At 44.7% G+C, this 137,062-nt stretch overlaps 2 protein-coding genes and 1 long non-coding RNA gene across 10 annotated transcripts; all 3 read left to right on the top strand.

The window, feature by feature from the left end:
• Nucleotides 1-44,241: 44,241 nt before the first annotated feature.
• On the top strand, nt 44,242-111,787 carry LOC144381872 (uncharacterized). Of its 4 annotated transcripts, none has more exons than XM_078072526.1 (5): nt 44,242-44,436; nt 83,987-84,048; nt 105,330-105,464; nt 107,355-107,445; nt 111,575-111,787. In XM_078072526.1, the coding sequence occupies exon 5, from the start codon at nt 111,587-111,589 to the stop codon at nt 111,785-111,787; it is 201 nt and encodes a 66-aa protein (XP_077928652.1). In that variant the 5' UTR covers nt 44,242-44,436; nt 83,987-84,048; nt 105,330-105,464; nt 107,355-107,445; nt 111,575-111,586. The 4 variants fall into 4 exon arrangements, with proteins under 4 accessions (XP_077928652.1, XP_077928653.1, XP_077928651.1 ...); XM_078072527.1 differs by lacking the exon at nt 83,987-84,048 and adding an exon at nt 76,285-76,437; XM_078072525.1 differs by lacking the exon at nt 83,987-84,048.
• Nucleotides 111,746-125,755, top strand: BCL9 (BCL9 transcription coactivator). Of its 5 annotated transcripts, none has more exons than XM_036099913.2 (7): nt 111,746-111,881; nt 112,877-112,971; nt 114,416-114,605; nt 115,731-115,830; nt 118,523-120,761; nt 121,997-122,257; nt 123,364-125,755. In XM_036099913.2, the coding sequence occupies exons 1-7, from the start codon at nt 111,829-111,831 to the stop codon at nt 124,479-124,481; spliced, it is 4,056 nt and encodes a 1,351-aa protein (XP_035955806.1). In that variant the 5' UTR covers nt 111,746-111,828; the 3' UTR covers nt 124,482-125,755. The 5 variants fall into 5 exon arrangements, with proteins under 5 accessions (XP_035955806.1, XP_077928649.1, XP_035955805.1 ...); XM_078072523.1 differs by having other exon boundaries at nt 112,877-113,193; nt 123,850-125,755; XM_036099912.2 differs by having other exon boundaries at nt 112,877-113,193; nt 123,400-125,755.
• A 2,325-nt stretch (nt 125,756-128,080) lies between these two features.
• Nucleotides 128,081-130,195, top strand: LOC144381750 (uncharacterized). The gene is made up of 2 exons (XR_013447529.1): nt 128,081-128,190; nt 128,995-130,195. It is a non-coding gene; the product is annotated as an uncharacterized LOC144381750 (long non-coding RNA).
• The last annotated feature ends 6,867 nt before the right edge of the window (nt 130,196-137,062 follow it).

Below are 137,062 nucleotides of genomic sequence, written 5' to 3'. Positions count from 1 at the left end.
AGACATTGCTTATATCACCTTATTTATCTTAGCTCATTTCTTCTCCCAGCAGTCCTCCAGGTCAGGCCTTCCTGGCTTGATTTTAGAGATGAGGACCAGAGAGGTTAATTAACTTGCCCAAGTCTGACCAGCAAGTAAGTGGCAATGCTGGCATTTAAGTTCATCTCTGCCTGTGATTTCGCTGTGCCCCTTTTCTTTGAGGTGCTTGCAAAAAATGAGAATGTGCGAAGTGCCATAAAAAGAAGGCTCCCCGGAGTTCTGAAGGGAGTGGCTGCTCCTGACTGAGGGATCTGGAAGGAATTCTGGAGGAAAGCTCAAAGAGGACAGGCCTGGAGATGGGGAAAAAGAAGAAGGACTTCCCACACACCTATCTGTAGTAAATGTGATGTATTGAAACATGGCGTAGGGGCGCCTGGGTGGCTTAGTCGGTTAAGCATCTGCCTTCGGCTCAGGTCATGATTCTGGGGTCCTGGGATAGAGCCCCACATCAGGCTCCTTACTCAGTGGGGAGCCTCCTTCTCCCTCCACTCCCCCTGCTTGTACTCTCTCTCTGACAAACAAATAAAAAAGAAACATGGTGTAGTTGGTGTATGAGAGAAAGACTCGCGTACACACACGCACGCATGCACGCACACTGGGGCTGACTGAATGCTCTAAAAGACTTCTTCCTGGAAGGAAGTAGGGGTCAGAAGCTGAAATGAAGAAATCTAAAGTTGGGGTCATAACACCCGTGCACTTCACGACCGGCTCACCCAGGAACTTAATTTCACGTTGAGTTGTTCTATTAAAAATCCTGACTGAAGTGCCTCCACAAGGTAAATAAGGGGAAAGCCTCCAGGAACTTCCTAAAGCATGTAACATAGCCAGAGGCTGACCTGACCTAATTGGCAGGAGTAGATCAGAGGCCAGGGAAACCCAGTTCTCTTCCACCTACCACAAGCCAGGTCAGCTGCCACTTAAAGATACCCGCCCAGTGGCCACACAGCAGCTGCAAGACCAGCCCCCACCCCAGCCTTCAGAGGTGCTGCCCACCAGAATGTCAGTCACTGTGAGCACCTTCTGAACATGAAAGTCCAGATGCTCTTGCAAAGCAGTTCTAGAAATAGCCAGGCACCTGAGTGTAACCCGACACAGGAAACATCCTTCCGTCCGGTACAAAGCATACTTCTCCAAAGGGCAGGGAGAGGAAGTCATAATTAGAATCATTCATTCATCCAGCAGAACTGAGCCTCCAGCTCTGAGCCAAATGTAGTTCTCAGCCCTGGCTGCACAGGAAAATCACCTGGGATCTTTTAAAAATACCAACATCAGGGCTCCACCCAAAACCAATTAAATGAGTGAGAGTGGAGCCCAGGCCTTGGTATTCTTTAAAAACTCTCTAGATGATTCTTATGTGGTTGAGAACCACTGCATTACATATTATATACAACAAAAAACAAAATCACTGATCAGGCTTCAAGGAGCTCGCAGGTCCACAGAGCCCTACAGTTTGCAATGAGTTTTTCCTGCAGGTGACCTTGACTGATCTTTGCAACTGGCCTGAGTGAAAAAGAAAACCACAGGCCCAAAATGTCATCACTTGGGCCAGGCCAAGTCACCAAACCCCAGGTTTAATACTTAACCTAATTGCAGTTCCAACCTTCCCCAGAAATGTAAGTGTTAGCCTGTCAGTCCGGAATTTTCTGATAAACACCAATGAGGTAATGGGTCACGGGGGCCCTCTCCATCTCCTAAAGGAACATGAGGTAATCCGCCTAATAAGACCCCCTGCCTTTCCCCCTAAGGGAATGTGATCTTGCCTGGAACAATCATGTCTTTTCTGTTGCTTATAACTTTCTTTCCCCACTGTCCTTCCTATAAAAATCTTCCATGTTCTGCATCTCCTTGAAGCACCTCTGTACTTGCTAAACAGGATGCTGCAAGATTAATGAATTGGTTAATGAAGCCAATTAGATCTTGAAATGTACTCAGTTGGGTTTTGTTTTTTAACGCCTGGGAGGGCGTTGCTATTGCCCATTTTGCAGATGATATAGCTGAGGCTAAGACGGAGCATATGTGCCCAATGTCACGCAGCAGGTACGTAGCAGAGTGGGCACAGGAACTGGCTTTTCTGATTCCAGGGCTCCTGCTCGACATCACTGAGCAATGCACAGAGGAATTGGACTTGAGAAGAGGCTCAGTGCATATCATAACTACACCATGGCAGGGGTCAAGAGCCAAGGGAACACACGGGGGCAAGTATTATTAGATGGACCTACTTTTCATAGCGAAAGTCCAGTAACCAGCTGATGTCCATCAACAATTGGCCTTGGGATATGCTAACAACCCCTAAGAAGAATACACTTTATTGCACAAATTCTTAGGTTGCGAACAGTAGTACCAGCAGGTTTGCTGATTTGCTGGCTATGAATTAATGGTCAATAGGTGTTTGAGGGGCAGCCTGTGTTAATAGAAAGAAAGAAGGAGACAGGTGCAGCATGTAGCTAAACTCGGAGGCTTTGAAATCTAATTCCCTCTCTGGGTGGTGGTTTAGCCTTATACAACCTTTGCCTCTTTGGGTTACACACACATAGTTTTGCCTTCTCGGGAGTGGGCTATAACATTTCCAAGGTGGCCTCAGAAATATTGAGTCTGGTTTCCTAAGGTCCTTTGGGAAGCAGAAATTGCTACTCTTCATAACCAGATTTAGTAGCCCTGGACTCATCTCTGATCTGCTCTTCCAACCACTCCTCTTCTTCACTCCTGGGGTCTGTCACCATTAAAATGCAACCCTCTCATTTTGCAAATGAGGAGACTGAGGTCGCAAGAGAGACCTGGCCAGAGCCAAGTGAAGAGCATCCTGGTCCCACCCTGCTGCTCAGTCAGGACAGAAGCAACCAGGACTGACAAGCATTTGCACATGTAGATCTCATTCCAAAGTCTACCTAGAGAAACTCAGTTACCAGCCTCATTTGTATAAAATACAGTACTCTACCAGGCTCATTTTATTTATTTTTTTAAATGCGTTTTGGCTGTTGTTTTTTTTTTTAAGTAATATCTACACCCAACATGGGGCACAAACTCACAACCCTGAGATCGAGTCACATGCTCTACCGACAGAGTCAGCCAGGCACCCGCTCTACCAAGCTCATTTTAGTGGCCCTTGTGCATGGGTTCAACCTTAGGCAACATCATGATGTTAGCAGAGCTCCTATTATAACCCTTCACCTCTTTCAGGTCAAGAATAAAAAAGTGAGATATGCTAATATGCATTACTAACACCTCAGTATAGGCAAAACCCATATGTTTTTTAAAAAAGGATTCACCTTGTATGTCAACTATACTTCAGGAAAGAAGAAAGAAAGAAAGAACGAAAGAAAGAAAAAAAGAGAAAGAAAGAAAGAAAGAGAAAAAGAAAGAAAGAAAGAAAGGGAGGGAGGGAGGGAGGGAGGGAGGAAGGAAGGAAGGAAGGAAGGAAGACCCATTAGGAGAAGAATCCAAAAAAAAAAAAAAAAGTCTCCAACAGCAACACTCTTGGTCTGTAAAATCTGTATTTAGAACTTCCTGGCTCCTTCAGTAACAATAAAAGTAACAATAATCAACATACCATTTACTGAGCACCCAGTATGTTCCAGGTGGTATAAAATATGCTTTTATATATGTTTAATGCTTTACCCCATGTAAAGCAGGTCTTATTTTTTCTATAAGCAGATGAGGAAATTCGGACTCAAGTGGGCAATAGCTTGCGCAAGTTCACACAGTGAATAAGTACCTGAGCCAAGGTCAAGTGCGCCTGCTCCAGAGACAGGATCTTTGTACCACATACATAAACCACATGTACTCTTCCTCTTGGACTGAGGTCTTATATGAACAAGTGTCTAGAAACTGTGGACATGGCAGGGCCTGCATACAGATTCAAGGATGCACAAGGGAGAAAAGCACCAGCCCCCAAGGGCTGAGCATCTTGTAGCTCCCTTCTAACTTCCCCCCACCCCCAACACTCCCCTCCCTACCATTCATCTCCCTGTTAGTCATAGACCCTGGAGGGTATGAGGGAAACACGCAATGTGAGCGCAGGCTGGCCCAACCCTGGAATGGAGCCTGATGCCCGTGACATTCATCAACTGGTTAATTTCAGAAAGGCATCCATTTGCACCAGCTGCTTAAAAAGCTCTCTGCCCTCAGGAGATGCTCAGCCAATCACGAAGCAAAGGCAGGGAGTTTTTCTGGTAACCATGTTCAACCCGGTGTCTGTCTGCTGCTTGTTTGGTTGTATAATTTCACTGAAGCTCAGGAGAGTGGAGAACACAGTTAAAATGAATGATCTTATTTCCTTTAAATTAGTATTCTTATACTAATGGCTCACATTTGTCCTTAATGCACATGTGCCCTATGAACCTATGATGATGATGATGATGATGGTCATGATGAAAATGATTGCTATTGCTCTTTATATGGTGAGAGATGCCTGGCTGTTTCTGACAGATTCTCTCCAGGTGGCTGCATCTCATGTGTATGTTTGGAGGGAGGGGAGAGGGAAAGCCCCCACAGGTCTGGGGTCTATGCTTGAACCCTGTCAGTTCAGGTTCAAGCCTCAAGTGAGAAATTCCTTTTGGAAGTGATTGATCAACCAGAATGCAAAAACATTCACATAGAGAAGGACAGATTCCTCACCAATCCCCAGAATTCATTCTCAGGCCCAACCAAGAGACCAAATGCTTTGTGATCACAGATTTGGAATAAAGGGCATGGGATGTCCTCAAGGGTGAGGGTGGGGGCTGTGGAGGGCCAGCCCTTCCTCCACAGCTAATACTTATCAAGGTCTCTCACTGTGCCACGCACTGGACATGAATGACCTCAGACTCTGCAAGAGCCCTAAGAGAAGGGTGCCAGTTATCAACCCCATTTTGCTGGTGGTAAAGCAGAAGTTTGAGAGGTCAGCTTGCTCATTCAAGTCCAGGTGCGTCTATCTACAAAGCTGACACTCAGCCATCTGCTCTGTCCTCTCTCTAGGGTTAGGGCTGCTTAAAGAGCTGGAATTATCTGTTCATTATGGGACCACCTTCTCCCCTGCATAGTACTGGAGACTTCTGACTGATTTTTGCTTACATGTTCCTTTTTATGTCTCTATGTATGCCAGCTGTCTGGCTGCATTTGACAGTTTATATTTTTGTTTTACACTCAATGGTAGAGGGGCGCCTGGATGGCTCAGTTGGCTAAGTGACCTACTCTTGATTTCAGCTCAGATCATGATCTCAGGGTTGTGGGACTGAGCTCCAATGGCCTCCGTGCTCAGCAGGGAGTCTGCTTGAGATTTTCTCCCTCCCTCTCCGTCTGCCCCTCCCCGCACTGGTATTCCTGTGCTCTCTCGCTCTCTCTCAAATAAATAAATAAATCTTTAAAAAAAATAATAAACTCAATGATCGATTAGAAAAAGAATTAAAAGTTAGGCCAGAAAAAAATACGTATAATATAGACATATTAGAAAGTTGAAGGTGATAGTAGAAGGGGGGGAAGGAATAATATAAATATGCAGATACTGCATTCATTCACTTATTCAACAATAAATCTGTGCTGAATACCTACTGTGTGCCAGCTACTGAGTGCTTAGAGCTGACAATTAAAGATGAACAGGACTAGTCTATGCCCTCAAGCTTCCCACAGTATAGCAGGGGTGGGGATGGGAAACACTAATGAGCCAATGTACAGGGTATTTGGAAGCAAAGGAAAATGCGTGACGTGACCTTGCCAAAGTCTCTGGGTAGGAAAGGGGGGCTGGGAAGACTTCACAGTGCTTTTTATTTTTATTTTTTTAAGATTTTATTTATTTCGTTGACAGAGAGAGACACAGTGAGAGAGGAAACACAAGCAGGGGGAGTAGGAGAGGGAGAAGCAGGCTTCCCACCGAGCAGGGAGCCCGATGCGGGGCTCGATCCCAGGACCCTGAGATCATGACCTGAGCCAAAGGCAGACCACCCAGGCACCCTCACAGTGCTTTTTAAATTATATGCAACATCTTCAGTTAACACATTAATAACAGCATAAGATCAGTTGAAGAAGTTCATATTTTAAGTCCATGTTTAGGACAAAAATGTCAATATGGCAAGGATAGCTGATCCTAGAACAGCACAGGGGTTAGGGGCGTCAACCCACTGTACAGTCAAAAATCCACATATAACTTTTGACTCTCCCAAAACTTTACTAATAGCCTACTGTTGGCCAGAAGTCTTAGGGCTAACAGTCAGTGAACACATATTTTGTATATTACATGTATTATATATTGTATTCTTACAATCAAGTAAGCTAGAAAAAAGAAGATGTTATTGAGAAATTAAGGAAGAGAAAATACATTTACAGTGCTGTACTTCAAAAAGCCCGCATTATAGGGGCACCTGGGTGGCTCAGTTGGTGGAGCATCTGACTCTTGAATTCGGCTCAGGTCATGATCTTAGTTAGGGTCATGAGATTGAGCCCCATGACCGGCTCTGCACTGGGCATGGAGCCTGCTTAAGATTCTCTCTCTCTCCCTCTCCCTCTGCCCCACCCCGCCCCCCTCTCTAAAAAACCAAATAATAAAAAAAAATAATAAAATTAGAAGAAAAAAAGCTCGCATATAAGTGGACCTGCACTGTTCAAACCCATACTGTTCAAGGATCAACTGTATTTAGAAATATTAGCTTAGAATTGAATAATAAGATATGCTGAAGTAGAATTAAAAATAATAATAAACTAACATGTATGAATTCAGGCACTAACCTAAGCTCTTTCTATGTACTAACTCATTTAGTCCTCACTAGAATCCTAAGTGGTAAATATGAATACTATTCCCATTCTACAGATTAAAAAACTAGTCACAGATTGATACAGAAGGCCAAGTGATACTCATTATCTATGATGTACCTGGTACTAAGGTTAGAGCAAGGAGTCAAGAGGAGACATCAAGGGGCGCCTGGGTGGCTCACTCGGTTAAGTGTCTGCCTTCAGCTCAGGTCATGATCCCAGGGTCCTGGGATCAAGCCCCGCATCGGGCTCCCTGCTCAGCGGGAAGCCTGCTTCTCCCTCTCCCTCTGCCTGCCGCTCCCCCTGCTTGTGCTCTCTCTCTCTGTCTCAAATAAATAAATAAAATCTTAAAAAAAAAAGAGGAGATATCAAGTTTAAATTAGGACAAGACTCTGCCACATATTAATTCTGTAGACTTAGGTCTTCATGGGTAAAGTGAATGGGTTGGTAGATAATTTCTGAGATGCTTCCAGTGTCAAACCCTGAAAATCCTTCTTAACTGTGTTCCCAGTGGAATAAAATAAGGAAGGGCAAGAGATGAAAAAAAGAAGAAAGCAGGCTAAGGCCACCAGGGCTTTGGAAGATGCCTCTGGATCTTCATAGAACCTGCACTCCAGAGGTAATCTAGATCAAAATGAATGTATGAAGGAAAGAACTTGTAGAGGAAAAATCAAAAGCTCAGTCAGAGATGGAAAAAGATTCATGGATACAGAATAGCAGAAAACACAGTAAGAGCCTAGTTCATGGCGAACCACCAGTGGGAGAGCTGAGGAGGAGCATGACAAGCAGACACGGATAGCAACACTTCACCGTAGGGTTGCAGGGGCATAGTTCTGGCATCAGACTACCTCAAGTTCAAATCCATCTCTGCTACTCTGCAGTGTGACTTTGGGCCAGCCCCGCAACCTCTTCTGTGCCTGTTTTCCTTGTCTACAATTTGGGAATAATGTTAATACCTTCCTCATAGAGTTGCTGACCGATAAGCTGAGATGATACACATGTGGGCCTGGCATGTGGCAAAGGGCTCTGTGAGTTTAGCCGTTGTTATGAATCCTAAATCAGTGGGAGACAGACAAGTAGCATTCCGGTCTTTTCGTCATATCCAGCCTGATTATTCCTTGACAGAAGTCGTGGCCGTGACAAGAGGCCAAAGTGAACAGTCATTAAGAAGATCCCTGACCAACACTGAAGAACCGAGACTAGCTTTATGGAGAATCGAAGGTCAAGGCACAAGTCATTACATGTATCTGTACGTGCATATAGGGGCTCCCTCAAAAATGCCAACAAATTATACCTCTATCTCATGTCAGGGTAGATCCAGAGCAAGTGAGCTTGCTTCACATAGGAGGGAAGAATTTCCTGGTAAGGGATTAGGTATAGAGTTCTAAGCAAGGAGGGGGTACATGTTTCCTCCTTTTTGGAGCTTTTTTTTTTTAAGATTTTATTTATTCATTTGAGAGAGAGCGCATGAGCATGAGCAGAGGGGAGAGACAGAAGGAGAGGGAGAAGCAAGCTCCCCCGCCGAGCAGGGAGCCCGATGCGGGGCTTAATCCCAGGACCTGGGATCATGACCTGAGCCAGAGGCAGACCCTTGACCCACTGAGCCACCCAGGCACCCCTACTTTTTGGAGCTTTAAAATATAAATACATAAATCCTTATCCTGCTGAAGTGAGGGCTTAGCCAAGGCCCAGGGATGACTCGCAGATGATTCCTTCCAAGTCTCAGGCCTAAGAATGGAGCGTTGAACCCTTTCTCGTGGTTGCTTTGGTTCTATTGTCCCCACATTCAATCACCACTTGAGCTGAGCACCTACTGTGTGCCGAGCACCATTCAAGGTCCCACATCTCATTCATATTCCAGGACTCTTCTCCTTGCTGGGCCTTTCTGAAGCACAATTCCCATCCAATCTCCATTCTTATCCATCCTCCAGGAGCTCATTTCTGACGCACGAACACTCAAGTCAGCCATAACGATGCTGAGCTTCCCTGGTGCCTGTGCCTGAGGACGGGCAGGTGGAGGTGGCGTGACGCGGGTCCAGACCCTGAGCGCCTGCTTCCTCGGGGTCTGGGTCTCCACACTCACCCCCAGCAGGAAGGACCCCAGAAATCCTGAGTGCAATGCACTGACTTCTCTCAATTTCTCGGGTGCTGAGTAATGGGGGTAAGTTAAAGAGAGGAATCGTACAAATAGACCACTTTAACAAATGATCATATTCACACATAGGAAACACAACAGCAAATCAGAACAACAGGGAAATGCAGCGCGCTAATGAGACCGGAAGGCTGTTTCAGTTTCTGGGCTCGGCTAGCTGGTGTTTTGAAAGGGTGAAGCAACTCAGTTGCAGGAATGTCCTGGGGGAGAAAATTCCACCAGGACCGGCTATTATCAAGCTGTCATGGAGGAGGTGGGAAAAGGCTGCCAAAGAGAGTCTGATTCGTAGACTGCGCTCAGAAAGAGCCAATGCTGGGTCTGATCAGAGATCATCCTCTAAATGTTGGCTGATTTTTTTGAGAAATAAATGCCCAGGGTTACACTGCATCTTTGCAAGCTCCCCAGCCAGCCAGCCCCAGTCTAGGCTTGTGGTTGGGCAGGGGAGAGGAGTGTAATCTGACACCACCACCTGCTGGCTGGCTGGAGGGCTGGCTGGAGGGCAGTAGGGAAGGAAGGCGGGTGTTAAGAATCTTTGTGGAGGCTTAGCTTCCTCCCCCTGCCTTCCCCAGCCTCCCACAGAATTGCTTTTTCCTCTGGCAAAACCCTGATTCTCAGTGCCAAAGTTCTCCACGTGTAAAAGAGGGATGGCGACATTTGTTACCCACTTTTCCAGTGTCTTGCAAGGTTTCATATTCTAATATTTATAAAGCATCTTGAAGTTCAGCAAAAGGTGACCATTTGTAAGCACCTTGAACTGTCATTGACAACTGATATTTAGTGAGCACAGACTCAGGACCAGAATGTGTGCTGGATATTATATGTCATCTCATTCAGGCCTCACAATAGCTTGGTAAGGAAGGTATTGCTATCCCTGCTTTTCTGGCAAAGAAAAAAAAAAGTCCAGAAAAATGAAGTAACTTGTCTACATTTACAAGGTGAAAAGAGTCAGGATTGAGTCTGACCCTGAAGTTTTCCCAGTATGTGGCTCAGCCTTTCCCATGTATCTGGATTGGGTGTCCTTGGACTTTCTGTTCATTATCCAATGAATACCCACCATGTGCCAGCTATTCTTCATTTTATGCTTTTGTCTCCTTTATATCTCTGTGTCTATGTGTCTGTTTTTCTGTTTCTTCCTCTGGTCTCACTCAGACACACACACATACACGATCACGCACCCTGAGCCAGGTGGAGGACATCCAGGTTATGGGGTGGCCAGTAGTTCTGGGCCCTGCCCCACAGAGACGGTTTCCCTGCCCTCCTTCCCCCAACCCAGAGAGTCAGTACATGTCCCCTGCTAACAGGGCCAGTTCGGCGACCTGAAGCCAGCAGTTTGAATTCTACCTCCCCAGGGTGAGCCTTCCTTGGCGAGGTCTGAAGAAGTCCGTCCATTCATTGCACGCTACAATTCGTTTGACAATAAATCACATATTGCTTTGTGACAGCCCTCCTCTTGTTACTTTAACAACTGTTTGGGCCTTGAACCTTCCACATGGTTGTGTCTTGTTCCTAGAAGCAGGAATCACGTCTCATGTCTATTTCTTCAACATCCCCACACATGATAGGCATTCAATAAATATTTGTTCACTTTATATCCCATTTCCTCCCCTCTGCTGGGACTAGGTCTGCCCACTTACCTCTCTTCCCACCCTCTGTGCCTTGCCGGATGCTCCCCCACCCCCATCCTTTCCAGGCTTTTCCCCTCTTCAGTTAACGAGGCATGGAGTCCTGTTTACTTGCTAAGTCACCTTCTTTGGGTCCCATAGGTGGAAAGCACACCAAATTTGGAGTCTTGAGATCTACGTTTTGGTTACCATAGGACAACAGAGTTGTCGTGCAGGCGGCACGACCTTGACTAAGCCACCAGACTCTCCTGAGCATCCATGTCTCCCACAGTCATTGTCTCCAGGCATCTCCCCTGCTTGGACCATGCAGTGGGACATCCCTTGCAAAAATCATCCATGTCCTACCAACAGCTTAATCCAACAGACTCTTTTTGGCCTTTTATTTTGACCTCTCAGCACATTTGTCCTTACTGACCAGTTTTTCATAAACACTTCGCTCAGCTTTCATGACATCACCTTAGCCTGATACCCTCTGGCTTCTCTGGCAGCTGCTTCTTCTCATTATTATCATTTCTACTCTTATTAAACATAATTAACATAGCAGCTAGCAGTAACTGAGGCTTGCTATGTGCCAGGATTTTGCTAAACTTTCCCGATACTGTTCTATAAGGTAAGTGCTATTATTGCCCCATTACAGAGGAAGAGACAAAGGCTCACAGGGGTGATGCAACTTGCCCAGAGACAGATGGCCTGAGATGTCTGATTCCAAAGCTTATTCTCGCAACAGAAACAAGATGCTGCTCCATCTCATTTGTAGGTTCTCTTCTCTTCACTTTTAGAGTTCCTTGGAGCTCTGGAGTGGGCCTGTTTCTCCTCTCCCCATCTACTCTCCCCAGACAATCTCACCCACTTGACTTTAGTAACCATCCACATAGAAATACTACTCCACGGCTACCTTCATTCAGCCCATGCTCCTCTCCTGAGCTTCAGACCTTTTTCTCCAACTCCCCATGCACAGGACAGCGACACGTGAGGTCTCAAATGTGACATGTTATCTTTCCCTCAAAACCTGCTCTTCCTCCCAGACTCCCTCTTTCAGTAAAATCACATGATTATCCACCAATTGCCCAAGTCAGAAAACTTAGTGTCTTCTGTTCTCCATCTTATTCATATTCCTTATTCACCTTCCTTCCTTTCCAAGGCCCTTTAAGACTTGGTTCCTGCCTCTCTAAAAATTTATTATTTTTAAGTAATCTCTACACCCAATATGCGGCTCGAACCCACAACCCAGAGATCAAGAGTCACACGCTCCACCGACTGAGCCAGCCAGGCGCCCCCCAGCCGTATTTCTTCTGATTCATCCCCAGACGTTCTTCACCTACTGTGATGACCCCATTGCGGTTCCGAGAATGAACCAATTACTTCATCGCAATTACTTTCCAACTGTTGATGTAGCCCCGTCTGTTGCAGTATCTCGAGGATCCAGCATAGCGTCTTGTACATCAAAGGCTCTCAAAATAATATTGAATGAATGAATGAACTGCAAAATAGAGTTAATTATAACTACTTCTCTGTTATATTGGGTAATTGTGAAAATTACACGGAATAGTATTTGCGATTGTACTTTGTAAGCTGTAAAATTGTAGAACCCTTGCAACAATAAAAAATTATGCACTGTTGATCATCCCTACTTTTCCAGAATTTGTTGCCCCCTTTCTGAACCTACCATCTCCTCAACAGTCAAGAGATCATGACTTATCAAAGTCCTTTTGGGGACTCCAGCTGAGACTTGCCCCATGCCCTCTCACGTGGAGGTTCCTTTCTGATCCAGGAGCTCCTTGGGTTGCATTCCGCATCATGTTCTGTCAGTTCCATCCCTAACTTGGCTCAATCAGCAGCTGCTGCCAAAGCCTTATACTCACCCCTCCACACCCACAGCTTGACTCCAGCCCAATCCAGTTTGGTTCTTTAGGCCGATTCTCCCCACCTAAGGAGTCTTAGTGACCACCTTGGCACTGAGGGCTAGCATCTCCGTTCCCAAACACCCTGGCAGTAGTCCCTCTTGCTTTCACTCTTTCCAGAAACTTTGGGAGAGGGGATATCCTGACCAAAGGTTCTCCTGGACACGGAGAAAATGATTTGGAGAGGAATAAAATGCGAGTAGAGTTTTAAAGCACACTCTTGATCACTGGATTCAGGGAGAGAGGTTGGAAGGAATGTCAGAAAAGGGGGAAGGGAGAAAGGAGGAGTAGATGTGAGGGTGAGGAGCTGCTGGGTGGTCAGGAGAGGGACTCAGTCCTCCCTGGCCATCCTCCGTACCCTGACAACAGCCCATTTCTGCAAAGCAGGTATCCTCTCTGGCTGGTTGCAAACAGAGGCAGGTGTCCCATTGTCATTTAGTGTTACCCTACTCAAGACATACTTTTGATCTCTTATGATTTAATTTACAAATAGACTTATTCAGTTTCATTCCCGAACTTAGAGGCCAAAATCAGCGGTAATCTCAGGTGATTTTGTTTTACTTTTTTTTTAAGATTTTATTCATTTATTTGTCAGAGAGAGATCGCACAAGCAGGGGGAGCGGCAAGCAGAGGGAGAAGCAGGCTCCCTGCTAAGCAAGGAGCCCAATGCGGGACTCGATCCCAGGACCCTCGGATCATGACCTACGCCGAAGGCAGACACTTAACTGAGCCACCCAGGCATCCCTCAGGAGATTTTGTTTTAATCGTTACCAGGGGTACATTTTTGTCAATCACTGTATCATCTGGTGGTTTCAAATTATGAAAACAACCACAACCACAACAGCAACAACCCCATCAGCTCCTTCACATAAAGTGGGGGTGTAGATGTGTCCTCTTTCTCCAACCCAACACCTGCTCCTTAGACTAACATCCTTTGTGACTGCTTGAAAATTGCCCTGGATGTTCCTTAACCTGATGTTACCTGTATAAACATATGAGGGGAAAGCAGTTAATGTGATCTGCCCTGGACCATCCATACCAGGAATGGACAAGCTTTGAATTCCACAGAAGACTGTTCATTTGGAAATCTGGAAGCATCTAAACACTGTGCGTATGCTAAGGTTCTTTTTCTCTTTTTTTTGGAACCGACCTCTTTAAACTCCAAATGAAGTGCTGATTGGATGTTCCAGGTGAACATTCCTTCCCCGTATTCACCTGCATGTGGGCATCTTCCCTCCGCCCCTTTGTGTCTCTCTTCCGGCATCGCTGAGCAGAGCCTCTGTCCACTGCACAGCCCCGCCCTGGGCCCAGAAGTAACACTGCTTGTATAACACTCAGGGTGCTGAGCTTACCTGCACCTTTCCCTGTTTTTACTGTGCAATTTGGGGAAGTGACAGAACTGTCATAATGTGTATATTTAAGTCTCTGAGTTTTAAATTCAACAGAGAAGAGAAGGAGGGGGCTCATGAGGATGAAAAGGGTAGCAGACGCATTTTATCACTTTTCAAGATATTAGTTCTGGAGCCTCATTTTTTGTCACCCTCCAAAAAAAATCCCTGCATAACAACTAGATAGAATGATGAGCAGTGACACCTTGGAAGGCAGCCAGTCTAACACTAACAGTATTAGAGAGATAATATAATTTTAGAACTGGAGGGGCCTCAGACCTGATTTAGTCCAACGCTCTCATGTTAAGATAAGGACAGTGAGGCCCAGGGAGGTGTTGTGACTTGCTCAAGGTCACATAGGGAGTTTGGTCTAGAAACAGCTCTCTGGGCAGGCAAGGCCAGTCTATCCAGACTCAGGCAGGGTCTGTGTAGAGGGCTGGAGGGAGGCAGTGGGAAAGGAAGTAGGGGAGCATGGTGCCGGAAGAAAAGAAGCCAGGAAGGGTCACAGAGAAAGATGTGTTAGAAGCACCATTTCAAATGGAATGGTCAAGCCCGAGACATCTGGGCATGAGAGGCACCAGATGGGCCTGGAATGGGCAGCAATCAGGCACGGGGAAATTCACTGGGAGTCAAAGCAACCGGAAGAAGCAGAGTCAAAGAGGCTGATTTGCAAACAGCACAGGGCTCTGCATACAGAAGCTGCAGCTGCAAACCCAAGGACAGAATTTAGATTTATGGAGTGTGGATAGGACTTTTGGTCAGCATCAGTCACCTCAGCCCTGTGAATCACAGCCAAATCTAGATGAGTTGTGTTATTGACCATGATAATAGCAGGATGAATGGTGGCTGTGATTGCCTGTACTGCAATCAACCTTTAAGATGGCTAGAAATTTTGATCCGGCCAGCCCTTGGCCCAGATAATGAAGTCCCAGAGACCCAGCGATTGCCATGAGCAGAAGCGGCTTCAGAGACAAAGGCCACTATGCACCGCCCTGTGATGGGGGGGCCCACTTGGTCATGGGTCAGAGCCCAGGTTAACACAGACCTTGGTTGGGGAGGTGTGTGTGTGGCAGGGGAAGGACAGCAAAAGCTGGAGAACGGAGAGAACTGGATTATCTATTTTCATCTCGTGGATTCAGAAGCCATCAGCGAGGCAGTACCCAAACATGGGTGCTACGGATGCTCAGATGGCAAACCTCTAAACAATTTCATTGCTGCTGTATTCAGAGGATTTTGTCACAAGTCTTGACTAAGTCACTTAACTTCGCTATGTGTCAGGCTAAATCAACACAATGCAAAAAAACATCTGGATGAAAATGAAATGCCTCTGTCCGTTGTCTGGGTGTTTTGTCTACCTGACATCAAACAGCTGGGTTCTTGTAAACATTTGGATGACGCACTGAATTCTGCATTTTTCATTCAGATCCCAAAATCATAAACTCTCCAGCTTGGCAGGAACTTAAAGGTCATCTAATCCCTGATATTTGGCATAGCCTCAAATGACCTGTTTTGTATTATTGTGCAAATCAAACACTAAGATAGGGGTACGTGTTTTGTCTAATTATACATATTGTATCTTATTTAAACACATGTTTATTTTAACATTTTGTTCTCCTTGGCTGTTTAATTGAATTGTAAATGAATCATTTACAGAGTAAACTAGATTATTATATGTATGAAAATACAATGAAATCCTGTAATTAGCCCAGATGATTTAAAAAAAGAAAAAAAGAAAGCTGCAGGTGCATAAATGTGCATGAACCTCGATGCCACACTCAGCACGGAGCCAAGAGGCTGTGTGAGTTACCTTCCCTCCTGAAGCTTCCTGCTCAGCTTGATAGAGTGGTTTGCAAAGAAGTTTGCTTCACCTCATTTTCACTCCCTTACTTATGGCTGCCATTTAACGAGCTCAAACCAAATGTCTGGTCCTAGACCGAGACTGAAGCAGAATTAGGGCAAAGGACTGTGAAATTCATTAACTCCACAGATCTGCTTTAGCATCTGAATTTTCCTCAACCAGCCGACCAAGGCTGCAAGCCACTCCACCCCCTTCTGCATTCAGAGAATTCCTTCAAAAATGTTCACCCAGGGGCACCTGAGTGGCTCAGTTGGTTAAGCATCCGATTCTTGGTTTCAGCTCAGGTCACGGTCTCAGGGTTCTGGGGTCCTGGGATAGAGCCTGGCATTGGGCTCTGTGCTCAAGGGAGAGTCTGCTTCAGATTCTCTTCCCTCTGCCTCTGCCCCTCCCCCATCACAAGCACACACTCTCGCTCTCTCAAATAGATAGATAAATAAATCTTTAAAAAATAAAATAAATAAAATAAAAACAGTCGCCCAAATGCAGCTTCACAGAGAAGATGAGCTAAGGAAGCTTTCTCTCCCATAGATTCGGCTTCTGGTCTCAAGCATGTATTTCATTTCCCTGACAGTCTGCATGGAGCTTTTCATTTCTCACAAGTGGTTCTTTGAGCCATTGACTCATTTATCCTGGTAGGCTCCATAGAAATGGGTACAACCAAATTATGATACAGGAACAAATGGGAAACACACTCCAAAACTAAATAATATGTGCACTGAGTTAAAATGACGGTCCAGGGAGAAAAACAGTGTCAGAAGGTCCAGGAAAAGGAAGAAAGGGTGAAATGAGATCGTAAGTCAATGAGGCAGGGAGATCGAGGAAGTCTGCTCTGGATGGCAGGAGATGTAGATAAGGAGGTTCTTACATTTGCAGTGAGGAAGCTTATAATGGGATAGAGGGAAGGTGGGAGTAAATCAATCGCTCAGACAGACAGACAGACAGCAGTGTGTGTGGGTACCCTCTGTGCACAGAGCATTCTTGGTACGAATAACGGTGGGGAGTTAGCCAGGCTGCAAAAGACCTTCCCGGATGAGCTTAAAAACTAGTGGAGGAAACCACCACAGCAAACAACACTTCTGTGAACTTAAGAGAAAACAGAACCACATTGAATAACGAAGATAGGTACAATCTAAGCAGGCAGCAATACAACCACATGCACAGAAAATAACTCAAGCAATCTAGATAGGATAGGTTTAATACATATGTATGTCAGAGTTAACATTTATCGAGTACTTACTATGCAGCAGATATTGTATTAAGCACTTTATTCACATCTTATATGTGGGAAATGTGGACTAGCCTGGGAAACCTAAACATCAAGTAATATGCATGTTCATTTTGGTCTGAAATGAAATAAATGAAAGGATATAGGGAAGAGGTGTAGGAGCGGAATTTGGCATCCCAGATTTGACTAACTAGCAGTGACTATCGATGAGCAGCCCTTACAGTGCAGGACATGGATTAATGTGTAATGTGTTCAGATAAGAATGACTTACATTGGGCAATGATTCTCTCTTAGCTTTGGGGAGAACAATTCACTGCCCACTGTTTGCATCTCAACACAATGTCACTGTTCTATATAGTTCATTGAGTTTGTAGTCATTCTTCTGAAAGGGTGTTCTACTGCATTTTATGGGGGAGAGTATAAACATTGTTTTAACTGTGAGTGTGAAGACTTGCAAAGCTCTCATGATTTACACTTGATAAAGGCAAGGGGTCTCCTGATCTTAGAGAGATGTTGAAGTCCCCTGCTGGGGATGGGTAAATTCTCCAGTGTCTCTCTGTGGTCTAGCTCTAGTGGGGTCACAAGGGTCTGTGCGTGCAGTTCTATGAGAGCCACTGCTCTGACAAGTTTGTCCTTCTTAAGTCTCCTGGGGAGTAACATCTCAGGATCATTCAGGGTTTGGGAATGGAGAATTGTAAAATCTATTTTGGATTAGCCAGTCTTTTCTTCAAAAGATACCTGGCCTCGACCTCCCGTTCCCTACTGTGCTGAAGGACAAGGTCCTGGGCTGTTCCTTGAATGAGGGGGTGGCCGTGTTCTCTACCACATGAGCCTGCTCTCTGCTCTCTGATAGAATGCATAGTCGACTTCTGATGGCAAGGCAACCAATCTGAACTTCGTCAAGTAAGCTCAACGGAAGTGATGATTAAATAGGGCAATAATGTTCTAGTAGGAATTTGAACTGGTAAACTCCAAAGAAGACTCAATTAGTACCATGAGAAGCATCGAGAAGGTGAATGAAGAGCAGCTGGAGAGAATAGCCTGGACATGCTTGTGGTGAACAGTACAAAGATGAAGGACCACCTCTGGGATCGGATCCCCCCAGTGCCCATAGGACATTACACTCACTGAGAGGCCCCTATTGCCAGATGGTCCTGGGGGCGTGTCTCTCTCCTGTTGCCACAGGTATGCCCCAGTAAGCCCCCAGTGACGGAGGTAGGCTGAGGGGGTGTCTGTTCCTGGAAAAAAAATATCCCAGGACTGTCTACTAATTAGGGATCATCTCATCAGGGCTACTCAAAGTGCGGTCCAAGGGCCAGTGGAATCCACCATTGTTCCAGTGTGTGGGAACCAAGAACAGAAAGCCAGAGTAAGCATTTGAAACTTTAATAGGAATTTGACTTTGCCCCAACATCCAGTTTTATGGCTGTTGAATCTAATAATAAAAAATTTGAGCTTGCATTTTGTAAGTCTGGGGGTTTATTTTCACCGCATTTTCCTAGTAATTTATTTGTATTGTGTTTTACAAAATTATCACAAATGAAGGGCTGTAAATTGTAAAACAAAAATAAAAACAAAAAAAAAACCCAAAACTTAAAAACAAGTCCTCTGCAATAGATAGTTTGAGGAGCACTGATCTAGTCCCTTGTTTTCAAGTTGTAAATCCTTGATACATGAGTGGATACCAACAGTAACAATAGAATAGAAAATATCAGGATGTTGTTGATGTCATAAGGATAAGAATGGTTTTGTGAAACTTTTATTTTTTTTGAGTGTAAATAAATGTGCAAACACTCGTGTATTTTTGTATATACATATACAGCAGGGCAAGGAACTTGGGATCCCCACGTTTGTTTGTAAAATGTGCTTCTGTGGGGCACCTACGTGGCTCAGTCAGTTGAGCATCTGCCTTCAGCTCAGGTCATGATCTCAAGGTCCTGGGATCGAGTCCTCTGTCGTGCCTGAGAGCCCTGTGTTGGGCTCCCTGCTCATCAGGGAGGTCTGCTTCTCCCTCTCCCTCTGCCCCTCCCCCTGCTCATGCTATCTCTCTCTCACTCCTTCTCTCTTTCTCTCAAATAAATACATAAAATATTTTTTTAAATGTGCTTCTGCTTTTTTCATAGGTATAGGAAAAATATGCACATCACTGGAAAACTATGTATTATCTGTAGAACACCCTTTACATTATCTGATTTTGATTCTATGCTATCTATTGTACAACTCTATAAATTGTAGATAACTGATAGCATTGCACAATAATTCCTGTCTATGAATACGCAAATTCTGTCCCTTCAGGTAGCGGTTCAGATGATTCCCACACCCCATGGAAGAAGCCAGTTTTGCCCCCTTTTGCACATTCATTTCAGTATTCTTGATCTAGAAACAGGTCTGTTCTCTTTGGATTCTCTTTGAACCAGTTGTAACATCTGCCTAGTTCCCTCACAGATTGAATTAAATAAACTCTCTAAGGGGGTGCCTGGCTGGCTCAGTGGGTAGAGCATGCGACTCTTGATCTCAGGGTCATGATTTCGAGCCTCATGTTGGATGTAGAGATTACTTTAAAGCTAAAAGCAATAAGGGGCTCCTGGGTGGCGCAGTTGGTTGAGCATCAGATTCTTGGTTTCGGCTCAGGTAGTGATCTCAGGGTCGTGAGATAGAGTCCCTTGCTGGGCTCCGCACTCAGTACAGAGTCCGTTTGAGATTCTCTCTCCCTCTCTCTCTGCCCCTCTCCCCTGCACACACTCTCTCTTTCTCTCTCAAATAAATAAATAAATCTAAAAAAAAAATTTTTAAACAAAAAATCAGTAAAAAAAAAATCTCTAAGGAATGCATGAGCGTTCTAAATCTGTATGAGAGTCAGGAGTCTACTAGTCATGGTAAAGCTTTAATGCCACCATCAGGTTGTGGTGTTCGTTGAGACTGAAGTCAACTCGGGCGAAATGGGACCCCTCCACAGAAAGCAAAGCCTGGGTCCCCAGCAAGGCTGAGGGGCTTCTGCCTGGGTTCGCTTTCTGCAGCTGCCATTACAGGAACTGAAAGGGATATTTTTTTTTAAGATTTTATTTATTTATTTTTGAAAGAGAGAGAGAGAGAGAGGATGAGCATGAGTAGGGGGAAGGGGAGGGGGAGTGGGAGAGGGAGAAACTCCCACAAAGGGCTCGATCCCAGGACCCTGAGATCATGACCTGAGCCGAAGGCAGACGCCTAACGACTGAGCCACCCAGGCGCCCTCGAAAGGGATTTTCATCGTGAAAGATCTTTGTGAAAGACCAAGAACTGTCAATGATTTTGATTGCTGCCCCGCCCATAATAATCCCTCCCATGCCTTATTCCTGTGATATTTTAAAATACACATCCCTTTTAAAATATACATACTAGAGTTCAGAAAATGTCAAGATACAACTGAATGTAGAATAGGTAAATTAGAAGTATAAGGCCTCAGAGAGAGCAAGAATGAAGAGCAGCCTGAGAATCAAACATCTAGATGTTAGCCCAGCTTGGGCCCTAATTAGCTGTATGATCTTAAGCAAGTTACTTAACCTCTCTGGGCCTCAGATTCTTTACCTGTACTTTGACCTAAGTGAATAACTTGGATTTTGGGGGGTGGGGGTGGGGGGAGGGGAGTGGGAGTAACAACAGTTTTTTCAAAAGAAAGCTTGCACACAGTCCCAATTTGCAAAACAATGACGGACACTCTCTCCGGTTGGCTGTCTGCTGGGTTTCAGCTCCCCACACTTTGGCTGGCGCTCAGGACCCCAAGCACAGCCTCAGAAACATGAACTCTTCCTAATGCTGTGATGTTACAGTCAGTTATTTTGTCTCTGAGTTAAACATATTTAAAAATCCTTTCCAGGTTGTTCCACCCTTTCCTTCCTACCCCCACCCACTTGACAATCTCCAATTTTAGTTCTGACCTTTGGAGTGGTGCTCCCATCCTCAGTTCCTGCAACCCCCGGGATCCACCCCATCCTCAGTTCCTGCAACCCCTGGGATCCACCCCATCCTCAGTTCCTGCAACCCCCGGGATCCACCCCATAGCTCTAGTTCAAAACATATCCATTGGATTCTAATAATCTGTTTAATTATCTGCTTCCCCTACCAGCCTGTGAGTTCCCAGAGAGTACAAGCCAGGTCTCCACACCTTCATTCTGGGCTGCCTCTGTTCTCAGTATTCATCCCCTGGGCTCTCTCCTGCATCCCCACCGGTGATGGACCTCCTGCTCAGGGCTTGCTCCGAAACCTCAGGCTCACGTGTGCAGCTACTTGCCAGACAATTGCACTCTGGGTTCCTCATAGTCTATGTTCAAAAGCAACACGTCCAGAACTGGACAGAGCTTCCGTTCAGAATCCTCACCATCTCGATGAAGGGAGCAGCTATTACCCTGCTGCCTAATGCAGAAATCCTAGACACCTCTCTTTACTCATTGCCACATCCAACCAGTTACTTCTCCGTCCAGTACCACCTCCTCCGACTCCTGGCTCCACCTACCTCACTCCATTTCCACTGATGTTGCTCTAGGATCCACGACCACAGGATAATAGATAATTCTGATAGAGCTTTTGGGGTGCCAAGTGTTATATGTATGTATGCATGCATGCATGTATATGAATAAATGAATTAATTAAGTAAATCCTCTTCATACCTTAGCTCCTTCAATGTTCATGCGTACTTGGTAGTTTAGTGGTTAGTAGTCTCATTGGACGGTTAAGGAGATTGAAGGCCAGAGAGAATAAATAACTTGCCAGAGCTGGGAAGTGTTGGAGCTGGAACTTGAACCGGTTTTTCTCTAATGCTAATGCTCTAGCCCTTGACCATTCCATGAAAACTGAAATATGGACTGGTGTTGTGTCCCTACCACCAGCCTTGCCCTTTGAAGTCCTTTCTCCATTCTTATAGCCCAGGGCATTTTTTGAAAAATAGAAGTCTTATCCTGTATCCTCCACTTAAAACTCTTCATTGTTTTTCCTTTGCCCTGGATGCAGTACAAACTTGTTACTAGCTCACTGGGCCCTTCACAATCTGGACCACATTAACCTTTCTGATCTCTTTTCTTGCCACAGTCACCCTTGGTTTCAGTCACATTGAGTCATTTGCAATTTTGAGCACAAATCTCACAGGGTCTCCCATCTGTACCTCTATACCTCCTTTTTCTTGTGCCTGGCAAATCCTTGGCCCCTAGTCACACTCCAGTGCTCAGCTTAGAATTGTTCACCGCTGAGAAGCTCTCTATGACCCACTCCCATTCCCAGAGCCCCGTGGATTTCCTGACGCTATTGCCCTTACTCTACATTGGAAGTACCTGTTTATTTGTCAGTATCCTCCACCAAAACAAGCTCCCAGAGGGTGGAGACTGCTTCTGATTTATACAGTCTCATACTTTGCTATAAGTTGGGTTCCTTCAAAGTAGGTGAGGGTTCTTGGCAGGGGATTTATTGAGGGAGTGCTTTCAAGTGAAACCTGTAGGAATGAGGGAAACCGAATAGGGCAAGGAGAAATCAGCCTTGGGTTCCACTTATGTCTAGCCTCAAGCTGGTCCCAGAGGGAGCTTGCTGTTCCAGAGGGAGCACAGACTGTCCCACCTCCAGTGAGCAAGGGGGCTAAGCTTTTATCCCCAGCTCCAACAATTGGCTATCGGTTGCCGGCAGCCCTCCGGCGGTGGGGGGACAGAGAGAGAGTGAATCAGGGACATAACCTGGGGACAGTGCTTCCCCCCTTGCAGGCCTCTAGAAAAGGGTGCAGCTGTGAGTCCTTAGTGCTAGCAGGTGGGTACACCCTCCAGGTAAGAGGATTTACTACACACCCCAGCAGCTGGAATGTAGCCTGCCACATCACCCTCAATAACTATCAGAGGGATAAATGACATAAATTCTTTTTTAGATTTTATTTATTTGAGAGAGAGAGAGAGCATGGGGGGGAGGGGCATAGGGAGAGGGAGAAGCAGGCTCCCCCCTGAGCAGGGAGCCCCATCTGGGACTCAATCCCAGGACCCTGGGATCATGACCTGAACCGAAGGCAGATGTTTAACCGAGCCACCCAGGCACCCAATGACATAACTTTTTTATTCATCTCTCTATTTCTCATTTATTCCTGGCTTAATGATTTTTCTAGTGAATTAAATCCCCTAATCTTTCCAATCTTGATTTTATTTAAAGCTCTCCAGTTTTTTTCAACCTCGCCTGAACTCTAACCCTTTTACAGGGTTGCCAAACTTGAGTAACTCTAGTTCCTCAATGTGTTTTCTTAAGTACTAGCCGAATATGTGCATGACTATTAATGTTCCTACAACTTAGTTAGTTGTTAAAGGTCTGACTGCTCCCCAGTCAGATTGTACACATCTTCTCAAATCCAGTAGGATTTCTGGGGAGAAGTTTTCTGTCATACTGGCAAATGTGGGCAAATTTGATTTTTTTAATTCTTTTTTTTAAGATTTATTTATTTCTTTGAGAGAGGGAGTGAGCGAGGGCGGAAGGAGCAGAGGGAGAGAGAGAAACTCAAGCAGATTCCACACTGAGCACAGAGTCCAAGGCAGGGCTCAGCCCCACGACCCACGAGATCATGACATGAGCTGAAATCAAGAGTTGGACACTTGACCGACTGTGCCACCCAGGCACCCTGACAAATTTGACTTTTAGACCGTTTGTCTAGAATGATTTGCTCCAGAATATCTACATATATCCTTCCTGGGGGTCTACCAATTCTATGTCAATTCTCCTTAGTGTGTATATGTGTTATCAGGGGTAGGGGCCCTTCCCTAGCAGCTAGCTGCTGCCTGTTCAGATGGCCTCACATCAATAGCCACCTCCCTGGCTGGGAAGGTAGAGAGGCCCCCTGTGGAGGGAAGGAGAGCTATTCCAACAAGAAGATTCCCTTCTGCTCAAGAGGGCCAGGGCCCTGGCTTTGTTCCTCAAAGACATTTTCTCTCGGGGGGAATTCAGCCCCGTCAGACTCAGCCAAAAGTTAAGAACCTTCAAGGTGGAGACTGGGTCTTGTTCATCTTTACATAACACTAGTAATACTTCACACTTAACTGTTTAAATGTACTTTCACATATAGTATCTCATTTGATCCTCACAAAAATCACAGAGAACAAAGAATTATTGGTCCCATTTTACCCGTGAGGAAACTAAGACATCTAGAAGTCAAATGACTCACCTAAGATCACATAGCTATTAAGTGGCAGAGCCACGATTCAAAACCAGGATTTCTGATGCCAAATGTGATGGTCTTTTTAGGGCACCCCCCTGAGTAACGTGAGGCCAGCATGCCATATGCCCTCATTAGCTGTTTGTTGGATTGAATTACCTATGGCTTCCATTATTCATGCTTAGTGCTCCTCTTCTTTAGTCTAGGTAGCAAGGAATACATGATGGGCTAGTCTGTATCAGTTGAAGCATTGTGCCAATGAGGTCAAGGTTTTTGGTTCAATTCTCAAAAGACCAGTTACTTCTGTCTCAAGACAGTAGCAATCTTAGTGGGGCCTGGGTGGCTCAGATGGTTAAGCGTCTGCCTTCGGCTCAGGTCATGATCCCGGGGTCCTGGGATCGAGTTCTGCATCAGGCCCCCTGCTCAGTGGGGAGTCTGCTTCTCCCTCTCCCTCTGCCCCTTCCTCCCCGCTTGTGTTCTCTCTCGCTCTCACTCTCTCTCTCTCTCTCTCTCTCAAATAAATAAATAAATAAAACCTTAAAAAAAAAAAAAGACAGTAGCAATCTTAGTTCTAGTGATGCAGACCACTCCTCTAATCAGCCATTTTGCCTGAATGCCATGGTCAACAGCAAGGAACGGGCAAAATAATTTGAATAGAGCAAGGCAAATCTATCACTAATTCTGGGGAGCATGGGAAAGAAAATCTCATTATTTTATTTTTTCCAGGAGAAGGGAAAGAGAATCACTGGAGTTACCCATAGAAGCCTCTAGGTCAATATTCAATGACTTAGTGGATCTAGCCCCAAAATGTTTATGAAGGATGAGCCAGGCTAAAGTGAGAGCAAGGGCACAGGAAGAAATGACCAGCTGGGACATCCAGTCCAGCCATGTCAGGCCTTCAAAGAGGGGGTCACAGGGTACATTTTCTGCTGGAGACAACTTGAAGACTTTGAGAAGTGGGAAATTAACATGGTTCTACTGGCTAAATTTTAAATCCAGAGCCCCAAATAAAACCTTAACCCAAGTTCACATCTTCCATTCCTACAACTTAGCCTATGGTGACAAGAAAGAGCAAATGCTTTCTAACAAACATTTGAAAACTGCAGAACCTTATTGCTAATAACATTTATAACCATTTGATTTAATGAACACAATTGACAGGCCTGCTGTTCATCCACCACTCTACAAGGCCCTAGGAGTGGGGATGCATGAAGCCTCTGCCCTTACAGTATCATCCATGGAGTAAAACCTTTGTAGTGTGTAGTGTATAGCACAAATCAAGCAAAAAATAAGTGTTGATTGGTGAATGTGCTCTAGGAGATTAAGGGGAAAATTTGGCTGTGACCAGACTCCTTTGGGAAATCTTCACGGGAGAGGACTGAACTGAACTTCGAAGGATGGTTGGGATCTGATTCTGAAGGCAGAGGGAAGTGGAAAGAGAATTCCTTCTGAGTCCAGTGCCCCACCTACATTCTCGGCCTGCTTTGCTATTTCAGCCATTGCTGCAGCAACCAGCTGCAAGCAAGCAAAATCTGGCAGCACTGCAGCTTCCGGTGCGCTGAACAGCACTCAGTTTCCCTTCCTGGCTTCCCTGCCCTTGCTGCCTGCAGAAACATGCTCCACAGATCTGATACACACACAAACCTGGAAGCGTGTGGAAGTTAACACCCCACGAACAGCACTTGATCAACGGGGAGCAGAAGCTGGTGGACCGATACTTCTCTCTCCCAGCCTGTAGGCTGTGGAGTCTAAGATGCATTATATGAGGGTTCCTCAGAGGGTCCTAACTAGGATTGAGCTCTGGTTGCCCACAGTGATGATACATAAAATATGCATGGATTGGCTTCTTTTTCTTTCCTGTTTCAATCTTTACAAGACCCTTAAGCCCTCAATCCTATTCCTTAGAATCACTTCCCCAAATTAACCACCTGCACATAAGCCCCTGTCTTGGAAAGGATCTGGACTAAGGTTAAAGAATGAGCTTGTTGCTTTTTCTCCACATCTCTGAAAAATAGCTGTTCCAGATACAGGAGAAAGTCATGCAACATGACACAGGGAGGGAGGTGCCGAATCCCTCTACCAAACCTCCCAGGCCCCTGACCTACCCCCTCTTTTGGATTAGTCCTATGGGATTTCACTTAGAGCCACCAGGGGTCTTTGGAGAGCTCCCTGAGGCCTGAGTGATGGAGAACCCTACATCTGTGTGGTACACGACACTTCATTGAGGGTGAAGCAGCCAAGCCCTGTGCCCTCCCCCGCCTCCAGTTGTCTGAGAAAGCTGAAAGGTGTTCTTGTATTCCCAGGCCCAGAATCGTGGAGAGGGAGAGAGCTGAACCTCAGCCTGCCTTTAACACCCTTTGTGGGACTACTGTACATACCTCCCTCCCTAAGTCCCCAGGTCTCAGCACTTCCCAGGACCCCCTGCCCATCCCCAGATTGGCACTTGTTCAGGCTGCCAACAGCCAGACTCCCCAGACCACTCAGCCCCACAGTGTCCTCACCAGAAAGTGTACTAGGAAGGGGCCATCAGACTGGCTTACTCTGATCTTGGCAATAGGCCTGATCCTCTCTGAATGTAGACCATGTTGAGTTTTGTGCCTCACAAGTGAAGCGTGATAATAAGAACTTGGAGAGGATCTCACAGGGATATGAGTTTGAGAAAAAGATCTAGACCGAATGCTGAGAGGAACAGGGTGATTTAACTCAGTGAGAAGGAAGGATGTGCAAGGTGCCACTGGTCCCAATGACTCAGGCAGACTGACCCAGACCAGAGGAGTGGGACATCGCCTGAGAGATTGTGGTTGGACAGAACTTCTCCCTGTTAAGGACCCTGAAGGTCTTGAATTAAGTGGGAGGTGGCGGGCGGGGGTTGGGAAGATTGTCAGGGAGACTGAAGAGGGAAGGATTACTAACTAGGGTTTCTGGTAAGACTAACAAGAGTTAAGATCATTTAAGGATGAGTAAACAATGCCCAGTCAGTGGGGGGGGGGGGGGGCTTGTTCTCCTCGGCTATCTCTCTGGCCCTGAGTGATACCATCAGGCTAAATTTTACCCGTGTGCACTTGAAGGTGCAGGAGAGTGACATGGAAAGGAGGGGAGGGAGGATAGTGAGAAAGGCAAGAAAGAAGGAAGAATGGCATCGTAATTGCCGTTGGTCCGCTTCCGTGTCACCAGTCATCCTTACGAGGTCTCCCGGGGCCTTTGACATGGATCCTGTTCAGGAAAGCAATATGGCCTCCGGTTAAGGACACTGGCCTCGGAGTCAAACCCGAGGGTCCCAGCGCTGCTTTATACAGGCCAGTCAGCCTTCACCCCATGCGTACTTCCCAGCCACAGTGTCCTCATCTAGAATGGAGACCCTGTGAGGACCGGGACTGTGCCTTATTCAAGGTGATATCCCTGGAACCTCATAGGGCACCTGGCAATACGTATTTCATATTGGCTGAATGAATAAAGAAACCTACGAAATGGGACTAATGTAAGCACTACTCCATAGGCAATAAAACATCACGATAAAGAACATGGATGCTAGAGCCAGGCTCCTTTTACCTGAATCCCGACTTAGCCACTTCCCCCACTGTAACACGTCAGTGAAGGTTACTGAATCTCTCTATGCCTCTCTGTGCCTCAGTTTCCTTCTCTGTAAAATGGAGATAGTAACTACATCTACCTCAACTGGTTGTGGAGCAGCTTAAAACAAGTTAATACACGTGAAATGTATAAAATAGTTCCTGGGTATTGTCATCGTTACGAGGATTAACTCATAGAATGCAGAAAAATGCTCTGGCATTTTGTGTTTTTTAACTCTATATCCTCCTGAATGATTCAACTCTCTGATGATGAGATGTAATCAGACATTGTTATTAAAAAATTGTTTATATGAAAACATTTTAAAGCAGATAGCTCATCATCTGCCACATTGCAAGCTCTCTCTTCATGTTAGCTATTATGATTGTTGCTATTTGCTTTTGTTATAAGAAAATCATTCTGATCTTACCGGACCTACAGGCCAATGATTAGGCCACAGGTTCATCCTCGGGATGAGTTTGGAATAGGAGTGGGCAATGGCAGGCATTAACGGAGGAAAGATCCCCAGGAAAACTGCTGTTGGCATTGAATAGGTTGGAGTAGTGAGAACTGAGCTAGTTGTAATGTTTACAGAAACAGACTTGAACAAGAGCAGAACAGGAGAAAAACAGTGATGTGAAGAAGCACAGACACCGAGTAGAACTTGTTGTAATTCACCAGACCAATTTCTTCTTCTGTACAGTTTGTTACTTCCATTACTAGTCAGAGAGGCTGGTTCAATTCCTCAAGTATTTACGAAATTTGTACTATTTTTTTTTCCAGCACTGTGATCACGGTTGCGAGAAATAGAAAAGTGGTATAAGGCAGCCTTTGTCCTTGGGCTTACAATCTCTTGCAGAAAGAATACAGTAGACAAAAAAACTAAGATCATATATGAATACATTCCTAAGTAGACAAAACAGGTACCTGCTACAGTACATTAAGACAAAGGAGTCGACGATTCATTTGTTCATTCTTGCAAACACTCATTTGTTGACTCATTGTTTAGTAAACATTTACTAAGCAGCCACTGCGCCAAAGGTCATAAAGGATAGGGAGCTCAGGAAGCTCCATGCCTGCCCTCAAGGAACCTGTACTTGACAACTGGTGCTGGTCTGTATGAGAACAGCTCCGAGACGGGGCAGAACAGGATCATGCTTTAGAGCCTTGCTCAGTGTTAACCTTATCAGATGTATCTGAGTAGTCCTGTGTGGCTTTCTGAGGATGGTGGAATCTGATTTGATTTGAAGACTTGGTATAATATAAATGTATGGGGGCACGGGATGGGATGCCAAGGAGGAAACTCGCAGAAGTGGAGATGAACATGGTTTGTATTTTGTTGATTCATCGCATCATTGAACAAATAACCATTATGTAGCTTAAAGAGGAATAAGAAGTCATTCTTCCTTCCCTCAGTGTGTAGTCTAATGGGGGAAGCAGACACCATTTTTTTTAAAAAGTATATTACAGTGTGAGAAGTGTAACGCTCGAGGTATGAGTGAAGTCGTAGGCAGAAGGCTGTAATGAGGTGGGGCTCAGTGGGTGACAAGGCAGCCAGGGACCGCAGGCACAGGGACAGCAAGTGCAAAGGCTCCTTAGGAAGCACAACGCACAAGCCAGTGTGAAAGGGCGGATGAAGAGTGATGGGAAATCAGGTAGTTAGACAGGTAGAGGTCATATCATGAGGGCACTTAGAGGACATGCTATGGAATTTGGGCTTTATTCAGAGGACAGGGCAATCAGTAAAAGTTTTCAGGGGAAATGACCTACCACATCTGCACTTTGGAAAGATAATGGTAACAGTATCTGATATTATTTGGGCAGGGCCAACTGTGGTTTATAAGCCTCAACCTCATAATAACCTTTATCATCTCCAGAGAGATATACAAACTTGCCCAAGTTCCCTCCAGGAGTAAGGAGCAGACGAAGCTTTTCTGTCTCACCCCTATACGCCGCTACCTCTCTGAGTGCGGTATGGAAGGGATCGGAAGGCAAGAGGCAGAGCTATAGTCAGAATAAAAGCTAATAAGACCAGAACTAAAACAGTGGGGTAGGAGTGTAGAGGAAGAGACGGAGTCAAAATTATTTAAGAAGCAGGCTCTCCGGGGCACTGTGAGTGATTCGACGTGGGGAGAAAAGTGGGGAGGGGCTAGAATGACCCCCAGGTTTCTGCTTCCACAACTGTGTTTCTTGTGGGGCCATCCCCGGGGGGAGGAACTATAGGAAGTAAGGGAGGCGGGTATGGAGGCAATGGGTGAGGCAGCTGTGGGACACCCAGTGAAGACCCCGGTGGGTGGGGTGTAGACAGGTGTCAGGAGCCAGGCAGGGCTGGATCAAGAGACAAGCAATCTGTCAGACTGGCCGGACGGGCAGGGCTGATTAGACTGTAGAGAGCCCCAGTGACAGGATAACATATGGATTCGAGTTTGAAGGCAGTAAGGAGTCACTGAGGCCCTTTGATTAGGGAAGCAACATGGTCAGTAACAGCTTTTTAAATGTCAAGCCTCGAACGAAAATATCCAAGAACTAAAACAGAACTGATTTCTAGCCTCCATTCCACTCCGTGGTGAAAGTAACACATCAGGAAGGAGCAGCCAGCACTCCTGATGCTTGGGCCGGAGACCAAGCGCCCTGGGGCTCAGCAAGGACTGGGGAAGGAGCTGGAACTCGGCCGATGTCACCATCCACGTGGCGCTCCTGAGACATCAGTGTTCCCAGGTCTGCAGGCCTGCTCTTCGAGGCTCCCAGCCACATGCCACTCATGAGAACTGCGAGGGCCTCCTGGTCTCTCCTGGTAGAAGGCCAGAAGGGGCCCAGCTCCTCTCTTTGTTTGTCTTGTTCCTGGTACCCCCTGGTGACTGAAAGGTAAAGGATGAAAGGAAATGTTGGGCAATGAGATGGAGTGGCAAATATTATCTTGAGATACTAACCTGCCACATAATAAAAATCAGGTTTTGGGAAAACCAGTTCACAACATTGGGCAGGGTCTAGTAGAGTGAGGAGAGGCCAGAGGAAACAGGGAGACCACTTGAGAGACCACCGTGGTCATGTGGTGATGCACGGGCCATATGTTGTTACTCTTGAACAAGACAGGTGTGAGCCGCGTGGGTCTACTTATATGCATTGAGGACAGTATAGAACGATAAATGTATTTTCTCTTCCTTATGATGTTCTAAAGAACATTGTCTTTTCTCTAGCTTACTTTATTGTAAGAACACAGTGTATAATACATATAATATACAAAATATGTATTAATCAACTGTCTACGGTATCAGTAAGTCTTCTGGCCAACAGTAGGCTTTTGGGGGGAGTCAAAAGTTATACTTGGATTTTTTTTTTTAATTTTTTTATTGTTATGTTAATCCCCATACATTACATCATTAGTTTTAGATATAGTGTTCCATGATTCATTGTTTGTGCATAATACCCAGTGCTCCATGCAGAACGTGCCCTCCTCAATACCCATCACCAGGCTAACCCATCCTCCCACCCTATACTTGGATTTTTGACTGTGCAGAGGCTTGTTGCCCCTAACCCCCGTGTTGTTCAAGGCTCAACTCTGATTTATACTGGGCTTTCCCCCTCTCATTTGAACCTCACAGGGATTCTGTCTGTTGGTCTTATGATCCACATTTCATAGATAAGGCAAAGAAGAGAAGTTAAACAGATTAGACAAAACCACCTTGTAGGCTTAAAACCTTGGTCTTGTGTTGAGAACCTTTAAGAGAAGGAGCATCCCTTGTGCATTCACCACCCATGCACATCCCACAGCATCAACTTGCCTCTCAGGGAGTGTGATGCCTAAACATTAGAGACTAAAGGTGCCTGTGGAGACTCTATCTTGAGAGAAGATCCCACTGGGAAACAAGGCCGCAAGCCTGAAAGCATTCCTCTGAGCTTTGGAAGGGACTTCCCACAGAGAGCTGCTTCCTGCACAGCCTTCCGCAGGGCCCCCGTGAAACTTCCCTGTTGAGGCTCCTTGTACAGCCCGCTCCGACAACCATGCTCTGATCCGTGCTGAACGAGTCCCGGGTACACACTGTCAGAATCTAAGAGGCAGGTGTGGCTCCCCGACGCTTTGAATAGGAACTTGTTCAAATCATGTCGCCTCTCCACGCATAGTTTTTCAAAGGAGTGGTTTATAATTTCTCATCTGCAGCAGGAGTGAGGGGGTGGATTGGGAGGAGGAAGGAGGGCGTACTGATGGGGGAGGCAGGGAAAGAGACACCTTCCTGGATCAGAGCAGCAAAGATCAAAGGAGAGGGGTGATCCTCGCTTCTGGAGATGAGAGGCTGGGAGAGAATGCCTGAGTAGGTAAAGGAGAGAAAGAAATGAGATGTGGCAGGTGGAGCCCTCTCTAGAGAGAACCAGAAGAGGTTTCTATTTCCCCACAGGAGTCTGGTATTCAAGGCTCCCTGACCCTGCCCTCAGCCTCTGCAGCCACCTCCACTTCCTCCAAGCTACCACTTCTGGTCCCCACCCTTCCTGGCCTTCCTCCCCGACAGCACCCTCGCCTCCTTTCCTTCTATGGTTTATGCATTCCTACCCCCATACGTCCACTCACCTGGGTTGCCCTTCCTGGATGGCCCCCTACCCTTCACTCTCTGTCATTGATCAGAATCAAATTTAAGGGGCACCTGAGTGGCTCAGTCGTTAAGCATCTGCCTTCGGCTCAGGTCATGATCCCAGGGTCCTGGGATCGAGCCCCACATCTGGCTCTCTGCTCCTCAGGAAGCCTGCTTCTCCCTCTCCCACTCCCCTTGCTTGTGTTCCCTCTCTCGCTGTGTCTCTGTCAAATAAATAAATAAAATCTTAAAAAAAAAAAAAAAAGAATCAAATTTAAATACTGAGTGCCCTGTAAGTTTGACCTGAACCTCAAGCCCCGATTCCCCATTACCTACCCCATGCTTCTCAGACTCTAGCCCATATCAGAATCATGGGCTGGGGGGGGTAGCTTTTTAAAACAGAGTGCTGGGACCCCCAGTTCTGGATTCAGCAGGGCTAGGATGGGACGGACCTGAGAATTTACATTGCTAGCAAATTCCTAAGTGATGCTGATGCTGAAGAACACTAATCTATACCATTCATGTAGCCTTAATCATGCACTGCCCTGAATTGATATCTTAATTGAGTGTGTATATCCTGTCTCTCAGATGAAACTGAATAGTTCAAAGGTAGTAGTAAGTACTTGACTGTATCCTACCCCCCACCCTACCCCCACCCCCGTAGTACCTAGCTGGCATTTTCTGAGCAGGTACCCAGACCCAGTATAATTTATTAATTGGTGTGAAGGGTTAGTATTGATTTCAGATAAAATTATGAAATAGACAGGTTGTCCACAGGAACCTCCCATGTTCCCCTCTTCCTTTCCTTGACCAATTTCTGTGCCACTCACTCTTCCTCCTCCAGGCTGAACCAGACGCCCGCTGAGCAGGGAGCCCAGGCAGATGCTTAACGACTGAGCCACGCAGGCGCCCCTATTTTAATCTTATCTTAAGATGAGGGGAACTTGGGGCGCCTGGGTGGCTCAGTTGTTAAGCATCGTTAAGTGTCGTTAAGGTCGTTAAGCTCGTTAAGCGTCTGCCTTGGGCTCAGGTCATGATCCTGGAGTCCTGGGATAGAGCCCAGCATCAGGCTCCCTGCTCCGCGGAAGCCTGTTTCTCCCTCTCCCACCCCGCCTGGCTTGTGTTCCCTCTCTCGCTGTCTCTCTCTGTCAAATAAATAAATAAAATCTTAAAAAAAAAAAAAGATGAGGGGAACTTGAGCTTACATAAATACTGATGGAAAGAAGCAGTGGAGAGGCAGGATGATGGTATGGAAAGAGTATGGACAGAGGGGGAGGGGGACCCAGAGTAGGAGAAGGATTGGCACAGACGGGGACTCCTCTCTCACTAGAGATGGAAAAAGGAAAGAAGGGGGTTAGATGCGGGAACAATGAGGCTTTGGACTCTAGGTGACTCCTTACTCTCACATCTTATGATTCTATGAAATTAAATTGCCACAAGGTCAGTGGCTTCATGTGTCACCTCTCCTTGGCCAAACTTTATTTATTTACTTTTTTAAGATTTTATTTTTAAGTAATCTCTACACCGAATGGAGGGCTTGAACTCACAACCCCAAGATCAAGAGATGCACACTCTACTGACGGAGTCAGCCAGGCCCTCCTACCTCTCCTTGGCCAAGCTTTAACTCAAAGAAATGAATCTTTCATGAGAGACTCTCAGGCCATTGGAGGCCTGCCAGTGGGGCAGTGGGGCCTTCCATGGGTCTGGAACACCTATTGTCCTGTCCCTAAGATGGAACTAGAAGAGCAGGGCAAATATGTCCAATGTGACAACATAAGGTCTAAATTAAGGTCACAGTGCTAAGTGCATGCTGGAACCAGATTTAGAACTCTCTTCCACCTGACCCCAGAAGCCATCTGGTCCATCCATCTACACTCATTCATTCTCTGACCACCTATGATGGCAAGTGGGAGAAATATTAAGACAACTTTTCCTAGCCCTTAGCATGGAGACTTGGGATGCCATGCTCCATCCCAGATCTGCTCAGCCCCAGCCCACCTCTGGGAAACACCTATTGGTGAGAGGAGTAATATCAGCAATTATAACAAGTTAGCAAAGGCCTCCTCAACTAAATTAGCATGCCAACTGCCTGGTACATTGTAGGAAGAGGCCAATAAATGTAAGTTGCCACCATCTTCCTCCTCCTTCCTCCTACTCACCACCACCACTGCCATCATCATCATCATCACTATGTGTCCAGGAACCATGCTATGGACTTATCTATTTATTTATTTTTAAGGTATGTTTTTCCTAATTACAAAAGTAATAGATGGACAGTGTTAAAAAGTTCTAACAAGAGACGCATAACATAAGAAGTGCAAATATGCTGTGCTGAGAAGAGGGGAAGCACTGGGCTCAGATTGCCTGTGTTTACATTAGGGCTTTACTGATGCTAGCTGTGTGGTCCCGGACATGTTGCTTAGCTCTTCTGTGTCTCAGTTTCTTGATTTGTTAAGTGAGGGCAATAATACTTCTTATATCATAGAGTTCTTAGGAAGTTTTTTTAAAATTTATTTTAGAGAGAGAGAATGTGTTTGAGTGGTGGTGGGAGGGGCAGAGGGAGAGAGAGAGAATCCTCAAGCAGATTCTCTGCTGAGCGCGGAGCCCGACACGGGGCTTGATCCCACAACCCTGAGATCATGACCTGAGCCAGAATCAAGAGTTGGACGCTTAGCCGACTGAGCCACCCAGGTGCCCCAGGAAACTTAAATAAGACGATATATACATAAAGCACTGAGCACCATGCTTGGCACATAGTAAGCAGTCAATATAAGGTGGTTGTTATTGATACTACTATTGTTGCTGTTCTGTAAATAAAGTTTCCCATAATTCATATCTCAGAAGAAGCCAATATTGATAGCTCTTTACATATTTTTTCAGGTTTCGTTTCTATCTCTATCTCTCTATCTCTCTATGATATGGGGTCCAAAATATGTATACTATTTCACATCTTTGTTCACATGACAAATATTCTAGATGATTCTCAAAACAGTCCTACAAAGTACATATTGATAACACCATTATAAATGGATACTTGATATACCCTCTCTGAAAGTGGCATCTTCACATCCCAAATGTTCAAAGGAAACCTCTGGAGCCTGGAATGTAAGGTATAGTTCAGCAACCTTTTTCTGCAAAGGGCCAGATAGAAATAGTCTGAATTTTGCAGACCATATGGTTTCTATTGCAACTACTTAACTCCACAGTTATAGTATGAAAGCAACTGTAGACCATATGTGAAGGAATAAGGGTGACTGTGTTCCTATAAAACTTTATTTGTGGAGACCAAAATTTGAATTTCATATAATTTTCACATGCCATGAAATATTTTTCTTCTTTTGATTTTTTCCAACCATTATTTTATTTTATTTTATGTTAAAGATTTATTTATGTATTTATTTTAGAGAGAGAGAGAACATGAGCTGGGGGGGTGGGGGCAGGCAGAGGGAGAGGGAGAGAATCTCAAGTAGACTCTGCGCTGAGTGTGGAGCCCGACACGGGGCTGGATCTCACAACCCTGAAGTCATGACCTGAGTCACACTAACTGACTGTGCCACCCAGGCGGCCCCAAGCATTATTTTAAAATGTAAAAACCATTCTTAGATTGCAAGCTATACCATACAAAAATGCAAAGGGTTGAATATGGCCCTTGCGTGGGTCATAGGGAGCACACTAGCTTGCCATTCTGGAGTGTGTTTGAAAATTAGAGAGCCAGTGAAGTGTAGAAGTAATACCTTAATGTGCCCTTCCTACCTTCTCAGTAGGAAGTACCTTTTCCTCTGATCAAAATGCATTATCCCACCAAATCTGTAAAATCCTACTCAAGGTTTAGATCACACACTGCATCCTCTGTGAAACCTGCCCAAAATTCCTCTGAAGAAATAAATGCTTGTTTCCTCCCCAGATTCTCTTCACACTTCTTTTATAGTACTACATACGTACTTTTCACCTACCAGAATCCCTACTAGGCCTCAAACCCCTTGTGAGTTCAGTTGATTTGATGTGCATCTGGAACAAGTTCACTGCTTGGCACCTAAGAAGGGTTGAACTAAGTTACTGAGCTTCACTCTCTCTACTGGGGCAAGAAAGAGAAACCCATTAGAGCTAGTCTAGTGGGGAGGGATTAAGAGGGGTAACTTAGAATCAGGAACATCTTAAGGAACTAAATTCAGGAAGCCTCCACCAGAGTGGCAGCCATGGTTTAGAAAGCAGACAACCAAGGACTCTCTCTCTCTCTCTCTTTCTCTCTCTCTCAGGCCATGTGGACTCTCATCTCTACCTCTCCAAGCAGGTTGATTTCATTACTTTTTTTTTTTTTTTTACCTCAGGAGTTCTCTCAATTCAAGGGCTAAGAGAGATCAACTCCTTCTGTTAAGTCCTAATTAAATTTCTGGGAGAGAGAATGTTATTGGCCAGGGGCATTGGTTGCATGGTATAAACACAAGTGTTAGAGCTTCTCTGAGCAGGTAGCTGAGGGGTTCTTCTCCATGAATGGAAGGAATGTGTTGGGCAGGTACCTCAAATACATACACTACCTGGGTGCCTGGCTAGCCCGTTCAGTAGAGCGAGCGACTCTTGATCTCAGGGTCATGAGTTCAAGCCCCACGTTGGGCCTACTTAAAAAAAAAATTGCCTGTGATCCCTGCTGGCTTCCTTTATCTCAGGATGGCTGGTGTTGTGGTTACTTGTAAGCATCTGTCTCTTTTCCTCTTTGTAGATGGCGCACTCCTTTAGAAGGGAGACAGTCATACTCGTTTTGGTGGCGCCAGTCCAAGTGCAGTGTTTTGCACACAACAGGTAATAGCAAATGCTTATTGAATTGAACTGAAAATACCACCTTCTATTCAGTCTTTACTGCATCTTTCATCTTTATGAAAGGTACACATTCCATTGCTAAGCAAAAGACATGTGGCATAAAAGATAAATTTCCTTTTCCTGGCTTCAGTATTTTTTTATTAAATTGTCTTTAGCTCAGATAATTGCATTATTTCCATTCCAGGTTTTCAGAGGTCAAACAACCTCAGGTCCAGATGTACTACGAATGCAACTATAATAGTTGCAGTGCAATTATCTCCTTCCAGCTCTGCAGGGCGGAACAACTCAAACTCTGGAGCCAGGCTAGTAAGAAATCCTTTTATATGTCCCCGTCTCAGAGTCAGCCCGAAGGGAACTCACGGCCACTTGGAGCAGAGCATTACTTAGCTGTGGCTGGTGGCCCAGGTAGCTGCTGCCCGGGCTGGCTTCTAAGCAGGCCCCAGAGCAGCTGAGTGCCTCAGATCATACCTGAGTCCCTCTGCCATGAACCAAGGCCAGCAAAGGCCAGCGAAGCCCAGCTTCCAGGGTCGGTCAGCGGAGGCAGTCCTTTCCTGTCTGTCTGTGTAACTGCTGGAGAGTTTCTCTCCAGCGTGATTACAGCCCCTCTGATCTGCCCCCTCGGGGAAGAAGTTGGCTCATTGTTTACCAAAACCCGTTGCTCCCACTGGTAGATCTGCTGGCTCTTTCTGTTCTGATGAGCTGCAAGCTTCATACAGGAGCAGACCTCATGGCAGGGGCACTATAGATAAAGCCCTTGGCAAATGCACCCTGTTCCATTTGCGCCTTCCTTGCCTGGGCTAACATTGATTCCTCAGGCCTTTCTCGGGCCCTTCTAAGCTCCCTTCCAACAGGACAAAGTGGCTCATCTGTCTCACTGACATGCCAGTTGTATTATGACACATACACTTTGTTCCTGACAGACACTCTACGACCTGCAGAGTTGGGGTGCTTACTAATGCCAATCCGGGCCCATCTTTCCCCCAGAGGACTGTGAGTGAGGGCACGCACATGGGTGCCGCATCTCCCCACGACAAGCACACGACTTCAAGTTATCATCAGTTAACCCACTTAAAAGACAGTTATAAACAAAAATCAAACACAATATGAACTGAAGCAAATCTCTGACTATCCTTCATCATTTAATTAGGGTCCGCTAAAAGCATGCACAGGTCCTTTGCAACAGTTAGAGCTTTTTCAGAAAGTTGCCTGGGAAAAAAATAAGATGAAATCACTGTGCTTTAAAAATGGCGTGTTAAAAAAAAAGTGGTGTGTTAGGACCGTGGGGCATTGACTCTGGTGGCCACTTCTGGAATGGTTATCCTCGGAACCTCACCACATGGAGCCCATTCTTCTGATTTATTGTCGTTTAGATTGAAGGAAGAAGCTGTATTCCCTCATTCCGTAGGAGAGAGATCTCTGTTCCTCACTACGTGATGAGCTGTTTCTACCTGCCATCTCTCACTGGAGCTCAGTAATGTGAATCTCTTGTTAATATATATTTTCAAACTTAAGTTGTACTCCCTGAAATATTTTTTGCCTGTAAAATGGAAGTTCTCGATTTTCTGCACGCCTCTTAAAGTTTAGGGGGAAGCATCCTACCGCCTGTGGATTTCCTGCATGCTTTGCTCTTTCTCCCATACTGTACCTGTTGGCCACTTAATGTCTTCTTTGACCTGAAGCTCAGCTGAGAAGAGAAGATGAAATTTAGACTAATAATTTTTAAGTTCTAAAACACAAGTCTGCTATACTGCTTTTCTGAGATGCTTGTACTCTACTCCAGATTACTTTGAGGGATCTTTTCAAGTAGTATTTTTAAATAATAACATCATCTCTCTAAGATGTTCTGTATGGAAAATATTTTCTTTGAGTGTTTATGTTTACAGACCAGCAGTTCACGTTGGGAAGCTAATAAAGGTAAAGTAAATGATGATGCAATTAGTACGTCCTTTCAATTACCTGCGGTTCAGAAAAATCAATGGCAAGATAGACAATATAAAAGAACAGTAAAGAGCAGGGGTTTTGGGTCAAACAGAACCACATTCAGACACCTTATATTTATGAGCTCTGTGACCTTGGGCAAAGCACTTAATCTCACCAAGTCTGTGAAATTAGAACAAATATCACATCTAATGTTTGTTGATTACATTTCATGTGCTGGGCACTGCGCTAATCATGTCACATGCATTCATTACCTCATTTCATCCTCAAAATAATCCCATGAGGAAGACACTATTAATATCCTCATTTTGCAAATGAAGAAACTGAGACTCAGAAAGGTGGAGTAATTTGTCCAAAATCACGGAGTGATTGTAACTCACTGTAACTCAATACCATGCCTATCTGGCTCTAGAGACCAAGTACATAAGCACACCGTATTGTGTTGCCGTAGCGGTAACTCTTCTTATAGGGTGAGTTGTGACAATTAAATGAGATACTACATGTAAAGAGCATGCCCGACACAGAGCAGTGCTCTTATCATCACAACTTTTTACCTATTATCGGCTAAAATTTGTATAGTGCTTTACTCTTTATAAAGCCCGTTGACACAGGAACTCATTACTTCATGATACTGTGTGAAGTATCATAAAACTGTGGCTCAGAAAGGTTAAAAGACTTGACCAAGCTCAGTTAGGTTATAAGTACACCACATCGGGACTCATAGCTTTTCATTCCAGAACCCAGTAACTTCACCCTGCCTTTTAATCATGGGGGCGGGGAGAGGTAGCTATATTTTTATGTCATGTAATTTATTTAATTTATTATTAGGAAAAGTGGCTATTTTCAGATCAGGTGAGTTCTAATCTTACCTGCCTCTAAATTGCTGCTTTATCTTCCTAATTCTTGAAACTTGGTTCTTGATTTTCTCCTTGATTCTCTCCTTCACATCAGACAATTCACCTTCCAGAAATGTGGAGGAGAGAGAAACCTCTTTTGTCTGACTCCCACATTTTTTCCCACAGTTAAATATATACAGGTAGATAGATGTCAAATTATGAATGGGCTGGGTTTTTTAACATTAATTTGTAAGTCGGGTGTCTGGATGGCTGAGCATCTTTCCCTCATAATAATCATGTTTTAAATGGAAATAAGCCCCACTGTGACCCCAAAGGAAGCTACTGTGAGCACTTGCCAGATGCAGGGAAAGGGGAATGTGGAGGACGATGAAGCCAGGGTCCTTCTTCCTTTATTTTTAAAATTTTTAAAAAGATTTTATTTATTTATTTGACAGAGAGAGACAGCGAGAGAGGGAACACAAGCAGGGGGAGTGGGAGAGGGAGAAGCAGGCTTCCCGCTGAGCAGAGAGCCCGATGCAGGGCTCGATCCCAGGACCCTGGGATCATGACCTGAGCCAAAGGCAGACGCTTAACGACTAAGCCACCCAGGCGTCCCTATTTTTTAATTTTTATTATTTTTTTAAGATTTCATTTTTAAGTAATCTCTACGCCCAACGTGGGGCTCAAACTGACAACCCTGGGATCAAGAGTTGCATGCTCCACCGACTGAACCAGCCAGGTGCCCCGGTCCTTTTTCCTTTAAATCCAGACTTGTCCCAGTACAATTTTGAAGCTATTTGCCTTTATTATGTCCCCACCTTCTCATAGTTGGTGCCCCCTTATCTTCCCTTGCTCTAAGCAACCCCCAAATCAGGCCTGCCTGTCACCAAGTCTCTTCTCAATTCTAAAACTATCTATTCGCTTCCCCTTTCCACTTCACTCTCTAACCTAAATGGCCATTTGATATGAATTAGGTATTCGGAGGAAAGTAGCTTAATGAAATAATTCACACTAATGTATGAGTGGCTGATTTTCCTTATCCCCTCTAGAGGCGTTTGCTTTTTAAAAAGATTGTTAATATTGCAAGTGAATTTGTCATTGTTGGGGATTCCAGCAGCGAAACAAAATAAAGTGAAAAACAGCTATTACGTGGAAGGTGTTTTGGAAGAGACGTGCCATAATTTGGGTAGACCAGCCCAACGAGGGTCTTTCTTGCTCCATCCCTTTATGTCACGACCCTCTCCGGCACACATATGCACGCACGTACCCAAACACACATCTCATCAGCTCCCTTGGCTTTTAGTCTTTTCCTCATCAACTGGACACTTACCAGGATGATAGCATTTTAGGGCTGGAGAGGGTGCTAGATCTAATGGCATCAGCTCATTTTATAAATGAGGAAACAAAGCTTGGCCAGAAGAGCCTGGTTCACATCCCTGTGAGTGGTAGAATAGCACTAGAATCCGGGTCTACCCAAGAATTCAGGACATTTTCTTTCATACTCCACACTTAGCATTCAGAATCTCGTAACATAAACTGAGAAACACTCAGGCAATAATCTTGTTCACTCATCTACTTGGATTTTCTTTTCTTCGCTCTTTGGACTTGGCAGGCGGAAGCCATCAGTACCAGAGGCAAGAGAGTCTGACCTGGTGCTCCTACCAACATGTTCTGACCCGGAGGCTGGGGATGTGCTATCCTCTGCCAGGTGGGTCTGTGGAGGAATTAGAGAATTGGGGCTGTTTGGGGGCCTGGCACAGGCTTTCTTCTTCATTAGCCCCTCCCGGAGATGCCATGTGAAGACACTAGCTTTATTGTTGCCCCTCTCTTCTCTCTCTCACCGAGCATTTCGCTTTTCACTCTAAGGATCGGAAGGGCGTCTCACTCCCTTCTGCTACTGCACAGTGCGCACTGTCGAGGGGTGGGCGGCATGGGCTCTGGAGAGGCAGGCTGCCTGGGGCCACATCTCAGTCAGCGCTTCCTGCCTGAGTGAGCTTGGCACTTTACCAAACCTCTGTGTCTTAGCTTCTTCATCCAGAAAATGGGAGCAATAACAGTTTATACCTTACGGGGTTGATTAACAGATGGAGGAGCTTCATAAATGTCACCTGCTGTCATCACCATCATTATCATCCACACCTTGTGGGGGGTTTTAGTGTGTGCTTTTATTATTTTTTTAGGAAGGGAAGTCTTCCTGGCCTCAGCCACCTTTCTCCATTGCCCAGCAATCTGCAAATCGTGTGGTCATTAAAGGTTAAGTTGACCCTTCATGCAATTTTTGCCTAAAAGGCCTCATTGTGTATAGTGAGTCACCATCACTTAGAACTGGACGGTGAGTCAGTAGTCTATTAAGGGGAGGTCAGAAGGTCCCCTGGCTCAAAGTGAGAGAGCCAAACCCAACCCTTGGGTACAGAAAAAAACAATGCGTTTGTATGGCTGAGTGGGGTGCTATGGAGAACCCGAGCTAGGCGGGCCAGAGGACGTAAGGTGGTGGGGTAAATGCTGCGGCTTTGGAATCACACAGATCTGAGTCTGATTTGAGCTCCACCCCTACCTTGCTGTGGGACCTCAGGGAAGTTATTTAACCTCTCTGTGCCTTATTTTTTAGCATCTGTAAATGGAGACGGTCTTAATAGAAATGACTTCATGGCATAAATGCTTGGGAACGTGCTAAAAATTAAGTAAGTACGCAATCAAGAGTTGTTAATATTCTCACGATCAGCACGAATGAGAGTCGGGACAGACAGTTATAGAGATCAGCCGTAATGGAGAAGCAAACTAAGGGGTAGAGGCAGCAGGAGCAAGGATGTGTCTTTGATGTGGTGACTTTTAGGTAGTGACAAGCCAGTTAGCTAGTATTAAGTGTAAAAGTCATAATTTATTCCTTATTGCACCCCTACGAAGGAGTGAGTGATGTGTGTTCACATAATTTGCATTTTGTAGAAGATTCTGAGAAACAGACTATAAGCCACCTTCCTGCAAGAATACAGATCTGGTTTAGCTCCAGTTAGGAGCTCAGCTTCCCTTCAGCTCCTGCGGGTAGAGGGGCAACTTCCTGGCCTAGGCAGGGGAGACCTTGTGAGGTCTGTGACTCCACAACATGCTAAAAATATGAATGTCACATCATCATCCTGTCGTTCTTCTTGATCTCAATTGGCCCTCCTGATTCCATGCCATCTGCAAATTTGCACATCCTTTGTGCTCCTTTTCGCTCACATTTTATGCCTGCCTTTGCTATCTCATTTTCCCCCTGCATGTTTCAATCTCTGGGCTTCCATTTTTCTTCTTCCTTTTTAAATGCAGCGTGGTTTTTTCCCCCCCCCCCCCCCTCTCTCTCTTCCCTCCTTTACACCCCCACCTTCCTCCTCCCTCCACACCAATCAAATTCCTGCTTGCTTCATGCCATATTCATTGTCCTACCTCATTCCCCCTCATTCCTAGAAAACAGCTCACCCACCCTCCCCCCTGCGATTCACAGTGCCCACCCTCCATAAATTCCAGCCGCCTGGCAATCAGTAACTTTACATCACACTTCACAGCTCCCAGAGTTTACACTACTTGTTACTACTCTCTTTGCTACTGCTCTCTAGGGTTTCTGGAGAAAAAAAATCCACTTTAAAAATATCCTGGGTACAAGTTGAACCCACAGTTAAAGTTTACTCGCACATTTACACATTTCATGGTTTTATTTTAACTAGTAGCTCAGGTCTATGTTCAATTATGCAGGGAAGCAAGACTGGATCCTTCGGGAACCAGTTTTTCTCTACTATAGAGAAGAAAGGCACCTCACCATTCAACAGAAACCCCCGGGCTGGGTCCACCTACGCTCTTATCTCCCCACTCCCCCAACCTCAAGCTGATGGGACCTTGCTGTTTCGTTTGTGGTCATTTATTTCACTCTCCCTGGAGCTCAGGCTGCCTCCCAGTGTGTGTCTGTGTGCACACGTGTGTGGCCACTGCTGTTTTTCCAAAGGGCTCACCTCTCTTCTGCCATTTTACCAGGACACAGGAGGCTCTCCCGCTCTCCCGCTCCCTCTCTCTTTCTCTCCCTGCCCCCAACTCAGCCTAGGCTTTTTCCTGTCTCTTAACTCCACCAGTGCAGCAACTAGCTGAGCTGCTTGCGTGAGAGAGAGAGAGAGAGAGAGGAGAGAGAGAGAGAGAGAGAGTGCTCGTGTGTGTGTGTGTGTGTGTGTGTGTGTGTGTGTGTGTGTGTGTCTGCGTGCGCAGCTAGGCCAAGCCTGCAAGCCCGCCTGTCACTGGAGAGTTTTAGTTTGCATTCAGAAGAAAGGAGGAGGGGAGACAAGGGGGAAGGAGGAAAAGGTGGAGGGGGAGGAGTGGGGGGGGCACCGAGAAGGGAGGGAGAATGTCTTGTTTGTGGCTTGTCAGCAATTGCTTGAGACAAGCTTCCATGTGTGAAAGCTACTTGGCATGAATGCCTGGGCCGTACCAAGTGTCACCGCAGCAAGAGGGGGAGTCAGAAGAAAAACAGATCAGACCAGAGCAGACAATAGGCCCCTAAAGTGTTCCCCCTAAGTTGCTTTGATGTTGTCCTAGTGTCTTGATACCAGGAGGCCAGGGATTGCAGGAAAAGGGTCTTTTTTGTCTTCATTCACTTTCCCCCCTCAGTTTCTGAAATGATTCTCCAGAATTTCTCCTCATAAAAAAGGTAAGAGCCCTAACAATTCCTTCTTCTGTGGCAGGCTCGTTCGCCCGTGCCTGGAAGTGGGGGTCTCATTCCTGCGCTGCTCAGGAGGAGCGCTGGGGTCCTGCCGTTGGAGCTCTCGCCTTGCCCCTGCAAGTCTTGCAAGGCGCGCGGGGCTGGGGATGGCCCCTCTTTCTAGGGAACCCCAGTAACACGATCTGTGCCTCTGGGTTGGTGGGGGAGAAGGGGTGGATGGAGAGGGCTGCGAGGAGGGTGTGAGGGTGGAGGTGTGAGGGGAAAAAGAGAGAGAGAGAGGGAGAGAGGGAGAGAGGAAGAGAGAGGGAAGCCTGAAAGAGGGAGAGAAGGGCAGAGCCCTCGTTCAGAGCAGCCCAGCCTGGAGCCCAAGGAGGCCTTGCAAGCTTGGAGCGGTGGTTCTCAGGCTGAGCAAGGGCCGGCTGGGGCTCTGCTGAGTGCTTGCAGAGACTGCATCGAGCTCCGTGTGTGCGAGGGTGTGTGCGCGTGTGCGTGTGCGTGTGCGTGTGCGTGTGTGTGTGTGTGTGTGGACTTCCCCCACACTGCCCTGGCGCGCCTCGTGAAGGGGAGGAACCCCAGTCCTTATCACCCGAGCCCAGACTCCCGAGGCAGAGCAGCAAGGCAGGCGAGGTGGGAGAGAGCAAGAGAACTCTGCCGCAAGACAATCCAGAAACTTTTCCAGTCTCAGGGATTTCTCTGGTGGTAGATACTGTAAAGGAGCTGTGGGAGAGGGGTTGGGAGGGGGGTGCCTCAGTTTCCCCGTCTGTACAATCCAAAGAGCTGAGAGGGGATGCTGCATGTCTCTGCCTGGGATTTGGTGAAACAGAACAGATCGTCAGGTCTAAAAGGCATGGAGAAATCTTGAAGCTAGAAACACTGTGGAATCACCAAGTAGAAGTGTTATCATTATTCTTGGTCATCATCATCATCATCATCATCATCATCAAACCATCATTAAAGACACCCTGAGACAAAAAAAAAAAAAAAAACAACAACAACCGGGGAACACAGATCAAGTGTCTGAGCATTTCTAAGGAAACAAAAAGCCTTTTTCCACCTGTTGGCTTCTGTCCTTCTCTCTTGTGTCTTTTCGTTAGATTTATTGGCCGATTTGTACAGAGAATGGGGTGGGAGGGGTTGGGTTTTCCCCTTTCCTCCTCCCTTGTACATATTTTGTTTAAAAGAAGGTCAATGTAAGATGCTTGAGAGAGAAAATGTGCCTCCTGTTATAGTAGTTTATTCAAGACCTTGTGTTTCCTGGTGCTGACAGGGCTTCTAGACACATCTGTAAACTCTACCTCGGAGGTTAAAGATTTTTATTGTGGCTTTTAGAGATTAAATGAGATTTATTTACAATTGCTGTTTATCAGAGAGTAAATATCTTACTGTGTGTGTGAGGGTAAGAATGTGAAGGCTGTTTACTCACTGGCGGTTTTGTGGATAAAACCTTTTGCTTTTTAAAGTGACATCTTGAGAGATGGGAATAGAAGGCTAAAATCAGTGCCTAATACTCATCTTTAAATTTTTTTTAAAGAAAAAAAATGTCTGCTTATTTTCTTGAACTGTGGATTTCCTTTCTTCTCTTCTTACACGGCGATTGCTTCAAGGCTTTCAGTTGTAGCTCTCTTTGAATTCTCTGGGGGAATTTCGCTTTCTTACCTAATTCGAGGTTTTCTGTGACTCTGCTAGTTGTCCAAAAAAATCTGCAAAAGTCTAGGAGGCTGTGTCTCCTTCCATTCTACCTGCAAATGTTTATCATACTGACTCCCTGTGAAGCTAGAGATTGAAGCAAGGGGCCAGCCCTGGTGGAGAATATTTATGTTCTTCCCTTGGAGGCCTGGAGAACCTGACTTCTGGGTGTGAGAAAGGATGAAGGAAAGATATTAATTGGCCTGGATCTGGCAAGAAGCACCCTCCACACACACACACACACATAATGTTTTGTTGGAATAGAACTGAACTTCGTATTTTAAAACTTAATTTTTTTCCCTACTTTTAAGCAGATCTTACCATGGTTTGTCTTTGGCAAGATTTCAGGTTCCGGATATCTTCCTAAAATGTTAGAATTTCAGAACTGCAAGGGACAAGAAAGGTTATTCATCAAGTTCTAAATGAGGACACTGAAGCCCTGGAAAGATCAGCAGTGACCTGAGGGGCTCAGTGAAGCATCTGGACCACACCCTGGGGTTCGGAGTGCCCTGAGGGCTGTCACGCCAGCACCCTTACCTGGCCGCCACACTTGATCTTGTACGGCCCAGCACTTGGGCCTGCCAGAAGGACAGGCAGCTTTTGGAACCTGCTTGCTGTGCCGGACGATAGCAATACATTCAGCCCTGCTCATGGCACATGGAGCAAACAGGGCCACCGCGCGTCACAGCGTGAGTTCGCGTGAATTCATTCCTGTGTTCACTTGTTGATTCAAGTAATACTGTGGGGGGCATTAACTAGGCACCAGGCACCTTGCTGGGCACTGAGGACACAGGAAAAACTAAGGCAGACGCGCCCTTGCTCTCAGGGAGCGTGTAGTCTTGGTGGTGTAATCAACATTAACCACATGGTTAAATTGGCAATTATGATAACGATAACTTATACTGAACAGCATGCAGATACTATAATAGGGCAGAGCATAAAGTTGTACAAGTAATTGCCCTAAATTTGTATGTAACTGGACATAAGCTAGCTGTCCTTTTCCCTTGCCTGAGTTCTCCCCCCAGCCAACTCCCATTCCAGTGGAGGCATTCCTATTCATAAAGTGGCCCAGTGTTTCCAAAGACAGTAAAAAGCACCCCCCTTCTTCACACAATGCAACAGAGACACAAGTAGTATCTATTAATGCTTGTACTATTAAATAACTCCCCACTCCTTGTGAGTTGGTCTCTGGAGCAGTCATCTCCGTGGTTCACATCAGCTCTAGCCTCTGCACACTGTGAAACTCTACTGGGCATTGCAAAAGACATGTGGTTAGTGAGGCTCTTGTCTCATTTCACTTACTCCTTAGTTTCCCCAGTTGATATGAAACACTCAGCTGCAGGAAACTCCACCGTTATCACGGTCATCTTGAAATTCCAAAGACAATAGTGTAATGAAATGGCTTTTTCCAATTCCTCCTAACAAGGGCACATGTTTATAAAGGGAAAAAAATTTTACAGCCTCTTCATCTTACCATAGTCCCATCTTGGTTGGGTTGTTAAAATCTTACTGGTTTGATCTCCCAAAGTAGGAGCATCCCCCATCCCCATTTTGGTCTTGGGTGGAAAGAACGTATGGTGGAAATGCCAGTCGTTTCCATGCAAGCAGACTGTGTTCACGCTTGTATCACCATTTTCTACATTGTGTGTTTCTCTAGTACTCAGAGGAGGGTTGTCTTCAGTGGTGTCAATCTATCTTTTTTTTTTAGACTAATTTAGTAGTTTAAAAGGAAGACAGATATGCCCACCCACACATAAATCATTGGTTTGGTGCCTATACTTTGGGAACCTACACAAGTCGTGTGATGAGCAAAATAAGAGTCATTTCTATGCACCCAACGTTGTTACGCAGTGAAGTACCGGCTGGCCTACGTTGTAGCGACAGCCCTACCCAGAGCTTGCCATCGTCATCTGCATTTGGCACCTGTGGCCACTGCCTTCTCCTGTGAGCCGTATGACTTCATTTGCAAGTATTTGATCACTTCCGACACACTCTGCCCGCCCCCCAATGTGTTACTCACTGGGGCGCTGCCTCTGGGGGAGGTAATCTGAGTCGCCTCCGGCTTCCGAAGAGTAATCTAAAGAGAGGAGTGAGCCAAGTGGGGAGCTAAGATGTGGATAAAACAAGGATCTGGTTGAGGAAGAAATTTAACAGAACTGGGGAGCTAGACAGCAGTGATCAGGTCATCCCTAACTCTAGGGGAGTAAAAATGAAGATTGATCACATTTTAAAAGGTGCATGATGTGGGTTCTGCGTGTAAATAAGAGTGTGAGAGCCCCTAGTCCTGCCGAAGGTTAAAACCAACACAACATGTGGGACATTCTCCAGACTTCTTTATTACAAATACTGCTTTTGCCTGCAGCTCTAGTGAAGGGAATTTGTGTGTGTGTGTGTGTGTGTGTGTGTGTGTGTGTGTGTCCCAAGAGACATAAATATAAGATGTAATATGGAAATCTTCTCCATTTCTTTTAAGCCTTGACATTTTAATGCACTTTAAAATATCTGCTCAGTCCTCTCTTATAATAGCCCTGTGAATTAAGTAATACCGTTATCCTTCTGTTATATTTGAGTAAGGTTATGTGACTCACCCAAGGACTCACAAAAAAATAAGGGGCAGGATGGCTTGCTGATTAAATCTCCCTGTTAGGCCAAATCTCTTCAAGAGATGAGAAGCAAAGAAGTGAGGCAGTCACCATTGATATTCCAGCCAAATTTACTTCCTTTCTTTAAAGACTTAAGATTTAGAATGTTGATCAAAAAAGAAGGGTCCCCAATTCTAATTGAATCATTACGTGTTTTATACAAGTGCATTGGACCAGCTTCTGGTTTTGGTTTTGCCATTCTGTGACCTAGGACTCCCCATTCTGCTCCTCTGTACCCCTGTAAGAATGAGGGGCTGGGCTACCTCACTTCTGTTTCCTTCCTGTTATTCTGTATTTCTCTAATTCTGTGAATAGAATGTTCCATGGATCTGGTCTTTTGATCACCTTATACAAAGCCCAATTCGAGAACTGTGGTTCCCAAAGGGGAGATGTTGTGAGTTTTGTGGATATAATGGCATTCATTCCTATATATCCCAACTATGTTGACATTTTGAAGTGAAAAGCACAATAGGCAAAAGTGGGGTTTTAATTTATGGATTTGAAGAGAATTGGCCAGTCAGCATGCAGGCACATGTGCAAGGGGACTAAAGAACCATTTTCAAAAGAATAGGCTGTTTTGAATGCACATCTTCATGTATAATAAGTATGAATTCAAAATGGATGGGCCTTGGGTACATCTCTTAGCTTCACTGTTCTTACTGCTTTCTCATAGAAATTGTGCTATTCCTTTTTGTACTGTGGGCTTACATATTGTTTTGAGGGTGCAAGGGACCAGTTTAAGCAACTGTAGTGCTGATGATACATGCTATGTGTTAAACACTATGCTTTGGGGGATGACAGGGCTACTGACGATCTTTATGATATGCAACTCCTGAAGGATATTGCCGAAGACTTGCTGATATGATGTGTGATATATATATATATGTAATATACCTTCAGGATGTGAGTGATAAACTGCTTCTGAAATGTGGCCAAGAGTGAGACAGACAGGTTGGAGAGTGAATGATGTTTTCATTAAGCATGTTTTGTATGAGTAATTCCAAGCACTATTCACTTGAAACTGGTTAAATCTTTGAAAAGATATCATTTTAAAATTTCACGTGGTAGCTCTTAATGTAATTTTCAGAATCCAGAGTAAGATCTTCTACCATGTTTTACTAATATCATCTGGCTTATAGCAAGGGAGACAAATTGAAGGCTGCTTTGAGATTAGCAAACCACTGACTCTCTTTGAATTGGTCTTATTTCTGTCTGCAAAAAAAAAGTATGTAAGATATAATTACTTTATAACTGGAGGAGGGAATTTGGAAGACCATATATAATAATTTTTTTACTTATACTATTCCTTTATTCTTGGTTGCTTAAAATTCCTGTCATTGGATATCTTGCTTAACTTCATAAAATCCTAAGAAGTAACTACACAAGAGCAATATACTGACTTTATAGATGGGAAAACATGAACAGGTTTGTGAAATGATATACCAGCAAGTTTTTTTGAACATAAGAATATATTCTATAGAAATATGTGAAATGTGGTTATTGGTGAGTGCCAAACTTACAGGAAAAGAAAAGCATGTTCTATATATGCTATATATTGTTGCTAATCTAACTTTTAATGATCTAAGTAATTATCAAAAGTATTTTTATGTTGTGTGTTAACTATACTAGAATTAAAATAAAAAACTTTTTAAAAAAGTATTTTTATGTTATTCACTTAAAGATTCAAAATGCCTCTAATCAAAAGCTTTGGACAATTCACAGCGCTCACCATAGCACTGTGAATTGTGCAAGACTGTTGAATCACAGATCTGTACCTCTGAAACAAATAATGCAATATATGTTAAGAAAAAAAAAAAGAAGATAGCAGGAGGGGAAGAATGAAGGGGGGGAATCGGAGAGGGAGACAAACCAGGAGAGACGATGGACTCTGAAAAACAAACTGAGGGTTCTAGAGGGGAGGGGGGTGGGAGGATGGGTTAGCCTGGTGATGGGTATTAAAGAGGGCACATTCTGCATGGAGCACTGGGTGTTGTGCACAAACAATGAAACATGGAACACTACATCAAAAACTAATGATGTAATGTATGGTGATTAACATAATAAAAAAATTCTCAGGAAAAAAAAAGCTTTGAGAGCTTTAGTAATTTCCATGAAAACCATAATCATTCTTTTCCTTGAAAAATAAATACACAAACTCAAAATTAACAGTAATGGCAGCTGAAAGAAGCCAAGCCATCATTTGCTCGGAGGAGAAACTTGGGAACCTTGAGGTCGCTTTATCTTGTCTAATACTAGATACACTGGACTTTCTGTTATCATTGGGGCTTGTGTAGTTAGCGTATGGTTGAGGAGAAAAATTTTGCTTAAGGTGTGTGAATAAGGAACTTTTTGAATGTGGGTCAAGGGCATACTTGCCTTTTCTAAAGATGCCTGGATTTGTAGTTTATTGTATAGAAGTCCATGATATACTGGGGTGTTAAAGTCAACCATAGTCTTTTTTTAAAGATTTTATTTTTATTTCTTTATTTGACACACACACACACACACACACACACACACATACACAGAGGGATCACAAGTAGGCAGAGTGGCAGGCAGAGGGAGAGGGAGAAGCAGACTCCCTGCTGAGCAGGGAGCCCTATGCGGGGCTCGATCCCAGGACCCTGGGATCATGACCTGAGCTGAAGGCAGACGCTTAACCAACTAAGCCTCCCAGGCGCCCCTAAGTCAACCATAGTCTAAAGAATGCAGGGTTTTAGCATCTGTGCTAATGCCCGGGCTTCTACCTTTGCCTGGACATCCTTCTGTCTCATCTTTTCCAAGCCATCTCCTGCTGCTCCTTCAAGACTTATCCTGGGCATTTCTTCTGGGAAGCTTCTTAGACCCTATCTCTGTTCCTCCATCTCCTGGGCTGGGCGAATGCTTATATGGCCCTTACCACACGGTGCTGCAATTGGCTGCCTCCTGCTCTGGGCTGTAGCTCCTTCAAGGTTTGGGACCGTCTTTAGTTTTTGTACCCCCACTGCCTAGCACAGGGTGAAACAGAGCAGGTGGTTAATAATTGCTGTCAAGTGAATAAACAGCTCACATTGAAATGTAGCTTATTAAGAAATTTAACTAAATACAAAAAGAATGACAGGTAAAAATCTCAAATTACACAACCTTATGTCCCATGTTAAAAAAGGAAATTTCTTCTGTTAAGGTATTCACGCTTCTCCCCCTTTGCAAAGAGTAAATCCTACATACAAAGTATTTTGAATATCCCCGAGTCTTTCCTTCTCGTATGCTCGGATTTTCTCCCCTAAAACTTCTAAGTCCTCTTTCTCATTCTTGGGCCTTGTGGTTCCTGTATCTAAGAGTTTATTTTTCATGTCAGAGGATCATGGGTGATAATGAGTGGTGAAGTTTGCGTTGATATTTAGGTAGCGGCTGAATAGGAGAAGTTTCTTCTACCTCAGAAACAGGGAAAATAAAGACATCTTTGAGAGAGTCTGGACGATCAGAGGGTAGGACGGTGAATGCCTGTCTTCAGGAGTCTGCAGCTGTGACCCACCTGAAACAAAGAAGGGACAATACAATTGAATCTTCATTTTCTAAAAAAGGTTTTAAGTGCTGACCCCTCTAGAAAAGGCCTTCTGGTTGCAAAGAACTGACTCACTGTGGTTTCCTCCAGGAAAGCGGCATTCACTGTGAGGATGCTCACAGATGGAACCTGAAATTAGAACTGGAAGTCTTTCAGGTCCCGAGGTAGCTCTAGGAGCAACCTCTTCTGCTATATCAAACTTGTTCTCTCACTGTGTGTTGCTTTATTTGGGCTCCTTTGGCTACGTGCTGGTTTGGTCTTCTAGCTGGGCTCTGAGTAACCTCTCTCAATCTCAGAGCTTTTGCTTACACCTGGTGTTGCTTCTTTGACTTGCCAAGACTGCCATGTCCAGAACCCTACCCTCTCCACCCTCCTCCCTTTGTTTCTTCTTCATGTCTTCTTTCCTTACATTCTTTCATTTGTAATTTCCCCTGATAATTCCTTCATTCTCTCAGATTTTCCTAATTCAGATACCCAAGAAAGAATCCAATAACCCAACTCCTCTTTTCATTGCCATTCTTCTAGGTCCCTAACCAGCCTTGCCCAAGGGTCAGACGTACACCTCGAGCCCAGGGGGTTGTGGGCGGTGGTGGAGGGGTTGTTACTTGGTATAAAACTGGGTTGCCTTTTAGTAGGAACTATGGAAGTGCATCTTCCCTTTCATGTAGGTGGCAACAAATGTATTTGACATATCTAATATAAGTCCATTATGGAAATATAAGAAATTAAGGATAACCAGATTATTAAAAATTAAAATGTTTCATGGTTGACACTTATATAACGGAGATATGAAGACTGTGGGAACAAATAGCAAATTTATAACCAGCAAAGAAATTAGGAGAGGGAAATGTGTTAGATTTAGTTCTTAGATGAGTGACATCATTTCATGCATTTATGAAAAAGCAGGAGTGTGTGAATAGTGAAAGTGAGAATATATTTTCTCAGGTCCCCGGAGGCTGGTTTAAAAAGCAAGCATAATCCCCAAACTGGGGACCAGGATGGGGATAAATAGGAATACTAAGCTTCTTAGGGAGTCTCTGCTTATTCTTCCCGCCTGTATTTTCTTTCTCTGCTTCCTATTCTGTTCTTGATCCCTGTTTAGCTTCTGGAACAGTCTGTCATGAACTAGTGATGTGACCTTGGGCTGGTTATTTATTCTCTCTGAAACTCAATTTACTCATCTGTAAAATAGGGATAATGATTATTATTTCAATAGCTTATTATAAGAATTAAATTAGATGGCATAATATATTTAAAGTGACTGGTACACATTACCTAGGACGTAAGAGGTGCTCAGTCAATTGTAGCCATTATTCTAGCACACAGGAAGGAAGGAAACATTGACTGAACAATGTGTGGGGTAAAATTTTGCTTGCTAGATCATGTATTTCATGTAAGAATCCTGCAAGGACTTATATTATTATTTCTACTTTATGAACAAGGCTACAGTGTTAGTACTTACTTGAGTATGTGCTAAGTGCAGAACACTGAGTTGAACCCTTTCAGGTGTTGTCTTATTTAAACCAAGCTATGTGCTATTTATGTTTTCATCTCATAGTTAAGGAAACTGAGGTCTAGAGAGTTTAACTTGCCCAAAGCCATACAACTAGTAAGTGACCATCAGAAGTTGTGTGTAAGCCCGGGGGAACTCAGGTCCGGCTCACTCCAAAGCTTTCCAAAGGCACGTAGTGGATGAATGGGAATGCAACTGTATCAAGATCCGGCTCTTGTGTTGGACAGTGCGTTCGTAGTTCACTACCAGAGGTCCACACTGACTGAACGACAGATAGCGGGAGGCACACCTGTGCTCATGCCGCATCTGAATCTGAATGCCATGACTAGACAGACAAGGGCAAATTTTGGAAAGGGTACAAAGGAAAAAATTTTAATAATTACAATACATAAGAAATAGGGGCTCTTAGACCTGATGAAATGATTTAACAAGACATGTTGAATGTCTACTCTGTGTCGGGCAATGAAAAATGAACTTGGCATTGTGGGAATGCAAGGCAAGTAAGGCTGAATTCCTACCTTTAAGATTCTTTCCTTCTGGTGGAAAGAGATAGATGCTCACACAACTTATAAAGCTTAGAGCAATGGAGCAAAGAACTGGGGTAGTCAAGAGAGAGAACAGTTAATTTGCTGGCAAAGGGAATGGTGGTAGAAGGCACTGGGGAAAGCTTCATGCAGGAGACAACATTTGCAATGGTCTTTGAGGGGACAAATACAGAAGAACAAGAAGCCTTCTGTAGTTTCCTTCTTCTTCATACCAATGGTTTTATTAAGGGGGTTATGAAGTAGCTAGTTATAGATAGACAGTTAATAGTATTTTCAAAGATTGGGTTCTTTGACCAAATGTGGAGAAATACCTACCCTTATTAATCGTAAGCATATATTTGCATTTTCCTGGCCTGCACTTCCATGTGTCTCTATTGAAGGAGCCACAAAATGGAATCCTGTTTTCTATGCATTCTAGGTTGAGGATCTATAATTGCCCAGCAATCCAACAAGAACCTACAAGTCCTTCAAGTGGCCCAATGGTACACCACCATCAGCTTTTGGTTGTATTGCGTGGTGTTAAGTAGTACTAAGGTACTGGCAAGTGGGTCATTTATCCATTTAAAATCTGGATTGGAGATTTTAGTCTGTGCCTGGGGGTTCCCAATTTTTCTTACATACAATACCAGGTCTTCTGAAAAAAAAAATTGCTTTGTTTTGAGACAGTCCCAATTTAAAACATTCTGCCTTGTCTTCATAAGTATATTCATGATTGGTAATCTATGTGTTCGATTGTTATTTAAGTTGTGAATTAAACTGAGTTTCCACGGCCTCATCCTGTTTCAGGAGGCCTGTAGACATCTGCTCACAGATTTTGTCCACTTGAATGAGAACGCACAAACTCATCTTTGCGGTGTAAGGTAGAAACCTAGCCAAGATCCCTTGTTTTGGTTTGGTTCTTTGCTTACGTCCCCTTTTTTCCAAACTGTGTTGATGGACATTATGCTCAACCTCCCTTCAACGCCTGGCTCAAATGTCACTTTCCTCACAAAGTCTTTCTCAATTTCTAGAGCCTGAGGAATCTCTCCATCCCCATGGTGTCCGTGTTAACTGGTTCTTTTCTTGGCATGATCATAATAGCTATACATGTTCACTATCACAAATCCCTTAATAGGTGGTAAACGAGAAGGCGGGGCTTTAGGTTCAGTTCACCTGTGGATCGCTCTAAACACCCAACATGGCTCCTTTCCTACAAGTAGCTGGTGCTCAGAGATGTTCACTGAACTAAACTGAGTTGAATTCTGGGTTTCATTGGACTGGCTTTGCATATGGTAACATTGATGTCTGAGCTCTGCTTCCTTTTTGGAAAGAAAGGTTGCTTTAAAAACAAAAGGCTTTTAGCTGATTTAAGGATGAAAGAAACCATGTAATATAAACAGTAATTGTAATTATTATTAATAAACATCATTAAAATATCATGAACTGATAGAATTACTTCCATGCTTGCTTTTGCTGGCAGGGTGGGCAGGCCCGCTAAACTAACTGGTCTTTTCCATCTGTAATATCTATGATTCTTTGAAATTTTATGTAGACAAGTGCAAGCTAATGTACACTGGAAGGAACAATTGAAACAGCTCATACTCACTGATGGGCTCTGAATTACTCTACTTGTAAGTGCTCAGGAAAAGGATCTCGGATTCATTGTGGATTGCTCAATGGAGACATCTGCTTGCTGTGCCGAGGCAGCCAGAAGAATGAATGAGATATAATAGGCTGTATTAACTTTGAGAATGGGATAAAGAATGATGCAGAAAATAATATAGTGCACATAATTTGGCATTGACTATTTCTGTAATTACAATAAAACATTTTAATGATATACATTGATGTTATGACTTCACCTTAAAATCAGAATTCGGCATTGGGTCCTTTCATTTCAAAGAAAACAAAGCAGAAATACAAAGGATCTAGAGAAAAACAACAGACTGTCTCCAAGACATGCAAGGGATATAATGAGAAACTGAAAAGACAAGGACATTTTAATTTGGGTGGGGGGGGGAATGACATTGTATAAATTTATTTAAAATTAATGAAAGTTTCAGAAAATTGCTAAAGCTAGCTTCAGATTATCCTTGGTAATGGAGGTCAGAGATAGGCAGGATAATTGAAATCCCTGATAATCTCCAACCCTCATTTCAGCTATTAGTGGCAGCATCCTGTCCTATGAAAAGTTTTAACAAATGAACAAACGCAAGACATTGCAGCTCAGGATTTGTGAACTAAATGACCCATGAGAAAGGCAGCCAGGGGTGTTGGGAAGCTCACAGAGTTTGGAATTAGTTGACCAGGGTTCTAGCCCCCATTCTCTGTCCAACCTTGAGTGATAAGCTTGACTTCTATGAGACCCAGTTCCTTCATCTGTAAGATGGAGATAGTAGTAATATTTATTTTATGGGTTTGTTGAGAGAACAAAATGAGCTCATGGGAAGTGGTGGGTGAGCCATGACGTTTGATACTGAGCGCTGGTTGCCCATTTGGCTTGTTGGTCTCAAGGGCAGACATGGCTCCTGGCACCTGGGAGCTTACATCACACCTTCCCTTCTCTTGAACTTTCTACATTTTATGTTCATGGCAGGAGATTTTAAAAGAGGCATGCTACACTTCATCTCCAGGATCATCCACAGACCGTCTGTCCTACCCCCTTGCTCCCAGAAAGACTTAAGATAATTTTGACATGTTTTTATTAATGCATGATCATTTAAAGGTCATCTCCTGGTAATTTTCACAACGGCCCTTTGAGGTGTAGATGGCAGTTGTCTTCATTTTCTAGAAGAGGACACTGAGGCACAGACAACTTGCTTAAGGACACATAGTAATGGCTGAATAGAGTCAGACCTGCATTTTCTTGCCTCTGGGTTGATTGACAAAATCTAGAAAACTGACTTATGTGACTATACTGATCCCTTCCCTGGGGAGTGACTGGCCTTTTCTTAATTCTCTTGGAACTCCTACTCTACCCTTTGGCACACAATTCAGGACTCACCTCTTCCATGGAGCCTGTCTTAAGCCCTCTCTTCCCCTGAAAGGAGTCATCTTGTCTGCCTTAGTACCCTGTATAGTAGCTTTTAACATACTTTATGTTAACAGTAGAAATCCTTATACCCTATGCAATTAATAGTTGGTGATTTAGTTGAACAAGTTAGTTAAAGCAGGAATCATACAAAACGATGGAATCATTCCTGAAGCTTTTATTTCAACTTAAAACATACCTCGAGTTTTTGATGTAAGGCCAAGGCCTTGCTTGTCTTTTGAGTTTCAAGCCTCCCATTAGAGCTCTGCGTCCTATTTCTCATATAAGCCACACCTCTGAGGTTTTGCAATCATTTTGTCTTTGTTTCTTTAAAGTGGAGCAAGATCTTAAAGACATTCTGTGAGGCAATTGGATTTTTCCAGATTTTTTATGATGTTTTACAGGTGGCTCTCCCACACATATTATCAATAGCATGTGTTTTTAGTAACTCACCTTAATGTGCCTTTCCCAAACATTCACCTTAGATCTTGTAGACACAACTTCTCTCTTCTTTATTCACATTCCTTACTTTAAGTAAGCTTAATTAAATTGTGTAATAACAATGATTATTGTTTTGGGGAACAGTGAATTTTGGGAACAAACACTCTGACTTCCGGTGAGCAGAAACTCCACTGTGGGAATAGCAGAGTGCAGGCATCCTAGAGGAGCCTCCCACTGGCTATGATCACCCCGCATCATGGGCCTTATGTCTTTACATTTACAGGGAGAAGGGAGGCCACAGATTAATCAGTTAAGTGTCGGTCACTTAAGAGAGCTTCTGCTTGGTATGGCTTCTGTTCCATGTCTGGCCTAGAAGACGAATGCCTTGAAGGTCTAGCATTTATCTTTCTAGTTAGTCCCAGAATCCAGCACAGTGATGGGTATATAGTGATCCCTCAATAAATGTCAACTAATTGGCCGACTAGCCATACCAACAGAAATAAAACTCAACTTTGCCACTGAACATCTGCTGCTGGGAGTACTAAGCAGCAATCAACTGTCCAGAAGTTAGTTTAGGGAGAGAGAGAGGAAGAGCTAGCAAGTGAATTTCTAATATTAATATAAGGTAAAATAATGCGTACCAAACTAATGATGTAGTGTATGGTGATTAACATAACAATAAAAAATAAAAAAAAAGAATGCGTACCATTAATACTTAAATGTAAGGCAGCTATAAAGAATTGGATTTTGTGTAATACGTAATTAACCTGGGTAACTCAATAACACAAAATAACATTGAGACAAGCATGCTTGATAACATTTTATAAAAGACATGTCCTTAGTGAGGAAAAATCCACACTTACCACCACAGTATCTGACTACAAAAACCTCTCTGGTGATTAGGTGCAGGGCCAGCCAGGTCATGAAAAAATTTCCCTTACTGACGTATCATTGGAGCATGGGGTTTATTAAATGATTCTTGGAACAAAGTAAAGCATCTTGAATTGAGCACCAGAAGAGGAAAGAAGGCAGATCTGAAGGATATTAAAGTTGACGAAGACATTCTGTGGTAGGTGATTGGTTTGGAAGATGGTGGTAGACTGCTGGTGATGGCAGGGTTGTTCTCTTTCCTAAGATAAAGTAAGCAAAACATTTAGCCTTGTGCTCAATAAATGTTGGAACCAAAATAGACTCAGTAAGCAAAGTTGGAAAATTATAGAAAGTTCACATGACCACAGGAAATGGGATGATAAAGAATATATATCTTTACACAAATATGTAACTATTTGTATAAAGTATAGAGAGAGAATGTGTGTGTGTGTGTAGAATAGAAGTAATGCTCCATAGGATGTAGAACCTTCTCATTAATTTTTCATTGTGAGAATCTGTAGACCAGTTCCAATTATTAATTCTTGAGGACCTCCCTGTTTCTTGAGAGGTTGTGAAGCTGTTGTCTAGCAAAGGAAGAAGGGAATTAACATGGCATTGAGCACTCCTTGTGTACCAGTCATTATGCTAAGTATTTAATATATGTTATCATATTCCTTTGAATATAAGTTGCCATTGATTTTTGTAAGACCTGTATTACTTTATGTGCCACTATGAAAGAAAAAAATAACACTCCTAATTAAATTTTACCAATGGTAAAAGGCATCTTGATTTGCGAAATGTGAAAAAATACCCATCTTATCAATGCGATATGGTATCTCATTTAATCCTCCCAACAACCCTTGAAGTAAGTATTATTAATACTGCCAGATGAAGAAAGTGAAACTCAGAGAAGTCAAGTAATTTGCCTAAAGGCAAATAGCTGGTAAGTGTCAGAGCTGGAATTTGACCCAAATTGGTGTCTCCAAATCCAGTCCCCGTCTCATATTCTTGTGCCACTGATTGAAGTCAGTGCTTGCCCCAAAACCCAGATTTTTTTAAATATTTTTTTCAACATTTTATTTATTCATTTGAGAAAGAGAGAGTACGAGCAGGGGGAGAGGCAAGGGGAGAGGGAGAAGCAGACTCCCTGCTGAGCTGGCTTGATCCCAGGACCTGGAGATCACTACCTGAGCCACCCAGGTGCCCTGTGATTTTTTTAAATAAAAAATAGAAACATTATATTCTAAAAGCATTTACCTTTGGACCTATCTCCCAAAGATGTTTCCTCAGGGGAAACTGTGAGCGACACTGGGGTCAATGATGGCCATGGATTTCTAAGGGTAGAAGGAAAATTTGAGTCCCTCCAGCCAGTCTTCCATCTGGTCCTTGAACCCTTGATGATAAAACTCCCCCAAGGAGCCACGCGGCCTCTGAGAATCACCAGCGGGAGGATCACTCGATTACTCAGGCAGTTGGGTGCACCTGTTGTGAGCACTGCTTTCATCTACTCCCTAGTCCTGGTTCTGTCTGTGGAAATATAGAGTTGGTCTCACTGTCTTAACCCCTTGTGGCCTTTCCCATATCTGAAACAGCTATGAGGGTTCCTCTAAGTCTTCTTTTCTCCAAGTTGAACATTCTGAGTTCTTTATAGGACACGGTCTAGAAATTTTTCTCTCTGGCCACTATACTGAATGCACCTCTGTTTCTCTGCGTTCCTTTTCAGAGAGGCATTCAGAATTGATCATTTTGCTCCACAGGAATAGAGAACGATCACCTCCCTTGTTTTAGGTACTATATTTCTCTTGGTACTACCTGCAAGTACATCTGATTTTTCCAGCACTTCAGAGAAATGTAGGCTCTCCTCCCCACTGTGATTTCTCCTTACTTAGTCTCCTCTCTTCCTCCTTTTTTTTTTTTTTTTTTTAAAAACACATGCTGCTATGGGATGCCTGGGTGGCTCAGTTGGTTAAGCAACTGCCTCCGGCTCAGGTCATGATCCTGGAATCCTGGGATCGAGTCCCGCATTGGGCTCCCTGCTGAGCAGGGAGTCTGCTTCTCCCTCTGACCCTCCCCTCTCTCATGTGCGTGCTCTCTCTCACTCATTCTCTCTCTCTCAAATAAATAAAATCTTAAAAAAAAAAAACACACATGCTGCTATGTAGGCAACCTGGACTCTTGTGATTTATATGTTGAACTTAAGTTGTTCTGCTTTGGTCACTTTTAAAGTTCATTTTGTTAGAATTGACATTTTGAGCATTTTTTTACTTTGGCTTTTTGTTTGTTTGCATTTGATGGTCATGACTCCCAATTTTGTAACACCCAAAAACGAAAACATTTAAAAATGTTTTCTATAGCTTTAACTAAATCACCATTTGACAAATTGAGCAGGACAGGGCCAAGGACAGAGCCCTTTGGGAAGTCATAGGAAATCATTTTAGTTGTTGAGGTACCAATCCATCACATTTTTCCATTGTGCCCCCCATATGTCTCTATCTTGTCTGGAAGAATATCAGGTGCTTCACATACACCATCCCACATAACCTGGATGGATAATACTGTTCCTCTTTTATAGCTGGGTAAACTGAGCCTCACTGGGGAGGTAACTTGCCTGGGATTGCCTGTTTACTAGGAGTGGAACTGAGATTTGCACACAGGTTTTCCCAACCCATCCGCTCTGTGTGGCTGTACCCATTGTGAATTACTTTGCTGGGATCCAGAGATGCAAATACTACCTGATTTTCCTGAGTTACAGGAGAGCACTTCTGACCTCAAAGAGACAAATATTATAATAGAAATGCATTCTCTCCCTCCTTCTCCTGGAGAACCACAGGCAAGAGCATGGATACCTCACTCCCTCTCTAGGGATAGGACTTACACCCTCACCTTCCCATGGACCTCTCTTAGAAAAGATATAAAAGTAGTGTTTGAAAAAGATTTCCTGGACCTTCTGGGCAATTTGAGTAATTGGGTCCTGCAGGTGAGGAACTAGGTGCAAAGAAAACAGATTTTAAGATGCTGGTAAAAAACTGTTTACCTAAACTCTTGGTAATAAAGTCACACACACACACACACACACACACACACACGAAACCAGAGTTAGAAAGGCTTGCTTTCACTCCCTTCCTTAGGACATGCTACAAGGACTTCATATTTCAGAATAAATTACTACTATGAAGTTTAAAAAGGAAAGAAAAACAACATAAATGATACAGGGAATTACCCCTGCTGCTCAAACCACAACTGGTATCCAGCTTGTTGGTAGGTGAGAAGGTGTGTTGGCATGGATGGGATCCACTAGGGGCAGCAGACCAGGGTGAGGTAAGCCATCTGAGGAAGTATCAACTGCCACATTTCTTTTTCACTGAGAGACAGATCTTTGGTGTATCCCTTAATCTTCCAGGAGGAGTCTTGTTAATTAGTAAGAAGTAATGAAAACAGGTACCATTGTTTCATGAAAGCTTCACGATTCTCAGCCATAATTAATAACAGATGCTTTGCAATGAAACAATGTACTAACAATATGTATAGCTTAAAAAACAACAAGGATGGGGCACCTGGGTGGCTCAGTTGGTTAAGCATCTGCCTTCGGCTCAGGTCATGATCCCAGGGTCCTGGGATCGAGCCCCGCATTGGGCTCCCTGCTAAGCGGAGAGTCTGCTTCTCCCTTTCTCTCTCCCCCTGCTTGCACACAAGTGCTTTCTCTCTCAAATAAACAAATAAAATCTTTAAAAAAAAATAAAAAACAAGAACATCCAGTTATCACCTTTCATAAAGACAGTCAAGGTCAGTGCATGAGACGAAAGATAGTAGTGAGGAAAGATTGCCTTCTTGCTTCCCCAGCAAATATACCCATTTTCTACATAGAGGTCTTTCCTCCATGAAGTTCATTCAGTACCTTTCATCCAAAGCAGAGTCACTTAAGATAAATGAACTCACAATTGATTGAGGTAAACCCCAACACACTAATTCAGTCTTTCTGGAATGCTAATACTGCAGTGAAGAATTAGGGAATTAGATGAAACTTTTATCTTTTTTTCTGCAAAGGAACTGCTCAACTCAAAATTAATTGCTAAGGGAAATGGTTCTACATTATTTCCTATAAACCTACCTTGGGGACTGAAGGACTGTGGGTAGTGGGGAGCCCCAGACATGGAATCTATGTCCTAGGGCACTGTTAACACAGTGCATAATTTTCAGCAACTCCCAAGTGACTTTTTCTGACATCCATTCCATGTAAAACAATGGAAGCCTATTTCCATGCTTATTTGTGTTTCCCGGGAGCCCTTAGATGCCATAGTGAAGACGAAAGGGCTAGACCCTTTTTCTTACTCCCTCTTACGATTATTCATAATTTTCTAAAATCATCTCATGGAGCAATGCTGCCTAAAGAGGAATCTTAGGTCTATTTGTCTATTTATTCATTTGTTCATTCATTCATTCAACAAATATTTATTAACCATGTCCTACATGCTATGTTCGCTGCTCAGGACTAACAAGCATAAAAAATGAGTAAGCTTCAGTCATCATCCTCAAGGAACTAATCATTTAGTAGAGGAGTAAGACACATATGCAGATAGCTGTATATAAGAACAGCATAATACATCCTTTAAAAAGGTTCAGACAAAATCCTGTGGGAGGTTCACATCTAGTCAGAAAGAACAGGGAAATCATCATGGAGATGATATCATTTGACTCCAGGGATAGAGCAGTATAGGATCTCAACGGATGCAACTGGAGGAAACATCCGTTCAGACCCAGGAAACCACATAAATAAAAGCAAGGCATGTTCTGAGAAGAGCAAGTAGACCAGTTTGGCCAAAGCATAAGAGGGAAGTATGGAGAGAGGCGCAGTTCAGGATACATGCTGGAGGATCTCGAACACTGGGTTTGAGAATTGCAATTTCGTTTCGTGGGCAGTGGGCAGTCATTGAAAGTTCTCGAGCAGAGAATGATGTAAGCAGATCTTTAGTTTGGGAAGATTTATTTGCTGTGGTATGTGGGGTGGGTTGCAGAAAGGACAGATGAGAGTCCGGAAGACCAGTGAGAGCGCTACTAAGGTATTTCTGGAGCAAAGGGCTAAGGACTGGAATTGGGGTGATGGCAGTGGAAATGCAAAGAGGGGTTGAGCTTCAGAAACACTAGAGGCAGTTTGGTAACAGATTGAACTGGGGTGGGGAGAGAGTCACACATGACAGAGAGCTGGAAAATGGTGACGCTCCTAAGAGAAACTGGGTGCGTGCACTTGAGCACTTGCACTGATGTGTTTGGGCAAGGGGATGGCAGGATTAGGAGTAATCTTTTTAAAAGGCAAATCAGATCTCATTGCTCCCCTGCTGAATAATATCCAAATGGCCTTCCACTGCATTTAGAATAAAATCCAGCCTCCTTACCATGGCCCAGTGTAAGCTCCACATGAGCTGGCTCCTGATCTGCTCTAACCTTATCTCTTAGCACTCTCCTCTGCTTCAGTGTTAGTCCTATTGACCACCTTGCTGTCCCTCAGATGCACCACGTTCATTTCTGCCTCAGGGCCTTTGCATTTACTGTACCCTCTGCCCACAACACTGGCCCTTTCTTGGTGGTCAGGTCTCAGCTTAAATGTCATTTCCTCAGAGAAGCCTTTCCTATCCAATCAATTACCATGCCCTTTGCCCACAGCCACTCTTTATCACATCATCCTGCTTTTTATTCTTCACAGCATTTACCATAATCTGAGATGATCTTATTTATTTGTTCCTTTTGTGTATGTCTGTTCCCCTCTACCAAAACCAAGCTCTAAGAGTGTGTCTTGCTCATAGCTGTGGTCTGACTGTTAGAACTATGCCCGGCACGTATGAGGTGTTTCATGAGTCGTTGTCAAGTGAATGAATGAATGAATGTGAATCCATTTTGTGGGGGAGTGTTGGCTTTTTATGCAGGTGTTACATTCAGGTAGAGATGGGCAGCAAGGACTTGGGTATGTGGGGTTAGAGTTCAAGAGAGGGCCATGTGTGACATTTGTCTTATAGGAGATGAAAAGTCAGGACAGGTCAGCTCCTGGGCCATTTTGAGCAAAGGCATCTCTTCACTGCTTCTGCCTCAATCACTGATCCCAAATCTACAGTCTCCAACTTAACCTACAGTGTTTGAGTGAGTGTCTTTTGTCCTCCAGAGATTGTCTACTTGGTAGACTTTAGCAAAAAATGCTACCTTGTCTGAAGTGGTTTTTGAAATTCCTGTCTCAGAATTGCTCAGAGTCTACAGCACCTTAATAATATTGTAAAATATTAACAACTACCATTCACTAAGCACTTGTGCCAGGCACTATACTAGGTATTTTCAGAAACTATCTCACTAAATCCCACTTCAAAACCTTGTAAAGCAGGTAAAAAATTCCCCAGTTTGTGTTGAGGAAACTGAGACCCAGAAACATTAAATCCCATGAGCAATGTTAGATCTGAGGTTCAAATGGAGTCTGAGTGACTCCAAAGCCTGCATGCTTAACTGCTGGTCAGTGTCCTCTGTGATGAGGTACGTGTGGAGGGAGAGGGTTCTGGGAGCATGGGAAGGGGGTGGGAATCTTTCTTTCTTGAATGTGACTGTGTCTTTTTGAAACCAGCCAGGAGCTGTAGAACAGAATCCTGGTTATACCACTCGATAGGTGGGTGAACTCATGGGGAACTTTCTCAGTAATAAAATGCTGCTGAGAATGCTCCTCATAGAATTGTTCTGTCAACTATAATCTGTAAAATGCCTGGCACATAGTGGGACTTCATTTCGCACTCCTTTCTTTCTCTTATAAGAGACACAACTAACTCTTGATTCTTTCAGGGTTTGATTATCTAGTTGGCGGAAGATCGAGTCCCTTGCTTTTCCTCAACTTTCTTATTCTTATCCTGTTTATGTAATTTGTTTCCACTTCTGTGGTGAGGTTAGGCAAGAGGAAGGATTGAAGGTTGTACTGTCTGAGAAAGGAACTGGAGGAAATGCAGTCTGAAGTGATCTTGGCAAGCATCCGGTCTCAATTTCCTCATCTGTAAAATGAGATAATATTACTTGTCTTCTACATCCCAGGGTTCTTGTGAGGATCAAATTATAGCCTGAAAGAACTCTGGAGAGCATAAAGTTGTATAGAATTGTAAGATACTGTTATCATTGCCATCATTACAAAATGAGACTCCATCCTTCTTTTTAGAAGGTCTAAAAAAATAATAGTGCTTTGTTTATAAATTGCCTAAATTAAACTCAAGCCTTTCCTTATTCTTCAATTGAAATAATTCCCAAACTACTCCCTTCATCTTTTATCTTTATACTTAAAGTTCTAGCTTAAAATGAAGTTGATATCTGCCCTATCCAATACGGTAGCTAATATCCACCTGTAGTCATTCACATTTAAATTAATTAAAATGAAATGAAATTTAAAATTCAGTTCTTCAGGGGGTACCTGGGTGGCTCAGTCGGTTAAGTGTCTGTCTTCAGCTCAGGTCATGATCCCAGGTCTGCTTCTCTCTCTCTGCCCCTGCCCCTCCACCTACTCATGCTCTCTTGCATGCTCTCACTCTCTCAAATAAATAAATAAAATAAAATTCAGTTTTTCAATTACACTGGCCTCATTTCAAGTACTCAGTAGCTTCGTGTAGCTAATGGCCACCATATTGGACAGTGCAAATAAAGAACATTTCCATCTTTCCAGGAAGTTCTATTGCACAGCACCATTGCTGATTTTCCTGAGTTCCATTTTTCCATGCTTTCTCTTTGCTCTATAGCCACGATAAAATCAAGCTAGTTGTTCTTCAGATGAGGATATTGAAACCTAATATACTTGCCAATGCCTATATGCTAGAATATCAAGAATCATAAGAATGTTTGCCATCATCTGTTCCAACTTCCTAATTTTACACATTTTAAGCCCAAAGAGGTGAGATTACTTGCTTGAGCCCATACAACTCTTCAGTGGGTTTCCACTGCTCTTTTTACAGTGTAACTGTGGACACATGAGTAATAGAGGAGGCTGATATTCCTTTTGCAAGGCTGCTAATACCATCCATCTCAGAAGAAAATATGCCTGAGACAGAATTTACAAGTAGCTTGCTGTTGCCATTTGGCATCCTTCTCCTGCCTGGTCAAGTGCTGCTGGTGAGCCCCACTCTGGCATGGGGAGGGTGTGCTGAAAGCTGGAGAACACGCCCTTCCATGCTGCCTCCAAATTGCAAGTGTCCTAGAAAATGGCTGCTTTGAGAACCAGAGTATTTCATGATTCATAATTTGAATAAATTCCCCAGACCAGCTCAGATTCCCTGAGATTGGCTTCACTTCATCTTTGCACTTATTTAAATCATGAAATATTGATCTTTAAGCAAACTGCTAGGGAATTTAGAATGGGGGTTGTTATTCCCCAGGTTATATGCAATATGGATGTAAAATGCTAACTAGTGCTTGGTACATAGTAGGTGACCAATAGATGTTTAATTCCATCCCTCCAGCTCCGCCCATTTCCACCCCCATCCTCTCACCAGCCGTCAGCCCTTTCCTTGGTAACCAACACAACACTTGCAGTTCTCAAGTTGCTAGAACCCAAAACAACTGTGTTTTTAATCTTCAGTTAGAGCCTACAATCAAGGACCCAATGTATTAACAGTTTGTAAAGGTCTGAGGAGGGAGAACATATTTTTAAAATTTATCATCAAGACAAAGGATCTTGGTTTCAAGATTTGGTGCAGAACAAATGGTTGATTTCAAGCATTTCTAGAGACAACAGGGTACATTTGAAGTAGGAAGTGTGCCAGAAATTTTGCACTGTGTGGTTGCTCTGTCCCTCCATATATGTATGTGGATTAAGCAATATCATCAGTAAGTTTAGGAGAATTCTACGCTAGCCTGCTTTTCACAATCATAGATAGCTTATTTCCAAATATTCTAATTGAGTTGACATTTCACACATACTTGGTATAAAGCTCCGGGAAATTTAGGAGGAAAAAACAAAATGGAACCCATTCATTTATTTTTGAGTCAAGTAAAAGCAAAGAGAAAATACTTCATTTTAAAAAAACAGATATGCTCAACAATTAATGGTACAAAAATCAATATTTTCTTAAAGCATCAAACCTGGAGTGTAACTGACCCTCAGTGGGGAATAAAGCCTAACTCTGTTAGAGGAAAATATGGGTGGAAATAATGAGATCATAATAAGGGAAAGCAAGTAGTGTTCTTGCATAATGAAGCCTAAATCCATTCTTGTCCTAGGACCCCCACCCCCACCCCAATCTCAGGAACCAATCTCTCCTTCCTCCTAATGCAGAGATCCCTTTATCTACTTTGAGGGTGGCATTGCTAGTGACCCAGCAGGTCTGACTGCCTTCCCACTAAGTTACTGGCAATCTATTTCAAATTGTGTTACATTTCAGCTCTAAGAATTGCACTTTCAAATTGCTCTGCAACTCACTTGCACACACAAACACTAGCAAACCCCTTCCGTGCTCCTTGACAAAGCAAGCTGCATCCTCCTAAGAATGGGAGCCCTTGCATATCAAGGGTTAGATATGCTAACGATCCCACCTACCTCTGTGGCCAATGCCTTATCTTTTTAGATGTCCAAGCTACCCTCTCATCCCAAGAAAGTTCTAGTCATGTTGCTTTTCCCCAACTGGGCTTTGTCAGAACTGAAGTGTTTTAGGGCAAAACTGTGGTCGAACGATCTCATAAGAGATGTAATTCCACAGCCTTCAGAGGCTTTAAAACCTGACAGAGCAAATTCTTCATAATAAATGCCCTGTTGACCCACACAACACAGAATGCTGGACTTTGTGGCATTGCGAAGTTTCAGAGTCGTGAGGAGCCACAAGATGCCATTTGGTTCAACTCTAACAATGCTTAAATCCCTTGTCTCATTAAATTTCATACTTGGGCAATGCTGAACCAGAAAGATTGTTGGGGAGAAAAAAGCAATACCAAACAAGTTTCTTTTCTTTTCTTTTCTTTTTTTTTTTTTTTAAGATTTTATTTATTTATTTGACAGAGAGAGACAGCGAGAGAGGGAACACAAGCAGGGGGAGTGGGAGAGGGAGAAGCAGGCTTCCCACGGAGCAGGGAGCCCAACAAAGGGCTCGATCCCAGGACCCCGGGATCATGACCTGAGCCAAAGGCAGACGCTTAACAACTGAGCCACCCAGGCACCCCCCAAACAAGTTTCTTAGTCATTTCACGTGGATCCAAACAGAACAAATATTAATAGTTTGTGATTTCTTATACCCCTACCTGAGGGGGAGGTTTGTACTTCTTTTTCAAATGTAGAAAGGGATCAGATGAAAAAGGAGGGCAATGTCAGGCGAGTTGTTAGCAATCTTCTCTTACCTGATCCCCTCTTTCCCACAGATCTTCCTAAAAGACATGGTAAATGAAATTATTAGACTTGAGGACATCTTTGGAGAAAGGCCTCCTTCTGTCTAAGCCCAGAGCAGAGGGCAGTCCAAGAGAAAAGGCATTTCTTTATCTATATTGTTGTGCACGTGCTTACATTTTCCCCATGGCTTTCTTTTTTTTATTCTTAGTCTTTCTTTCCTTCTTTCTTTCTTCCTTTCCTTTTTTTTTTTTTTTTAAGATTTTATTTATTCATTTGATAGAGAACACATAAGCAGGGGGAGCAGCAGAGGGAGAGGGAGAAGCAGGCTCGGGGCTCGATCACAGGACCCCGGGATCATGACCTGGGCCGAAGGCAGACACTTAACCTGGGTGGCCCCTCTTTATTTATTTTTAGGTAATCTCTACACCCTTCGTGGGGCTTGAACTCAAACCCCAAGATGAAGAGTTCCATGCTCTACCAACTGAGCCAGCCAGGCGCCATACCTACCCCGTGGCTTTCTTCTCCGACTGTCCTGCCTCCCTCACCATTCTCATCATTCATTTATTTATTCAGTCATTCCCTGAGTACCCACCACTGTGTTAGGTGCTAAGGATCCCTCCCTAGAAATCATAAAATAAATGCCTTCCCTATAGTGATGAATAAACAGTCCGACAGAAAGTGGCAAAAATTATTAATAGAGCCTGGAGGAGGTGACCGCTGGGAAGCTGGGGGAAGCAAGGGAAGGAGAAAATTCTTAGGTGGAGCTTTATAGGTCTAACGGAGTCTTCTGGGCGAACAATCAGGGAAGAGAGGCAAGCTGAGGAAGGGCACCTGGTAGGAGGGAACAGAAAGTGCAAAGTCATGGAGTCTTTTGAGAACCAAGTCTTCTTAGTGAATAATTATTTTCTTGAAAAGGATTTTTTTGGAGAAAGTAGAAGGACATGAGCAAGTGTTTAGTGGAGGAAAGTTCTATCCCATGACAAGGAATTTGAACTTTATCCTATAAGATCATTCTGACAGTACTTTGGAATAGGGCAAGACTGGGGGCAGAGATATGAAGTAGTAGACTGTTGCAGGGAAGCAGGAAAGAGGTGGTGAGGGCTCCTGGCAGGGAGAATGAGGAGAAAGGGGCATATTTAAAACATATTGGAGATAGAGTCTACAAGATAGTGTGGGAGTGAGGAGTGGAAAGAGTCTAGGATGACTCTGGTTTCCAGTTTAGGCACTTGGGTATTAAAGGTGCCACTTTCTGAACAAAAAGAAAAAATAGAAGTTAAAAAAGGAGGATCAGCCACAGGAGATTAGTTCTGTTTCTGTTGAATCTGAAGACTGTGGGACATCCTGATAGCAATACCTAGTGGAGCTTGTGATGGGAAAAATCCGGCTAGAGCTCAGCTCATTTCAGCAAACGTTTATTGCGTGCTGTGTGCCAACTGTTGTGTTCCTCAGGATGCCTGGGCTAGAGATATTGGTCTGAGAGCCATCTGTTTGTTAAGTGGCAATTGAAGTTACAGACAATCACCTAGGAGGAGCACATTGAATAAAAAGATAGGTCTTGGGCTGGAACTCTGGGGATGCCCGATCCTTAAGGAAAAGGAAGAGGAAAGCTGAGAAAAAGTAGTGAGTGAGAGAAGTAGAGAGGTGGTATCACGGATGCCACGGTCAAGGAGAGAACCGGAAGAGCCACTGAGGGGTCCGCTGTGCAAATCCCACAGAGTCAGGCCAGGTGTAGGCTGGCAAGTGCTTTCTGCACTTGACAATCTGAAGCCATTTGTGACCTAGGTGGAAGCGGTTTCTCCGAAGTGGGGCAGGTGGGAGATTGGCATCCTCATCTTCTTTGGGGCAGGGGTTGTGTTTTCAAGTTCGTACATATTTATACTCTCCACCTTTTGCTCCTCTTCTTCATCCTAACCCTTGGCTCATCCCTGCTCCTTCCTTCAACATTACTGGCTGATTTCTGTCCTGAATTTATTTTCAACTACCCATAGACACCTCAACCTTGATCTTCCACCTTGAGCCAAACAAAACACATTCACTTTCATCTAAAAAGCCTGAATCTCCTCCGGTATTCCCTTTCCCAGTTAAATAATACCACCTTTGATCCAGTGTCTTAAGCTAGAAACCTTGGACTCATTGAATTCTTTCTCTCCATCACATTCTACATCCAAATGGTCATGAGGGTCTATTGACTCCACCTCAAAAATATCTCCAAATTCAGCATTTTCTTTCTCTACTTGGCACCGTGTATGTACTTCTTTTAGGACTTATTTCATTCCATCATAATTTTGTGTATGTGCATGTTCCTCCTTTAAATCCTGAGATCCTTGAGAATAAGGTTGTTCCCTTATTTAATCTTATGACCCCACCCCTAGTATAGTGCCTGGCACCTGGCTGATGCTCAACACATATGAGCATCACTGAATGAATGAATGAACAAGATCTTTCCATATGTGACATTTGCCTTCCTGTCTAGAAGCTTATGGAACCGTTTCTGTGCCTGTGGTTCTGACCTTTCTGCTCTCTGGTCTGCCCACCAACCTACCTCCTTCACTTTAGCTCTAGTTGGGTGACATGTGACCTTTGTCTGAGGAGGATCAGATGCATTAAACCAACCAGTTATGAATTTGCCCCTTTCCACTCCTCCAATAGAGGGAAACATTTCTCAGATAAAAATGATAGATAATCTAGTCTTCAGGGGTGGAGATGTGGGTAATTACCAGAGTAATTACTCTTTCATTGCAGGGCTACTAACTTCTCAAAACTATCCTCATGTCTGGCTCAGAATAGGAACGAGTAAGTGCCAGTTGAACAAAGGAATAAATGAATGAGCAAAAGCTTGAATGCAGAGGAGAAATGTGAATCAGACCTCCAACTTTAAATTTTGTTTTAAAGATTGATTGATTGATTTTTAGAGAGAGAGAGAATAATGGAGAAGGGCAGAGGAAGAGGGAGAGAGAGAATCACAAGCAGACAGAGCAGGGAGCCCAACACGGGGCTTGCTCTCACAATCCTCAGATCATGACCTGAGCTGAAATCAAGAGTCAGACACTTAACCAACTGAGCCACCCAGGTGGCCCAGACCTCCAACTTTAAAGAACAGCTTTCATACCTCCAGGAAAGATTGGCTTTAAGGAAGACCCATTTTAAGTTTGAGCATTATGGTGAGGTTCTTGCTAGGGACATTCTAGCCCTTTGGCTCCCCAAATGTGCCATCATATTCTTTTTTATTCTTTTATTTTATTTTTATTATTTTTATTTTTTTTGAAGACTTTATTTATTATTTGTCAGAGAGAGGGCACAAGCAGGGGGAGCGCCAAGCAGAGGGAGAAGGAGAAGCAGGCTTCCCACTGAGCAAGGAGCCGGATGTGGAACTCGATCCCAGGACCCTGGGATCATGACCTGAGCTGAAGACAGATGCTTAACAGACTGAGCCACCCAGGCATCCCCATCATATTCTTTTTTTAACCGATACTTGACACGATGGTGGATAATAGTTTCAGGACAGGCATATTCCTTAAAGGGTCCTGGGTGGACATACACAGTCCTGAAGAAATTGGCCCCATCCTGGGCTTATCCTCGCCAGATGGGGTACAAGAACAGACAGGACGTGGCCTCCCTAACAACTGCCTCAGGTGACTTCCTGGTACTTCTGTCCTTTACAGGAGTCGGTCTTGGATTTCTCAGAGTCTCATATTCACTGGGCCACTTCTGATGCCTATAAATGGGAGGCCTTGTTTTCTGGCAACTTCATTGACTTTTTCCCCCTAAAGCAACAAATGTAAAACGTTTTTGTTTCTCTTTGGCCTCAGAGGAGGAAAGCTGGTATGTTTTCTCAGGCAAATATCCCAACGTGCTATCTTCAGAGGAACATAGTTGTGTGGACTTGGGCACATCATGTAACCTTTCTGGGCCACAATTTTCTCATCTGTCACATGAAGGGGTTGGTTGACTTACCCACATTCTCCCTTAGACCTGCTAGGCTGTGATTTTGGGGGTTCAGAATATTTCCCTCACCACCCTCACCTATCTGTCTGGCATGCCTTAGTAGCCCAGGAAGCTGGGTTATTTCAGCTGTATTAAGGAAACAAAACTAATATATTGAAACTCTGTATTAACACAAAAGACAAAATGAGAATCAGGAGAATGGCATGATGATCCTTCTTATAAAAGGTTTCTTCATTTTGTGAAAAGATTTATTTATTCATTAATATATGCATTCATTTTTCATCCTCTTAATCACTTGTCAGGGTTTTGTTTTTTATTGTTGTTTTTCTTTTTTATGTAAGCTCCACACCCAACATGAGGCTCGAACTTGCAACCCTGAGATCAATAGTCACATGCTCTATCCACTCCGCCAGCCAGGTGTCCCATTCACCTGTTACTTTTTAAGGCCTGTGCTAAGAGGCAGGTTCCTGCTCTGTTTCAGGGTTCCTCAGAAGTGTGCGCTTGTCATATGTCACACTGGGGTTCCCTGGGACCAAGGGCCTTTCCCTGAGTCCCTCATTTGTCAGGTCTGCCCATGCTCTTAGCCATGGTAAGGAACCAATTCTGTGACCCATAGCAAATGAGGAAGGAATCCTTACCTCCTCTAGGTGTTCATCCATATAAATCCATCTCCAGCAAAGTACGGGATGGAGGCCAGGAATACCACATGTGTGTGATCTGCTGCTTAGGTCCAAAGCTCTCAGGCCATCCTGCCCGGTGAGCAGCCAGAACCAAGCCCTTGCAGAGACAGATTGGTACTTGGTCTCAGGGAAGCTGCCTGTGCATCTCCCATCCACCACGCTGTACACACGGGGCCAAACCAGGGGCCCCCGGGTCGCAGACATTCCAAAGCATATCCCACCACCATTAGAGACGATTAGTGGGTGAGACTAATAACTCACTGTTATATGACATCTGCAGGGTGCAATCAGTTGTCACGCTCATTATCTGTTTTGGTCCTTACCACTCTGAGGTGAGCAGGATTGCTCTTACTATCCCCACTTTACGTAGGAGGAAAGTGAGGCTGCTGGTCCGAGACCTGACTTTCCTGATTCCAAATCCATTATTCCTTCTTTTTCCTTGTGCTTTCTGATCAGCCATCACTGACGTGCCCACCCTGCAGGCAAGGGGCCAACTTGACTCCATCCCTGGGCAGAGTATTTCAGGCAGGCAAGGGTGGTTCAGGATTTGTCGGTCTCCTAAGAGTTAGCTACAGACAGAGACCCTCTTTTCCATCAAATCCAGGCCTCCTGGTTGGGAGGACCTCAGTGATCTGGGCACTGGGGTAGGGTTTACCACCAGCCTCCCTGCCCTGGGTGACATTGAGCTCCCTGGTTCCTCCTCAACAGGCACCCTCTTCCCTGCATCCCACTCCCTTTTTCCCCCACAGAGAGACCCTGGAGTGATGGGAATCAGACCCAGGGACTGCCGTGCCCACAGGATAACACTGTGGGAACCCTCTAGACAGAGGAGTCGAAGAACAGCCCAAACTGCTGCAGGTTACCTCCTGAGGACATGCCACAGAAAGAATGCTCCAAAGGCAAGAGACCTTGACATGTCCGAAGAGGCATCTAAGCTTCCTAGGTTTTGCCCCCAAGCACCTGCACTGGAACCCAGTACTCTATTCATTGGCTCCACATACATTTGTTAAACATCTACTCTATGTTAGACCCTGTTCTGAGGACTAGAGATGAAACCATACAGGACAACTCTGTCCTCCTAGAGTTTACATTCCAATGGGACATAGGTCAGAGGCCAGGCTGAGACCAGACTTTTGCTGCAAAGGCTCCTAAGGGTCAGGTGACTGATGTGTTTCCATCCCAGCTTTTTCTAGCATCAATAGAAATCACTTCCAGGATAGGCTGCAGCTCAGGTGGCTCAGGAAATTCTTGACTTGAGCTGACCGTAGGTGACCACCCCGTATTGCATTTTGATCCCATTAACCCCTCTCTAGAAAGAAAGGTCCACACGTTGAAGGTTTCACTGCTCTGAAATACTTAAGAACAGAGGTTTGAGCTTTGTTTATTGGTTTTTGTTTTCCCCAATAGAGCATTCCAGCAAAGAATATCTGTGTGTGTATGTGTACCCACATATTTGTGGAGTCTTTTATTAGACTCTGAAGATAAGAGAGAACCAGAGAATCCCTAGAATTTTTTTCTCAGAAGAAAGAAAAATAATAAAACCCAAGTGCTAGAGCCCAGAGATGATAGTGTAAGGATTTTCCACAAATAGGTGGAAGTTAGTTTCATTGTTGCGGAAAGAGTTAAAATATGTAATTCTGATAGGGACAAATGTTTGTCACAATATAGGAATTCTAAGGCAGGTAGTCCAATGAATATAAGTTCGTCAGGATGTTTGTTTTAGGGGGGCATCTTATTTTCCCTAGGACGGAGCATGGATTAGACACGCAATAGGGGGCGCCTGACTGGCTCATTTGGCAGAACATGCAACTCTTGATCTCCGGGTCATGAGTTCAAGCCCCACCTTGGGCATGGGGCCTACTTAAAAAAAAAAGAAAAGAAGATTCACTCTTTGTAGGGGTGCCTGGCTGGCTCAGTCGGGAAAGCATGCGACTCTTGATCCCAGGGTTGTAAGTTCCAGCCCCACTTTGGGTGTGGAGATTACTTAAAAAATAAAATCTTAAAAAAAAGAGAGACTTCTTAGTTGAGGGTTGCTGGCTAAGAACAAGTTTGAGAGGCTCACCCCATGGGACAGAACCAGAGATTGTTAGCCAGAAGGGACCTTGGAGATGTCAAATGGGAAGGGAGAATAAGGCAATTCAGTGTAACATACATTAAGAGGGTAGGCTATGGAATGAGTCCTGGGTTCAATTCCTGACCTTGTCCTTTAATAGCAGTGAGGGTTTTGTTGTTTTGTCGTTTGTTTCTGTTTTTGAATATTATTTATTTAGGTCTCAGTTTCCTCATCTCTAAAATGGGGGAGTATAGCTTAAAGGTTAAGTCCGAAAATTCATGTATTCTGGCTCAGTACATCCAGTGAATGTCATTTTCCAGGAAGGAGAAGTGACTTGCTCAAGTCACACACCTAGTTAGAGACTAGGTGAAAATGACTAGGATCCCTAACTTCCTGTCATGTGGGAAAAACCCACTACCACCACACTAGGCCAGAAAAGAGAAGCAGGACAGGTAAAATGTTGGCTTAGTTCAGAAGTGAGTATTATGGTGCTTGTGAAGAAAAAAAAAATCCCTGTTACTCATTGAGGGCAGCTGAGTGCCAAGTACTATCCTGCATTCCAGATGTGTTATCTTACTAATCTTCACAGAGACACGACATGGCGTTATTATTATCCCTGGGCTGGTGATGCAGAACTGAAGCTTAGGTGGAATAAATAATCTACCCAAACCCAGATCTGTCTGACTGACCTCGAAACCGGGGACGTACTCTGAGCTGTGAAGACGGTGGTAAGAATTCTGAGGTGCGTGAAACATAAAGTCAAGGCGAGCGGGCTCTGCAAGGCTGCTCATGGATCCCCCTTTGCTGCTGTCACTGCTTTTGGTGGCCGCCCTTCGTGAGACTGTGATTGTCATTGGTGGAAGGACACAGTGGGTTTGAGTGGACGCTGTTTTTATATTGTTCATTCGACTGTGTAGGAGAATCTGTGTAGAACAAATGAAGATCCTACTGCCATCTGGGACCGGAATTCCAGGGGAACAAGTTAACTGTGCACCTCGATGGCAGGGGATGGCGTTTTATTTCCAGTGTGAAATGCCAAATAGTCCAGGAATGATAAAATCACCCTCGTTTTTCTTATGAACTCCTAGAAGTCATCTTTGTTGGTATAAATGAGATCATTTAGCCTAATTAGTTCCAAGCTTAATTAGCAGTAATTATCCCAACATGGGAGTAATATCCAAGCAGGAAGTGCCGAGTCCTCGATTAGATAGATCTCTAATTGGTGTTACAATATTGTAATTAAAGCGTGTTTGTACGCCTCTGCCGCAGCACGCGATTTGTTTCATGTCTGATTAAACAGGGAGACCCAGCAGCCTTTGAGGGGGCCGGGACTTTAGATCTAACTCAGAGAACATGTTAACCCTGTGACAAAAAATATGGGGGCGGGGGGCTGCCCTCATGGTCATGGTGACTGTAGGGCCCTGAGGCTTCCCGTCCAGAGGCTGTGTCCTAGACTACGAAGTGAGCTGATTCACTGTTGATCGGGTCATGAGTTCAAGCCCCACCTTGGGCTTGCCAGGCAGTGTGTGCGGGAGCCCATGAGCATCTAGCTGAAGGCCGTTGTGTAAGTTTTGTACTTTTGAGGGCTGCCTCATCTGTAACCCAGAGGAGACTGTCCAAAAAACCAAACAATAATAGCTATCATTTACTGAGCATTTACTATGTGCTAGATATGGCGCTAAATGCTTTAAATACCAAAACTTATTAAATCTTCAGAGAAAACCTCTGAGATAACTACTCTGATCCGTGCTTTACATACAAAAACCTGAAGGGGAGGGAGCTGCTTCAGCAAGCTGTAACTCCAAGGCCACCCCCTCAGGTCTCACCTCGAACCATCAATCACCCCTCCAGAAGGCCACCTCTGACCCCAGACCAGGTTCGCTCCTCCACAGAGCTCCTCGTAGTTTTCCCTCATTCACTGTATTATAGTTTTATGCTCCATCTGCCCCTGCTCCGTGCCCAGTGCTCAAAACTGAGCAAAGAACCAGGAGTGGACAGGTGTGTAACAAACAGGAGCTAAATACATTGTCAGAATAGTAAGTTGGGTGATTCAAACTCAGCTCTGTGTGCTGCTGTAGTCTGTGTGTTTTCCACTTCATCACGCTTCTTTTTTTCGTGTTTAAAATTCCGAAGTTAAGTTTCTAGGTAGTACACATACAAAGAATATGTATTTTGGTGAGAGATTGGAGAATAGATTTTTTTTTTTTAAGATTTTATTTATTTGAGAGAGAGAGAGCACAAGTGAGGGGGGTGGCAGAGGGAGAGGGAGAAGCAAGCTCCCTGCTGAGTAGGGAGGTGGTCATGGTGCTTGATCTCAGGACCCCAAGATTATGACCTGAGCTGAAGTCAGACACTTAACTGACTGAGCCCCCCAGGTGCCCTGAGAATAGATTTTCTTTCCTCTCATTTCAAAATGCTGTATTACAATTTTGCAATAGATCCCTTAACCATTCACCATATTTATCTATTTAATGCTTCAACTTATGTTACAATGTAGAGACTTTGTCATACTCAAATAATTGATAATTGGATCTAGTAAGTGCAAGAGAATTTGAGTAACCCAGATAGAATTTATGTGCATTTATATATCATTAGATTCTGCAAATTTTTTAAAATGTGACTAGCATTCTCAGAATCTGTATTTCAGTGATTCCCAGCCATGGTTTTGGCACACCCCAAGAATGTCTAGTTATTTCAAACAGTGACACAAAATTCTCAGAAATTATTTTTTAATTCCAATATAATTAACATACAGTGTTATGCTAGTTTCAGGTGTACAATATAGTGATTCAACAGTTCTGTACATTACTCAGTGCTCATCACGACAAATCCACTTCTTAATTCCCATCATCTCTTTCACCCATCCCCCACCCATATCCCCTCTGGTAACCATCAGTTTGTTCTCTATAATTAAGTCTGTTTTTTTTATGTGTCTCTTTTTTCTTTGTTCATTTGTTTTGGTTCTTAAATTCCACATATGAGTAAATCATATGATAATTGTCTTTCTCTGACTGACTTATTTCACTTAGCATAATACTCTCTAGTTCCATCCACGTCATTGCAAATGGCAAGATTTCATTCTTTTTTATGACTGGGTAATATTCCATTGCATATATACACTACATCCTCTTTATCCATTCATCTATTGATGGACACCTGGGTTGCTTCCATATCTTGGCTATTGTAAGTAATACTGCAATAAACATATATTTTTTGAATTAGTGTTTTCATATTCTTTGGGTGAATACCCAGGAGTGGAATTACTGGATCATATGGTAATTCTATTTTTTTTTTATTTCTGAAGAATCTCCATACTGTTTTCCACAGTGGCTGCACCAGTTTGCATTCCCACCAACAGTGCATGAGGGTTCCTTTTTCTCCACATCCTCGTCAGCACTTGTTATTTCTTGTGTGTGTTTTTTAATTTTAGCCATTCTGACAGGTATGAGAGGATACCTTATTGTGGTTTTGATTTGCATTTCTCAAAATTCTCAGGAATTAAAAAAAATTAACTTTTCTGCTGGGGTGCCTGGCTGGCTCAGTTGTGACAGCATGCAACTATTGATCTCAGGGTCATGAGCTCAAACCCCATGTTGTGGACATAGAGTTTACTAAAAATAAATAAATAAAATAAATAGACCCTATCGTGCAACTTTTGAAAAAATGAACTCTGCCGGATGTTTAAAAGAAAATATGAAAAAAATAAAAATATGAAAATATGAAAAAAAAAGAAAATATGACACATGATGCATTGTGGTGGAATAAGAAGCAGGTTAGATCAGAATGGAGCCAACACCTTTAAAACTTCGGAAATCAACTGCTATTTAATCTTGGTCACTGCTGAAGCATATTTAGGGATTAAGAAGCTCAACAAGAATATTTGTTTATTTTTTAAACTTTTGGCTTCTTTTTTTTAGAGAGAGAGTAGGAGCAGGGCATGGGGAGTGGGGGGAGGGGCAGAGGGAAAGGGAGAGAATCTCATACAGACTCCCCGCTGAGTGTGCAGCCCTCTGCAGGGCTCAATCCCAGAACCCTGAGATCACGACCTGTGCTGAAATCAAGAGTCGGTTGCTTAACGATCTGAGCCACCAAGACGCCCCAAGAATATCTGTTTATTCGTTAAAAAAATTTTTAAACATATTTTTTTGCAAATGAGTAGATGATACACAAAGTATAAAATTCACAAAGTGTGTAAATCCCATCCCTTGGCAACTTCAGAGGCAACCAGTTCTGCATATACCTTTCTGGAGATGCTCTATGCATATGCAAATATATACATTTTGAAAGGCATTATTTCTTGACCAAACACCATAGCACACACTGAATCATAACAGTGAATCAGCTCACTTCGTAGTCTAGGCAAAGACAGGAAGTGAGAATGAGAAATTCAATACACAGAAACCCAAAGTGCAAAGCTCTATGAGTCTATTTTTTAACAAAACCATTACTAAACATTGTGGTGATATACTGAAATTTGAATGGTACTAATGGTACTGGAACTAATGGATGAGAAATGCTGCTTGATTTATAACAGTAATGACATCATCAAGCGTGAGTCCTGATTCTTCCTGGGTTTTTCTGTTCTGACTAACTCTTAGGATGATGTTTCCACAGGGCTGTTTATTTAGTACCAGCATAATGAAGCAGAGGTGATGGGTTCCAGTCACTGTTAGCAACTTAACCTACTGCTGGTCTCTGTCACGAAAGGAGTTGGGCGAGAAAGTGAGAATGAGTTCCTGCAAATCTAGTACCACCAAAAGAGAAAAGTCTCTTTATATAAAGGACATCATCATTACATTATTTTGTGTGGACAGGGCTTGGTGTATATCTTGGATGACGATTTTAGTACCAGAATAATCCACAAAGCTTCCTGCAGTATTGCACTAATATTTGGGAATTTTTTTTGGCTCTTGAATAACCAGAAATGATCTAACCATGATATTAAAATAACTGGATTTGCATTTATACAAGTAACAGATAAACCAGGTTAAAATTATTGCAGTATGAGTATCTTACGATACCCAAGGAGTGCACTAGCCAAGGTCATCATCAGCTTACTATAGCTTATATTTAGAATTTATTGAGCCATACACATGCTAGGCTTTGAGGAAACCTGGTGCCCTGGGAACTGATGGTCTTAGGTTAGTTATCATCTCATTTTGTTTATCAGAGTCTTGCCTAGAGTCCCTGTGGCTTTTCTTTTCACCAAGGGCTCACCTTGGATGGAGATCGACTCTGATGCTTCTCTTATGGCTGTGGAAGTCTCTCTTGACTCTGAGTAAACTACGTTCTCTTCTGAAACGTGCCTTTGGCAAACAAAAGGACCAATGTGGTGGAATGTTCTGGAAGCATCATCTAGGACCACAGTAAACTTTTGTCTTTATTTTAAATATTCTGCTCCATTATGCCTATAAATGTACTTGTATTTTGTGTACCAATTTATGGCTTAGAAAATATATCCACTAGAGCTGGAACAAAGTGGCTCTAGTTTGGGGCCTGACCTTTTTTGTGCTCCTTAGTGGAAAGGTAAGTTTTTGCTTTGTTTCTCTGGACCTTGATCTTTTCATTTGAATGAGATGTTGGACCCGTCTCTATGGCACCTTTTGTCTTTGGGATTTGACCATTATGAGCTTTGGAATAGTGCTTCCAAAGTTTTTTTTTTTTTTTTTTTTGTGTGTGTGTGTGTGTGTGTGTGTGTGTGTGTGTTTAATGTTTTCATGATATCAAGCTCTAAGTGAATCTGGCTGTAAACAATATGACAAATTAAGACATTATATCTATAAGGACAAACTCCAAATATTTTGGGGGTATGAGTTGATTGTTTCCCTCTTACCCAGCTTAAATCTAGAAAACCTTCCTCCTCTGTGACACTTCAATGCATTTTGAGTTCTCGCTCTCAAAGTGTATCCCCTCCTGGTTCCTGGCCAGTTTTTCTCTGCCTTCACAATATTTCCAGGAGTCTGCCTTTCTCCTCCTGCTGGCTGGTCACTGTGACTTACTTCAGTTATTCCTCTTTTGCCATTAATAAACTTCGTAGTACTGCTGCTGTGCAGGGCACGGACCACGTGATATTCATCTTATTGGGCTTCCTCCTCTCTGCCATCAAGTGCTTTGTACATATTAGGCATTCAGAAACGGTTGTGGAGGGAACTGAATTTCTGACAATTCCTACCCAGTCACATCCTTCAGAACTTCCTCCAAAGAAACCTTTCTGGACTAATTCAATTCAGACTTTGCATTCCCCTGATTTGCATGCCATAACACTGTTCTGTACATGTGGCTTGTGTCATATTAACTTGAGCGGTCATTTGTTCTAGCTCTTCCTTGTGAGCTGTAAGTGAAGTATGAGAGAAAGATCTTGGAGTTAGAAAAGTTGGGTTCTGTCTCTGCGAATTTTCTAGTTGCCTGACCAAGGACAGTCACTCAAGGCCTCCCCAGGTCTCAGTGTTGTTGTTATTGTTGTTGTTGTTGTTGTTTAATCTAAAAGAGGGAGGGTGGGAAAGGGTGAGGATGGATCAAATGATTCTCACCTTAGAATCCTGATTTTTGGCATACTGGTTCCCTAACAAGATGATAAACTTCTCGGGCCGCCTGGGTCTCAGCATCCCTGGGTGGCTCAGTTGGTTAAGCGACTGCCTTTGGCTCAGGACATGGTCCTGGAGTCCTGGGATCTAGTCCCGCATCCGGCTCCCTGCTCAGCAGGAAGTCTGCTTCTCCCTCTGGCCCTCCCCCCTCTCATGCTCTCTCTCTCTCATTTTCTCTCTCAAATAAATAAAATCTTTGGGGAAAAAAAGATGATAAACTTCTCAAGGGCAAAGAATTTCCTTTTTCTACAATTTGGAACAGCTACCAGTGCTTGACAAAGATGGTACTTAGTAAATTCTTCCTTAGAAAATAACTGTTATTCTACCCCTTGGGGCAAGCAAGTTAAACCCAAGAGTGCCCCTCTCGCATCACAGCCCGTGACCTGGAGCGGCTCTTGGATCCACTCTAGGAAGTGCAATTCTGGACTCGGACCTCAGCAGCTAAGACCAGCACACCGTGTTGCTCTTGAAGTTGAGGGGTGTACCTAACAGCCCTGCCTTTTTCAGTAAATGTGTTTATGGTTTGGGCTGCTTTCCTCAGCAAGATCATTTCCTTACAAGTAATGAGAGCTGTGTGTGATATGGTTGAAATCCCGTCCCTCGGCTGAGATGGAGAATGCACGTGATGCTGAGTGGGGCCCATTATCCCAACGGCACTCACAGGAATGCTAAGTCTGGCAAATATTAACTCGGGAACCACAGCGGCAGTGAGGAGACAGCTGTCTGCCCACCTTCCTGAACCTACCACTTTGGGGGGATTTTCTGATTTTCCTTTCCTTGGCTTGAGCATTGCATTTGTTTCTCCTTTCATTCATTCTTCTTTCTCCTCTCAAAAAAAAAAAAAAAAAAAGCTAAACTAAAACAAGAACATCATATTTCCTCCATTTGTCTCCAACTGGAAACACTGATGTTCTCATACATTTCGGAGCAGGAAGCTTTTCCTCCTTTGCCTAAGTGATGTACAGTATACTTACTCATCTTCTCTGCCTCCAAGCCACAAGCCTGGGCATTGGAAGAACTCTGGAGTCTTCCAAAGATCTCAGGGAACACACTCCCATGCAGGAAGCTATAGAATGGATGGGTTGTGAGAGCAGCTCAAAACCAGTGCTGTGTGCTGGAGACACTTTCCTTGGAGGAAGAGAAGCATATAATCTTTGTCCATATGGCAGAGACGGGAGTGACATATTAGGTGGGAGAAAGCGAACACAGATCTGAATGGATGTAAAGAAACGACTTATCGCTAGAAGGGAGGAGTTGTGGTTTAGGTTAAAACCACAAAGGAAGTGAAGGACGTTACCACCTTCCTCTTTGTGGGTAGAAGATTCTCCTCTGGCTCATCTCATGGGCTCTGTGAGACTGAGTCTTCCTACAGGAATATGTTTATTGCTCCTGCTCTTCTAGAAAAGCACCATGGGCAGTGGTTTGTGGTCTTAGAGAGTTTAGATGTGATTTTTGAAGCATACACATGCCATCAAGTACCCCCATTTCCAAACCTGTTGTCCCAAACATGCTTCCCTTATCTGAAATGGAAAAGCAAAGAATTAAAGATCTCTGGGAAATGAAGGGAAGAAAAGATACATATGTAGGTGTGTTCTCTTACTAGCAACCATTTATTGAGGACTTACTATGTGTTAGGTATTTTCCTTATATTATCTCTGAACTTCCAAAAGTTCTGAGAGATATGTTTTATTATTCTCATTTTTATAGGTGAAAAAACTGAGGCCAAGAAAAAAATCAACTCATGCTATGATCTTGAACCCTGAACTCCGGTATGTTTGATGGTAACACCCGTGCTCTACCCGGCCTCTTCTTAAAATCCGGTTTTAGTATTTCAGCCACTGATACCGAAAACTTGGACATAAGATTTGAAACCTGCCCCTGCCCTTTATTACCTAGATGACCCTGGGCAAATTATTTGATGCCTCCAGGCCTTGTCCGGTATGTCTTGACCGGTATGACAATTGCTTCATGTTGGGAAAAGTCCTCCTTATTGGTTTCTTAGAATTAACTGAAGCAACCAGTATAAAGGTGTAGCATGGCAACTAGCATACAGTAAACTCCGCAGAGGATAGCCATACACTAATTGTCTATGGGTCAGGTTCTAGACCAAACTGTGAAACGGTTAAAGTGTGCTTGAGGGAACCTTCCATCTCTTTAAACTGCCCTAACTCCTCTCTCTCTCTAGCAAAAAGATGCATCCAGGTGCAAATGGTTACGTAACACTTGGAAGGGAGAAGCCATACTTCTTCCACACTAAAACAAAAGGAGCAAGCCTTGGTTGTAGAATTCTCACTCTGTCCTTCTAAAGCTTGAGGCAAGAGCTGTTTTGTGGTTTATTGTTTGGGGGAAGGTGGGGGTATTGGGGGATAGGAGCAAGAAGCCATCTGTGCCCCCCCCCCAGTCCCACTACACACAAGGACTCGAGGCTGCATTTTCATCTGCTTCTTTTTCTGGATATGTTCAGTGTAGGGGCAGTCGTGGATTCCAGGTCTCAGCTGCTTTTGATCAGAACTTTTTTTCCCCCTCCTGTGGTGATTTTGCATGAATTTTAGACTCCGGCAACTTTCAGTTGCCTGGGTCTGGTTTTCATTGCAGATTTTGTCAAGATTTTACATTTAGGTTGCATTTGAAGGCTTTCCTTTTTTTCTTCTCTCACTATTCTGTGTGAACTTAAGGTTCTGAACTTTTTCCCCAGTTTATTTTATTTTAAATATAATATTAGTGTACTTTCTTTTTCTAAAGATTTTATTTTTAAATAATCTCTATACCCAATACGGAGCTCGAACTCACAACCCTTAGATCGAGAGTCGTGTGCTCCACGGATGGAGCCAGCCAGGCGCCCCAGTGTATTTTCTTAATCACAAAAGTAATAATGATTCACTGTAGAGAATTAGAACAAAAGAATAAAGAAAAATGTAATCACCCACAAACCCAGCATCACAACTCTATTCACATTTTAATTCATTTCCTTCATTCTTTCTTCTATGTGTATACATGTTTCTATGTAAATTGTATGACATATGTTTTGCAAAATTAGGATATATCCATTTGTATCCTGGTTTTTTTCATATAACTTTATATCGTGAGCATTTTTTTGCATGTCATACATGTTTTTTCAAAAGATTTATGGCTGCATAATATTTCACTGTATGAAAGTACTATGATGTACTTAACCATCCCCATTCTGCTCGATGCTGAGATGCTTCTTTGTCTGAATTTCTGAGTTTCCATATTTCCTTTCCTTATAATCTGGGAATTATTTAGGCAATCAGGGAAAAGAGTATATACTTTTACTTTATTTTAAAAAGTATTTGCACCTGATTATTGTAATACTGACCGATCTGTGTGTAAGGCCTTTTCAAAACCTCTTGATATATAGTATCAAATTGATTTCCAGAAATGTTGCTCTAGGACAGGGCAAATCCGTCCCATGACCTGTGTTTGTACAGCCCATGAGCTAACAATGATTTTTACACATTTAAGTGGCTGGGAAAAATCAAAAGAAGAACAATATTTTATGACACGTTAAAATTATATGGAATTCACATTTACGTTTGCGCAAAGAACGCATTTTTGGGACACAGTCATGTTCTTTCAGTTATACGTTGTCTGTGGCTGCTTTCCCCCTACAGTTGCAGAGCTGAATAGTTGCAACAGAGATTGCATGGCTCACAAACCCCAAAATATTTACTGTCTGCCCTTTACGGAAATAGTTTGCGGAAACAGTTTGCCGACCCCTGCCTTCCTATGTAATCCTACAAATTGCAGATGGGATTTTCTTACTCTTTGTTAATCTGAACAAGTCAACAAATATTTACAAAGTGTTTACCATGAGCCAGGCCATCACAGAAAATACAATTGACTTACTGTTTCTTCAACTACTAGTTAGAATGAATGTTTTCATGAATTCAAGTGATTTTTTTCCCTATTAATTTTCTGTGCGTGTGTTAAATGGTAAATTTTGAAATGTTAAAAATAGCAATGTCAAATTTCAACTCAGGTATTTTTTTCATACTGCTTTGTATGAGCTCGTTCTATACTAAAAAGATTAATTTCTTTTCAGTCATATTTGTTAAAATCCTATTTGTTGGAAATGCTTTGCTTCCGTTAGGTTGCTGGCCTTCTAGTTTATGATTTTTTTTTTTTTACATACAGAACTTTACATTTTTATGTCGTCAAATCTACCAAACTATTTATTTATTTTTCCTTTGATTTTATTCTAAGAACATCTTTCCCTGTCCCCAAGGTCAGATAAATATTCATCTATATTTTCTTTTAGTTTTTTTTTAACTGATTCATTTTTATATTTATCTCCTTAATCCCTCTGGAATTTATTATGCGATGTGAGATGAGGATCTTAAATTTTTTCCAAACAGTAGAACAATTATGCCAACGGTATTTCTTGAGTAATCCTCCCTATCCCTACTTAACTGTGATGTCACCTTTACTAAATTCTTATGTATCCTGGGATGTGTTCCTGGCCCACATTCCAGTTCTCCTTGTGTGTGTGTGTGTGTGTCTGTGTCTGTGTGTGTTTCATTGTTGATTTCTCATGGACGTCCACTTTGTTGTTCCTAATTAGGTCTGTACAGTACACAGATCCTAGTTGGATTTTGGCATCACATTTTCTTCTTCCTCCGGTGTATTACTCCTGTACAATGGTAAATTTCAGTAGCATCACCCCTTCTCATGGTCAATTTGTCAGGAACGCAGCATAAGCTTATCTCCTAAAAGTACACAAATGGTAAGGAACCTTCCTACCAAACAAGAGGTAAAGGCCAGAGCCAGCCCTCACACATATGTGACCCGTGAACCATAGCATTCAGTCATAACCACTTCAGGTGACAAAGTCTTTAGCTTTTATAACCTAGGAGGTTGGAGGTTTTCTGGCTGAATAGTATCAACTGGCATAAAAAGAGCAAATCTCTGGAAGGGGTTCCCAGAAGAGCTGTTACATGATGCACAGCCCCTAACCTTCTGTTAACGGCTCACCCCAACCCGACCTTGGTTCACAGTGGAGTTATTTCATTTACCAGGTGTGAAAATTGGATTTTACCACAGAGGAGGGGAGTTATTACCTATCGGGTCTGCTCTTTAGGGGAGCAGAGATTGGTGTGGGATTTATTAAGAGATGTGCTATGCATGGAACATACCATTAGAGAGGTGTTCCTTTAAAATGGATTTGCAATCTTTGTCATTTTAGGAGTGCTATTTTTTTTTCTCTTACTTTTTCTGTCTGACAGCCTTCTTTCCCTTGTAGATTGCACACATCCTACCTAGGATCTGAATATTTTATATGGCACCATTCTGCCAAGAGAGGGACCTCAGGGGTGTGACAAAGAGTGCAGCTTAGGGGGATGGTGGGGACTGCCTGCAGTTTGGATGCTGATATTAGTCACACATTGATACTTAGAATGGGAGGTGGGATGATAAAATAATTTTCGTGTTGATTAACTGCAGTCTGGCCCAGGCCCTCCGTTTGATGGAGGTATTAGGGTCACTCAGACTCTCTAATGAGGGAATTCTTGAAAATCAAGAGTTTCGATCTAATTACCTCTTGTTCGAGCTATAGACAGCCTCAAAGTTAGTATCTGCTTAGCCACATCTCTTTCCTAAAAAAAGACACCGTGTTTACTATCACGGCGGAGGAGGTGGCTGAATTTATTATTGTTTATCGTTTCTAGCACACTTTGTTCTTGCTGAGTGCCTTAAACTTATTTATGTATGTATATTGGTTGCTCTCCAGCACTCCCCTGAGATGAGTGGGTGATAAGTTTTGTTATCACCTGCTTTTCCAAACAGGAAACGGGAGCTCCTGAGAAGAGAAGGGACTGGCCTAGGTTTACAGCTCAGGGCTCCCGTCACACTCTGTTAGGGGGCCCTCAACAAAATGGTGATAAAGGCGGGCCCTGCAGCCTTCCTCGGCCCCCTCCCAGTCCCCGTTAGGCCACCTGTCTCCTCCTGTATCCCACTAACCACAGTGTGCCCTCCCTCAAAATAAAAATCAACCGTATTCTCGGCCTCTGTGCCGGCGCTTTACGTCTATACACACAGCCTTCCTCACAAAGGCGCCTCCCTCCCTCCCCTGCTTTTCTTGTGAAGGGCCTGCTGGTTTCCTCCTTGCCCAGCGCCAATCCCTGGAGTCATGTGTGACTCAGCCCCTCCGCCCACTTCAGTTGCCCAGTGAGCCAAGTAGATTCTGTCACCAAACGTCTTTGCATTTGTCCCTCTCCTCCTCTCCCCTCTGCCACTGTGATGATTCAGGCCCTCATGACTCCCTACCTGGACCCCTGTAATAGCCCCTTCCTGGGTCCCCACACTTTCCACCCTAAGCTCTTCTGTCCCCTACATCTTCCCTGAGCACCCAGGGCTCGACAAATACCACTCTCCCTCCGGGTCCATTCTCAGCAACTCCCCGTGGCCTTCCAATCGAAGGGCAGTTTCTTAGCCCGCACTCAAAGCCCACCTTCCTTTTTGGTCTTTCCTCCTACTCAGCCCCTAAACGATTTTCTGGAGCCTCAAGATCACTTGGGGCCTTTGGTAAACAGGCTCCAGCCCCAGAGGTTCTGACCTGGAGGGTTGGCTCGGGGCTACGAACCTGCGCGGTAACCACGCCGCCCTGCTTTCCGCCCCCCACCCCACCACGCCACCCCCCTGCAGCCAGGTGTGCGCCGGTCCGGCCCCCGCCCCCAGGTGCGCCGCTCACCCTCACCCCGGGCCCGGTACCGACGCCCCGCGGTGCTCACCAAGCCACGCGCTTTCAGCCCCTGCTGGCCCTGCTCTTCCTGCAGCCTGAAACACTTCCCGCCCGCCCCATCTCCACCTGTTGAAATTTTTCTAATGCTTTAATGGCCCAGCTCAAATAGGAAGGCCTTCCTTCATGAAGACTTTCCTGATTGTTCCAAAGGGATGGGGTACAAATTCCTCCGCATTAAATTTAAGATCCTTTCTCAGTACAACTCGGTTTTACAATTCCAGTCCCATCTCCTGCTTGGCTCCTCCACTATCCCTAAACTCTCACTTTAAATGCATCCTCAGAACAGGACCTTTACGCGTACCTCTGCCAGGAATGCGGTGCCCCTCCCCCCTCCCTTCCCCCATCCTCTCTCTTTTTAAAAAACTTATCCTCCTAGACTCAGCTCATGTGTCACTTCCTCTGTGCCACATTCATCACGACCAACAGTCTTTCTAGACTCTTCCCTGCCCCCACCCCCACCAAGTCACTCCCTCCCCTGTGCTTCGCAGGCCCTTTATACCCAACAGAGCACTCAGCGCCCGTAGCTGACTTCGTGCTCTACCTATTTAACGCAATCCTGGGCAGTGAACTTGGCCAACGTTGTATTCCGAGGTCCATACTCAGTCAATCCTGGAATGTGGGCTTGAAGGAGTCTCTTTCCTCGGAGCCAGCCCTTCCCCAGGACGCGCTTTGCTCCTTGCATTTCTCCCTACCATTTCTCTTCTCCTGTCTTTTCTGCACTTGTTTTATTCCTTCTACTAGATCGCAGGCACCCTTGAGAGGAGAAACCTTGGAGGATTTCGCTCTCTATCCCCAAGCCTGGTTCCTTACCCGTGGCAGGAGCTCAATAAATGTTTGTTTAATTGAATTGTAGGGTGTTGTGCTCAGCTAGCTGCTAAACAACCCCATTTAAGGGGTTAACAAATAACACTCGGAGAAGTTCTTCTCCTTTGGGGGCATTTGCATTTTAATGGGAATCTTAAAAACCCGAAGGAAATGTTCTCTAATGGTGGGATTCCCTGCTTTGTAGGGAGGCTCTTTTTGGTGGTGCTGGATAGGGACTGGGATAAGTTTTTCCAGTCCTGGAATTCTTCAACTTTTTTGTGACATGGACTCGCCTTGGGCCGCTTGGTGAAACCCATGGATGGAATTATGACTTTAAACACATAGAATAAAATACATAGCGTTACAAAAAGAGTTATAATGAAATATGATCAAAATATCGAAAGCCTCAAATCTGTGGTATACTAATATACGTGCTTGTTTATTAGAACAATAAAAAGGTCTAGTGGCAGATTTAATAACTGCCATAATTGCGTCATCGGTGATGAGTATAAGCGATATTTGGGATATCTGCCACAACCGTAAGGTGATATAAAAATATCTGTGATTCTGTCAGTGAAAAAGTCATGGATGGCTCATACCGCCCATGTTTGTATTTGAAGGCAATGATAAATCTGAGTTAGAAGTTAGTGAAAGTAAATGTATATTTTTTCCTCCATCCAAAATTCAGCCTTAGTCTCCAGATGAACCTGGGATTAAGAGACCCTGCTCAGCTGTCCCTCACCATATGGTGTGGGTGGTGGGTGGTCCTGAAGCCAGGATCAGGGTTTCCCACCCTGGGCTGCTTCTTCCATACCCTGCTGCCTCTATCCTGAGCTCCCAGATTCTTCCCCACCGCCACCACCTTTATTTCACAACCAAGGACAGTAGTCTAAATCTGTTTCATTTTCACTGGAGATGTGAAAGAAGAAACAAAAAAGGTTGTCAGGCCTTGGGGGAAGGAAGGGATCTTTAGTCCCTAGCCTGGGAGGATGCTCTCCCCAGAGTTCTAAGCCTGGGGCGGGGGCTGGAAGAAGAGGGGTCGTTGCCTTCTGAGGTGGGAAAGCAGTTGCAGAGTGTATGGGAGAATCTCTGCTGGCTCCTTCTAAATTCAGAAGTCTATGTGGAGGCCAAAGAACCTGATTCCAGGGGTGGCCCAGCCTAACATCCACCCTCCTTGGTTGTCAGTGACTAAGTGAAATATCATTGTTCTCGAAACACCGCACTCCCTAATGCTGATGTTATTTCTAATTTGGGTGAACGTGTTTATGCAGTTCTTTTTTTAGCATCAAAATACAGGGAATACATTCAGTCCATTCCCACTTATCCTTGCGTATTTTAGTCACTTAGAGGCAATTTTCCCCCACGTAGACTGACTCTGCTGGTTGCCGAGCCGTGGGGCACATACTTCTGCGCTCAGTGGGTGCGAGCTTAGAGAATATAAGCACATTTTAATATTAGTGGGACTTGTTGCTACCAGGGCGAACACCGTGTTAGCCAAGGCAGACCGCCGTCCCTAACCCTTGATGGTGGTGACACCAAAGATTTTGTCCTTGACATCGTCCTCTTCTCGTGTGCCTTTTTATTGGATGAACCCATTCGTTTGTATTGCCCTCTCCCCTGGCAGGACATCTCCAGCAGTCACCTATGATCCTAAAACCATTCCTTGTTCCTTCACAAGCCAGCTTTACTTATCTTAAAAAAAAAAAAAAAAAAAAGCTTTATTGAGATATAACTTACATACCGTAAGCTCACCCATTTTAAGTGCAAGATTCAATGATTTTTTTGTAAATTTAGTGTTGTACAACCACCACCAAAATCCAGTTTTCAAACATTTGCTTTACTCCAAAAAGATACCCATTTGCTGTTTCTCCCCATTCCCGACCCCACTAATCTGCTTTCTGTCTCTGTGGATTTATCTTTTCTGGACATTGCGTGTACATGAAATGATGCACTATGCAGCCTTGTGCATCTGGCCTCTTTCACTTCGCATAGTGATTTTGAGGTGCATCCATGTTACAGTGTGTATCAGTCCTTCATTCCTATTGCTCAGGAACACACCACATTTCATCTATCCATTCACCGGTTTGATAGACATTTGGCTTATTTTCACTTGTTGGCCTTTAGGAATAACGCTGCGATGGAACGTTCACATACAAGTCTGGGTGGGCCTGTTTTTATTTCTCTTAGGTAGACACCCAGGAGTGGAATTGGTGGGTCACATGGCAAACTTATGTTTAACTTTTTAGGAAACTACTAAACTCTTCTCGAAGGTGGCTGTACCATTTTACGTTTCCACCAGCGACACTCGATGTCATCTGTCTTCTCTATCCCAGCCGTCCCTAGACGGCATGTGGTATGACTCCCTGGGGACCAGTGTCGTTTTTGAACCACTCTTGGTTCTGACCACAACGCCCCACCACTACTTCCACCCATTTTAGGCTAGAAACCAAACTGGAGCTTTTCTTCCTTCCTCTTATGTTCACATGCTTCAGACGTGAGCTACTATAGCTTTCCTCAAATGGCGCCTAGATGCGCCACCCCTTCAGTCTCCCTCATGTTACTCTGTCCAGGGCTGCCTCACTTCACCCCTGAATTTCTGCAGCCTTCCAGCTTCTCTCCTTGCCTGCTGTGGTTCTTTCTTCAAATCTTCCTTCCTGGAGCTGCAGATCGATTGTTCGAAGAGTCACATAAAAAGGGCATGCATGAATGTGGAACCAGGGGAGCTGTGCTCTCGTCCAGGGATCACACTCATTGTCACATGACCTTGAATGAGTTCTTGCAACTTATCTGAGTCCAGCCTCCTTCATTAAGTTATTTTACCTCTGTGAGCCACAGTGTCTTCATGTGCAAGGTAAGAATGATAACAGAACCTATCTCATAGGGCTGCTGTAAGTCAACCATACAATCCGTGTAAAGCCTGCAGCACAGAGCCAGGTGTATGGGGAACACTCGGGGCTGCCTAATATTATTATTTTAATGATTATTATGACCATTATTATTATTCATCATGATGGATGAGGGAGGTATCTTCAAACCTATCACATGGTTATCATAAGGATCAGATGCGGCTGTGAATCTGAAAATGCTTTGAAGAATGCTGCAAATTGCCACAGCATTATTTTTACCCAGTTTTTCCCTTGCTCAAGGGGAGAGGCAGTGCCGAATAGCAGCAAGAGCACAGGCTTTACTGCCAGCCTAGTGTTCAAATCCTGATGGGGCTATTTAACAGCTGTGAGGCTTGGCCAAGTCATTAAACGTCTCCGTTTTGATTTTCTCAGCTGTAAAATGGATATAACTCTAAATCACATTCTGGATGACATTGTAAAGAAGGTGTGCCTGTTCTGTAAGCAGTGTTTGGTAAACTGTGGTTTTTGGTTTTGGTTTTTTTTTTTTAACCTCACAGTATATCATTCTTGCATGCTTTCTTTAAATTATATTCTGTGTAATGAATTCCTACCCTATTTATTCAATTGTATTTGCCACTGCATCCCAACACCTGCACTAAGAGAGGCTGTATTATGGAGGGCTAAGAGCTTTCACCTCAGAATGACTTGGACTTTAATCTTAGCTCCCACTTAGCTACATGATTTTAGGACAGTGACTTATCTCTCAAAGTATCTAGCCCCTCAACTGTAAAATGGGAACGATAGTTCATACTTTGTGGGGTCATTGTGTGTACTAAATGAGATGATATGAATATAGTCCTTAGAATATTGCTTGGCACATGAATATACCAAATACTCAGTAAAGGGCAGTTGTCTTTGATGGCTTGTTTTCATCATTACTGTTATCATTTTCTGTCGACACATGCCGTTCTCCTTTCAGTCTCTTGCTTGGCTTCTTGCCTTTCCCTCCTGGGTCACTGTCCCCTCCTGGAACTGCTCAAATCCTATCCTTCAAGACCCAGTTCAACTTCGGATGCTGCAAATGATCACTCCGGACTCTACTCATTGCTTTTTTTTCCCCTGGAAGTCCAGGGTTTGTTTCATGTCTGTCATACCTGTAATACAATTTAGGAATTAATTGTTATTATATTTTTGTGTTTTCTCAATTGGACTGTAAGACTCGTGACAAGGACTATTTGTTCACCTTTTTTTTTTTTTTTAAGAGTTATTTGTTTTAGGGGCACCTGGGTGGCTCAGTCGTTAAGCATCTGCCTTCGGCTCAGGTCATGATCCCAGGGTCCTGGGTTCGAGCCCCACATCAGGCTCCCTGCTCAGCAGGAAGCCTGCTTCTCCCTCTCCCATTCCCCCTGCTTCTGTTCCCTCTCTCACTATGTCTCTCTCTGTGAAATAAATAAATAAAATCTTAAAAAAAAAAGTTATTTGTTTTAGAGAGAGGGGGAGAGAGTGCGCGCACATGTGCGCACAAGTTGGGGGAGAGGCAGAGGGAAAGAAAGAGAGGGAGAGAGTCTCAAGCAGACTCCCCGCTATACATGGAGCCTGGAGCCCCAGACATGGCGCTCATCTTAGGACCCTGAGATCATGACCTGAGCCTAAATCAAGAGTTGGATGCTTAACTGACTGAGCCACTCAGGCACCCCTATCTCTTCACCTTCAAATGAAATTCTCACTTTACTTAATTTGGCACTAAGACACATATTAAGTGCTTATTAATGTTTGATTGATAAACAATAACTAAGAAAGTAAACATGTAAAAGTCATTATGAAATCTTAAAACCAGGGGTTTCTTGATCACCTGCATAGTCTCCTTCATTGATATGATTCAACATTTATCCTGAGTGCAATTATTTATTCTGAAACACAGCACGGAGTAGAGAAAGGGGCAGTGGATGGAGAGTCCCCAAATCAAGATCAGCAGTGTTTGTTAAGTTAGTAAAGCTTGTCTTTACTGACACAAATGACCTTGTTTTTGTATTTCTCATTACTTCTTGGCATCTCTCTCCAATCCAACCCTTCTTCCAATCCCAGAGGACCTACTGCCTTCAGAAAACCCTCTGAGCATCTCCTGGCTTCAGTTTCTGGGGAAGGATCTCTATGCTTCAGAATTAGCCTTTTCTTTTTTTCCCCCACAACATTCCCTCAGTACAGTTAACAGTTAAGGAGGATAGAGGTCTGGCCAGACAAATTATTAAAATAAAACAGGGCTGACTCTTTGTTGTGTTACCCTTCCCAAAGTCTTTTGGGGAAATAACATCTTAAATCCAAAGGTATGAATTTCTAATGGCAGGAATGTGTTAGGAGAGTGGAAGAGATACCAGTGAGTGAGATTTAAATGTGGGAGTAAGTGAAGTATTGAGGAGGTAACCTTCTCCGTGCTCCTAAAATCTCCCCCTAAGGCCAATCCCATTGTGCATAATCCAGAGATGGGGAAATATATTAATAACAAACATTTATTGGGCACTTCCTATGTGCCAGGCACTATTCTTACATGTCTGCATGCAGTCACTCATTTATTCCTCACACTACCCTGTGAGGAGAATATTATCATTGCTCCATTTTAATGAAAGAAAAGACTAAACTCCAGAGAGGTTAAGTAATTTTCCTAAGATCACACAGCCATCTGATGGCAGAGCTGGGATTCAAAGCCAGGCGACCTGATTGAGGGCCCCTCCACCCAGAAATGGCTCTGTTGAATCTTGAGTCTCCTCTTACAAGCATTCTAGGAAATTAGAAGAGGCAACTTCATGAGAAGAACCTAGATGTCATCATCATCATGGCGGCAGGCAAGGTGTTGTGCCATTGTGTGCAGAACGTTGGGAAGACAAAGAGGCATCTGGCCCCACTGCGGGTCTGAATCATCCTGACCCCTGTGATGCCTTCCCGGGGCCTCAACTGCCTCTACTTTCATGAAGCAGTTTCTGCTCATCTCACCCCCCCCCCCCCCCCCCCGTATAATGTGTCTCCTCTGATTGCCATTTTACTTTTTGCCTCTGCTCTGCCACTTATTTATTACCTTCTATCTTGCATCGTGGTTATTTATATACATTGTCACACCGCTGAGCCTTTGCACATTGCTGAGTCCTTTGCTGACTGACTCCTACGCATCTTTTGAGATTCGGCTCAGGTCTTGTTGCATTCCCTGACTCTCCTGTCTGGATTAGATGCCTCTCTTCTGTGTGCCCCAAATACCTGGTATTTATCCATTTCATGGCATTTATTATAATTGATTATAAGTGTTCACTTGTCAGTATTCTTAGCTGATTGATTGATCCCAGGTCCCGGCACGAGGGGACTTGTCTTACACTTACTTGAAACTTTGGTACCTTGCATGATGCCTGACACTTATTGAACTCCCTCCCCCACCAACGCCTTTTTTTTTTTTTTTTTTTTTTTAATGAATGAATCCTCCCTATAATTCTGATTAGACTTTGAGGACAAAATTAGATACATTGGATACCTGATTCATTTTTTGTACCTCCCCCAAGATGCCTTGCACTTAGTAGATGCTCAATAAATATAGCAATTACTGAATGACTGCAAAACACAGAGAAGTGTACGATTTTGTTCTCAAGATATAGGGCAAGACTAGGAACTACCTTAGCAGGTAGAAGATATTAAATGTTTGCGTATCCAGGCTGTGTTCTAAAATGGATGATCTAAACACCTTCTGGAATGAATGTGAAAGAAAAGAACATTTTTTGTTCTTCTTTTTGAAGTTACTTGGCTAGTAAATTGCCGTCCAATATTCAATCAAACCCAGGTCCAGGGTATTCTAAAGCTGATATTGTTCCTGTTAAACCACACTGTTGCTCTTAAAGTTGAGGGACCCTATAATATATTATAAACAGGTCTTTTAGGAAGATCTATCTGGAAGGAGCATGGAGAATTGGCTGACAAGGGGAGAGCCTGGAGGCAGGAAATGACTACTTGGAGGCTTTTACAACAGTCCCAGGTTGGGACTAGAAAGCGAGAAATTGATTTAAGGGGAAATTTGTGGACACTGGTGACTAAGAAGAGATAGACAGATGGAGATTTTGAGTCAGGATTATGCCAAAGTTTTTGAACCTAAGTTAAAGACAATGAATTCAGAGGTGAGACTTAATTTTGAAAGATGGTGAGTTTGTTGTGAAGTTGATTCTAGATGAGCAAGCTGAGTAGATAGAAATGCAGGATTTAAGTTCAAGAGACCTAGGATGTGTTGGTCATCTGCAAAGGGGCAATGGCTGAAATTAGAAGAGTGAGAGAGACATTGTAGGGAGACTTGAAGAGAGGAAAGCTGAAGGAAACGAAGGCTTTAAGGAATATTCACAATTAGAAAACAAAAAGGAATTTAAATCAATGAAGAGGACAGACCTCTAGGTATCTATCTGAAGGAAATGAAATCACTATCTCAAGAGACACCTGCACCCCCTTGTTCATTGCAGCATTATTTACAGTAGCCAAGACATGGAAACAATCTAAGTGTCTGTCCATCACAGATGAATGGATTGAAAAAAATGTGGTATATATGTACAGAGGCATATTATTCGGCTGTAAAAGAGAAGGAAATCCCGCCATTTGCAATAACAGCACCCCAGTTGTTTCTGGTTCAGCCATGATGGGCTGTGGTGAAAATGGAAACCCAGGGAAGAGGATCAGCACTGATGTATCGATCATTTAGGGCTCAGGAAAAAGCAGGCTGAAAGTCACAAAGCTTGACTTTGAGAAGGCAACAATGAGGGCAGGAGACACAACCATACAGGTTTGAGTGTGAAAATAAAAGGGAAACACTGATGGTACCTTTTTAAGGAATCTGAGTGTCACATCACAGATCTGTCCGAGCATTACAGAGAGGGTGCCTCTAATTCCCAGACTGTGGACAGCAGATTTGTGGTGACACAGAACAAGACCCACACTCACATCAAAGTGCCAATGGCCCCAGGAGGAGCTGCTGGGAAGGAAGGAGGTGGGAATATTGATTTCTTCCTCACAAAAGAGACACTTAGCCCTAAATTTTCCCAGTGGGGATGAAGTTCTAAGACTCCTCATTGACTTAAATGGACTGGTGAAAGCTGGGATAGGGAGATTTGTTTCTTCTTCATGGGCAACCTAACGAAGACATTATTTCCTGGCTATTTTCTTACAACATTGGGCAGGAGCACTGTGAAGGTCAAGACACCATTCCATCCTAACCCTTCATTTTCAGTCACAAATGACTCTCTTCGTGGTATTCCTTTGGGGTTGAAACTTGCCTGTTTTAGTTTGGACAATGAGGTAGATGAATTGGTAAGAAACAGTATAAACAGCAGGAAATTGTGGACACACCGAGGGCTTTGACCAAGGCAAGAACTCCGTAGGGCCTCTTCCAGCCCTAGCACCAGCTGGCTGAGTGGGCTTAACCTTTCTGAGTCTTACTTTCATCATCCCGAGGGTAGAACTTCATGTTCTCTTCTACAATGATAAATATTAGTGGGAATGAACAACCTGCAGGAGTTAGAACAGTGCTGAAGAGTGTTGGACTTAAATTCTACTCCCTTAAAAATGGGCATAATCTCAGCAAGTCATTAAACTTCTGTGTCTTAGAATTCTCCTCCGTAAAATAGGAGGGGGTTCCTTCTAACCCTAAAATTTCAGGATAAGTTTATCAAGAGCTGAGGGAACAGAAATATTTTGAAAGCAGAATTTACAGGTAAAGAAGATTGGAGGCAAACTTAAATAAAAGATACTGTGATTAGTTGAAGAACTAAGAAGCCAAATTTATGCCATCCATGTTTGCATCACAGTGAGTGCTTCCTATCAGTATGAGAAGCAAATTTCAAAAAGGAAAAAAATCAAACCCAAGTCTCTTTAGTGTCAAAACCCTTTATTTTTAACAATGTTACCATTTGGATTAAAAATGATTTCTCTCAGAACTTCTAGAGTAGCAGAAACAGTTTGAAGCGTTTATTTATAGGTTGCTTTTAAAAATGATTTCATCATTATCCATTAGTATTTATGTATAGACAGCATGCTAGATCTGTATACAGCAAAATAGAATTCTTTCTCAAGTGAGATGGAAATGAATGGAAGTTAGAAAATTCAGAAGACAAAAATTGTAGCAAAATAAACTGTTTGATAGAATAAATATTTTAAAATGCAGTTCTATCCCATGTGCAAATGTAGCTAAATTAACATTACTATGGAGACTCTAACCTTTAGATTTCTTGACTTCTAGCACACGTTATTCTTAATATTATTGCTCCTTTAGCCCAGTGTTGCACGTTTAGTATTCATTTACATTTTTCTTCTGGTTCAGTAAATAATTTTGAATTTTGACACATATAGTGGAGGGTGTAATGGCTAGTAAAATGGTTAAGACTTTTTTGTATGTGTATTGTTATGGAGAGCTTGTCTTTGAGCTTTGTAAGTAGAAGTGATCTGGTCTGGAACACTCCACTCAGGAGCTTATTTTAGTAGTGGTTTTCTCTTATAGGTACACTCTGTAAATCCCTTCTTTCCACCTACATCTGCAATCCCAAATGTTTCTTGCATATTCCTGGGTTTAGCTGTCTTTCCCTACGTGCATACCTTACTTTTTCCTCCTACTTTCTTTTACAGAGTTCTCACCTATTGCCAAAACTTGACAAAAAAGCATTTTTAAAATTTTTTTAAATCTTTTTTTTTTTAAGATTTTATTTATTTATTTGACAGACAGAGAGAGAGCACAAGCAGGGGGAGCGGTGGACAGAGGAAGAGAGAGAAACAGGCTAGTGGCTGAGCAGGGATCCCTCCTGCTGGTGGGGGCTCCATCCCAGGACCCAGGGATCATGACCTGAGGCGAAGGCAGATGCTTAACCGACTAAGTCACCCAGGCGTCCCCAACAGAAAAGCATTTTAATTATTTCCCATTTGGAATCCTTCAATCGATCTTAGATTTATATTGTTTATATGTACTATCATGTTTTTTCTTTATTTATATCCTCAGTCATAATAGGAGACAAAGAGAAAACATCTTGCTATGAAAAAACAGCTTTTCATAGGATCTAGGCTGGGGAGACATGGTATAGAAACTTACATGGTCACTCAAGAATTTTAAATGGTTTGGGAAGCTTTATCATTCAGGGTTCTCCTGCACCATCCTTTACAACCAGCACCATTAGTTAAAAGATTGCCCCAAGGAAGGTTTCCTGTTTTATAGACAGGGAAACTGACACAGAATTAAGTATCCTGGTTAAAGCTATGGGTGGTAGAAGCAAAAGCAGAAGAAAATTTATCTACTTCTCTTGGCCATGTTGCTTCTATCTTCAGGGAGAATACGCAGTACATTATAACATAGGCAGTCTTCACTTAACTGATTCAGAAAGGCTGTGGGGCCACTGCTAGTTGCAGAAACATCTAAGATCAAGACTCTACAAAGCAGAAATACAGAGATGTAACAACAATGTGTTCTGGGGAGGACTGTGAGTAGACAGGTCTGTAATAACAGTTGGTCACGGCAGCAACAAGGGCCACGAAGATAAAACAGGAGTAGCCGGAACCTGAGCTTTATTCAGCAACGTGCGCTCACCAGGATGCCGTCATTTTCCCTTCTGAGAAAAAGTGCAGTCTAATGGGTTACCTTCTCACTTCACTGGGGACGGTGCCGGGATGCCTGGGCTTCGAGCTATCCAAAGCACGGGCCTCCCGAAAAATCAGGGAAGCGATACTTAAATTAAAAAGCGGTCGTGAAGCCATTCGAGGATCTGGGCAGAAGGTCCTCTAGGGCACTAGGTAGCAATGCGTGAGCGGGGCTGGGCTGGGCCCGACGTGGAAGGAGAGACCCTGCAACAGCCACCGCGTCCGCAGGAGCCTGGCGAGAATCGGCTTTGGAGAGGGTGGAGAAGAGTGCAACCCCGAGAGGGGCCTGCTCCCTCGGGAAGGGAGAAAGCCGGCAACCGCAAGCGCGGTGCACAGATTGACGGGTGAAGACGGGGGACCGGAGAGGGGATGGGGCAGGGTGGTGGCATCCTGGAGGCGTGAGGGGTTCGCCTTGAAGACTGAGGACTAGGCCGGGACCAGGGCAGCAGAGAAGAGTGAGGGAGAGACCCCTTCCTTTGGCAGCTTCCAATTCGTTTCTGTCAAAGATGGCCAAATTCCACGCTGCCCTGCCCCCCTCCGCGCTTTCTACTGGTCCCCTCGGGTTGCTCCCCAGTGCTGCTGCAAGCGGTGGGGAGGTCCGGGTGAGTGTGCGCGCCGGGAGGAAGGTGCGGAAAAGAGGAGACCCTCCCTGGCCGCGCCTCCCACCCCGCCGGCCCTCTGGGAGGTTCTTTTAGTTGAGAAAGAGGGCTCTGCCGCTTTAAGGTGGGGAGTAGGCGTCACCTCTGGCCGGGTGACGAACTGGGGCGGGGATCGTGTGGGCGTGCCCATGCAAAGCAGGAGGTGGTGCTGGCGGTGGGCGGCCCCATAGTAAAATGTTCGAGGGAGGGGCGGGGTCAAGGAGGCGAGGCTACTTGGTGGGCGGGGAGATGGGGGCGGGGCGATGGGGGCTCTCCGGGAAGGCCGGGGAGGGGGAGGAGGAAGCGGCCGGGTTGGTACCATTGCGCGCGTTCAGGGAGGGGGACGAATGACATTCCCTTGGAGGGGGGCGGGCCCTTCCCCGCGGCGGGCCCCGCGCCGAGGCGGGGAGGGGCAGTCCCCATTCCCCCGCCGGGCGGGACGCCGGGGCCGGGGGAGGGGGCACCTCTCTGCTCGCGTCCGAGGCGGGGCCGGCGGTACCTTTCGTGGCGCGGTGCGGCTGGGGGAGGGCCGAGGGGAGGGGGAAGGGGCGGGACCGGGAGGGGGGAGCCGGAAAGGGGGAGGTGCCGGCGGACAATGGAGCCTATGTGTGCCTGCGGGAGTGGGACGGCGCCGCCGCCGCCGCTGCCGCCGCCGGGGGGAGACGCTGCGCCGCCGCTGCCGCTGGCCCCGGCCCCGGCCCCCCGGGGCTGAGAGCCGCCCCGGACCGAAGCCCCCTCCCCTACTCCGCTCCTCCTCTCCCCTCCCCCACTCCCGCCTCAGGGGTAAGTGGCACCTCGGGGGGGAGGGGGAGGGGAAGGGGAAGGACCAGAGCCGGGGGGGTGGGGGGGCCCGGGTCCGCGTCCGCGTGTTTTGAGCCGGTTTGGGGGCAGGGGTAGCCACAGCCGCGGAGAGCCGTGGGGGTGGGGGGGGGAGGGGAGAAAGGGGCGGGGGTCGAGGTTGCGGATGTAGTGAGTTGAGTCTGGAGAAACCTGTGGGGGAGGAGGGGGGGGCGTCCTTTGCCCACCGCTCTGTGAGCGGTGGGAAGAGACCGCGGCATCTCTCGATTTTTTAGGGGTTGTGTCCCAAGCACTGCTTGGAGAGGCTAAATGAGGAGATGGGACGGTCCCAGGGTCCTGGGATGAAGGGGCTTTGGAGAGGCGAGATGGAGAGCTAAATGAGGGAATTCGGGTCGAGTTTGGTGGGGTCTCTAAGACCCTGGCGGTGGATAGAGAGGTAAAGGGGACTTTGCAGGCCAGTGACTTGTTGAAGGGTGAGGGGAAGTGAAAGCTAAGAAGCATGTAGGAGTAGTAAAGGGCTCCAGTAGGTGAGGTGCTGATGTCTAGGTCACTGAGTCATTGTGGGGGTCGTGGACACACCAGTGATTTCCAAAGTGGAACCCTGGTCATTGACCTTTGAAAGTTGCAAAGACTATTAAGATGTCACTGGTTAGTGTTGGGTGAGCCTGGTGAAATGGAGATATCCTAAGGAAAACAACAGCAGGGTTGGTTATGTTCAGAAGGAAGGGCCAGAGGCCTGTAATATTGTCGCTGGGGGCCTTACCTGAAGGCTCCCAAGCCTGAAGGAGGAGGCCTCAAATCTGTCCTCCAGGGGCCCTGGTCTCTGCTAGAGAGGAGGGACTTAGAGCCTAAGTTGCAGTCCAGTTGGGGACTGATAAAGTTAGTAGACAAGGCATCTCTTGGTGGAGAGCCTCTAGGATGGGATGAAATTGGTGCAAAGTTAGGCTTTGGTTAAGGCAGACATGGATAGATCCCTGGCGGTGACTTTAGTGGGTAAGTGATTTAGTGGCTGTGTAAAGAGATTCATCTGAGTCAGTGATGTGTGGTGGGTTACTAGCATTTGAAATATACAGGAATTAAGTGTTCATTCTTAGACCAGAGATCTGGACTCTTGTGCACAGAGCACAAAATGATGAATTGGAAGTAGCAGGTAGGAAGGATGAATAGTAAAATAGTTGGGAGGGCAAAAGGATATGGGTGGGTAACAGTCATGTGTGGGTTAAGAACCTTTGACTCTTTGTGGAGATTCAGCAGTGTGATCGCCCTGTTGATTTTGTTTTTTGTCTTGATACTAGTGATCTGGGAAATTTTAGCAAGGAATTAATGTTACTGTGAATAATGTTTTGGTCACAAGTACAAATTTAAGAAAGATATCCTTACTAACTATTGAAAAAAGACTCAAGCTATTGAAGACAGAGATGAGTTAATAAAAGGAGAAGTTAGTTAGACGATGTAAGGATGTTTTGAAGGATGAGGATTCCACTAACTGGTGGTCTGAATAAGAAGAGAAAATTTAAGGCAAAGTTGGGGCATGGGTAACATTTCATAGTTTTAGGACTGAGGATCTAATGGTATTGAACCATTATAATATTATTTTGTAATAACAGTGTTGCAAGTAAGGTGATAATAGTTCCACAAGATATGGTAGGTAGGTAAGGAGGTCATTGACTAAAAGATGAAGGAACAATTCCACGCTGTTCTCTTCTTAGGAGGCAACTTGCATGTAATGTGGCTTTTGAGCTCAGGATCCCTGACCTGGATTTTTAGATGACTAGCATAGGTGAAAAAGTACTTATGTACATTGGAATTTATTCTGTGGAATATTTGCCCCATCGCCCTCAGGAGTGTCTGCTTTTGTAAATCAAAAGAAAATGCTCTCTGGCTTATAGGGGATAAAAAATACAGAGGTTTCACAAGTATTATAATCAACTAAATATTTGATCATAGTGACTTGGTATAGTGGTTAGAGTCCTTGAACTTGGAATCAGGAAACTGACTCTCCCATTGACTTATGGGACTTTGAACCAATCTTTCATATTTATTGTCCAGTTTTCCCGTTTATGAAGTCGTGATACCACTGCCCTGACCACTCATAACCCATTGCAGCGCTTAACAAATGAATGCCTATCTGCAAAGTGCTTTGAACACTTCTGAGAATGAGAGATGATGTAGCCCAACTTTTTTCTCACTTTTAAAAGATTACTCTCTCTCAGGAACAGAACAAATTCAGCTTTTATAACAATTATGGCAGCATAGTTGATCAAGAAACAAAAAGGAGTACCTTATACATCTGTCTTGTTCTATCGTCTGAGTTTTGGTTTTCTACTAATTTTGAAAGGTGATACCTTGTCCCCATTTAGTAGTGATGACAATTGTGGAATGTAAGAAAAGGTCCCCATGGAAGAGTAGGAAATTCACAGCACGTGCTGTGAATGCTCACCTAGGCTGATGCCCACCCTAAATTTGAGTGACCTTGGACGTGTTACTTGGCTTCATGGTGGCTTAATTTTCTTCCAACTATGAAGTAATGTTGGTGGAATAACTTAGCTTGTCTGTCTGCCTTGGTGACTATGACGTTAGAATCTATAGGAACTTTATTTGTTCGAGAACAACTTTATTTGTTCTTAACCTCCTATGTCCTACATACCCCTTTGGCCAACTAATGAAGCGTGGGACCTCTTTCAAGAATTGTGTTTTTGAAATGCATAAAATAGAACATATAGACTTACAAGTGGCAGGGAAACAGTTAGCAAAATGTTAAACAATTACGATACAGTACTTTATATGCTTCTTTCTAACACATTAAATAATAAAGCGTAGCTGCAGATCTCACCTTACTGTGATTTTGAAGTAGGGATGGGTGTAAATATTGTGTTGGGATATCTGCAACAAGTGTAATGCCACGGGAAAGTGTCCTGTGGTTCGTCTTGGTGACGATCACGGGATTGCTAATACTACCTACCGCTGGTTGTTCCCTCCCTTCACAATTGACGGCACTGCTAACTTTTGCTAGAGGTGAGTGAGTACGAATGAAGATGGAAGTTTTCCCCCCGGAAGTTCGCAGCTGCCATTAAGTCTGTCCACAGACCGCATGTGAGCCAGTGGGTCCCACGTGAAGAACTCCTGCTCTAGACCAACTGATTTTTGAAAGTTAAATTTTCTTATGGCCACTTGCATTTTAGGCTTTGCAATATTTTTTCAGCATCTCCATCATGCTGAACACAAGGGCATAAAGAAGATATGAAATAAAAGTCCATTTTGCAACCTGTTGGTGACTGTTCTTGGTTGTGGAGAAAGTTAAAAACAATGATTAGCTTGAGGCTTTTGTGTCTGGTGGTTTTGCTTTTCTAATAAACAACCCCGGCTTCAATGGGATGGATTTGGGCTGCACTGCTCCATCTTCTTGCATTTTGAGTTTTAGTGGTTTTGCCTTCCTTCCCCATTTTTGACCTAATTATTTTCTCACTGCTCCTTCTAAATACTGTTTTGGCCTCAGAGCATTGGGGAATGGGTGGTTTTCTTTGCAATCAGTGTGAATTGGGGTATGAACTTCTCTATTCTTCTCACCCCTGTAGGACTGAATGTGGGGCTAGCTGGTGTCACTCCACTTTGACCTAAAAATCCCCTTCTGTTTGGGAGGCAGAGATCATTCTTGGAAAGTTCTTCTGTGTCCCAATGTAGAAGAGAGAGCAGAGTGGACATCTCGAAAGGTAAAGACACTGATGATGAACATATGACTTCTGTGATTCAATCTGAGTATTTTGGATTTTTGTTTATGTTTCTGTAGGGTCTCTTGTAAGTTAAAACTACATTTGTTTCCCAAGGCAAAGGTCATCAAGTTAAATGCAAGTCAAAAGTGTAAGCGTAGTTACCTTCTGTTTTTCTGTGAGCAGGGACTTCCCGCAATAGCTCACTTCGTGGGAAAGGCAGGTGGTAGGAAGTTAAACAGGTATTTAGCATGTCTTCATTGGTTTGTGTAAATTCGAGGCAAGGGTAGCAAAACTTAAGCTCCAAGCTCATTATAATCCCTGGATCACCTAGCATTTCTTGAGTTTCTCCTGGGTGTTGGGTGCTGTGATGATCACCCTTTCCTCAGGGGGCTCTCTGTCTACACAGAACAGGGATACAGTTTTTTAAGTGTTATAATAGGATTGTGACCATAATGCTATAAGGGCCCCAGAGGACTTTCCTAAGGACAGTTAGGAATCAAGGAGAATTTCACAAAGAAGGGACATTTGTGCTAAAATTTTACTTTGGGTGACCGTTATTCTAAATGATAGAAATTCATTTTTGAAGGCTTAACTTTTATCAAGACTCTTTAGTTTGATATAAGTTACTTGCTTGCTTAAGATTTGTCAGCTTGAAGGATAATAGAGGCATTCTGACCCTTCGAGTATGAAAACATACATTAGTATTTTGTATGGACCAAGGTTTTCTGTGCATGTGCATATGCATCGTATAGTTTTCTTTTCTCCGCATGTTAGGGAAAGATTGGTTCTTCCTATTGTGTACTTTTGCTGAGAGGAAGCTGTTAGGAATTGGCATGCCAGAAGTTAAGAATGAGCTCGGAATGGAATCTTGCGGCCTTTTAGTTCCACATTCTAAGTTTGATACTCTGCCTTTTATGGAGTAGTGGTCATAGCATAGAAATGAACTTTGTTAAACTTGACATCGTTGTAATAAACTTGACTTCTTAGAGCAGGAAAGTGGGAAAGGATCATTGGAGGAATTGAAATTGGAATTGTAGAGGTGATTCTGAGCTTGGTCAGATTAATTTGTGAATTTATTTACAACTTTGTGACAACCTTATAGAGTCTCCTTTGAAAGATTCCGAAATAATTTGGCCTTAGGACAATCTGGAACTTGCTTCTTCCTTGCAATTTCAAAACTATAAAATCTGGGCAAAGGGGGAGGCTCAGGGTTATAATTCTGTTTTACGAGGACTAATGTTAGAAATTGTCCTGCTTGACCAGTAGCTTGTTTTCTTGACTTATCTAGCCCCATTCATTTTAGCGTTTTGCACACAGTAGGCACTTAGTCACGGAAATCATCTGGCCAGGTTGTTCAGCCCCACGTTCTTCCAAAAGCATGTGAAAATACCCTTCCTTGCTGAGTGCTTGCCGTGTAGAGTGAGGGTTCAGAGTAGGGAGGACGGCAACCGAGTTCACTCCATGAATTCAACAGTGCGTCTGCAGTTTTGTCTCTTTCTCCTTCCCAGTCAGCTCCAGTTCTCTGTACGAACGAGGAATGGGCAGCAGCAAAAATGTGAGGGTTTTTTTTTTCCTACGAAATGCCCAGAAATTGAGAAAGTAGAAACATTGATTTTATTTGCCCTTAGTATTTCCCAGTCTCTGAAAATAAAATGTGCAGCTGGGGAGGAGGGAAAGTCACAGGGGCCTTGAGATGTCTACCGATTGGATAATATACTCTTTAAAAATTGGAAGTTGATTCCCTTTACATGGGAGATGACAACTGCCTCTTAATAGAGCATTCTAGAATACATAGGAAATCTGCTCTTAAGATATGCAGTAACAAGATGTGTAGTTGATTTTTTTTTTTTTAAATCCATTTAGAAATTTTTCTTCTTTATCCTCATCCAGGTGAGGGCACCTTTGAGAAAGGGGTTCCGGGACTCCTCCAACTCCTCACCTCCAGGATGAGCACTGCAGTATCGTGACCCTTGGGGTTTTGGTGAGTAGCCTGATGGATCGTAGTAGCCCTACAGAGCCTGGCTGGCTTAGAAAGATGATCTTGGGGAAAAGCTTCAACTTTTGTTCAAGAGATATTTTTTGAGCAAATACCACATGCCAGGTGCTAGAGTAAGTGCTGGGAATATAGGGATGGACAGGTCACTCTTGGTCCCTGCCTGTCCTTTCTGAAGAAGAAATTCTGAAGCCAGGATTTCATTCCTTCAGCGAAAATATTCAAACTCAATATGGAGGGTTGAGGTGAGGGAGAGGCTTGTCGGGAATGACACCTGTGTTTGTGGCATGAGCCCCTGGGTGCCATCTACTGCAGGGTGGAAGACAGAAGGACAGATACTTTGGGGAGGGGGGCCATCTGGAGATGAAGAATTCCTCTCCCATCTTGTTGAGTTTGAGACATCAAGGGAGATGTCAAGGTGGCATTTGTGGGTGCTGGTCCGCAGGGCAGAAGCTGAGCTGGGAACGGGAAACTGGGAGTTGTTGGCATGGAGAGAGCTTACCGAATGAGAAGAGAAGGGGCCCCAGCGTAGAGTCCCGAGGACCTCTTGAGTTGTAGAGATTGAATAGAGAAGGGGCCGGCACAGGGGCCAGACAGAGAGTGACCAGAGAGGTGGGAGGAAATTTAGGGAAGTGGGGCACCATGGAAAGCGAAAGAGGAGAGTTTCAAGAAGGAAGCAGTCAGCTGGCAGACTAAGAGATGGAGTAAGATGAGGTTAGAACAGTGGCCAGTGGTGACCTTAACCTAAATAGTGGTTTCTGTGATCTGGGTGGGGGTGGCAGGTAGAAGTTGGTTTAAAATGGTGAAAGGGTGAATGGCAAGTAAGGAAGTGAAGACTGTGTGTGTCTTGTCAACTGTGGAGAAACTTGGCTCTGAAAGGGAATAATAACATGCTAGAGCTGGGCTTTGTTTTCCTGTAATTTTTTTGTTTTTTTCTCAATGCTGGAAGAGACTACCCCATGTCCGAGTGGTGACTGGAAGTATGCAGGCGATGGCGGGGAAGGTCAAAGGGAGAGAGAGAGAGCTCTCAGAAAGCTGGACGGAATGGGGCCTAGAGCACCCGTGGTGGAACTGACCTTTGGGGAGAAGTGGGCTGTTTTGTCTGTTTCAATAACAGAGAAGAAGGAGGGGATAGGTACTCTGAAAACAGGATTGCAGATTTGATGGTGAGCATGTCACATCCGGCCTGGTGACTTCTCTTCTTGTTCAGTCCTGGGCAAGACCATGCACTGAGAGAGGGGAGGGCGGGAAGGAAGGGGACAGTTGGAGATGAACAAAATATGAAATGCCATTCGGCAGGATAAGCTAGTGAGCTGGCTAGAGAATGGTAGTCATCCTAGTAGTAGTTCACCCACATGCTGATGTTGTACTGCTAAGCACTTTATTCCGTGCACGGGCTCCCCTTGTCCACCGAGTCCCCGTCTTGGCAGGCACCGGAGTGATGAAGAGCACAGCCGGGTGCCTGGCCCTGCACCGGCTCTCCCACGTACTGGGGTATGGCTAACTCAGGGATGACCCACCTCGCTGGGGCAAACGGCTACACATTTCAGAGGCTCAGTTTCCTCATCTCTCAAATAGGGAGAGTAGGAGTACCTGCCTCCTGGTGCTGTGGCCAGTGAGTTTAGTATGTAGGGACAGTGCTTAAGAGAGTGTCTGACACCTAGTTAGGACGAATTTTAAATAGCATCTAAGAAGAAAAGGGAGAAACATTGAATAAGTAGATCTTAAAGTTAGGAGATTACTTTTTAGTGGAGGAAAAAATCTCTGTGTGTCTGTAATTAAGCATCTTCTGTGGAAGAGCTTTTCCAGTCCTTAAGGTAAACAGTTGAGTACCACCCTGCAAATGTAGACGCCAAAGAGCCTAATGTGAGTCTTTGGCGGATTTCTTTTGCTCGGCTAGGGCTAAGGCTAGGGGGACTTACTTCAACAACTCCCCTAGATCAGGGGTTGAAGACCCTGGATTTTGTTGCCCATCTCTCAGTGAGTCCACATGCTTGTTTCAGCCTTCTTTGCTGTCTCCACCCATAAAGTCATGGTAAGGAGGTGGCTTCGCGGAAGAGCAGGGTCAGGGATCACCGACGGCAAACCTGGGCGAAGCCCCTCCCACAGTTCATGTGTGCTGGGGCCACTCATCTGTACAGTGCCTGTCGATCAAGCTTGAGCAACTCGCGAGAAGAGACTGTCTGTAGGAGTACTTTGAAATAAAAGTGTCGTAGGCTCACAGTATTATTAGAAATCATCGTTGCTACCGGCTCCTCAGAAATGCGTGGCAGGTTGAGGCGATTTGATAGTTGTAGTATGTTCAGAGTTCCTTTGGAAAAAGAGTGCAACGCAAATGCCAGGTGTTTCTGTTCTGGGAGAAGCTGGGTCAGTCACGGAGGGTCCAACCACATCTTAGTACATCATGCTGACGATTATAGACAAGCCAAAGAACTTTCAAACAAGATTCCTGTCTTCAAAGAACATAGTCTTCATAGGGAGATAAAACATACACATAGGACTATTCAGTATGACATGTGATTGAGTGCTAGAATGCGTGATGCAGACAGAAAGTACCAGAAGTTACAGAAGGGGACTATCTAGGTGGTAACTGCTTTTCTGTTCCTGAGGTAAATGTTTTCTGATGGCTTTGTTCGTGCAAGATTCATTTGCTACTTCTATTTTACCAGTGATTCCTGGTGTTTAGTGAGAGGTTACAAAATGGCTTGTGATCACGTATATCAAACTTGACAACCGCGATCAATTTTATAGTTTAAACTGAAAAAAAAAAAAAAGCTGAAGGTGGTGGGGGATAAAAATACAACCTTAAATGTAATCAAAACCAAAGTGTGTCTTAGGATGTTTTCTCCTAAGGTCGACATAGAAACATTCCGTAACATTTTATTCTAGTTCTTTTTCTTGACTTCTTCACTTAAAAAAATGAAATCGGGTGCACCGAGAGAACTTCCATAAATCCTTTCAGTGTCTCAGGTCAAATAGCTGGGACTGTTGCAAATTTCCAAATGAAAAAAGAGACATTTAACACTTGACAGCGCTCCTACTCAGTGCCAAAACCTGGAATAAAACTCCCAGTCTTGGTCCAGTTCTGGAGTCTCTCAAGGGGTATGTGAGCTAGAACTAACCTGAGCTCCTTCTAACTCCCTTTGATCCTTCAGTCACGAATCCTACATCTTGTCTTCTCCTCCTTTGGTCCCATACTGCAGCGGCAAGATAGCAGAAGGTGGGGAGGGAGCTGAGGGGACAGTGGTTACCAGAAAACCATGTTGGACCTGCCCTGGAAGGAGAAGGGACTGAAAGTGTATCTTGGTTTTCCCTGAACTAGTCTAGGCTTCCTTAAGGAAAGGGCTTTCTCATTTGTTCTCTGGCTAGGTTTGGGAATATTTTCTTGACCTTTATGTTTCAAATTAGCCTTGCAAATTGGCTCAGAAAATATCTTAGCTTTCAAAGATGTTCTTTTACCTTCAGCATTATGGATCGTTCCCATGCTTACCCATGCCTAGGGTCCCCATCATTAAACAGTGAGAATGCAAGATGCATCCTTGGCATCATTTAATAGAAAGATCGTGGACGTCACGGGGCAGAACTGATTGTACTTGGTGTTGCCTCCACAGCTGATTGCAGAAGTACCTCCTCCAATGTCTCTCCACCCCGAGGCCCTGAGAATATGAACAGAGATTAATTTGTTTCGTGGTTGGAAACTGGGATGGGTTTGTTACATGGCAGTGCCATTGTTTGCCATCCGAGGTGAAAGACCAGATAGTTGCTTTGGATTTGGGGTACCCTGTGGTTTCAAGGCATTGTTTTGAGAAAAGAAAAACCCAAGTGTTTGACAGGTTTGTATTTGGAAGCAGAGAAGTGTGAGGGAGAATATAAAATGTTTTTCTCATCTGCTCACAAACGCCCGGTACATGATAGCTGGTGGGAGGCTCGTGGGCTTGGCGGAAAGGCTTGTCCCCCTTGAGCCGCCTCAGCGCCAGCGCACGAACGCCGCCGCTCCTTTGACCGCGCCGGAAGCCGAGCAGTGACCTGGCTGCAGCCTCGTCCAGTCGGCTAGCGCTTTACCTTTGATCCTGTTGTAAGGGTGTTTTATGTCTTTTTGGGGGGCCTTTTCCCATAGTGTGCCCTGGAGATGCGAGATTTTCCTTTGGCAGCAGGAGGCACACCCCCGGAGAATGCTGGAGCTGCAAGGGGAAAGGACCCACTTCCACAGCGGAGAAAAACAAAGAGGAAAAGGGCGTACGGGGGGCCAGCGCTGAGGGACGCACCCAGCCAGCAGCGGGCCGCCACCGCCCTCAGCAGCTGTGTCTGCTGCCCGAGAGGAACTCGGTGAGCCCGTCCCTGTTTGTGACTGCAAGCTCAGGATTTCAATCAATGCATTCCAGTCACCCGAAAGTGAGGAGCTCTCCGTCAGGAAACACACAGAGGTAAGGGCCGGGCCTGCCCCGCTGCCCCCCCGGGGGTGTCACAGGTGGGCCGCCCACGCTCACTGAGGGAACGGTGTGTGGAAATGGAAGCGAATGAGACCCGAGTGGGCAAAAGAAGAGAGAACAGACAAGTGACTAGGGACGGAAGAGCCAACAGGCCGCAGTGCGGTCAGGCTTTGCGTTAGAGCTTTCCAGCCTTACGCTTTTGCCCGTTGTTCCCTGACCGCGCCTCTCTACCGCCCCTCCCCCCCCGCCCCCCGCCGCAGCGCAGAGGAAGGGCCCTCAGAGTCCGCCCGGTCGGGGGGTACCAACCCTGGCACGTGAGGGCGAGGAGGCCTAGGGTCCTAGGACGTCCGCACCGGCCCCCCCGCCGCTGTGAAGCTTTTTCCTGTGCCCCACAGTACTTAAGTTGATATTTTTTAAAGAGTGTTTTCTTCATCCCTTGGGGCACCAGTGAGTGTATGTGCCCTGGTGTGTGATACGGCGTGTTGGAGTGATTCGTATCCGGGAGGGTTTCCCTAACCTGCTGCTCACCAGCGGGTTTCCTCTCCTCGCTGGGTCCTGCTCCCTGCTCGTCTTTTCCAGCAGGGAAGCTAGGCTCTCTCTACAGCTGTTCCTTGTCGTCAGCCAGGGGGTGGGTCATATTTTGATCTTAACGATGCCTGTTTGTTTACTCTGAGCTAGTCTTAGTGTGAGAGTCACTTCCCTGTGTACATAGAAACCATTGTCCTTTATTGACAGAAGCCCTAGAGATGGGTCCCCATGTGACTCTAGGGTTCCCGAGACCTGGCAGGCCACTCTGCCTGAGCCTCCTCTCGGTTAGCGCCAAGATGAGAGCGGGGTTGGAGGGAGCGAGGCAGGAACTGAGGTGAAAGGTGGGGCGGGTGCTTAGTCCTCTGCGGCTCCTCGACCTACTCTAGAAACTGCTTCTCCCTGATTTGGGCCGACCACCTGTATCCGGCATCTGATCTCCCTTTATTATTTGTCTCTTTTAGTAGCCCTAAGTCAAAGCAGGAGGTGATGGTCCGTCCCCCTACAGTGATGTCCCCATCTGGAAACCCCCAGCTGGATTCCAAATTCTCCAATCAGGGTAAACAGGGGGGCTCAGCCAGCCAATCCCAGCCATCCCCCTGTGACTCCAAGAGTGGGGGCCATACCCCTAAAGCACTCCCTGGCCCAGGTGGGAGCATGGGGCTGAAGAATGGGGCTGGAAATGGTGCCAAGGGCAAGGGGAAAAGGGAGCGAAGTATTTCCGCCGACTCCTTTGATCAGAGAGATCCTGGGACTCCAAACGATGACTCTGACATTAAAGGTATGTCTATAAGATCTTTGAGACTCAGAGGGAAGTAGGTGTTCCCGAGGGAAGGCCTCTGACGTTGGTGGGTGCCGGAGAGCCTAAGAGCAGCCAAGTGGGGAGAGTAGGTATCAGATTCAGGAGCGTATGTCACAGCTTATTAAGATGGAGCTGTGTCCTCTCATTTTCCTACTGACTGAAGAACGGTTTGGAACCACCCTGTGGAGGAGTTCTCGCTCTTGAGGAGGCACGTGTGTCGGGGGTTATGGCAGGATGTTCCACGGCCCTCCCCGCATTCTTAGGGATGTTTCTGGCCTCCCTGTGATTTACACTTCCGTATCCAGCTCCCGTTTGTCTCTGCCAGTGGCCCACACTGGAGCCGTCTTCCCGGCATCTCTCCTCTTCTCTGTCAGATTAACCCTCCGAGACTTGGGTTCTGTGCTCTCTGGCTTCCACTTTGCCAGAGTTGTAGGCACCAGAGGAAGCGCTGGTGCTGGTGGGGGCGGTCACAGCTGATTCCCGCGTGGCAGGACCGAGGGGCTGCGTGTGCTAGAAACTGGGGAGGCAGCAAAACAGAGCCAGCCGGGGAGAATGTGGGGCCGGCGGCTGTGGCTCCTGTTGTTTTCCCTCCTAGTATAAAACCAAAAGTCTTAACTCTAGGCCAGAGCGTGAAGTTGCATTCCAGGAGTGGAAGTGCGACCCCTCCCCCCCACCAATCCAAATTAGAAATGAAAACCTGGGTGGTTGCTCTCCCCGTCTCTCCTTCCTTCCTCAGGTATCTGTGGGAGGCCTGGCAGGAGGGCCAGCACTATGCTGGGTGCTGGGGGGCACGGTCAGCAAGGTGCAGTTGCTGTCCCCAACAGTTTGAGTGCACCCGGATGGCAGCTCATTAAACAATTACGATGAAATGTGATAAATGCTGCAATCAGAGGATTTGGGGGCTCTGGGTTCAACTCACAGGGGCATCCAGTCCAAGAGATTCCAAAAAGGTTTCCAGGAAGGAGGGACGTTTGCGCTAATGTCTGAAAGGTGTGCTGGGGAGAGTACAGAGGTGGGGGGGGGAAGAGTGCTTTGTAATTCGTCATTTCGGGAGAAGCAGTTTGGAATTTTTATGAGGTGGAGAGGTCTCCTCTTAGCAAGGTACTCACTCCTTGAAATTCTCAAGGCGGGTTTGTGTTGTGCTATAAGTGCTGGCAGAAGTTTTTTTCTTTCTGTGACACGAGTCTTTCCATTCTTTCAGAATGTAATTCTGCTGACCACATAAAGTCCCAGGATTCCCAGCACACGCCACACTCGATGACCCCGTCCAATGCTACGGCCCCCAGGTCTTCCACCCCCTCCCATGGCCAGACTACTGCCCCGGAGCCCACACCTGCTCAGAAGACTCCCGCCAAAGTGGTGTATGTGTTTTCTACTGAGATGGCCAATAAGTAAGTTAACGGCTGGGTCTCGCTGTTGGCATGGCTTGTGTGTTTGGACACCGAAGTTCTTATTCCCACTGAAGGTTAATCCTTGTTTTCCCCTCACTGGTGTTATTATCACTTAAAGTTAACAGTACAGCAAGGGGTAAAAGAAAATAAAATATGAAACCTCCCTACCCTCTCTCCCTAGAGGGAGCCACTGATGATGCTTCTTTGGCTTTCCTTCCGGAAAGTTTTTATGTTTATAATATACATACAGATCTTTTTTAAACACAGAAGAGATTGATTACACAATATCCACTTTTCCAGGCGCCTGGGTGGCTCAGTTGGTTAAGCCACTACCTTCGGCTCAGGTCATGATCCCAGGGTCCTGGGATCGAGTCCCACATCAGGCTCCCAGCTCAGTGGGGAGCCTGCTTCTCCCTCTGACTCTCTCCCCTCTCATGCTGTTTCTCTCTCTCTCTCAAATAAATAAATAAAATCTTTAAAATAAAAAAAAATTAAAAATAAATAAATAAATAAAAAATATCCACTTTTCCGTAATCGAGCATTCTTTTTTAAATAACACAAATAATACGTGTCTGTCTCAGAATAATTAGAAAATATCACTAAAAAGAAAAATATGTCTGGAATGCATAGAGATAACTACTGTGAATGTTTGGGTACCTGTGTTTCCGGTAGATGGATCAGCAGATTTTTTAGTGACTTACTTAATTTATAGAAAATGTGAATTACCCTACATACCTACAGAGTGAATTTCCACAGCCTTAGATTATCAGTAGGTGTTGTGAGATTTCATGTTCCCCTTTCATGGTTGGGGCTTTGACTTCGGATTCTATAAAACACCTACCACAGTGTATTGGTTTGAAGGAGAAAATCTTGGGTTTTTTTTTAATGTCTCTTTTGAGATTTGCTAATGGCTATCATTAGATTTCACAAGTCTGGTGGTAAATGATAGACACGAATAATGAAAACCTGTGTTTCTTGATTCTTCCTCAACATTTCTGGTGGCTCTCTACACAGAACCACCCTCCTTCCCCTCTCACAAGTTCAATCTGGGGTTAAAGTGCTTTGGAATTACAGGGAGTGGAACAGAAGCAAGTCCTAGTGGGTGCCTCTCTTTCATCTCTGCAGAGCTGCAGAAGCTGTGTTGAAGGGCCAGGTTGAAACTATCGTCTCTTTCCACATCCAGAACATCTCCAACAGCAAGACAGAGCGAAGCACAGCCCCTCTGGTAGGCCATTTTGGAAGTGGAGTGTGGTTTAAAGGCTCTCCGGTGGCTGTAAAGGTGGGAGATGGGGAATGTCATTGACGGGGAGACAGTCTTGATGGTCCAAGCCGCATTCTGGGCGTCTCACCTGCTTGTGGCATTGCGTGGGTTCAGGCAGATCGCACTGTACTGGCCTTTCCTTTAGCAGGCTGGGGTACTGACGGGTTACTAGGAGAGGAAGACCCAGAATAAGAAAGGACTTATATGGAGATCTTCAATTTCTTTCATGCTGCCATCTCTGGGAAAATCTGAATTCGGACCCTGTGTACAGGGCCGGTTTTTAAGAACTAACAAACGCACTTGAGTTGGTTGCAGAACAGAAAAGGCATAAGTAAAGCCACAGTACTGGAGTACGTGCTGATAATACCATAATTAGAGTCTCAGTGACTTTCAAAATGATTCTTACTTCAAAGTGAGAGGACCTTTGAATGCTTTTAATTGCTTGATATTTCCAAAATTATAATAAACGTTAGTCTGTCTCCTGTCTGGAACTTAAGTACCTGCCATAAACCACATTAGAAAAAGCATGCAGTGGTTGTTTGAATACATGGAACGTTCCACATGGAACCAAAAGCTGTTTCTGTGACTAGCATTGTCAAGGCATCCCACCAAATGCCGTGGGGACACAAAGAGGTTCAAGACACAGTCCCTGCTTTCAGGAAACATAAAATCTAGGACTCAGTGGGATCTTCGACATGGGAAAAGTTAAGTGACAATAAATGAGTCAAATGACAATTCAAGATAAAATAGACATTTTTGTCTGTGTCGTGTATCAGTGAAGTCCCTCTCCATTGACACAGCAGAGCTTGGCTTTTCTAGACTTAGAAAAAGCATTTCACATTCCTCATACATCTGTGCTATTCAAGAAGGGTAGGGGATGGATGTACATAACATTTAAAATGTATGTATATTTTAATTTATACTTAAAAGTTTTATACATATGTGTATATAACATTTAAAATGTAAATTGTCCTGGAATGCACAGGGAATAGTGCAGTGCAAACCAATATTTGATCGACTTAACAGCAGATCTTAACTATAGTTTTCACCTCTACCTTCTCTGGTACTGAAATGAGTCAGAAAAGGAGCTAAGGATGGAATTGGGAAAAATCAAAATCACCGATCGCTCCCAATCTAGAATCAAAAGGGTGGCACTAAACTGCTGCTTCTGTCCTGGTCACATGACACAGTCAGTGCCCATCCCGAACGAACACACAAAAGCTGACCAACAAACCCAAACTTAAAATGGCACTGGAAGGAAAATTAAGGTGACCTCCCCACTGCATCGAGGGAGGGAGTCAGGGACCCGGACGACACCGAGCGCGTGCAGAGTCACGCACGTTTGGCCAGCCTTCCCCACCCCAGTCTCTGTCTGCAGACATCTGTGCCTGGGTACCTGCAAGGGAAACATTTATATACATACCCACAGAATGTGAACACTCGAAGATAGGCTTTGTGTTTATGCAACACAGACTGTTCGATGCAGAGATACACATAATGCTTCGTGTACAAATTTGCACACAGGGAAACATTCCAGAGAGCAAGTGCGGAGGTAAGGAAGAGCCTTAGGGGTTTGGAAATACAGACTGGATTAAGTGAGCAAGTAGGAACAAAAGAAGATCAAAAAAGGGGCCGTGCAGCTCGCTGGAGGCTGGCGAAAGACCCCTGCGATGGGGTCTTTTAGGCCGGGCTCTCGTGTTCTCCCTCAGGACCCTGCCTTCAGCACCATCAGCGGTGCCAGGGTTCAGCCCCAGCACGCTACATCCCTCTTCCAGACACTAACAGCATCCGTGTCACCTACTGCAGGGGAGGGTGCTTTCACCCAGGACTTAGCGTAGCGTCGGTACTTAATAAATAATAATGAGGCTATTCTCCAACCTATAAAAGGGCAGTCTGCTGCCTATTGGAAAGAACAGATCAAGAGACACCGTGAGCTAGATAGCCTCAGATTTCTCCCCAGACGCTTCCTGCCTGCGGATTCTCTTACTACAGTTAATGTACAAATTCTTATCGAATATGGAATCAGTGATCACACACTGAAAACAGAAACCAGAGCCGTCAGGCCCCCTGGAAACTCAAGGAGAGGAGTACTTTGGTAGTCACCATGCCAGAGGGCACGCTGAAACGGAGCGGTCCTCCTGCTTCCCCTGGCTGGTGGAGTACAGAGCTGTAAGTGACAAGTACTTTCTCTTTCAGTTGAAAACATCAGGCCTCTTGATTGACAGTGAGAAGCCTACGTACCCAGTTGTACTTTCGGGGAAAAGAAAAAGGTGTTAGGTACAGCCTCCCACGTACCAAGAAACTAATCTCTCTTTGAATCAGAAACACACAGTAGACATGTGATATCAAACCTGTTCCTCGAAATAGATACTCAAATGTATTCGCTTTGGCAGAGTGGCTCTCCCCTGGCATGCTTATAAAGTTATTGAAACCTAATCTTCAGCAAGGGAAAGAGGATGCCATTTGATGGTAAAGTGGAAGGAAAAAATCTGAACGTCTCCGTGTCCAGAGTGGGGTTGGCCATGGGCAGTTTCCACGGCAAATGTCAGCGTAGATTTATGGGCCTGGGACAAATCCTTTATAACCTGTCTTGCTTTTTTTTAATTGCCTTTCTATACAATTTACCAATGATTTTTAAAATCTCGTTTGTCTTCAGAACACACAGATATCTGCCCTTCGGAATGATCCGAAACCCCTCCCACCACAGCCCCCGGCTCCAGCCAACCAGGACCAGAATGCTTCCCAGAATACGAGACTGCAGCCGACCCCACCCACTCCGGCACCAGCACCCAAGCCCGCTGCACCCCCGCGCGCCCTGGACCGGGATAGTCCCGGGGTGGAAAACAAACTGATTGCTTCCGTAGGCAGTCCTGCCAGCTCCGCTCCACTGCCGCCCGACGGTACCGGGCCGAACTCGACCCCCAATAACCGAGCAGTGACCCCTGTCTCCCAGGGCAGCAGTAGCTCTTCAGCAGATCCCAAAGCCCCTCCGCCTGCACCGGTGTCCAGCGGAGAGCCCCCCACACTGGGAGAGAACCCCGACGGACTGTCTCAAGAGCAGCTGGAGCACCGGGAGCGCTCCTTACAAACGCTCCGAGATATCCAACGTATGCTTTTCCCCGACGAGAAAGAATTCACAGGAGGACAAAGTGGGGGACCCCAGCAGAATACTGGGGTACTAGATGGACCTCAGAAAAAACCGGAAGGGCCGATACAGGCCATGATGGCTCAATCCCAAAGCCTAGGGAAGGGCCCCGGGCCCCGGACAGATATGGGAGCTCCATTTGGCCCTCAAGGCCATAGAGATGTGCCCTTCTCTCCCGATGAAATGGTTCCACCTTCCATGAACTCCCAGCCTGGGCCCCTGGGACCCGAGCACCTAGACCATATGACCCCCGAGCAGATAGCATGGCTGAAACTGCAGCAGGAGTTCTACGAGGAGAAGAGGAGGAAGCAGGAGCAAGTGGTGGTGCAGCAGTGCTCCCTCCAGGACATGATGGTCCACCAGCATGGGCCTCGGGGCGTGGTCCGAGGGCCTCCCCCTCCGTACCAGATGGCCCCCAGTGAAGGCTGGGGGCCTGGTGGGGCAGAGCCCTTTGCCGACGGGATCAACATACCCCATTCTCTGCCCCCGAGGGGCATGGCTCCCCACCCCAACATGCCGGGGAGCCAGATGCGCCTCCCCGGATTTGCAGGAATGATCAGCTCGGAAATGGAGGGGCCGAATGTCCCCAACCCGGCATCTAGACCAGGTCTTTCTGGAGTCAGTTGGCCAGACGATGTGCCAAAAATTGCGGATGGCCGAAACTTCCCGCCTGGCCAGGGTGTCTTCAGTGGTCCTGGCCGAGGGGAACGCTTCCCAAACCCCCAGGGACTGTCCGAAGAGATGTTTCAACAGCAGCTGGCCGAGAAGCAGCTGGGTCTCCCCCCGGGGATGAGCCTGGAAGGCATCAGGCCCAGCATGGAGATGAATAGGATGATCCCAGGCTCCCAGCGACACATGGAGCCTGGGAATAATCCCATCTTCCCTCGAATACCTGTCGAGGGCCCTCTGAGTCCCTCCAGGGGTGACTTTCCGAAAGGAATGCCCCCGCAGATGGGCCCTGGTCGGGAACTTGAGTTTGGGATGGTTCCTAGTGGGATGAAGGGAGATGTCGGTCTAAACGTCAGCATGGGATCCAACCCTCAGATGATACCTCAGAAGATGAGAGAGGCTGGGGCGGGCCCTGAGGAGATGATGAAATTACGCCCAGGTGGCGCAGACGTGCTGCCTGCTCAGCAGAAGATGGTGCCCCTGCCCTTTGGGGAGCACCCCCAGCAAGAGTACGGCATGGGCCCCAGGCCATTCCTCCCCATGTCTCAGGGTCCAGGCAGCAACAGCGGCTTGCGGAATCTCAGAGAACCAGTTGGGCCCGACCAAAGGACTAACAGCCGGCTCAGTCACATGCCACCACTACCTCTCAACCCTTCCAGTAACCCCACTAGCCTCAGCGCCGCTCCTCCAGTTCAGCGTGGCCTGGGGCGGAAGCCCTTGGATATGTCTGTGGCGGGCGGCCAGGTACATTCCCCAGGCATTAACCCTCTGAAATCTCCCACGATGCGCCAGGTCCAGTCGCCGATGCTGGGCTCGCCGTCGGGGAACCTCAAGTCCCCCCAGACTCCATCGCAGCTGGCAGGCGTGCTGGCGGGCCCAGCTGCTGCTTCCATTAAGTCCCCCCCTGTCTTGGGGTCTGCCGCTGCTTCGCCTGTTCACCTCAAGTCTCCATCACTTCCTGCCCCGTCACCCGGATGGACCTCCTCTCCAAAACCTCCCCTTCAGAGTCCCGGGATCCCTCCAAACCATAAAGCACCCCTCACCATGGCCTCCCCAGCCATGCTGGGCAGTGTAGAGTCAGGTCAGTATGCTCGCATCCTCACCGTTGCACCTTGTAGCCGGAGATTGCAAAAGCCTCATTTATGTACTTTAAGGAAACTGGTGTCCTAACCTGATTATGCAACCGGAGGAGGTGGCCTTTGCCCAAACGGACGTATTCGCCGCCAGGTGCATGGTCAGTACTTCTACGGGGTTCCGCACAACTGTCCCATCCTGGCGGAGATACGCGGCTCTTGGTGCCGAATATGGTCGTCAGATAGGACGGTTCCAAGGAGGAGGGAAAACGGGAAGCATGTGTTATTTCACAGAGTAATTTACATCTGCACAGTGAACACATGTTGGTGAAATAAAATGCCTTGACAGTGGGCAAATGTGGCTTCTTTAAATACTAGACCCGCCCACTTGCAGGGGCTGCCCTCACGTCCACAGGCTCTGAGTATCATCCTAAGCAGAAAGGGGAGGCTGCTGAGAGACCCAAGTGGTTCTCATAAATACACGTGGACCACAGAGACAGTTACCAAAACCTTCTCCTTGGTAGACTGCTGTTCTCACAGATCAGCTGCAATTTGTCAGTATTTTCTTCCTAGGAGAAGCTCTCGCTGATGATGGTGGTTTTGTGACTGGGACCAGAGGGGGTCAGTGGAAGATGAGCACTGAGATGTAAATACTAGGTCCGTGTTGTCTCGGCTTGAGAAAAACTAGACTCAGAATAAGATAGAAGGTGTATCCTGCCCAGCTAAAGCATCTCTCTCTCTCTCTCTCTCAGTTGGGTAGCAGTTCACAAAAGCAGTAGAGTGGAACAGCCTCCTCAGAACTCTTTAGCTCCAACATCTTGGTCGTGGAAATCAATCCGGCGCGTGCGCAGGGTGATGCAGTTTGCACCTGGCGTCCGATCGCTGGTCTGACTAAATACCCGAGTCCAGTTCTGAATTGGGAAGGGCAAGGGAGAGATCCGCCTATTTCACATTCTTTTCAGGGAAATGGTTGTCCCTAAACCATGCTTTTCCCAAGCTTGAGGTTCTATTTCTAACACATTCTTGGTGTGTTTGTCTTCACCTCTGCTGATCCTCTGCGGTCGCCCCTCTGCACACACACGGAGCTTGACTAGAAGATTGATGGTCTGTGTCCTGGGCCTAATAACACTGTCCTGTTCATCTGTCTCATTCCTGGCCTTGCTCGTTCATAACCAGAGGCCCAATAGCCTTCGAGAGGAGTCTAATTCCCTGCCCATTTTTGTTTTATTTTGCTTTCTTCTAGGTGGCCCCCCACCTCCTACAGCCAGCCAGTCTGCCTCTGTGAATATCCCTGGAAGTCTTCCCTCTAGTACACCTTACACCATGCCTCCAGAGCCGACCCTTTCCCAGAACCCGCTGTCTATTATGATGTCTCGAATGTCCAAGTTCGCAATGCCCAGTTCTACCCCTTTATACCACGACGCCATCAAGACTGTGGCCAGCTCCGATGACGACTCCCCTCCAGCTCGTTCTCCCAACTTGCCATCAATGAATAATATGCCAGGTAAGAAATCACGAAGCTAGGATACGGAGCCAGTGTTAGACAAAAGAGAGACTTCTCGCATGCTTTTTTGACGGCTGCAGACCTCAACGGATGGAAGTGGGACGAGTCGAGAAAGAGTACCATCGGTAGAATTAAAGAGTCCTGAGTAGAGGAAGAAAACGAAAGCAATTTTGTATTCGTTTGATTCAGCGTGTTTATTAGAGAGTAGGCTTCCTTAGAGTTCTTAACATTTTCCGTACAGAGGTTCTGATGCTTCTGTGTACCCGGATGGGTTCTTTCTTTCCTTTTGAGGGGCTGGGAGTGGGGTGGGGATCCTCCTGGAGCAATGCTGAAAGCTGTTGCTTTTTAACATGCTGATCTGTAGTTCTCAAGTGTTTTTCTGGAAGGACAGCCTCCAACCACAAGCAGCCACAGGATTTCAGACAGGGAAAAGCCCCCATTTCCTAGCAAGCACCGTCCTAACCATACTCAGTGGTAATTCTATAGAGAAACCAAATACTTAAATGTCCCAGAGACTGTGGTAGAACCAGCAGGCTTCCCTTTTCTGTTAAAGTTACCGTTTCTTTAACATTTCATATACCCTAGAGTTTGAAATGCTCTCTTTTGTAAGGCAGTATAAAAAAAGATAATGCCAAATGTCAGTTGGTGAAGGACTGTTTGGTTTCCTTGTTATTTCTGATTCCTGGACTTGCAGGACTGACTAACCCTCTTTCTCCAAAGAGGACCATACCTAAGTCATTCAGACAAAATCGTTTCTTCTATATTAAATCATGTCTCCAACGAAGAAGGCTAAATTGGTTTGCATATTAATTTGTAATTTTTCACCCAGGAGACTTTCTTCTTAGTTGTTTTCTTCATACCCTTATGTCATACAGTTTAAGACTCAAAATATATCCTCTTGTAGAGCTGTTTGTTGGCTTGTATGCTCCAAAATGTATTTTAATCTTGTTGAGGGCAGGGATTTCCTGTTGTATGTTTTCCCAGCAGAGTCCCTTGCACATTCGATACACGAAGATTTTGTTGTTGTTGTTGTTAATTGGATTTATTAGAGTTTTTCTAAGTTGCTCTCGGTTAAGGTGATTCCTTTGATATCTTTATTTTTCTAGGAATGGGCATTAATACACAGAATCCTCGAATTTCAGGTCCAAACCCCGTGGTTCCGATGCCAACCCTCAGCCCAATGGGAATGACCCAACCACTTTCTCACTCCAATCAGATGCCCTCTCCGAGTGCCATGGGACCCAACATACCTCCTCATGGGGTCCCAATGGGGCCCGGCTTGATGTCACACAATCCTATCATGGGGCACGGGTCCCAGGAGCCTCCGATGGTACCTCAAGGACGGATGGGTTTCCCCCAGGGCTTCCCTCCAGTACAGTCTCCTCCACAGCAGGTTCCATTCCCTCACAATGGCCCCAGTGGGGGGCAGGGCAACTTCCCAGGAGGTATGGGTTTCCCAGGAGAAGGCCCCCTCGGCCGCCCCAGCACCCTGCCTCAGAGTTCAGCAGATGCAGCACTTTGCAAGCCTGGAGGCCCCGGGGGTCCTGACTCCTTCGCTGTCCTGGGGAACAGCATGCCTTCGGTGTTTACAGACCCAGATCTGCAGGAGGTCATCCGACCTGGAGCCACCGGAATACCGGAGTTCGATCTGTCTCGCATTATTCCATCTGAGAAGCCTAGCCAGACACTGCAATATTTCCCTCGAGGCGAAGTCCCAGGCCGTAAACAGCCCCAGGGTCCTGGACCTGGGTTTTCGCACATGCAGGGGATGATGGGTGAACAAGCCCCCAGAATGGGACTAGCGTTACCTGGCATGGGAGGCCCAGGGCCAGTGGGAACTCCGGACATCCCTCTTGGTACAGCCCCATCCATGCCGGGCCACAACCCAATGAGACCACCAGCCTTTCTCCAGCAAGGCATGATGGGACCTCACCATCGGATGATGTCACCAGCACAATCTACCATGCCCGGCCAGCCCACCCTGATGAGCAATCCAGCTGCTGCCGTGGGCATGATTCCTGGCAAGGATCGGGGGCCTGCTGGGCTCTACACCCACCCTGGGCCTGTGGGCTCTCCAGGCATGATGATGTCCATGCAGGGCATGATGGGACCCCAACAGAACATCATGATCCCCCCACAGATGAGGCCCCGGGGCATGGCCGCCGACGTGGGCATGGGTGGATTTAGCCAAGGACCTGGCAACCCAGGAAACATGATGTTTTAAGCTGCTAAGATTGGATGTGCCGATCCTTGTCAAGATGAGATTCCAGGTCCTGAGAGCTGCTTTGAGGGAGTTCCAGGAGTACTGTTGGTCATGCAATAGGAGAACAGAGACCCGAGGGCTGCTTTGGGGGCGGGGGGAACTCGAGAATGTATGGATTTACCTGAAAACAAATGATTCATTTAATCAACAGGTGTGTTTTTTTTAAGATTTATTTTTTAAAAATTATTTTTGTGGACTTGGGTATCCCATGATGGCACCTACTTTTGGGAATCTGTAGCTGTGCTTTGAGAATTGCCATCGGTCATGTGTTGCACCGTTCTCTGTATGTTTACGTCCTTTGGACTGGCTTCTCCCAGGATTCTTTTCTGGTTTTGATTTTTGCTTTGGGCTTTATTTTTTTGTGTACTGTACTATATTGTAAAAGGGATTTTAGCAGAGACTTTAGTCTTTGGGACAAGAGGAGAACAGGAATGCTGGGCTGTTTACTTTAGGTGGAGAATCCATCTTCAGACCTTTGGACTATTTTCTTTCAACTCCAGTGTATAGAAAAAAAACCAAACTACGACCTCAGAGCAGAGTATTAATGAAAAGCACAAAAAAAGGAACTAAGTTCAGCGAGGGGTGGGGGGAGGGGGGAGATTTTTCTTTTTAAAAATAATGAAGCTTAGGACGTTTGTTTTTCAGTTCGAGTGCTCTCCGGCACTTGTCTGTCTCTCCCAGTCTGCAAACCCACCTTCACGTTTTTCTCTCGGTTTCCCTCCCCTCCCCCTCCGCATCCCCTTGGTTAAGTGTGTTTCCTCCCTCACCCCCGTGCCCTGCCACCAACAACCCCTGCTTTCCTCCTCTTTCCCTTTGGCAGCTGCAATACACGGTGTTATTTGGGGGAAGTAAATCTAAGGAAGCCTCGCCTTCCAGGTGGAGTGTCGTCCGGGCTCCAGCTCTGGCTCGGGGAGGGAAAGGCCACTGTGCTTGGGATGCTCGATGGTCTTCTTTTCCCTTTCTTCTCTTCCCGGACACGCCCTTCCCTGCCCACCTTGTTTTCTGTTCTCCTTTGATTAGGAATTCCCAAGTGAATTTTATCAATGTGGGAGTGGAACAGATGCTAAAAGCTATCCAGGATTTTGTTTTTGTTTTTGTTTTTGATTTTGTGGTTCCTTCCCTTCCCTCCCCCTCCCATGCGTAAAACGTTCTGTGTAACCTCCATTAAATTTGGTACAAAACCACTCACCAGAGCTGTGGTGTCAGAAAAATAAAATATATTGTTTCTTACAAAATCGAATTGCCTTTTTTGTTCACTTGGATTCCGGTTTGCTCGGTATTGGGCACGGTAGCTGCCACATGACCCAAGAAGCACGGCAGCTTTGTATCGCAGTTGGTTGATAAAGAAGTTTAGGGGAAGTCTACAGAAGTGCCTGCCCAGGTGAAGCGTCTTACCTGCGGATGAGGAATGACCACTCGGAGATTTATCCCGCGTACCTGTCCTATCTCAGTCTTGGAAGCCTAGCTGTAGGCAGAAGAGCAACCCCGGGCGGTCCCCAGTGCTGAAATTTACCTCTAGAGGTAATTAATGGTCTTTACCAGGAATTTCTGTGAGAGCCAATGTAATGGTGTGAAGTAATTAAGGCTAAAGGTATATTTTCCGTCATCTGCATAAGCTCGGAAATGTCCCTGGATCTTGCTAAGGTAAAACATTACTACTGTACCTGCAAATCGTGGTTTTCCACAGTCCGTGGGTTTCTGTCTCCCTTCCCCCGGCATCCCCTCTGGGGCTCTGCCCAGTCTGGGCCCCGCTCACCTCCCATCACCCTCCCTCAGCGCAGCAGCGTGCCTCCTGCCGGGTACCTGTCTGCGGGACTAGCTGTTGGTGTTTCTGTGCATTTGGGTTCGTTCTGGTGTGGGTATCTCTTTGAGTCCTAGGCGTTTTTAGCTGGGTGAGTGGGCGTCTGCGTGCGTGTTTGTTCGTAGGTGAGAGGAGGGCTGAGCAGCAGGTGCAGAGTCCTGCAAACTTGTATAAATTGGGCCCTGCTGGTGTTCTACGGTAGGAGTTCTTCCTGTGACTTTCTCTCTTCTCTCCCACTGCTGGTGGCCCTGTCATCTCAGTAACACGACAGCCCCAGGCAACAAAAGTGAGCCGACTGTTGCAGGGCCTCCCCCACCAGTCACCTCCATGCCCATGCTCGTGCTAATCTTTGAGGGGCCTAAGACGTAGGTGCTAATCATCGCCTTTGCCAATGAGAAAGCGGAGCTCAAGTTTAAGAATTCTGGCACAGTCAGATCTATTCAGATGGGCCTGCGTGGTGAACATTTCATGCTAGGAGAGTAAAATGAGCGTTTGGTTTCATGAATTTAGCCATATTGCTCGGTTCTCTCGCTTTGAGGCGTATGGAAGAGAGCAGGCAAACAGCTCAGCATGGGGAACGACGAGATGAGAGCCCTAACCAAGGAAGGTTGCGACCCGGCATCTGTCCACGGGACTGGCTTCTTGGGGGGCCCCACTCCCTGCTCCACCTGATAGTGCTGCGCTCACCGATAGTGCGTGGTCCCCTTCCTACTGTCCCTCGGAGGGAGCCCAGGGTGGGCAGGAGCGGGGTGGCCCCTGCTGGGCGAAGCTGGGCATGCGGCACTGCTCGCGCGGCCCCCTGCTGGAGAACGCGCGGCAGTGCAAATGAGCTGCCCACCGCAGAGTAGTTGAGTTTTGAAAAGACCCCTTCATAAATCTTCATTCATTTACATTGTCAGCAGATACCAACAACATTTCATCACGATGATATCTGATAAACTAAGTTCATTTGGGGTTTAAACAGAACAATTTCTAATTTACTAAGAATGCTGTGAAATAAAATCACACTTGAGAGACTGGATGCTATTGCTCTGAGAACTAATTTTTACAAATTAGCAAAAGGTTGATAAAGATATTTCATGTTAACATAATCCTGTGAAAGCCCAGCCAGTCTCCCCCAAACTGGGGGGCTGAATGGAGGAAATGCAATAATGATGTGTTACTTCATTTCAGGGCTACGTGGTGGGGTGTGGATCACAGCATTATTTCTCAAGGACTAACAAAGAGTATGTGGTATTTTTCCTAAAACAACGTGGAATAAAGTAAACATTTTGAAAGAATCTGTACTTCTAAATGAAAATAAATAATTGTAGGGGTCTTATGAGGGGTGAGCATGAGAAAATAGAAATTCTAAAACAAATTTACAGATTTAAAGCTACTCTTTAAAAAAATTGATCCAAAATTTCTCTCAGCCTCCCTACTCTCGTGCTGTCAACAGGGCCAGCTTTCACTGTGTGCGACCTGTGCAGCTGCCCTGGGCTGCGGCTTGGGCTGCTGAAATTCTCAATAATCTTTGGATAGGGGACCCCCCATTTCCATTTTGCACTGGGCCCCCCAGATTATGTAGCTGGTCCCGGCTGTTGTAAACCAGAGAAATCACAGCACCTCCACAGCGGTGCTGCTGGGCTCTTGGCCTCAGTGCTTCTTCTTCCTCCTCCCCAGTGGCAGGGGGTGGTACCCCGGGCAGGGTGGTGGTTGTGTTCCGTTTAAACGGTCTACACTTTAGTCATTTCCTTTTCCTTTTCTGAGAACTTTCAAAGTGCTGAGAAGACAGGGAAGCTGTAGTTAAGACAAGGACTCATTTCCTCAGCAACCACCATCTAGAGAGCACCTACTGTGTGTCCAGAACCGTGCTGAGGCTGGAAACAGGTGCGTAAATTGATCATTAGAGTACAATACAGTCATTACTGTGGCGATGGTGCAGGGGGCAGCAGGCCAGAGAGGAAGGTACCATGAAGCCTTAACGGGAAGGTGATTTTTCCCCTAGGTGGAAGGTGGTGGTGGGCATTTAAACAGAAGAAGTGGGCGCTGCAAAGGTCTGCCTCTTGAAACTGGATGGGTGCTATAAAGGAGGTGGAGGTGAGAAGCGAGCCGAGGGAGAGAGGTCACGGGGAACCTGGTGTGGCCCGCTGAGGAGCCTGAACTTCATCAACGTTTTAAGTAAGGGACTCAGGTGATCATCTCGGCCCCTCAGGAGGAGTGTGCTGTGGTGTGGGAGTTGGGCAGAGGTGGGGTGGGAGAACACGGCAAGGTCATTTGCAAAGACTTGCTTATTCTGCAAAATCCTTCAGCTCACAAACTCACCTCTTTTGCTTTAAAAAACATTAAATTGTATTTTCTGTGCTGTTTAAAGAACTTGAGCCTTACTGCCACTTTCTTTTCTCTAACCTAGACCAGTAATTGTTTTTCAAAGCTGCAAGCCCTTGTATTTAAGAAAAGTCATGGCATCTTAATTTGGTGATAAGATTCTAATGACACATCTAAAGCAAATAGTTTGTAAAGCAACAAAAACCAGTCTGTGGCCAAACATTTTATATTGGAGGGAGTTGAATAATAAACTAGGTTAAAAAGAAGATATGCTATGAGGATTGTAGAAATAAAAATTGTCTCTGTCTTTAACATGGCTCTTTATCTGGTTTACTATAATGGATGCGATCTGTTTTCTGCCTACAGGTGACCACACTCCAACTGTTGTTAACTTTCTGGCTCAGTGCTTAGTTGTGCGTGGCAACCAATACTGCTAGAGGAAGAAGGTGAGTATGTGATCACAGACAGAGAAGATAAAGAAGGTTCAAAAGGATTTCCTCACAATATTTAAAGCAAGGAAAAATGCAGCTACTTCACCAAACACACAAGAACTCAGTCTTCCCTTGCAAAATAGCCCCTCAGAGCCCAAAGCAATTATGAAGGACCCTGGGATTCCAAAGAACAGGTTGAAAAAATCCGGCCCAAGCAAAGTGCAGGTCTCCGCTGTGGCAGGGAGACAGGGACAGGACTGGGATGACTCTCGGCTATGGGAAGTTTGGTTCTTCATACCATACGGCCTGCGCATAGCTCTATGCTAGCCACCTTCTTCTTTTCTCCAGTGTCCGGAGCTAGAGTTGAGGGCAGAAGGAACTTACAAATCTCAGTGTTACTCAGTGTCTAATTAGTTAGTGTTCAGGATGGGTTGCTGTTTTCAAGATTCTTTTTTTTTGCTGCAGCCCAAGTTCTTTCTGTTAAAGACTCCTGGGAGCCTGTGTTTATTTCTCATCTTTACCAAGCTTCCAGGAGCTTTCATTTTCCTCGCTGCCCACACAGAAACCCTCTGTGAGCTTCTTTCCCTGGAGACTCCTGCCCATCCCCACATATCAATCCGATCCAAGCAGGCGCGTTCAGCTCTCAGTGGTGCTACAAGAGCTCTGGAGTGCAGGCTTCTGGCTGCTCGGTTCTCAGCATCAAATGCAGCCGAGCCGGGCCCAGCACCTTGCTAGAGACTGAGACATCACCACTGCATTCGATCCAAATGGCTCAGTGCTTAGTTGTGCTTGGCAACCAATACTGCTAGAGGAAGAAGGTGAGTATGTGATCACAGACAGAGAAGATTAAGAGAAGGTTCAGAAAGGATTTCCTCACACATATTTAAAGCATGGAAAATGCAGCTACTTCACCAAACACACAAGAACTCAGTCTTCCCTTGTAAAATAGCCCCTCAAAGCCCAAAGCAATTATGAAGGACCCTGGGATTCCAAAGAACAGGTTGAAAAAAATCCAGTTTGGTTACAGGGAATCACGGATTACTGGATTTATTTTGTTCCCCAACTGCAAAAATTCTCCCAGGCTCTTTATTCTAGCTGTCAGTAGTTGTGCTATTAAAAATTTTTACACACACACACACACACACAGATTTATTTATACAAGTGTATATGTACCTTTAATATACTAAGGTATGTAAATAATTAAATGCCAGTTTTGAAATGTCAACACGCCGCCGTGAAGATTAGTTTGTTTTTTCCTTGTCAATGAAGCTGGAGAATCCCTAGAATTCTCTTCATTCCTGTTGTTCTTAGTGCCTGCAAGGCCTTTAAAATATAATCATTACTATTTAAAAGTGTAATAATACCAGTAAAGAAATAGATCATATCCATATAAAGTATCAGGCATCACTTGGCTCAGGAAAGAAATGATCTTTAGCATTGTGCAACAGAGTCCATGGTTTCAGCAAGGGCCTTTATAAGACGGTCTTACCACCACTTAATCAAGAAGCACTGAGCATCTACTTTATATCCTGCACTGTGCTGGGCACAGTGGAATATAAGGACGTTGTGGTAGTCGCCTACAAGGAACGTACATGCGTCTCAATGAGAAGACACATGCTAGCAATGACTACAGAGTAGGACCATAGTCTGTTCTCCACATCACCATATTCTCTGTTCATATTACATACTGAGATAATTACTGCATTAGCCAATAAAGACAGACTAGGGCCATATAGAATGAAGTTACTGGTCTTGTGGTGATAGCTCCGACCCCCTTCCTGCATTATGAATCTCTCCCCTTGCTTTCGATCATTCCCATCATCAGACAAACAGGCCCTTGGCTTGGTCTTAGGCCTTCTGCTTACTCTTCTAATTCATCCAGTCACCATCTGTATGCTAATAGTTCTAGAATTTCTATCTCCCTCACTGCCTTTTATAGGAGTTCTAGACTTGTAGAGTCAACTGGCACCCTGACACTGCCTTGTGAGAGTCTTGCAGGCACCTCAAACTTAACAAGTCCTAAACTTCACTTCTGCATTTCCCCCACATCGAATCTCCATAAATGATATAGGTCCCACCACCTAGTTCTCAGGTCAGACACAGGACTCACTCTTAATTCTTTACTCCTCACATAAAACCATCAGCAAATCCTTTTATACCTATTTCCAAACATACCTTAAATCCATCTACTTCTTTCCATTCCAGTTCAAGTTACCATCTTTCACCTGGTCTATTACATTCATTTCTTTTTTTTCCTTTTAAGTTTTTATTTATTCATTTAAGTCATCTCTACACCCAACGTGGGGCTCAGACTCACAACCCCGAGATCAAGAGTTGCAGGCTCCTTCTGACTGAGCCAGCCAGGCGCCCCTACATTCATTTCTTAATTTTTACTTCCACTCTTGCTGTTCTTCAGTCTACTCTCCACATAGTAGCCAGAGCAATCTTAAAATGTTTAGCTCATATACATCGATTCCTTCCTTGAAGATCTTTAATGGCTTCCCAATGCAATTCGTATAAAATCTAAGATCTTTCACACAGCCTACCAGGCCCCGGGCACCTCTCTAGTTTCACTTCATGCCCTTCTACCCTTACTCACTATGCTCCAGCCAAACCATTCTAAGTCCAGTATCTCTGGTGTGCCAAGCTCTTCTTCATGCTTCCGGACTCACACACACTGGTTCCTTAGACTAGCGTGCTCTTGACTCCAGCCCCTCCCAGTGGCTGACGCTTTCACCTCCTTAGGTCCCAGCTTATTTGTTACCTCCTCAAAAAGACCTTTTCTGATTACCCATCAAAATACCCACCCATCCCCACCACATACACACAACATTTTGTATCACAACATCCCATTTTTGTCCCTTATAGCAATTGTTTAGTCTATCTCACCCACTCCATGAAGTCAAGAAATGAATTTTTCTTATCACGTATTCATCAGCATCTAGCACAGTGCTTACATTCTAAGAGGAATCTGTAAATACTTGTTAAATGAATGAGAGAAATGAAGGATGCATGTGAATTTGGGTGGCCAGGAAAGATGCCATGATGGTTGTGGTACATGAGTTGGTCCCTATAATAAAGCTGGGGGTGGAGGACAACACAGAGGGACAACACAAATGAGGGAATGAAAGTGGGAATGAACAGGGGAAGACGATCAGACCAGTTGACATTGAAGGGAACAGCTACACCAAAATAGTCATTTGAGTAATAGAATGAAATTGAAAAGAGAGGGAAAGAAGAATGGCCCCAAAAAGCCAAGAAAGAAAATCTCATCTTGATATGGGAAGCAATAGAAACCACTCTTCGGTCTTGATCAGGGGAATTACATGATAAGACAATTACTGTATAAAATGGGTCTGGCAGGGGCATGCAGAATAGATTGAAGCAAGGGGCAGCCCAAAAGCTGGGAAAGCTGACTGGTGGCGTGCACAAGTCCTCCAGGGTTGAGGAGGTGAGGTTGCTGGCAAAGAAGAGTGAAGGGTGGGACAAGAGAGCTGTGAGGGAGGAACCCCCAAGATTTCATCAGATACTGGGGGAAAGAAGAGGGAGGGGTCAAGATGCCAAGATTTTGAGACCAAGAAACTAAAAGAAATGGTGTTGGAAAGGACCAACCTCCTGCTCTGCAGTCATCCTGGCAGGTGGCCATCCAGTAACAGGAGGCCATGCTATTGAATGCCATCGGTTCTAATATTTAGAAAATTCTGCACACAATGAATCAGGCTTCTTCTAATTTTTGGTCCATCCCAATTTTGCCCTTACGAGTAACTACCGAATAAGGACAGTCCTTATTTCACATGCCAGCCTTTCAGATATTATGTCCCTCTTGATTTTCTTCTTCCCAGGCTAAATCCCCTGGTCCATCAATCAAGACCCATGAGGTCCAGTTTTGAGTTCCCTAACAGCTCCCATAGTTTTATCCTGCTTTATTACAGTTTACAACTTTCTCAAAAGTACACTGCTAAGAACTAAAGACAGTATTTGGTGCCCTCGTACTGTCTGGTCAACACAGAGCACGGTGAGACTGTTGTCTCCTTTTATCTAAACACAGTTCTTCTAATAGGCCGAAGTTTATTGCGCCCCCTCCCCCCCACTACGGGGTTACTTTGGACTTTTAGGAAATGAAAACCCCAAGATCTTCTGCATGTAAAACAAGTTATTACTCCTAATTCCGTACATTTTTTGCTTATTTTTTATCTTGAATTCAGGATTGTGCAATTATTCCTCTTTAATTTCAATACTAATTTTGATCTATTATTCCAGAATCTTAAAGTCCTTAGAAATCTGTTCTAACATCCTCTGCGTTGGTTTTCTCTGATTTTTGTATCAAAAGCAAAGATGTTAAGATTTTCATCCAAGTGATGAAAGGGCCTGGAATAAAATCCTGAAGCTCACAATTAGAGCTACATTTTTTTAACCCATTTGTTTTTATTGTGGTAAAAAAAAAATACAAAACAAAATTTACCATTTTAACAATTTTAATTCTACAGCATTAAGTACATCATTGTCGTGCAACCATCACCACCATCCATCTTCAGGACCCTTTTCATCTTGCAAAACTGAAACTCTATACCCAATAAACAATAACTCCCCATTTTCCCCTTCCTCCAGCCCTGGCAACCTCCATTCTATTCTCTGTCTCTATGAATTTGACTACTCTAAGTACCTCATATAGGTGGAAACATATGGTATTTGTCCTTTTATGACTGGCTTATTTCACTTAGCATGATGTCCTCAAGGTTCATCCATGTAGTAGCATGTGTCAGAGTTCCTTCCTTTTTCAGGCTGCATAATACTCCATTGCATGTATACAACACATTTTGTTTATCCATTCTTCAGTCTATGGACACTCAGGTTAGTTCCACCTTTTGCTATGGTGACTCATGCTGCTATAAACATGGGTGTACAAATATCTATTTGAGTCCCTGCCTTCCCTTCCTTTCTCCTTAATTTTTTTCCTTAAACTTCTTTTAGTTTGTTTAACTTCTTTTCTCTTTTGACTTCTTTAACTACAGAGGTGGAATTGCTGGATCATATGGCAATTCTAAGCTTAAATTTTTAAGGAACTGCCAATACAGTTTCCCACAGTGGCTGTAACATTTAACACTCCCACCAGGAATGTACAAGGGTTCTACAGTTTCGACATCCCTGTCAATACTTGTTATTTTCTGGGTTTTTAATTTTAATTTTATTTTTTAAAAGATTTTATTTTTAAGTAATTGCTACACCCAGCATGGGGCTTGAAATTACAACCCAAGATCACGAGTCACGTGCTCTACTGATTGAGCCAGCCAGGTGCCCCTGGGTTTTTTTAAATAATAGCCATCCTTATGGGTGTGAGTGGTATCTCATCATGGTTTTGATTTGCATTTCCCTGATGGCTAGTGATGTTAAGCATCTTTTCATGTGCTTATGGACCATTTGTATATCTTCTTTGGAGAAATGTCTATTTAAGTCCTTTGCCCATTTTTGAATTGCCCATTCTGTTTGTGTGTGTGCATGTGTTTGTGCACTGAATTGTAGGAGCTCTTTATATATTCTGGATAGCAATCCCTCACCAGAAATATGATTTGTAAACATTTTCTCCCATTCCATGGGCTGCCTTTTTACTCTGTTGATAGTATCCTTTGATACACAAAAAATTTAAAATTTTGATGAAGTTTAACTTGTCTATTTTGTCTTTTCTTGCCTGTGCTTTTGGTGTTATATCCAATAAATCATTCCCAAATCCAATGTCATAAAGCTTTTCTTTTTTTTTTTCTTTAAATTCAATTGGCCAACATATAGTACATCATTAGTTTCAAATGTAGAGTTCAGTAGTTCATCAATTGCATATAACACCCAATGCTCATTACATCACATGCCCTCCTAATGCCCGTCACCTAATTACCCCATCCCCCCACCCACCTCCCCTCCAGAACCCTCAGTTTCTTTCCCATAGTTAAGAGTCTCATGCTTTGTCTCCCTCTCTGATTTCTTCCCATTCCATTTTTCCCTCCCTTGCTCTGTGATCCTCTGTGCTGTTTCTTATATTCCTCATTTGAGTGAAACCATATGATAATTCTTTCTCTGATTGACTTATTTCATTCAGCACAATACCCTCCAGTTCCATCCACGTCAATGTAAATGGCAAGATTTCATCCTTTCTGATGGCTGAGTAATATTCCATTGTATATATGTATATGTATATGTATATATGTGTGTGTGTGTGTGTGTGTGTGTGTGTGTGTGTGTGTGTATACCACATCTTCTTTATCCATTCATCTGTTGATCGCCATTTCAGCTCTTTCTATTGTTTGGCTATTGTGGACATTGCTGCTATAAACATTGGGATGCAGATGCCCCTTCGGATCATTACATTTGTATCTTTGGACTAAATACCTAGTAGTGCAATTGCTAGGTCTTAAGGTAGCTCTATTTTTAGCTTCTTAAGGAACCTCCATACTGCTTTCCAGAGTAGCTGTACCACCTTGCATTCCCACCAACAGTGTAGGAGGGCTCCCCTTTCTCTACATCCTCACCAACATTTGTTGTTTCCTGACTTGTTAATTTTAGCCATTCTGACTGGTGTGAGGAGGTATCTCATTGTGGTTTTGATTTGTATTTCCCTGATGCTGAGTTATATTGAGCATTTTTCAATGTGTCTGTTGGCCATTTGGATGTCTTCTTGGCAGAAATGTCTGTTTGTGTCTTCTGCCCATTTCTTGACTGGGTTATTTGTTTTTTGGGTGTTGAATTTGATAAGTTCTTTATAGATCTTGGATACTTGCCCTTTATCTGATATGTCATTTGCAAATATCTTCTCCCATTCCATGGGTTGCCTTTTACTCTTGTTGACTGTTTCCTTTGCTGTGCAAAAGATTTTTCTCTTGATGAAGTCCTAATAGTTCATTTATGCTTTAGTTTCCCTTGCCTTTGGAGATGTGTCTAGCAGGAAATTGGTGAGGCCAAGGTCGAAGAGGTTGCTGCCTGTGTTCTCCTCTAGGATTTTGATGGATTCCTGTCTCACACTGAGGTCTTTCATCCATTTTGAGCTTATCTTTGTGTATGGTATAAGAAAATGGTCCAGTTTCATTCTTCTACTTGTGGCTGTCCAATTTTCCCAACACCATTTGTTGAAGAGACTGTCTTTTTTCCATTGGATATTCTTTCATGCTTCAACAAAGATTAGTTGACCATAGACTTGAGGGTCCATTTCTGGGTTCTCTGTTCTGTTCCATTGATCTCTGTGTCTGTTTTTGTGCCAGTACCATACTGTCTTGATGATTACAGCTTTGTGATAGAGCTTGAAGTCCAGAATTGTGATGCTACCAGCTTTGGTTTTCTTTTTCAACATTCCTCTGGCTATTTGGGGTCTTTTGTGGTTCCATACAAATTTTAGGATTATTTGTTCCAGCTCTGCAAAAAATGTCCATGGTATTTTGATAGGGAATGCACTGAATGTCTAGATTGCTCTGGGTAGCATAGACATTTTAACATTTATTCTTCCAATCCAGAGCATGGAATGTTTTTCCATTTCTTTGTGTCTTTCTCAATTTCTTTCATAAGTGTTCTGTAGTTTTTAGAGTATAGGTCCTTTCCTCTTTGGTTAGGTTTATTCCTAGGTATCTTATGGTTTTGGGTGCAGTTGAAAATGCGATCAATTCCTTGATTTCTCTTTCTTCTGTCTCATTGTTAGTGTACAGAAATGCAATTGATTTCTGTGTTGATTTTATATCCTGCCACATTGCTAAATTCCTGTATGAGTTCTAGCAATTTTGGGGTGCAGTCTTTGGGTTTTCCACATAAAGTATCATATCATCTGCAAAGAGTGAGAGTTTGACTTCTTCTTTGCCAATGTGGATGCCTTTTATTTCTTTTTGTTGTCTGATTGCTGGTGCTGGGACTTCTCTTACTATGTTGAACAATAGTGGTGAGAGTGGGCATCCCTGTCATGTTCCTGACATTAGGGGGAAATCTCTCAGTTTTTCCCCATTGAGAATGATATTCAGGGGCACCTGGATGGA

The sequence above is a fragment of the Halichoerus grypus genome, chromosome 5, assembly GCF_964656455.1.
Source record: "Halichoerus grypus chromosome 5, mHalGry1.hap1.1, whole genome shotgun sequence".
Taxonomy (NCBI): domain Eukaryota; kingdom Metazoa; phylum Chordata; class Mammalia; order Carnivora; family Phocidae; genus Halichoerus; species Halichoerus grypus.
Note: the sequence above shows the minus strand (reverse complement) of the source record. Positions and strands in the feature narration are given on the sequence as shown.

Coding starts and splice junctions, on each gene's coding strand:
- LOC144381872 (XM_078072525.1), top strand. CDS start 111,587: ATGCGAGATTTTCCTTTGGCAGCAGGAGGCACACCCCCGGAGAATGCT.
- BCL9 (XM_036099911.2), top strand. CDS start 111,829: ATGCATTCCAGTCACCCGAAAGTGAGGAGCTCTCCGTCAGGAAACACA. Junction 113,194..114,415: donor CGATGACTCTGACATTAAAG/GTATGTCTATAA, acceptor CCATTCTTTCAG/AATGTAATTCTGCTGACCAC. Junction 122,258..123,363: donor ATCAATGAATAATATGCCAG/GTAAGAAATCAC, acceptor TTATTTTTCTAG/GAATGGGCATTAATACACAG.